Source organism: Tachypleus tridentatus, chromosome 13, assembly GCF_004210375.1.
Source record: "Tachypleus tridentatus isolate NWPU-2018 chromosome 13, ASM421037v1, whole genome shotgun sequence".
NCBI lineage: Eukaryota > Metazoa > Arthropoda > Merostomata > Xiphosura > Limulidae > Tachypleus > Tachypleus tridentatus.
In genome coordinates this window covers 116,341,258-116,485,436 of record NC_134837.1, presented here as the reverse complement: position 1 = coordinate 116,485,436, position 144,179 = coordinate 116,341,258, and the positions used below count along the sequence as shown (strand labels likewise).

General features: G+C 32.3%; 1 protein-coding gene across 2 annotated transcripts; it reads right to left on the bottom strand.

The window, feature by feature from the left end:
* Positions 1–49,220: 49,220 nt before the first annotated feature.
* Positions 49,221–143,833, bottom strand: LOC143240083 (ribosomal protein S6 kinase beta-1-like). Of its 2 annotated transcripts, none has more exons than XM_076481928.1 (16): positions 143,461–143,833; positions 124,996–125,033; positions 109,009–109,126; positions 106,625–106,693; positions 102,114–102,185; positions 92,829–92,962; positions 87,421–87,521; positions 87,095–87,185; positions 85,264–85,354; positions 83,374–83,415; positions 82,889–82,954; positions 75,254–75,394; positions 74,790–74,897; positions 72,633–72,733; positions 55,119–55,287; positions 49,221–52,939 (listed from the first exon to the last, which is right to left on the bottom strand). In XM_076481928.1, exons 1-16 carry the CDS (start codon positions 143,554–143,556, stop codon positions 52,934–52,936), a joined length of 1,443 nt encoding a protein of 480 aa, XP_076338043.1. In that variant the 5' UTR covers positions 143,557–143,833; the 3' UTR covers positions 49,221–52,933. The 2 variants fall into 2 exon arrangements, 1 of the variants encoding a protein (XP_076338043.1); XR_013021566.1 differs by lacking the exon at positions 49,221–52,939 and adding an exon at positions 62,500–62,626 and having other exon boundaries at positions 55,148–55,287.
* Positions 143,834–144,179: the final 346 nt, after the last annotated feature.

Here is a 144,179-nt window from a genome sequence, read left to right as displayed (position 1 = left end):
CAACATTTTCATGACAAATAACTAAAGAGTGTAAACTAATGAAACATCAGTAAAATCGATGTTCCATTGAGAGGTTAACTGCCGTGTTCAGGTAGAACTAAACCGCCACAATTCTTTATCACATATGAAGTGCTAAATATATAGTATTCTGGAAAACATTTAAAACTTACATCAACGGTATTAGATTAGTTCATGGTTATGAGGCATTTTAGTAGCTCAAGAAGTCCGTTACAAACGTAGAATTGGATAGAAACCACAAACATACAGAGTGATTTGTGTGTCTGAGATTATATTTCCAATTTAGTTCATAACTAGTATTTTTATTGTTTCATGACTAGTATTTTTATTGTTTCATAACTGGTATTTTTATTGTAGGAAACATCTAGGAAATCGTGCACAAATTGTTTGATTAATTTACAAAAATTCTACACACAAACAATATTGTTATGGAAAAGAACTCTCTTTAAAGAGAATGTCACAAAGTAAACACCCACCAAAATATTAATTCACGAAGCTTAAATATAATAACATTTTATCTTTATATACATCTCAAGATTTATACCCATATTTAAGTTCTTGCGATTTTAAACATACAAACTTAAAAAGCATCATACATATATTTTGGCATTTCCATATAACCAGAAGGAAAACTTATGAGCTGTGCATAAAACCTAAACTTCCACCAACATCGAATACTAAGCTTTGCTCCACCATCAGTGCTATGTAAATATGCTGCTTTATCACCATAAATTCACCTCTTTGTATGATAGAGAAGACTGCCTTTGGCATACACGTAGATAAGTTCTCATTATCTACACTGTATTGAATGTAAAGCACACGAATAACAAGTCTGTAAATCCCCATGTGTTATAAAACAGCTGAGAAAGAGCCGTTTGTTGTTTTGTTTAACTGTTGTTTATTTATATGGTTTGTCTTGTTTACCTGCTGTTTAATTGGATGGTTTATCATGTTACCTCCTGTCCAATTGCATGGTTTGCTTTTTTATCCGCTGTCTAGTTGCATAGTTTGTCTTGTTTGAGTGTTTTCTGGTTGTATGGAGTAAACACTTTCCTAGAAATTAGTCCTCAAAATGATATGAAAAGACTAGAATTCTCTCGATTTGATTGGTTGCTCTTTACTACTTTTACTGGCTGAAAGTGTAAATGTCTTTGTTGAAGAACGTCTGTGTTAGGACTCGGGAAAGTTACTGTTGTTGTTTGTTTAAGAGAAGAGACACATTGAGCTATTTGCTATGTCTACCGCTGGAAATGGAATCGCGAATTTTAGAATTGTAAGCCTTTAAATTTATCGTTAACCCACTATGGAAAAAACAACAAAAAAGAGTCTTTGTATGAAATAACTCTGTTTCTATGTAAATCTTTTGTTACTAATTGCATCTTTGTATAAAGTTCAATTCCTGAAAATATTGTCATCTTTTATTTAATTAAATATCAGTACCACCGTTATTACCATTCTTAAATTCACTTACATCGTTTTTTGATTCGTGACACAGCCACAAAAATATATTAACTTTCACTATAGTGCCTAATAATAGAAGATCTAAAGTTTTAATTTGACTATAAAGTGTTTTGGCAAGACATTATATTGTACATACACGTATCACTAAATATAACTCTTAAAGAATTAAAATAGAGTGTCATATTAGTATAGTACATAATGTACACACACTGTCGCAACTTTACAATGTGGATTAAACTGGATTTGCTTTCAGGGGTATGCTATGCCGGTGTTTTTTGTAACTTATAGGTTAATACTGAACATAACTGTGTGTAATAATTGTCTTGGTCAGTGTCTTGTCAGTGACTTTTCCGTTTCTTGAAGAACACGAGGAAAGATTTCCAGATAAATTTTAAATATGTGTTTAACTTTTCAAATTATACTGAACAAAGTATGAAGTAATTGAAAAATAAGTATGTATTGGTCCCACTTTTATTGCTCTGGTTTTTGCTAAATATAGCCTACCTGTTGTAAATGAGGCTGGAAATAGCACTTGCTAAAACGTGCTTTGTTTTCCATCTGTGCATAAAAATCATTCGCTTAAAGTTCGAGTATTTGTTTGTTTGTTTTGAATTTCGCGCAAAGCTACACGAGGGCTATCTGCGCTAACCGTCCCTAATTTAACAGTGAAATACTAAAGGGAAGGCAGCTAGTCATCACCACCAACCGCCAACTCTTGGACTACTCTTTTACCAACTAATAGTGGGATTCACCTTCACATTATAACGCCCCCACTGCTGAAAGGACGAGACTGTTTGGTGTGACGGGGATTCGAACCCGCGCCCCTCGGGATTACGAGTCAAGTGCCTTAACCACCTGGCCATGCCAGGCCGACGTTCGAGTAACATTTTGTTAATCACTGACTCTACTGTTGTTAATTCGAGTTCTTGTTAACCCTATATAAAAAATGTCGAATTTATTAGTTAACCCAAAATATCACGTGATTGTTGAATCCATTACTTCTTGGATTTTGTTGAATTTTGGTAAGTGTTGAATTTTATTGTAACTGTAAATAGACATAAATAAATATTATTTTTTTCCCTTTTTTAGATGTGTGCTTTACATTACGTGAGGGAAATTCCGAAAAATAAGTAACCGGAAAGTTGAGAAGGATGTTGTAAAAAAACTTATTACATATAGTGACGACAATTTTACCGGAATATAAAGTAGGTTTATTTCTAATTTCTCTCAATTATAGAGAGTGTAATAAACGTTTTGTTAGGGTGTGGAGAGTTTGTCCTCACTGAATATTTTAGATTGGAAGAGAACAATATACTGATTAATGAACTCCAGATCTTGTGTTAATGTTGCTGCTTAGTTGGGGCATAGTACCAAAGCAAGTGGGTGGTTTAGTCTGTAGAGGTGAATGACATGAGAGTGAACATATTGTTTCTTCTAAGTTACTTAAGTGACTACGGTTCCGAAACTTCAAATTTTTTCAAACTTTAAAAGTTTATCAAAAGTGGAAAGTTTTCATGTAATAGTGAGATTAAAAAACTCACACTTATCAGATAAAAGCTATACAGATAACAGTTTTCTAAATATTCATCCCTCAGTGACTCAACCTAAATCTGTATAGACTTACAACTATAAAATTCGGGTTTCGATTTCTCGGATGGGCAGAGCACAGATAGCACATTCTGTAGCTTTGCGCTTGAAAACAACCAAACCGAATCTAAATAAATAAGAAACGAATGTGATACACCTTACACAAGCTAATATTACCTGCATTTTGGTTTTGATATCGTTTCAGATAGCAGGATTCTATTCAATTTGACTGAGTAAATGTGTAGTGCAAATCAATAGTTCCCAACATAGGTTTGACATAGAGGTTTCAGACTGTATGCAAGACCTTTGAAAAAATATTTGTTTTAAAATATAGCTACTGGAGTATGTTGTTTCACATAACAATATAAAACTGCTTTAAAACTGAATATTTACCGCAGTTGTCAATGAAATTTTGGGATTGAAACTAGCTGGTCCTCAATTGAATAAGTTGATAAGAATAGACATTCTGTAAAGTGTACTGACTAAAGAACAATCTCCATCTTTGTAGTATCGACTTAATGGAAACTAGGGGTTTGTCGTTAAAGTTATGTTCATCAGCCACTGTTCAGAATGTACAAGAATATCGTCTGAATACAGTTGACCTACAAAATAATTGAATAATATTGCTATGCAAGTAACCTAATTCAGAAAGGTTTTGGCATTAACTCTAGCCATAAGACACTCATAATGTCAATGATTAAGAATTTGGTGTGAAACAATTCATTGGCGCGAAACATGGCACCGTGTTTTGAACCTGTTGTAACACATTACTGTATAAAAATCATATGCTTAAAGTTCAATTAACCTTTTGTTAATCACTCACTCTATAGTTGTTAATCTTATAATAAAAAATTAATTTCAGGTCTTACGTAGGTATCATTTATTAAAGCTGTCCCTTCACCTACTAAAATAAACAGGAAAGAGAAAAGGAGTTTGTGTTGAAACTTTTGTCTCTTAAATAAACTTTTACTGCAAACTTTTTCTCACTCGTAAGCCTAAAATTGATAGTAAAATGATATTAATCTAGTAAATCTGGAGGTCTTCAACATCCATGGCTTCCTTTCATAGATACGATGTCTAATATCAGCATTAGTCAGATGTGTGTAAAAGCATCTACTTGGACCACTTACAATATTAAGAAACCCACAGTAAATGTTTCAGAAACTCCCTGTTGACACATAACAGATAAATTATCAAAGACTAGTATACCAAAACTAACCACTACAGGTACATGGACCATTGAAATAGAGAAGTATGCTGTAACACTTACGACTTAGGTATCGCTACAGAGACCATGAGGACACCATGGTAATTACCAGAACTGTGTGAAATACTTCACCAATAAAATCAACTGCCACACCTAAACTTTGGGATTAGGAAAATCACTCCCAACCACCACCTCTGTGGAGCTAATTTGGTGATATTAGCTCGCTAGCATAAGCATTGTTCATCATAGAGCATTCTTCGATAGAAGAAAACCAAATGTGATATTGATCGTATTCCAATAATTTTAGAGAAGCGATGGAAGACAAGCAACTCTGACAAGAACTGGCATTGTCTGAGAAGATCTCCCGACGCCCATGTATGCGATTTGTACCATGTCAGCAAATGAAGAAAAGATCACCACTGCCACATAAGAGTGGCTGATGATGTGAGGACGTTGGTAATTCATAAATTTATTCATCTTTCTATTTTATTCTTTCCATTGCTAAAGTTATATTGGTTCTTCTCTGCTTGAAGACCAAAGGTAAAAATGTATGTGCACAGAGATTACAATCTTATTTCTTCTCAAAATTAAGAAATTAAATAGTGAGTGTCCTACACGTACTGTAAAAATTACAGTGTTATTTATCTACTCAAAAGTTACGATGCTAAAGATTAATATGTAATGTATTGATGGTCCTGAAGTCAAATCAATTTGAATTTGCAACCTTATACGAATAGAATCTTAAAGTTACTGCAGTCAATTCTATGATTTGCTTGTAATTAGAAGAAAAGTTTACACTTATAACATTGTTTGTATACAGAAGTTAAAAGGTACTATTTTTTCTACTGGAACATCAATTTGGATTTTCATTCTTATATTTTGTTTGTTAAGTGAAAAACACACCGCGAGTAAAGGTGGGGAAGGAAGAAGTTGTCGTATTCGTTATGTCCACTACGGATAATTTATCCAAAGATTTTAGCATCTCAAGTTTGTAAGCTTATCGCTCGCTCACCTAACGACCTGTTGAAGATATTTATAGAAAATATACATCTTAAAACATGGAAGAAAGTAAAGCTGGGAGAGAGCTGTATGGGTAGCTAGAGTCTGTCTACTTGTATGCTAGTGACCCAGTTGCACGTGATAAGCGTTTATTCTACTCTAAATGTTGTTCCTCAGGTAGAGCGAAACTGTTCCCATACAAAACAACAGGATCAAACTGTGTATTTTTGGATCTGAATTGTTTCTTTCCTTATATTTCTATTGTTGCCGAATTATTATTTGTTTAAAATAATGTTTTCAATTTAAGAGAAAGTTGTCGAGAGAACAGAAACTTTATTTTCATGTGTCGTGATTGTTTCAATAAGTTCTAATAATTTTCTCCAGATGTTGTTGAATTTTGAATAATGACTGAAATTTTCAAATTTACTTCTTATATCTTTTTTGGTTCTACCAATTAATTTCTAATCTGCCAAAAACGTATGAAACTTCTGCTTCATCACCAAATATAGGAACATCCAAGAGTTTGGCGAGTCTTGTTTCATTACTTGCTGTTATCAAACAAACTATTTTTCAACTTTCCATCTTTCAATTTTTAGGCTTATAACTTACTTTAAGTTATTTAAAGGTAGTTATATCACATAGCGACACACGAATGCTAAAAAGCAGAGTTCCTTCCTATCATAAATAACGTACAGTCACATAAACACACGAAGCTGTTCTGCCATTGTTCGGGTTCTATAGCTACACTAATGCCGAATATAAGACTTTATTAACAGACAGTAGCATAATGTTTAGTGTATAGGAGTGAGGATCGCAGCCTCAGATTCAAGATGTAAAGCTGCCAAGCATAATTCACTTTAGGTGCGTTATAAGAGTGTCGGTCGATTCCGCTGTTCGGAGTAGCTGCTTCAAGCGGCAAATGCTACTAACTTGTTGCATTACTTCTGGCCCGCCTCAAGTATAAGAACCTCTGACCTAGTCGTTTAGCCCATTGTGTGTCTTTCACAGGAAGACACAAACCCATCGTCGACGTTATGTAACGAAATATAAAAATTTGTACCTATGGTCAAATTTATGTCAACACACTTATGCCAAATTTCCAGCTTTCTTTACTAAGTATGTATCAAAACAAACTTACTTTTTTGTTTACATCGTTAGTTATGTAGCCAGACATCATGTCGAATAATTAAGTTCCCTTCCAATATTCAGACTTAGGGAGCTCTAAACATTTATTTATTTATATCAAAAGTACCTATATTAATTTCGAACCTCAGCTTGTGAACCAAAATCCTGTATTTTTTATGGAAGCCCTGTTCATCTTTAGATTTTGCAAGAATCTTAAACAAATCAGAATTAATGACAGCGTTAAAATTCTCCTAAGACATGTTCTAATATACTTAACCTAGTAAGTGACATGAAGTTGGCATGTTCCTTTATTCGGGTTAATAGCTTCCCCTTTGTGGAATCAATATAACCTTGCAGAAAACAAGGACAAATAAATTTATAATCTACTAACAATGAATGTAAAATTAGAATCTTGTCCTTAAATTTAAAGAAATAAAGTACGCGACAAGTAGGTTTAAATACACTTCTTATTGCATCTGAGGGCGTACCCTTCGAATAATTTGCTTCAACTTATTCTTAGTAAATATTTACCCACAAATAGTAAGCTGATGAGTGGAGTATATTAAGACATTTCTATTGGATTTACTGAAAATAAGTACGAAGTATTCTGTAATTATAAAACATGAAAACGTATTTGTGCATAAAAAAATCCATAACTGTTAACAAATTGTTTATGCAAAGTGTCGTACATCCTAAATATTTTATAAGCACGCTCAGATAACATTTTAGGTAATTTTTTTAGAATGATTTGGAATAAATTTTTTTTTAATTTCGCGCAAAGCTACACGAGGGTTATCTTCGCTAGTCGTCCCTAATTTAGCAGTGTAAGATGAGAGGGAAAGCAGTTAGTCATCACCACCAACCGCCAACTCTTGGGCTACTCTTTTACCAACTAATAGTGGGATTCACCGTCACATTATAACGCCCCCACTGTTGAAAGGACGAGAATGTTTGGTGTGACGGGGATTCGAACCCGCGCCCCTCGGGATTACGAATCAAGTGCCTTAACCACCTGGCCATGCTAAGCCCAATCGGGATAAAGCTTTCAAAATTAAAAAATTAAAATAAATCTGCAAATGTTTTCTTATAGAAATTTTACACTGGAGTTATCCATTAGTGTTACAGATTAAGGTATCCAAAATGAAGGAAGATTATGGTCCTGCTGATGTTCCAAAGAAAGCTTAAAGTTGTTATGTTTACTGTTTAAGAACAGAAGAACTTGGGAAGCTTCACCAGAGTGTTAAAAGACATTGAAGGTGCTGTCAACATTCCAGATGCTGCGGGAAGTTTTCCAAACATTTTTTTTCATGAAAATATAAAACTAAATTGGCTAAAGATGGCTTAAACCTCGAACTCATAGTGACAACGTCGACCTGACCCCAAAGCTTTTCTTCCAACAAAAAATAATATTACATTATTTTTGACAAAGTTTATATGTTTCAAAAAGACAGTTTTTGGAATAAAACCTTCATCGTGGTTCTCAATTTAAATCAAATGACAACAGAACTTTATTGTTTATTCTGTCTTTCAGTCATATGTGGTAGATGTTTTCAACATATCAACTAGAAAACCAGCTGCAGCATGGGTACAAATCCCAATACTTAATAATATCGGTCATAAATGGCATCCTTCTCTATCACGTTTTGGTAAACCAAAATATGTAATGGAATAACTTCCTAACGGTGTATTATTCAAACACTACTTTAATTTACAAAAATTCTTTCTTTAATTTTTAATTAAAACTTCTACAATTTGACTTCCCTTTTATCAGTAGTATCCTGATTCAATATCACAAAGTCGGTTCAGCCTGCTTTATTTTTATAATCATTTTTTTCTAAAATTACAATACAATTACCTTTATTTGATTTAGAATTAACAGCACCATTATTTTTTATTTAAATTCTTTAGGAATTTAACTTCTATATTTGGATCAGAAAATTGTTTATATTCATTATTATAATAGTTAAAACTCCAATCTTCAGTGTTATGTGTCCCTTACCAAGTGAGACCAGTCCTATTACCCACTACCTTAGTTTTCATATCCTTAAGACCACTATCTTCAGCTATAATATATATATATATATATATACACAAAGATGCTTTGTTATGATGTATAATACTTTACTTGCCAGTAATAGCCATAAATACTTAAGATGTCTGGATAACATGTTACGAGCCATCACAATTAATTATCTATTATTGTTCAGTGCAATAAAAGTTACTGCTTTGGTTATCAGTTTATCTGCAGTAGAATAGTTGCACTGAATTAACAGTTTCTCAGTATTCTCGCGTATTTGCTATATACAGATCTAACTCTACTGGCATAAACTTATTTAGAAATTCGCCCCTTCTTGTTAGGTTCTTCATATTAGTGTAAATATTTTTAACATATAGCGTACGAATTGTACTTCTACGTGTTCTGGATACGTGAGCCATACATAAAAACCATTGAAAGTCCCTCGGCAATCAGAGTTTGAGAAGTAGGCAATGAGATGGGGAAATTTAAATGACAGATTCGTAAAATTATAAAAATAAATAAAGGAAGGAACTTTAGAAACAATACAGGCGCATTTTTTAAAACCTTGATGATTAAAGGTCGAAAAGCTGGAAAACTTTCATCATGGGCAGATATATATCTAAACACAAGCAGCTATATTGTGTTTATATATATATATATTAATATCTTCCTACATTTAGTTTACTCCCAAGCGTTACAATCTACCTTTATTAAGCGTAGATGTATTTTGTAAGTAAATTGTTCATTTCTGTGCTAATTCTACTGGGAAATTAGTATAATTAATCTGATATTCTACTTGTAAATGAAATAAGTAGTATCCCTACATTCCGCATTGAGTGTGATGATCACGTGTTTTATTGAGGTCTGATCATAAATACTAAGGATTAACTGCTTTCTTTCAGAGTATGTTTTCAAAGAGAGAAATAGATATGATGATTAAAGTTAGAAAGTAGTATACATTAACACCACAGTTGTCAACAACTTTTACTGTTGACATCAGACAATTAAAAAAGCTTTATTCGCCAAAATACTATTTAAATAACCGAGAAAAATCGTCTTCACACCGCTTTACATAGACAAGAGGTTTCTAAATACGTATCTAATATTGTTAAGTATTACACTGTTTCAACAAATAACGGAGCAACCTCAAACATTAGCCAGTAGTTTGTTGTACAACACCAAAAAAAAAAAAAAGAATTTTTATAAAGCCAAACTATATTATTTCTGTATTGCATAAAGTAAAACTAAATGGTCAACATATTTTGTAGATTGTATAGGTGAACTTTATTTTTACTTTAAACATAAAGTTTTCATAGAAACTGCAGGGAAGAGCTAAGGCTTGCAAAAACAGGAAATGTTAAAGTGTAATTTGTTTCATATATATATATATATTTCTGAAAGTATGTATTATAGCATTATGTTCAAGGCACACAATCCATCAAAAACTACTACTAACATTAAATATCAATTTTTCTGATTGCCAAAGTCACGTTTCTCACGTAAGAGTGAAAATAAAAGACAAAAATATCGAAGATTCTACAGACAATATTGACTTCAGGGTTTTATTCACATTTCTATAAATCCACAATATGTTCAGTGTTTAAGCCAGAAATTCTCAAGTGTACACCCAAACTGAATAATACCAGTGAATATTCGAACGATTGTATAAGCACTTAAAGTTTTATTTCGTCTTTGGAAAACGCAATATGGAAGAAAATAGAAGCAGACCTTCAATGCATGTATATGTGCAGTAAAGTTAGATACATGTAAGTACGACAAACTAGATTTAAAAAAAAATCTCACAAAAAGAATACGATTAAGAAAGACGAGTGAATACTCAGTACATCTAGATATACACGTACAAAATATTACATTTAAAAAATGCAGCATACCATTAACCAATCTTCAATATTTTTTGGTGATGATATATCAAATCAACGAGCCTAAGGCAACTTCCAAAATAACTAGATATTTGCAGGATTTGTTAAATGCGTTTGTGAGTTATTTGTAGACAAGTCCTCATTATAAGGCCGGACATGGTGGCCAGGTGGGTTAAAACGTTCGACTTGTAATCTGAGGGTCGCGGGTTTGAATCCCCGTCGCATCAAACATGCTCGTCCTTTCAACCGTGGGGGTGTTACAATATGATGGTCAATCCCAATATTCTTTGGTAAAAGAGTAGCCCAAGAGTTGGCGGTGAGTGGTGATGACTAGTTGCCTTCCCACTAGTCTTACACTGCTAGATTAGGGACGGCTAGCGCAGATAGCCTTCGAGTAGCTAGCTATGCGCGAAATTCAAAAACAAACAAACCTCATTATAAAGCCCTATTTTTCTCTACTTTGACACAAGAGCTTAGAAATGATATACGAAGATTTATTGAAAAAATACAAAAACTAGAAATAACAGAAATCTACAGTTATATAACAAAAATTCACAAACACAAAAAAGAAGGTAACTATATGTATGGCTGTATCTTTAGACTCAAGCTTTAACTCAGTCTATTTATAAAATGAAGAGTATTTATTAGACGTTGCGTTTTCTTATAGCAAAGCCACATCGGGCTATCTGCTGAGCCCACCGAGAGGAATCGAACCCCTCTTTTTAGCGTTGGGAAACCGGAGACATACCGCTGCACCAGCGGGGTGTATGTTTATTAGACAAAGCCGAAGCTGCAAAGTCTGAACCTAATTTGTATTTAATAACCATTAAACACAAGGTGATTCCTTACCTGAAGAAAATTACAATCATGTTCCAGTATGTTGCATTATATCCAACATGGCAAATATACAAACTGATTACGAAGGCAAACAAATCAATAGGAATTAAGAAACAGACAATCTTAGCAATAACTAGTCAGGTGACACATCTAAAATGACGTTTGGAGGTGATCACAATAACTAGTCAGGTGACAAATCTAAGATGACGTTTGGAGGTGATCACAATAACTAGTCAGGTGACAAATCTAAGATGACGTTTGGAGGTGATCACAATAACTAGTAAGGTGACACATCTAAGATGACGTTTGGAGGTGATCAAAATGGATTATCTGGGGGGGGAAGATAAAGTGATTTCTGTAGTAAATAAAGTAAAGGTAAGCTGTAAAATGATGTATTTATCAACATAACACAATACTTTTATTCACAACGTACTGTATTCGTATAATAAAATTCATTACAAAATATATATCAGTATCTTCGTAGTGGTTTATATTACGGTAACCTTAGACAAAACTTCATTACACAGCTCTGATGAGTCTCGTAGTTTTAAATGGTATCTCAGATAGAAAATAAATTCCATTGCAAGGTTTTAGCCACCTTATGATGGCTTTTGAACTACGATATCATTTTTAGAAAAACTTTATCAGAGTGTCCTTCAAGGATTTTACTAAAAGTATAACATACCATTAAAAATTCTGAAGAGCCTTTCAGTGGTATTTTTACGACAGTATCTTCGGTGAATAAAACTCCACCATAAAATTCTCAAAAGTTTCATTCTGAGATGTTACACAGCAGTATCCTTAGTAAATATGACATTATTACACAGCAGTCCTTATAAAGTTTTCACTAACCTTCTACTGGTATTGTCCAGCATAGTACTTCAAGAAAACAAAATTTTATTTAAAAGTCTTGGTAAACCATAAGTCTTGCAGTAGTATTTTGAACTACGACATCTTTAATAGACAAAACGTTATTATAAAATCCTTCATAAACCGCTAATATTGTTTTGCATACAAAATCTTTATTATAATGTTCTGATTGGCTCTTTTTCGTATTTAACAAGAAAGTGTATTAGTAAACGTACTTTCATTTAAAAGTCCTAATTAAGATGTTAGTGGTATTTATATCACTCTATTTTATTATTGTTTGTTTGTTACAAAGCACAAAGCTACACAACGGGCTATCTGCGCTCTACTCACCGCGGGTATCGAAACCCAGTTTCTAGAGTTGTAAGTCCGCAGTCATACCGCTGTGCCATTGGAGGAGGGCTACCCTTAGTGGATAAAACTATATTACAAAGTTATAAACAATTATCGTGTGGTATTCTACGCTACTATTCCCTTTGAAGACGAAGCTTCACCACAAAGTCCTCTAAAAGATTCTAATAATGATTTTCACCAAAATCTTCTTCGAAGACAAACTTCCATAATAAAGTTTTAATAAAGTTCTTAATGTGTTACTCTAAAAAATTCTTGCTAGACATACTTCGTTATAAAGTTTTACCTGACTCACAAGTGGTACAAAGACATAACTAATCTTTCAATAATATTTTGCCTTACAGTATCCTCAGTAGACAAAGCCTTATTATAAAGTCTCAAGCCGGCCAACAAGTGGCAGCACATAGATGTAGCTAATCTTCTACTGGTATTGTACAGTAATGTGTTCTTGGTAGGCACTACCTCATTATATAAAGTTTTAGCCGGCCACCAAGTGGTACAAAGACATGACTAATCTTCCAGTGGTAGTTCAACTTAGAGTATCCTTGGTAGACAAGAACTCATTTTACAGCCCTATAGCCTATATTCTGTATCCTTGATATATACATCTTTATTACTGAGTTTCAATCAACATCATCTTGGTAATTCGCGTTACCATATTCGTGATATATGAAACTTCATCTAAAAGTCGTGATCAAGTCCATAGTTTCATTACAACATTCTTGGTAGGTAACACATAACGAACATACTAGTGATAATTTATGTGAGTAGATTCATTACAAATTTTTATCCTCTTAGTGGCATATTAAGCTAAAGAATCTTTGTAAGGTCAAACACTATTAAAACATACCTTCAATTTGTTGAGAATAAATAGGATTTATAGTCTTTCATATATATATATATATACATGTATGTCATAGATACATACATACACATATAGACTTGTATATTTCTTATGTTTACGTGTAAATAAATAACTTACTTTATTAGACGGTAATTCTACAAAAGAGTTCTTTGATTTAAACATTTGCTAAAACTAAGCGTTACTCCTTAACATCTAAAAAAGCGAATCGGAATGTGTAACTAGTTTCACTCACATGAGCAAAGCAATGCCTGTAACTAGTTCAATTTACATATAAACAAACGAAACGATACTTGAAATTAATTAAACTGACATCGAAAAAAATTGAATCGTTATTTAGATTCTTATTTATAAAGAAAAATAATATGTGTAAATACCTGAACTTACTTAAGAGCAAAGATTTATCCGGAACCTTACTAAATAAAGCTAAGTAACATATGAAACTACCTGAAAATGCAAAGCGGCATTGTTACTTAAACTTACTCAAAAACTGATGTGGCTTCAGTAACTTGACCTATTCATTTCTTAATACTCACTGCGCCCATTCAATCGATACAAATCTGTTTATTGAAAATCAACTGAACTAGGTCAACCACAGAGACGGCGTTTTACATCGGTAAGGATTAAAGGGGTGCTCGTTTTGTTGCCATAGTAACAGATGCATTTACTAAATTAACCAACAACAAATCAATCAGGCATTCGAGATCCGAAAGTTGTCGTTTTGAATTAATTGAGTCAGACAAGTTTCCCATATGCCCAGGTTATGCTGGCTTCATACAAAACGAACTAGCAAAAACATGAATAAAGAAAGGAGGGGCCATCTTTGTGTCTCATTTGCGTCTTTTTTCAACTTAGTGTTCTTAAAATAAATCTTTGCATATTTATATGTTTTTATAACTTGTTTTCAAATATTGGCATTATATGTAAGTTGTTGTTTTGTTTGTAGATATCATATCTTTTTGAAGTTGGTCTCCTTATTCCAATTTGGCTGTTTTTGGTAGATATCACATCTTTTTAAAGTTGGTCAATTTACTATAATTTGGCTGTTTTTTGTAGATATCACATCTTTTTAAAGTTGGTCTATTTATTCTAATTTGGCTGTTTTTGGTAGATATCACATTTTTTAAAAGTTGGTCTCTTTATTCTAATTTGGCTGCTTTTGGTAGATATCACATCTTTTTAAAGTTGGTCTATTTATTCTAATTTGGCTGTTTTTGGTAGATATCACATCCTTTTAAAGTTGGGCTATTTATTCTAATTTGTCTGTTTTTGGTAAATACCACATCTTTTTGAAGTTGGTCTATTTATTCTAATTTGGCTGTTTTTGGTAGATATTACATCCTTTTAAACTTGGTCTATTTATTCTAATTTGGCTGTTTTTGGTAGATAGCACATCTTTTTAAAGTTGGTCTATTTATTCTAATTTGGCTGTTTTTGGTAGATATTACATCCTTTTAAACTTGGTCTATTTATTCTAATTTGGCTGTTTTTGGTAGATAGCACATCTTTTTAAAGTTGGTCTATTTATTCTAATTTGGCTGTTTTTGGTAGATAGCACATCTTTTTAAAGTTGGTCTATTTATTATAATTTGGCTGTTTTTGGTAGATATTACATCCTTTTAAACTTGGTCTATTTATTCTAATTTGGCTGTTTTTGGTAGATAGCACATCTTTTTAAAATTGGTCTATTTATTCTAATTTGGCTGTTTTTGGTAGATATTATCCTTTTAAACTTGGTCTATTTATTCTAATTTGGCTGTTTTTGGTAGATAGCACATCTTTTTAAAATTGGTCTATTTATTCTAATTTGGCTGTTTTTGGTAGATATTACATCCTTTTAAACTTGGTCTATTTATTCTAATTTGGCTGTTTTTGGTAGATAGCACATCTTTTTAAAATTGGTCTATTTATTCTAATTTGGCTGTTTTTGGTAGATATTACATCCTTTTAAACTTGGTCTATTTATTCTAATTTGGCTGTTTTTGGTAGATAGCACATCTTTTTAAAGTTGGTCTATTTATTCTAATTTGGCTGTTTTTGGTAGATATTACATCCTTTTAAACTTAGTCTCTTTATTCTAATTTGGCTGTTTTTGCATACAAAATATTTTGTTAGATGACAAAACTTTTTTTTTTTATGGACCATAAAACGATTTTCTTATGCTTGAATTCGACTTTACTCGATTTGGATAGGATTTAAACATAGGCATTTCGGGCAGACTTGGGCCTAAGAACTCGAGTATCTGTTTACTTACTTAATTACTGAATACTTCGTTTCATGAAGAACCACAGTTCTGCATTAGTTCAGTTTTTACCGAAATGAGCACGTTTTGTTCTAGCACCTTACAATAATTAAAATTTAGTACTAGACATAATACTTAAAACAAGCAAGAAAAACATAATATATTGCCATTCTGCTACAAAAAAATAATAATTTAATTTTTTTAATCAAATGTGAACACATAATGTACTTTTTGTGACAAGAAAAGGACTGGAACGACAGTAAGAATGGCTTTTCTAAAATATAACCACGGTCACTCAATAGGTACACGCGATATCATAACATTATCGTGAACACCCTTAAATCATGAAACATTTTAAAGTATTACACATTTTCATGAGATGATCGAAATGGAACTAAACCAGGCGAATCAAACACATTGAAAATAATTTGAAGTATACACTGGTTTTTTATGTTATTCTAAAAGTTGGACAGGCGTAACCTGTAGGTTAATGTGCTTGGTCTGTCAATTCGAGGTTTCATGGTTTGTAATCTGTTGCCCTCAAATGACTGCGCACTTTAGAGCCGTAGGTGTGCTATCAAAGTTACGGTTAAATCCCATTGTTCGATCAGAAAAGAGCAGGTCCTGACTAGTGGCCTTCCCTCTAGCCTAACAGTTCAGAATTAGAGACGACAATGTGCAGATAGCCCTTGTGTGGCGTTTTGCCAAATCTCTAAAACAAACAAACAAAATAAAACAACTCATACGTGTAGCAATAATGAAACTTTTTGTGTCATTATAATGGCCCATTTCCGTGCAACATAACCATATATACACGTAAAAATTGACCGTTAGTTTGTTAGTAATGTACTTGAATACAAAATTTCTCGGTTAACTGAGAATTCTAAAATGAAACGCTCTTAAATTTTGTGGCTTAACCAAATACGTAACTCAAACCGATGCTTTATAATTTACGTGACAACTTATTTTGTTATGTTCTCTCTAATGATGAAGCGCCACTTACTCTTAAAAGCAAAATGATAATAAATAAATAAAAAAAGTAATATAGCCAAACGATCGTACATATCTCAAAGACGGACTTCAATAATACACCAAAAGTAAAGTCGGAATAATAATAATAAATAGAAACGGATCAAAACTTGAGTGCTACGTGTCAGCTGATAATGGAATATACCGAGAAAAGATGATTATGGATTTCAATAGTTGGTAAATAGGACATTTTGAAATAATATAATTTTCTTTTTTAATTACTTTAACTGTGCATAATCAATATTGTCTTTAATTAAAAAGACAGTTCGATGCACGAGAGTCTCATCGCAGGATGACACAATAAAGCAGAACAATATAAGAGACAGACGACTTTTTTATTAGCTACACACGTGTACCACTAACAGTGGAAGTTTCTAATTCAATCATCTTCAATAGCAATAAGGTGGAACCGACATGCTTTATTATACATCAATATTGAATGTAATGTAATAATCATAAAGCCGAGTCCTGATACTTAAAATCGGTAAGAAAATAACCGTATTCATAACGTGACAGCGAATAGGGAACTACGACGTAGGTGATTTTTATGAAACATTATTGCGTATGAAGCTACGCGAAACTAAAATGGATATATATATATATTAAAGCATATAACCACTCAAATCATCATTGATTACACTATAAAAAGCTGTGACATCAAGTAGACCATAACAATGATGTGTTGTTATAACCTTGATAGATCTAATTATCAATACTTTATCATTTGTGTTCATCCTCCTTTTGGTACCAGTTATTGAACTTAAGAAACATAATCAATTCCTCACCCTATGTTTCTGTGCAAACGTCCTCTGGATACTGTCCTGAGATAATAAAGTCTGAAGCATTATTAGAAATTTTAAAGTAGTGTATTTGTTGAACGTAATTTACAGTTAATCAAACTATATTTCTTTGTGGCAAACAATAACAACTATTTTTTTATGTGCCAAATCGCATTTTAGGTGATCACAAGACGTAGAAAAATAAACTTTCTTATTACTTGTAGTGCTACCTGTTGGACGTAGTTGAAAGCAAATCTCTCATCAAACATCTTCATTTAAAACTTATAAAAACCTCAATACAATTCATGAACAACAAACTTTCTTATAGATTATACCCTTCTAAGAACTACCACATTACTCTAGATCCCTATTATCCCGTTAATATACTATAGTTTCGACCTGTTAGTGCTTATCTTTATAAAGTATTCACAAAAGACCGGAAATTTCGTCTTCAAAAAAGCTAAAACAGTCATCACATCATGGATTTGCATTTTTGATCTTACGAACAAACAGTTGGTTAAGTTTATATGAATGCCACACTAATGTAGTAAAAAAACTCAGAACAGCTATTATAGGCTTAAGATTTTCATGCCTAAGTATCTCTTATTATTAAGGTAGAATACCTTTAATATAATTTATTTCTTGACAAACTGGCACGTTTTATTTTGTTGTTTATTTATTTTAGCTTTCTATTTCTCTCACTTTAGTTCCTTCTGTTTCTCCCCTCTCTCTTTAAGTTTGTTTTTATTTCTTACATTGACGATTGGATCATAAATTAAACTCTTAAGATTATGTGAAATTAAATATTTTTGTTTGGGTTAATTTTTGTCACCGATACCAAAACATTTTATATTTTTATTGTTATTTAAAGCACTATGTCAATAATATTCATGATCAATAAACACTGTTTTGAAATTATACATATCTTGTCCTGAGTTGTGTTGAAATTCAACGTCCTTAGCTGCGCAGTTCGAAACTTTAGATTCACACCTAAAACCTGCACTTACAGGCGTTTTCCAAATCGTTAAGTTTCTTCAAGGCTCTTACATTAAGAGGTGTAACTGCATAGAGTGGTGAACTTACAAATCCAAAGCGGTGGGCGATGTCACACAATTTCACCCGAAGGAACGAGAAGTCATCCGAGAAACGCCTTTCTACAGGCAGTAATTTTAGGATTGGAATGTGTAAGCATTTGCTACCACATGACTTTTCCTTTTTCTTTACAAATGTTGGCAAATGCAAGAAAACACTTTATCTACTACATTAAAGTTCCTAACATAATTTATCTGTGGAACGACATTGTTAACGACAATTTGTACACAATAGTCAATTAGTTTGACAGTACAGGGAACCTTAATCTAAGAACGGATATGTGAAAAACCAAAGAGAAGCTCCAGCAACATCTCTTCAATAATACATAATCTGTAATTTCATCTAAAGCAGGCAACCAATCACTGCATGTTAAGATACAGCAAAATTGTTGGAACTAAATTTTTTCGACTTTATTTGAATTTCACGCAAAGCTACACGAGGGCTATTTTGAAGGCAGCTAGTCATCACCAACAACCGCCAACTCTTGAGCTACTCTTTCATCAACGAACAATTGGATTGACTGTCACATTATAACGCCCCAATACTGAAAAGGTGAGTGTGTAACAAGAGTTAAAAAAATAAGAGATGCGCAACCTATATGTCTAATTTAAATTATGTTATATTTTAAACAGTTACTCGAAGAGAGATCGATAGCTAATTTTATTTAAAAATTGAATGAAGATACCAGTGTTATGTAAGGTCGTTTTCATTAAAGTAGTTTTAAAATTGTTTATATTAAATTCACTTACGTAGTCTTCCAGCAATGATTTATATTTTCGTTTTTTTACGCTGCACGTTCAATTTCCATACAAGTAGCTTTTTTCATTTGACACATATTATTCTCCTAAAACAGAATCACTTCCTAAAGAAGTGCGTAACCTTCCATAAAACAAACACTACTACCCGTTTCAAAATAACGTTTACACATTCCGTATTACTACTAACTTATGAACAACGAATAGTCCATTAGAAAACGAATATTACTTACGTTTACAAATGATTAGCAAATCTTCATTTGCTAATTACTACAATCAGTTCACAAACATCCAACAAGCCCCAATCTCTTGAACATAACTTCCTTTTTTTACAAACAACTAGTAAACTTCCGTCCACTGATTACTGCTAACAGCCAACAAACCTTCATCGACTAAATAATACTATATGTTTACGAACAAACAACAAACTTTTATGCAGTGTATAGTTCTACCTGTTTGCAAGCAAATCGTCTCCAGGTATTGGGAAATGTTTAAATACAACTAGTAAAACATTTAGTAAGTAGACATTGAAATTGTATAATTCTATCGACTTGGAGGAAGAAAGTTGGTGTAGCATGCTCCAGAAAGTAAAATCTGACTATCACAAATCTATTTTGTGAGCCAGAAATCGATATGCAATGAATTTGTTAGAAGGTGGGAGTTTATACCTCCTAAAACGTTTCTTATATTTACGTAAACACATTAAAAGCGTTGTTTAAAAAAAACGGAGAATTTCTGAAACCCTCAGAACTAACATTGATGAAAGGTTTCGTTACTTACTTTAACCCTGCTGTAAAGTTATAAATAATGAATCATTTCAAAACCTAACCATTTTTTTTAAAGAAATATTCTACTGTATTCTAATTAAAACAAATTGTTTTTATAAAATTATGTTCGATTCAAATCAAACTTAAAACTCTATTTTCTTTACAAGTTGGATACCTATTCTCAGCCCGCACGCTAGTACAGCCATTCCATACTTTTCAGCAAGAAGGTAAAATTTATTGTTCCCCATAAGAGAGTATAATTGTGTATCGCTTTACAATTGTTTAACTTCATAAAACTCAGTATTATCAGATCGAGCTCCAATTAATACAGACTGTTAATAAGTTCGCAAACAACGGTTTATATATTTCTTCAGATATGATCATATCTGACAAAAACAGATGAATGTTCTGTTGGAACATGTAGTATTTTTCTCCAAAAATAAATCACTATATTATGCTTATAAATCACTGTTTGCTTACTTTTTTATATTAACATATTGTGTTTCCATACCCAAATAAAAATAAAATAAATAAAAAAACACATTAAAATAGTACATAAAAACTGCTTGAGAATACTAAAGAATAACCAAATAAATCTAATCAAGTTTTAATCAACTTTTATAAGAATAGCATGGATCTTTCACCTGAAGAGATGAAAATTAATTTTGGTAATCGTTCTTGCCTCTATAAGGTTCATTGTTTCGCTTCTACATTGTTTTTTAAAACAGTAACACCACTAGCTCTATACAAAAATGAAATTATCCTTAATACCATGTAAATAACATATTACATATAACACTCATAAAACAGCACTATGATTGTAATTAAATTATTTAAAAGAAGTCAATAAAGGTCTTTAATACATCTAAATAAGATATTACAGTAATTCTGTTCCAGAACAATTTTGCATATCGCCCTAGACTCCACTATAAGGGCGATTTTGCTGCCATCTATATATTTTTACTCAAAGACTTCAAGAAATCGAATATCACTACCCACCTTCGCTGTAAGACTATACAGTTGTGTTGAAGACTACTTGCTATAACTATTCTATAGCAAAGAATAAAAAGAGAAAGAAAAATGTTTAATGTTCTATTGATATGCAGTATCATTACAAAACAGCGGTTCTATTTATTGATATCGTGCACCCCGAGCCAAACAGTCCCGAGAGCAAAGACTTATAACAGACAGGAACAAGTTCTAAAGGCCACCTTAGTTTTATATTTTGTTTCTATTGAGGATCCAGTCCCACAAATGGTTGGACGTATCATATTTAATCCACCGCACAACTTTGAGTGCCTGAGAGGAGCTGCTTTACAAGCTTCAACAGAGGCTCTCCATCTGTAAGTGCAAGTGGTGTGCATTCATCGTTCTATTATAACAGCTGACGTCGAAGTACCAGTACAGCCTACACAATTCCTCTTCAGCATCTCCTCAAGGCTTTCACGGTTGAGAGAAGATCAGTGAAGCCGCAGACAGCCTGATGGCAAATATCCAAACTAAATAGAAACATTCATGAGTATATAGAATGAAAAATTATCAATATCCCGATTTTACTTTCTGAACTCTTTTAAATTTTCTTCATTAGTAGAGAACGCATCACGTTCTTAAGCCCTGCTCTTCAATCATACTAAAAAAAGTTTTGTAACCAGTGTACGTCCTTCAGTGCGTTTACTAAACAATTCTAAACGAAAAAAAGGAAGATTAACTGAGCTTTGAAAAAAATATTGTGCCCGGAAAGCGAATAAACCGTTTGTTCAGATGGTTTTCAAAAAGGTTTCAAAGATCCGCGATAATCAGCGGTTATGAAAGAAGAACATTATCTGTACCATGTTTACGAAGTCAAAATATATACAACTAATATTTAATGTAATATTAAATGAAGGAATGCACTCATCCAAAATTAATTTATTAATTATTTATTAATTTATTAGGTACAATACATTCATATTATTACAATACACATTGAATATAGTAGGCACCTATGCAGTAAAAACCTTTTATGATTCAGAAGAAGTCTGTCGTTCGAATTTCACACAGGAAGTAAGTTTACTATCAGAATTTGTCACAAAATTATGTACAACGAGTTAAAGCACACACATTTAACATGATGTTTTAACACACAACACAGAATTTTGTTTCTTTGGAATTTCGAGCAAAGCTACACAAGAGCTATCTACGCTACCCATCTTTAATTTAGTAGCTAGTCATCACCACCCATCGCTAACTCTTGGGCTACTTTTTTATCAACGAATAGTGGGATTGATTGTAAAATTATAACGCTGCCATGGCTGAAATGGCGAGCATGTTTAGTGTGACGGAGATTCAAACCCGTGACCTTCAGATTGCAAGCAGAGCGACCTAACCGAAATTATTTTGTATACGAAAAATAAAATGACGGTTTGGTATTACAAGTGAGTTACGTCACATCATTCGTAAGTCCCAAATATTTAACCTCATGTGTTTTGTAAATAAATTATCTGGAAATCATTGCACCAAACACTCAACGTACTTTATTTGCAATATATCTTTGTACCATATAAACTCATATGAGTTGATAACATATATGTGAATATATACACTTGTTATGGTTCTTACAGAATTGCTATCAAACGATGTTTGTAACTACAATATTACTTTATCTGACTTCAAATACAAACGAAAATATCAAAAATACGCTAAACGACCACAATAGCTTCGTCTTATTATAAACAACGATAGGAGTTTCACAAAAAATCTAATAAAGCATACGAGCAAAAGCCATATTAAAAACTGAGCCTTTTTTTCTTAATGGCTAAGGCTTCCAAAACACTGATATCAAAAAAGTTGCTTTTCCGATTCTTAAACAAAAGTCAAACGTCATCCATATCTTTTTCATAGGGTTATTATTTATATTATTATTGTTCCACAAGCCTACAGAAAAAAAGGCTACTAATATCTTACTGGATATTGGTGAATAATAATAAATGCAGAATATCATAGAATAGTGTTCAAATTAATTCAAGTGCCTTCGTTTTTTTTGCCTGGAAGAATTTATCAAATTCATTCACTTCCCGTCACTGAAAAAATCTGGTGTTTTACTGATGCGCATTAATTGGAAAATAATTTGTGAAGCTTATAGAGAATTAACTGGAAACAGTCAGGTTGAGAATTCATCATTTCTGAAATTCGCTGTTCATTGTTTCTCAAGTAGCTGTTGTACTTTGTCTATTTGTAGTTTTCTGTGACTCTTTTTAGTGAGTTTTTATAACAGTGGACAATTACCATAGTAGATTTCTCTACTCTTGTGAGAGGGCCCGGCATGGCCAGGTGGGTTAAGGCATTCGACTCGTAATATGAGGGTCGGGGATTCGAATCCCCGTCGCACCAAATATGCTCGCCCTTTCAACCGTGGGGGCGTTATAGTGTGACGGTCAATCTCACTATTCTTCTATAAAAGAATAGCCCAAGAGTTGGCGGTGGATGGTGATCACTAACTATTTTCCCTCTATTCTTACACTGCTAAATTATAGATGGCTAGCGCAGATAACCCTCGTGTAGCTTTGCGCGAAATTAAAAACAAACAAACAAGTACTCTTGTGAGTGATAAATTTTTACTGATGTTCGCACTTCGCTGTATTGTGTGTGCATATTTTGCTATTATTCATATTTTTTAATCACCAGCTAACAGCACAATTGACTGGATACTTTGCACGTAAACTTAGACAGATATACTAAAGGAAACGCTACGAATGTCCACGACCAATTTAAAAAGTTAGCCATTTTTCATTAAAAGTTGTTTTACAATCAATAAATACATAATATATGGGATGGTATTGTGAGCGACTTCCTTTGTACTCTACGGTTGTTAAACACGTGTTTACACGACACTTCAAGTACAAAATCACCTGGGTCAGTAAATAATTGTTGGATGAAAGAAACGTAAACGCTGCAGTAAACTGATGAAAAACATGTAACATTCAATTGAACGCCTATGCACGCAAGTAGCTTAAAATGTACTCTCCACAAATGGACATAAAAACTTAAGAAACAAGACAATTAAAAATGTTAAATTAAAAAGAAGAATATGGGTCCTCAAGAAGTACAAAAACAAGTTGAATGTAAATGCAAAAATTGTATTTTTAAACCTACATCTAGGGACTTTAAAAATTAAATAAATTAGCCTGTAAATTGTGTCTACATTACTTTTCAAGCTACAGTTGATAAAATTATTAAATACTGTAGGCATAGAGTTAAAATAGGAATTTGTAGCTTGAAAAAACAAACACTATTCCAGTTTAGTTTATTTACTTTTTAGAGTCCCTAGTTGTAGGCTTAAAAATATAATGTTTGCATTTTGATTCAACTTATTTCTATATTTTTTGGCAACTCCTACATCCATTTTTAAATAAACAACTTTTAATTATCGTGTATAATATAGTGTTACATAGCCCATGAAAGTCTTGTCTTACACATACTTTCACATTAAATCCATGGTCATAGAAGATTGTATTATAAATATCAAGTTAACGCCTGTCATTATAAAGGTACTTTGTTAGATGTAATTTTACGTAAAATAATGTACATAATAAAGAATTTGTGTTATATATGGTATGACGAAATTACTATTTATAAGGTGTGTTTTTTGTAAATACGGTGTTACACGACATCTGTGCTCATAACAGCTTTGTGTTCTATTGAGACTATCACAGGAGCCACTAGCTATACTAGCTTTATGTTATGTATATACGTATGATGTTTTGTACTGGTAGTATGCTTCACTATGTTTTATATATATGTATGTATACGGTATTACATAAGCAACCAAAGGAATTTTACTTTGTGTTGTATGTATAGTATTACTAAAATCCAGAGGTAAAATTGTTTATATGATATATACAAATTATTACATGAAACTGACGGTTACAAAGTTTTACATATATACGTGATACCTTTTGTACCCTGTATATGGTGCTACAAGAAAGCAATATACATATTACCTTAACAATTTATATAACGAAACCTGTAGTTAATATTATGCTGTTTGAAATAAACAAAAGGGCCAAGCGTGTTAAGGCGTTCGACTCGTAATCCGAAGGTCGGGGGTTCGAATCCCGGTGGCACCAAACATGTTTGCCCTTTCAGCCGTGGTGGCGTTATATTGCGACGGTCAATCCCACTATTCGTTGGTAAAAGAGTAGCCCAAGAGTTGACGGTGGGAGGGAGGTGATGACTAGCTGCTTTCCCTCTATTCTTACACTACTAAGCTAGGGACGGCTAGCGCAGGTAACCCTGGAGTAGCTTTACGCGAAATTCAAAACAAATAAATAAGCAAAAATTATAATTATGTTAGATAAAATGATTTTTAAAATAGAGTTAGAAGACACTAACCATCTTATTACCTTCACAATTAATATAATTAAACCTGAAATAAACAAAAAATATTATTACGTTATACAAATATATTTAGTAAGCAAAGCGCTACAAAAACCAGAAGTCGTATTACGTTTGTCTTCTACGTAATGAAAACAGTGGTTTAAACAATTGAGCATTTTAACTATATTACACAAATATGTCTAGTAAGAAGTTACGAAAACAGACGATAAAGACGAATTAACAGTGCACATCTGGTAATTATATATATGTAAATTGTCTATTTAGAACACGTCCAAAATCTCAAGAAATTATTAATTGTGTGATATATGTCGAGAGTTCTTTCCTAAATGAGCAAAAAATATTTAATATATAAATTACATATGTATCCCCTTAAACATTCACTCCTGATAAATCATCAAATATCTAACACAAGATTTAACAAAATAATGTTTCTTATTACAAATGCTCTTTCTTAGTAGATAAAATATTAACCAAGAACACAACTGTTATTATTTTTCATACATGTCTATTTATTTGGAATAATCTGTTTCACTTTGCTCAGAATATTTCGTTTTATAGAGAAAGTAACGTTTCTGTATGTCTAATGAAGTCACCCAGACGTACCTGTGTTGCTTAAAACGCTATTTGATCATGAATAGTTAAGTGAATACGACGGTAAAGATATATAAATATCTTTCACATATAAATATTAGGTGAAACGTTAACCTCGGGTGTCACCATGAGTAAAAATGTTTGTGTGTGGGTGTGTGTAGAAGTCGTATGATATCAAAATGCTATAAAAATGATAAAAATGTGAAAAAAATACAGGTGTGAAAATCGCTTTAACTGAAACGATAGAAAAAAAATGTCCAGCTCCTATAATATAATAACAATAAAAAACTTTGTATCTTGTGATAAGAGTATGATAAATATTTATAGTAGCGGAGTGAACACACGACATTATGGACGTATTCTCGTCTGTACGTAACATACTATACATCTATAAATACAAAAGTTCATAAACCTGCTCACATTCGAGTGTGCGCAATGAAACTTTTCTGTTTTCTTAAAGACCATGAGAAACGATGGGCTATAGGATTACAATATCATAGCGGTGCGTGAGACCAAGAAGTGCAAAACCTGGGAAGCATCACTTGAATCCACGTGCTCTTAGATTCCAGTTGTTTGTCTGTCTCTTCCCATGCCCTCTCTGTCTTTGCAATAGATGTAACAAGACACCGTGACATAATAATAGGTTATCACAAACAGAAAGTGGAATTATAGAACGTCCTCCTAGTAGTGGTACAAACAACTAGAAATTATTAAATAATTCGTGAGATGATTAGTTTTGTTGGTTTGTTACAGAATGAGTTGTCTTTACAGTGCACCCTCCTCCCGAGTATCAAAGTTCGATTTATAGCGTTACAAGCCATCAGGTTTACCACTGAGCTACTGGGTGGCTTCGGGATAATTAAGCTTTAAGTTTGATTGAAATGTAAATGTCATACGCATAAATATAGATACTACTGCAATAAGATTCCATATTTTATGTCAATATCAACAATTACAGTTATTAAAGACAAAGAATTACACACTTATGAAGACAGTAACATAACGTTTTATAATAATATTAGGATTACAGAGAAGTCACTGGCTTGCGTAAACAATAATTATAAAATGAAGAACAAATCTCATCATATATATATATATATATATACACTATACAATATAGTACAATGCTATGTTAAAATCAGCTCTAAATTCTCCTCATTGGATTTTTTAGGGCTCAGATTTGATAAAAACAATAAAAAAGAAAGATTTTGATTTTACATTTTGTAATTGACACCATTTACAATTATTAATACTTATGAAAATATAAAGTTTTGAAACATTTTTGCAACACTTATAGTCAAAATAAAATAAATACCAATAATCAAATTAATATAACTACCGTACAAAAACAAGTTACAAATTTTATACACAACTTATTAAAATTGTTATTTGCTCAGCAGTTTATGAAATTATGTACGAGTGATTCAGTGTGAGAGTCAAATGTAAAACACTTATTGTTTTCAGATTAACACAAGTACAAATCTAAAACACTTATTGTTTTCAGATTAACACAATTAAAAATCTAAAACACTTATTGGTTTCAGAGTAACACAAGTACAAATCTAAAACACTTATTGTTTTCAGATTAACGCAAGTACAAATCTAAAACACTTATTGGTTTCAGATTAACACAAGTACAAATCTAAAACACTTATTGGTTTCAGATTAACACAAGTACAAATCTAAAACACTTATTGGTTTCAGATTAACACAAGTACAAATCTAAAACACTTATTGGTTCTCAGATTAATACAAGTACAAATCTAAAACACTTATAGTTTTCAGATTAACACAAGTACAAATCTAAAACACTTATTGTTTTCAGATTAACACTATTACAAATCTAAAGCACTTATTGTTTTCAGATTAGCACAAGTACGATCAGAAAACAAAATGCATTATGAAGTGGTTCTTACTAAGATTAACTTTATTATGTAAGATTAGAAAACACTCATTATAAAGTAGTTTTGGCTAAGATTAACACTAGTGTATCAGATTAAAGAACAAAACACAGCATGAGATAACTCTATGGTTGACACAACTGTGCCAAATTACAAAAAAAAAATTCTTCATGCGTTATTTCTAAGATTAACACTAATGTATCAGATTAGAATACAATGCATCACGAAAGAGTTCTTATTGAGATTAACACTAGTGTGTAAAGTTATTAAATATAACATCATAAAGTAGTTCTGACTAAGATTAACACTAGTGCGTAAGGTTATTAAACAAAACATCATAAAGTAGTTCTAACTAATATTGAAACTGATGTGTAACTACAGCATTATGAAATAGTTCTGACTCAGATGAACACTAATATGCCAGGTAAAAAAACAAACTGAATGCATCATGAAGTAGCCTCTGCCGATAACTCCATGTTGTTTTTCAACTGGACAAGTTTCTGCTGCTTTTCGAGTAAGAAACTCTAGCTTCGTATGATTTTTTAAAAATATTTTCTCATAAAAGTAAATAATAAACACCGGTAGAGCTTAGTGTAAACCTAATGACAGTTTTATTTTAATTTTTAATATGAATGGATATTTTAAATGGCAAACAATGTTACCAACCTCTACCACCAATGAATAAATCAGAAAATTTTAATTCATTTCGGAGCAAGCTTTTAAACACAAATCAAAATTAAAACACACATTCGACAGCCAGATAGTTTACGAGCGCTACTTTAATTCTTTATACATAATTAAATGAGCTAAAGACAATAAAAAGTTCTTTCTCATTCTTAATGTAGTTGTATTTTATTTCTTACTCATCACAGTATTGATCACATCTATATCCTGCCTCTTAGATTCTCCTTGGTCATAGAATTCATTGGCTATGAAGTCATTTAAAAGGAAGAAAAAGAGAGCGAGCTTTGAATAACCTTTCTCTGGCTTTCCATCACTCTTTGGTTATTACATCAACCGGGTAAAATGTGTTCGTCTTCAGCCACGGCTAACTTTGAAGTAATACAGTTGCGAATATGTAGAAAATCAATACTTTTTAATATGCATACCGTGTTCAAAGAAACACAAAGACTGCTTCAGAAATCAATATTACCCGAGCTACTGAATAACTATATCATTTATCCTGCTGGCGATGGACTACAAATCGGAAATGGGTTGCAATAAGTCCAGGCATAGGCGCCTGGCACGCAGAACACAAAAGCTTTTGAGACAGTTAAATGTTCCTGCACTTACACTGCCCGTGAATATTCAATAAATGATCCAATTGAACAAGAAACAAACATCTGCTCACTTGTGTAATTTTAAAGAATTTACAGCTTCCGGAAGAAAGTAAAAATAAAAGTGAAAGGAAGAAAACAAAAACATCATGGGGGATAATTTTAACATATATGGACACTGTTTTCAATCTTGAATTAATCGAGGAAAGGAACAAAAATACATACGTTTATTAACTATTAATGAACACATGGCCAGGGGGGTTATGGCGTTCGACTCCTAATCTGAAGGTCGCGGGTTCGAATCCCCGTCGCACCAAACATTTTCGCTCTTTTAACTGTGGGGGCGTTATAATGTGACGGTAAATCCCACTATTCGTTGGTACAAGAGTAGCCCAAGCCCAAGAGTTGGCGGAGGGTGGTGATGACTAACTGTCTTTCCTCTAGTGACTAGTCCTACACTGCTAAATTAGAGACGACTAGCGCAGATAGCCCTCGAGTTGCTTTGCGCGAAATTAAAAAAAAAAACAAACTTAAATTAAAACACAACTAAGTTCACTTGCTTGAATCTTCCTATGATTGGAAGTTGTGCTCGAAATGACGAACCTGAAATAGAAGCAGATCATTAGCAGCGAAGTCAAGATGGAAATTTGTTCTGATGTCGTAATGCAAAACAACAAAACTGCAAGAAATTTGTTCTGAAGCAGTAGAACAATACAAATATTCAGCAACTTGTTCTAATGTAGTAGTACAAAACAATCTTCCAGCTATTTTAACGTCCGTTATCAACAACATCTCGTTAGTTCATTGAAGTGCGCACTGACAGATGTGCTGCAACAGGACTCCACAGCTGAAAGAAGGAGAACCCGTGCTTTTATTGTTACAAAATTCTTCTTGCGAGTAACATAATTTCTCTTTTTCTGTTTTCCAATAAGGTAAAACCAACTGAAAATGCAGTGTGTCAATTCGAAATCAGTTCGTTTTAAATCTTGGAGATTTTTTTTCCTAGGTTGCACCTCATGATTCTCAGTGGATTTTGTGTGCTATTCTTTCAAGATTATACTCAGAGAAGCTTATAAAAAGGAAATAAATATACTTTGATAAATACATATATAAGCATTACTATTCTTTTTACACCACATTCCTATGTAATAAATATATATGTGGATTGGTCATTCCCTGACCTTAAAATAAAGCCCCCGCTAGTACAGCAGTAAGTCTACGGGTTTACAATACTAAAATCAGGGGTTCGATTCCCCTCGATGGGCTCAGCAGATAGCCCGATCTGGTTTACTATAAGAAAAACAGACACAAACTATAAAATAAGAAAGGAAAAACTACTGAGTGAGGAAAAACAGGTTTAGAGAGAATACTGAACTAGATTAATAATTTCTCACTGATAAATTTAACGAGTTTCTGAAATGTATCTATTATTTTATTAATCACATTTTACTAGAAAAAGAAAGAACAAAAATCATAAATGACAAAGCATTTTAACAGATGTTTTATACCTACATATTAACACATAAACTCAACATAAGAAGAAAGTCTGAGAGAAAATTAAGTTATTAAGTACGAATTACAAAAACTGAAACAAATTATGACTGTGGACTAAAACAGTTATTTACAACCTATAATCAACTATCACAGTGTCACAACGTAAGTATATCTGATATTCTTAGGCTCGATTTCTGTCATAGGATCGTTTTATTTCATCATAAAACTTATATATCCCGTATTGGATCAAGTTTACTGACTTACAGTCGTATGTAGTATGCACGTATGAGTATTGTGATTTTTTATTGAAGATTTCACCCTTCACTGACAAGGCTTCCGCAAAAATGTTAATAGTTTCCAATCTTTCTTTCAACGTTATTCTCCATTTAGCCTTTTAACATTGAAATCGTTCACAAAACTTCACTAACAATTTTTGTACAACCTGTGATTTACGAAAATACGTTGTAGATAAGAATCAGCATGTTACAAAATCAAATACCACTGAAATTATAGCTAGAACAAAATACTTCAAGCTGCCTTTACTAACAGTAAAATATTTTGAGGCCAGAAGAGACAATAGAAATCATACAATAACAGAATGTCAATGTTGCATTAAGTTTAAAGCCCCAACTTCTGCAGCCATTTTTACTCACATGAAATGTTAATGAAGATTACAAGTATACTCTATAACCAGGGTATTTCCTTTAGTCTTTCATAAAGAACTTTCATACTCGGTGTGTCACGTTTTCTTCCGTATTCGACTTTGTAACATTAAATAGTCCAAAAATAGTAGGTTTCAGTTACTCATATAAGACTGATGAAAAAAATCGTTCAGCTGTACAACTGTTTATTTCTGTGATGCCCAGACAGGTTCATCCCGCTACGAGAAAATATTGTACCATTCAATAAATATATATATATATATACACAAAGTAAACTAAATATATATATATATATACACAAAGTAAACTAAATATATATATATATACACAAACTAAACTAAAATATATATATATATACACAAAGTAAACTAAATATATATATATATATACACAAACTAAACTAAATATATATATATATACACAAAGTAAACTAAATATATATATATATACACAAAGTAAACTAAATATATATATATATACACAAAGTAAACTAAATATATATATATACACAAAAGTAAACTAAATATATATATATATACACAAATAAATAAATATATATATATACAAAAGTAAACTAAATATATATATATAGTAAACTAAATATAAAGTAAACTAAATATATATATATATACACAAAGTAAACTAAATATATATATATACACAAAGTAAACTAAATATATATATATATATATACACAAAGTAAACTAAATATATATATATATATACACAAAGTAAACTAAATATATATATATATACACAAAGTAAACTAAAATATATATATATATACACAAAGTAAACTAAATATATATATATATATATATAATAAAGTAATAAATAAATATATATATATATATATATACACAAAGTAAACTAAATATATATATATACACAAAGTAAACTAAATATATATATATATACACAAAGTAAACTAAAATATATATACACAAAAAGTATATATATATAACAAAGTAAACTAAATATATATATACACAAAGTAAACTAATATATATATATATGCACAAAGTAAACTAAATATATATATATATACACAAAGTAAACTAAAATATATATATATATACACAAAGTAAACTAAATATATATATATATATATACAGTAAAGTAAACCAAATATATATATACACAAAGTAAACTAAAATATATATATATATACAAAGTAAAGTAAACTATATATATATATATATAAGTAAACTAAATATATATATATATAAAACTAAAATATATATATATACAAAGTAAACTAAATATATATATATAACATAAATATATAAATATATATATATAAACTAAACTAAATATATATATATATACAATACAATAAAGTAAATATATATATATATATATATATACAAAGTAAACTAAATATATATATATATATATAATATATATATATAAACAAAGTAAACTATATATATATATACACAAAGTAAACTAAAATATATATATATATATAAATATATATATACACAAAGTAAACTAAATATATATATATATATATAAACAAAATATATATACTAAATATATATATATACACAAAGTAAAAGTAAACTATATAATATATATATATATATATGCACAAAGTAAACCTAAATAAAATATATATATACATAAAGTAAATAAATAATATATATATATATATATATATACACAAAGTAAACTAAATATATATATATATACACAAAGTAAACTATATATATATATATATACACAAAGTAAACTAAATAATATATATATACACACAAAGTAAACTAAATATATATATATACACAAAGTAAACTAAATATATATATATACACAAAGTAAACTAAATATATATATATACAAAGTAAACTAAATATATATATATATATAGTATAAATATATACTAAAATAAATATATATAATATATAAATAAACTAATATATATATACAAAATATAAATATATATATATATGCACAAATATATATATATATATAACAAAAAGTAAACTAAATATATATATATATATCAACAAAGTAAACTAAATATATATATATACACAAAGTAAACTATATATATATATATACAACACAAACTAAACTAAATATATATATATATAATATACTATAACTATATAAGCAAAAGTAAATAATATATATATATACAAAGTAAACTAAATATATATATATATACACAAAGTGAACTAAATATATATATATACACAAAGTAAACTAAATATATATATATATATACACAAAGTAAACTAAATGAATATATATATATACACAAAGTAAACTAAATATATATATATATACACAAAGTAAACTAAATATATATATATATACAAAGTAAACTAAAATATATATATATATATATATATATAAACTAAATATATATATATATACACAAAGTAAACTAAATATATATATATATACAAAGTAAACTAAATATATATATATATACACAAAGTAAACTAAATATATATATATATACACAAAGTAAACTAAATATATATATACACACAAAGTAAACTAAATATATATATATATACACAAAGTAAACTAAATATATATATATATACAAAGTAAACTAAATATATATATATACACATTTTACTACACATTAATAACAACATGGATAAAATTTAGTTATTACAAAACTTTTATTTATTTCATTTTATATAATAAAAATTAATTACAAATTTTGATCTTGAACTGATTATAGGTCGAAATGAATATATTAGTGTTTGTGAATTTATTGAATTTTGTATGGCACTTCTATAGCTCCGTAAAAGGAAAATCGAAACAGGTTAGAACTATGAACAAAACAACTATAATGTAAATATTGTAATTCCAACACAAGTATAATTTTATTGATTTTAACCAATCACTGATTCTCGACTTAGACTTTCATTGATGTTGTAGTATTTTCCCGTAAAACCGATTACCCGATGAATATCAAACAGGGAAACCCTTAAATAACAGCAAATTCGACCAAACAGTGAGAGTTTTCTATAGTTGATAATCTTACTGGGTTGTGAGTTACATGAGAAATGGACAGATGGAATACATTTGGAAACAATCTTTATTTAGACACGATAAAAAGAGCAAAGAAAAATCGAGAGAAAAGAACAGAACGCTCACATGCCTAGATAAATGGACAATCGCTCTACTGGATTATTCACTAGCACATCAGTTTTCCGTTCCCCATTATGAATCTTTGCCGAACTAATCATAATGAGAAGAAACAAATAGAGTTGACCAAGAAGGTGCGCCTGAATTCAACAGGTAAACTCGCTTTTTCTTATCTTGTCAACAGTGTCACTTCGCGACTTTTGTTCTCTCACAGTATTGTTTCACTAATAAAATTGTTAAACGTCATGACTGACCAGCAAAGGATATTACTGTGCCAGCCCTTTTAATTCGGATGCTATATATTACTGCAATAACCTCTTGAGTTGAATAGGTATTATGTACTCTAAAAACTAATTTTAAATCCTCTAGTAATAAATTGTCCTTCAAGCTATTATTTACTTTTTTGGTTTCAACTATGCTGTTGTGAGACGCTTTTGATTTATAGCATTGTTTTAAGGAATGTTGATTTTTAAAACCAGTTATTAATAAATAGTTAAAGGCTTAATATTCAACACATGTTCCAAAGTTTTATTTCTCACTCGCTTAGTTTTATTAAAGTCAATACTGGTACTTGATTTTCGCCTATTCTTTTGTTGTTGTTCTGTTTCTTCCACAAATAGAATATTAGCAGTGTTCTGAATGAAACATCATAACTAACACAATATCGAGTATTTATAAAACACGCCTTGTTGTATGACTAAAACAGAAGTATTCTTTATTAAATTTCGAATTTTTCGAATGAATTCTTTGGAGACATTTTTCAAAGAAAAATAAGAAACGTGTTTAGTGTTACTAAACACTAAGCTATGTTTAGTATGTATAATTGTCAAAATTAGCTATGTTTTTCAAAAGATACAAAAGATAAAAATTAATACATCATAAAACTCAATACCATTAATGTTAAATAAAGGTTTTGTGTGACTTTGTAGGAAGTACATCGGTGAGCTTAAAAAGATGTAGAAAGGGTTTTCAAAATCATACCTTGTTTAAAAAATATCTTGAATGAAAGTAAATAACTGCTTTCGGCTCTGCAGAAATAGTCGCAACATAATTCAGGTTTGCAAAGTTATGTGCGTCCAAACAGGTAGATTAGTGAGTCTGTTTTTGTCGTTATTATTTTAAAACTTCTTACGTTCAGAATGGTTACTTGAACATTTGAAGAAATACTTGGTCTTAACAGAACGACTTTCATGTAAGATTGTCTCTTTATGAAGTTATTTCCTTATGATGTTGATGTATGTGTATAGTTTGGACTATTTTAAGTATTTATATTTGTCATAAAATAACTTACCTACTTATTTATTTGACAGATATTTAAATATAGATTCATTAAATAAAATTAACTGGTTTAAAACATTAATATATTTAGGCCCAGCATGGCTAGGTAGGTTAAGGCGTTCGACTCGTAATCTGAGGGTCACGGGTTCGAATCCTGGTTGCACCAAACATACTCGCCAATTTCAGCCGTGGGGGCGTTATAATGTGACGGGCAATTCGTTAGTAAAAGAGTAGTCCAAGAGTTGGCGAAGATGACTAGCTGCCTTCCCTCTAGTCTTACACTGCTAAATTAGGAACGAATAGTGATCGTAACATTATAACGCCCCCATGGCTGGAAAGGCGAGCATGTTTGGTGTGAACAGGATTCGAATCCGCGATCCTCTTATTACGAGTCGCACGCCTTAACCCACCTTGCCATGCCAGGCCTTTCTGAAAATACTTGAGCTGAAAATTTTTTTCTTTCATTTTGTTTAAAAACTCAATATTCACTTTTCTTAGAAAACGTTGTTATAGTTCAGCATATTTTAATAAAACAAAATTCAGAGTGTTAAATGAAATGAAAATAGTTAAAAATAGAGTTTTATTTCTTTATTTAAAAAAGATTCAATGTTTTTGTTTAATATGTTAATATCTACGATTTGTTTTAGAGATTTATTGTTGGAGATTCTGAGAAGATAACTATTAAAGATTTGATGTTGTGTAGGAAATTTCAATAAAAACAATAGTAGTAGTTTCTGATAAGTTGGTTGGTTGTCAAAGTTTTAATATCATATGAAATCACTCGTGGAATTCGCTTTTCTATTGAATTATATTAGAATGACATAACGTGATTGAAAACGATTACTTTTAAACTAATTTAATATTTTGTCTTACTGATGAGTCTCCTCTTTCTTGTCTGGATAAGAATATTTTAACATCACATACTGAAACATCGTGGTGGTTAGGTGAGTGGCAAATAACTGGTTTAAGGAAAAATTGCAAGGGCTATGTACTGCCGACCAGCAATACCAACCGCCAATTTTGAGGTTACTCTTAACCAATGAATAGTGTCATTAACATTATGTTTGGCACTGATTCAGAAGGGTAATTCGAATACAGAGTTAACAATTGCTCATATAGTTTGGTAAACTAGCAGATGTACTCTTAACATCTAGAAAAAAACAATAATTTATATTAGAAATATAACATAGCCAGTAATTCCTGTTAATTAGTTTTACAACCTTTTAGATTATCTGAAGGTTTCCAAAATCAGTAAATTTGCTTTTGAGAAAAGTAGTAAAGAAAAAATTAGACACTTTCAAGAAACAAAAGACCAGGAAATAAAACGAACGATGAAGAATTAATTTTTTTTCACGCTAGTCATCAGGCAAGTCATTAAGTCTTTTACCATCTATAGGCCATTCGAAGCTTCATACTCGTCGATTGTATGACATAAGTTTTCTTTAGAAAAGTCTGAGCACTCATTCATCGAGTTTAAAGTATTACTTCCACGCTCAATTAACCTCTGATTTACATCATTAATTAAAAAAATAATAATAACACCAGGCTCACTTGGAAATCCTTTTGTACCAGGTCAGCTCATATAGAGGTTTCCTCGGCAATAACTTTCTAAAGGCTGTGTATTGATTTTAAATTATTTCATACTTAATGAACTCTCATTTTCGTAATTAAGAAATGTAAAAAACGTTGTCAACACTTGAATTATTTCAAGAAAAACGTTGTCCTCTGGTTCTTCAAAGAGCTACTTGCTTTTATATATTCACAGTGGTCATAGATTTAAAACTGTTTTATTTTTAAGACTTTTAGAGTTTTCTAAAAACTAAATTACAGAAACGAAAGTTTACAAATTAGTTTTCGAGAGCATTAAGCAAGAGATACGCTACTTGTTTTTTAACTACTTCACGCATAGCGGTTGATAATAACATACAGAATTTGTACAGAATAAATAGTCTCGACGGTTTCAAACTGTATTCACTCATAACATGAGTCTCTATAGTTGTATTTCATTATTGTCACAAACTGTTGAAACAAAGCACGCGAGTGTGAGTACAATGTTATGGCAACATTTTTTTTTTTTTTGTTACAGGAGCACGACTTTTTAAATTAAATTCTCTCTGTCTATTTTCAAGTATAATCACTATAATGTACACTTTTGTAAATATACAAATGTATTTATTTAAATTAAACAGCTTGTGAATTCAAAATTAAGCCTAGCCTGTTTCAACAATAACAAATAATAAATATATCAGTAAAATAAAAAAAAATAATCTTTGTATAAACACACAAAGATAGAGATCACATGACAGACCCTATGTGCTGCATTGTCTGTTCATAGTTAAACGCAAAACTACACAATAGCCTATCAATGCTGTGCTCACTATTGGAATCCAAACCCAGTTTTTAGTGTTATAGACCTTCAGATTTGCCGCTATGGCATTGAGGGTGGGGTGGAGGTGTTAAGTTTAATAAATTATTAACAGGTAATTACTCCTGATCAGTACCATCACAATCAGTCCGAGCGCAGCCAAGTAGTTACCATACCAGAATGTGGTGATGAAGTTTCATGGTTCGCATCCCGTTATCGCGGAAAACCAACTGCTGTCCGCAGTTTGGGATTGTACGTGTGTGCGTTTTAAATATGTTTGTTGTCAAGCGCAAACACACAATGGGGTACCTGTGCTCTGCCAACCTTGTGTGTCCACACCAATGTTTTTTTTAGTTAAAAACCTACAGATTTACCTCTGAGACATCAAGATGTGTGCGTTATAAGAGTGATAATGTAGTCACATTACTCGATGTTACAAGAGTATATGGTGGGTGGCGGATAATGTTGACTGGCTGCATTTCCCCTTCTCTATCACTTCAAAATTACGGAGACCTAGTGCAGAAATCCCTCGTTTAGCTTTCTTCTACGAAATCTAAACAATAAAATTTTTATTGGTCGAAAATGAATCTCTGAACTAATACCCACGTTTCTTCGTCGATTGACTACACTTATCCATTCATTTTACAGTTTTCAGATATCAGCACGAAGTTGTTTTTGCCATGTGGAAAAGCAAAACAGCTTTACAGAAATGTATATACTTGTGGTTCTCAAACCGTTTCGTTCTTAAACCATTTCGACAGGGTAAAAGATCCAACGGACCAGTCCTGTCCCATCCGCTTTTGCTTGATACCGAAGAAACTTTATGTTTGTTTGAAATTGAGCACAAAGCTACACCATGGGCTATCTATCTATCCCCTACCTCCCAGTAGGGGATTCTCGCAGACAATACTTTGAGAACCACTAATATAAAGAAACAAAATTAATCATTTAATCTTTAAATACTAATTTGCATGAAATAAATTTCACCTTTCAGCACAAACGTTTTTTTTTCTTTTTTACTTGTATATTCATTTAATATATATTCTCACCTTTATGAGCCCCTAGTGAGTCAACGGTAAGTATAACGTTGAAAACCGAGTTTCGATACCCGTTGTAGGCACAGCACAGATTGCCCGTTGTGTAGTTTTGTACAACAAGATTTTATGCGAAAAAAAGAAGAAAATTGTTCATTCGAGGCGAAGCCTCTCAATCCGAACTCCACGCATGCGCATTCGGATAAATGGCAAAAAATATAGCTGCCTTTTCTTTAACCCTATCTCGGTATAAATTCAGTAAAGATGACGGCGAGAAAATATTATTGAGATGGAAATTACCGTGTAAAGGTTGTAAATATATTTTGAAATACAAAATAACAAATTTTGTTTGAAGAAGAAGGATGGTTAAGCTTCCCGGACAGTCTTGAAATTTCCAGGACGCATCAATGGAAAATGGTACTTTCACTTCTTTTTTTTTCAAATAGCAATAATGACTGTCTTAAAAATAGCAAGTAAAAAAGAAAACTGTATAATAAATTAATGCTGTAGGTTTCAGTTTAAAGGTATACATATATTCACTCGGTTCAATAAATTTATTTCATTCATTGAGTTGGTAAAAACTCGGTAATTTTGTACAGTAAATTGTAATGAGGGCCTTATTTGGTAACTTTGTACAGTAAATTGTAATGAGAGCCTTATTTGGTAACTTTGTACAGTAAATTGTAATGAGGGCCTTATTTCCTCCTTTTTTAAATATTTGTTTTAAAAACCTTTTATCGTTTTAGTTACATAACTTATTATTCGTTGAAAAATAGGTCATTATATTAATTATTGTCCAATATTTGAAACAAATTTATAAAACAACTTCCTTAAGTACGATAAAAACACTATTAAACGCTTGATAATATTAATTAGAAGTACCAGCAGATAGCACCACATCCTGTTTCAGTAAGATTGTCAGAAAATAAGAAGCGATATATTGTTTCGTTATTTATTTGTTATTAAGCACAATGCACAGGTATCGAAACCCGATTTCTAGCAGTATAACTCCGCAGACGATAACTCTGTACCATAGGGGGGCACGATACATTGAAAAAAGTTTGTTGATATAGATCAAAAGGACAAGACCTCAATCACTGATAATATTCGTAATATAGTAAAGGTGTAAGAATAATATTCGTAATAGTGCGTAAAAATACGTTCCCGGCCCGGCCCGGCATGGCCAAGCGTGTTAAGGCGTGCGACTCGTAATCTGAGGGTCGCGGGTTCGCATCCCCGTTGCGCCAAACATGTTCGCCCTTTCAGCCGTGGGGGCGTTATAATGTGACGGTCAATCACACTATTCGTCCAAGAGTTGGCGGTGGGTGGTGATGACTAGCTGCCTTCCCTCTAGTCTTACACTGCTAAATTAGGGACGGCTAGCACAGATAGCCCTCGAGTAGCTTTGTGCGAATTTCAAAAAACAAACAAACAAAATACGTTCATAAATCAAGGAAATTAATAAAATGTCTAATGGATGAGAACAATTATTTAGCTATCAATCACTCTTATGTTTTATTATAACAATTTTATCTATGGTTTGAAAACTGTCTTATAATAATTATTGAGTTTTTTACAGCTTTGTTCCTATTTACGACTTTGATAAACCATTATATGGCAGTTATTGATATAATTACCTTAAATAAAAAAATAAAAAATTCCATCTTATGCTCAGACGACTCTTAAAACCATTGCTGAGTTCTGGTTTTGTTGACGTAACAACAAGAAAATTTCCCTGGACAGGAGGGCGGTCTATAGCAAGTTAACCTCCCATGTAACAGTTGGTATCTATCATACAGCTGGAAGGGAAGTCTTTAGCAAGTTAACCTCACAGGTAACAGTTGGTACCTGTCATTCAACTAAGAGGGCAGTCTTTTAGGTGTCTTAATTGTCTGCTGTTTCAACTCTACTCAGAATAAGTTTGGAAGCCACCAAGACAGCATGGACAAGAAGGAATTTCGTCTGATTTTTCTCTACGACTTCAAACTTGGAAGAAAAGCTACAGAAACTACACGGAACATCAACCAGGAGGCATTTGGCTACGGCTCTGTTACTGAAAGTACAGTTCAGTTGGTTCCAAAGGTATCGATATGGTGACAAAAGCTTTGAAGACCACAAAGGTCATTGAAGGAAGCCATCTTTAGATAAAAACACATTAAGGGAAGCAGTTGAGACAGATCCTCGCACAACAGTACATGAGCTTGCAGAAGAGCTAGACACAAGCAAATCAAACACTGCCAATCACTTGAGTGTGATTGAAAATATGAAAAAGTTGGATAAGTGGATTGCGCATGAACTGACTGAAGATCAACAAAATCGGCGTTATGAGATCTGTCAAGGATGATGCTCCAAAAATTGAACAAATTGTGAATCGAGGTTTTACCACAACCACCTTTTTACACAGACTTTTCCCCTTCAGATTTTAATTTTTTTCAATAACTTTGACAACTTTTTGAACAATAAACCCTTTCAAAACCAGGCAGCTGCAGAAGAAGCTTTAGGGAAATTCATTGACCATAGAAACTCCGATTCCTACAGCAGAATCATAAACAGCATCGTTACACGTTAGCAAACAGTGCTTACTTTGATTAAAGCACGCTTTACAACACTGGTTTACACTTTTCCAAACTTCGCAGTTCAAAAACATTTATTTCTGGACAACCTAACAGTATTATTTAGAAGAGCACGATACAAGCTTCCGACATCTCCTTTAACTATCACAATATTTGAATTTCAATCCAACTGAAAACGCTTGGAAATAACTTGAAAATAAAATTTTCCACAATTTACATATTCCCATGGATGTGAACCAATTTCTGTCCATACTCTAAACGAATGAGCTACTATCAAATAAGGTCAATTGAAGCATCTTATAGTCTTTTCCACATTGAGACCAAAATGTTATTGTGGCGAAAAAATAGTTTAACTTGGTTCCAAATCTAGTGACAAGTTAGAATATTTAAATGATATTGTACTGTTACTCTGCTACTACATTTCTGTGTTACGTCTTTTTCTGAAATGTTGTTAATTGTTTGTGCAATAGTAAAATTATTTGTTGGACTTTTAACATCTCATGCACGTATAATCTCTTTAATATAACAGAGAGAGCTATTTACATCTTTTTGTTCTCTTCCCTTCCTGCTATAGCAGCACCAAATTGTCTGCATAATGACTAAATAACCGTTTCTCAAATAGTTTTACATCACTGTACTCTAAGTTAAAATTATAATCAAGTTACTTAACCAGATTGCGAGGTAATTATAACTTTAGTTTTACATCTAAAATTGAGTTATACTGAGGAAAAGCCTAAGGCAAAAGGGTAAAATAGTTGTAGTATCTTATTGTCGTTTGTGTAGAATCAAACACTTTAAAATTCTGTTGAAATTCTACTCCAACTAAAATTGGTTTAAGTCATGAGCTAAGTTCAGCCCTTTAATTAACTAACGATTACCAGCTTTTTTTTTTTTTTTAGGCGAGTATGTTTATGAATGTGAGGCTACTTTATAACTATCACATGGAGCAGTTCTCTTCAGGAAAGTTTCCTTTCCTCATCAGTTCTCTAAGCCTACTCTCGCCATTTTGATTTTGTATCAAATAATAGAATTCGTTTTTATATGTATTCTCATGTGTCTTTTATCCTTTACTAATAGCATGTAAATGGCGATGAATCCGTAAACTTGTTCTACATGTTAAGTCCTCAAATCTTAATGTTATAGTAATTAAGTGCGTTTTCTTTTATTCCAAATTGTGGAACAAGACAACCTTTGACAGTCTTAAAACATTTTTCTTATCTACAAATAAGGTTGTTTATTTACAGAAATAGTAAATTAACTTTACATTTGTTTTAAATAACTATTTACATGTTTTTGTCAATTTTCGTTTAAATTTTGCAGATTATCGTGAAAGCCTCCCAGTATAAACCTCAATGAATGTTTTAAAAAACAACCACAGATTCTTCTTTTAAACGATTCTTTATGTTTACTTCTTATTTTTACGTAAATATGTCAATATTTCGAACTTCAAAACCTTTCCATACCACAAACTGAAATAAAATTTGAAAATGCTAATTTAGATAGTTTTGAGCAACCACCTACTAATAATAATTGCAAGTAAATCGGTTCTTTCAAGCCTGAGAGCCCCAAAACTTTTAATTTGCTATTTTTGTTGTTTGTTTTGAATTTCGCGCAAAGCTACACGAGGACTATCTGCGCTAACCATCCCTAATTTAGTGGTTAAGACTAAATAAAGGAACCTAGTCATCACCACACACCTCCAACTCTTGGGCTACTTTTTTACCAACGAATAGTGGGATTGACCGTCACAAATAACACTCTATGGCTGAAATGGCGCACGTGTTTGGTATGATTGGGATTCGAAACCGTAACCCTCAGATTACGAGTCGAGCGCCCTAACTATCTGACGATGCCGGACCACTTGTGATTTTTTAGCTTTATCTTAACTATATAGCGTGATAGTAAAGAACCTACATACACATTTCATATAGTTGTTAAATATTGTCATACGAGTTGTGTTTCTTTGTGCGTGTTTTCCTTAAAGCAAAGCCACATTGGGCTATCTGCTGTGTTCACCGAGGGGAATCGAACCCCTGATTTTAGCGTTGTAAATCCAGACTTGCTGAGTTGAAAACAAATAAACATTATGAATTATAATGTATGTGTGACACACACACACTCAGTGATCACTTTATTAGGTACACATACTTTATAATGCAAATAGTCAAACAGCGAATAATGTGGTTGCAATAAAAAATGCAGACATGGTCAAAAGGTTCAGTTGTTGTTCGACCAAACATTAGAACGGAAAATCTGCGTGATCTAAGTGACTTTGACCGTGGAATGATTGTTGATACCAGACGTGGTGGTTCCAGCGTCTCAGAAACTGCTGTCCTCCTGGGATTTTCAAGCACTACACTCTCTAGGGTTTACAGAGAATGGTGAAAAAATAAACAACATCCAGTGAGCGGTATTTCTGTGAGCGGAAACACCTTGTTAATCAGAAAGATCAGAGGCAAAGAGCCAGATTCGTTAAATCTGATAGGAAGGCCATAAATACTCAAATAACCACTTTTTACAACAGTGGTGTGCAAAATGGTATCTCTGAACACACAACACGTCGAATCTTGAAGCGGATGGGCTACAGCAGTAGAACACCACGCTGGGTTCCACTCCTATTAGCTAAGAACAAAAAGATGAGGGTAGGGTACAGTGGGCCCGGGATCACCAAAACTGGACGATTAAAGATTGGAAACACGTCGCCTGGTCTGACGAATCTCAATTTCTGCTGCGACATGCAGATGATAGAGTCAGAATTTGGCACAAACAGCATGAATCCATCATGCCTTATGTCAACGATACAAGCTGCTGGTGCTGGTATAATGGTATGGGGAATGTATTTTTGACACACATTAGGCCCCTTAATACCAATCTAGCATCATTTGAATGCTACAGCGTACCTTAGCAATGCTGCTAGCCACGTACATTATTTTACAATCACAGTCTATCGTTTTTCAATGGTTACTTCCAGCAGGATAATGCGCAATGTTACAAAGCGTGCCTCATCTCAAGCTGGATCCACGAGCATGATAGCAACTTCAGTGTACTCCAATGTACTGCATGACTCCCAGATCTCAATCCAATAGAGCATATTTAGGACGAGGTGGAACGGGAGGTTTGCAGCGTGGACCAAAATCCCTAAGGAATATTTCCAGGACTTTGTTTAATCCATGCTGTGAAGATTCGGACTATTCTGGAAGCAAAAGGGGGTCCTACTCGATACTAGATAGGTGTACCTAATAAAGTGGCCACTTTTTGTATATATAAAAATGAGGGGAGGCAACTATAATTTGTTTTACATCAGGATGTTATGATGAAATGTACTGAACACGCATAAAATATAGTTACTTTACCATGGCAACAAATTTCGCTCTAAGCTACTTTCTCAACATTTCACTAAATAATATTCTGACTTTTGTCACAAAACAATACATTAAATACCTTAAATAGATATCCATACGTAGCAATTTAATGTCAGTTCGAGGGCGAAATTGGACGTTGTTTTAGGTGAAAACAAGTTCTTATAACAATTTATTCTCAAGACGGCTGATATAGGTATTAAAACATTAATTAAAATACACAACAACGTTTCGACATGTTTCCGGCAACGGTCAGTTGCAAACTCTCTTTATCAACCCAAAGATGACCTAAGAAGGTCGAAACGTTGTTCTATACTTTATTTTAATTAAAGTTTTAATACCCATACGAGCCGTCTTAAGAATACATTTTTATTTCAAGTGGGTGTCTCGTCATCACTAAGTTTTTATATCAATTGTATAATGTTATGTATGAAGCCTGCGACTTCGTTGTGAGAAAGAATTTACTGGTACATATTAATCTAAACACAAATGCATCGGAAATAGGATGCCATTTTAAATTACTCAATTACTGGTGGCAATTCTAATACGCAAACATCTAGTTTTTAAAGGTGAATTTTACAGAAAAAAACAAACTTTGCAATCAAAAGAACTACTCATACTGATTAATTTTGCAGGTTCACATTTTTTATAAAAAATATGTGTTAATAAATGAAACATAGAACTTGGTGCAGAAAGAACCCTTTCAGAGCGGCAATCCGAACGTTTTAGTTTTACGTTTGCCGCTAGAAAAGTACTGTGACGTAATAGTTGCCAAACAAACCGCCAACGCCAGCGCGTTGAGTGTAAATAAACATGGCCAGTGCATACGGAGAAACAGAGGCGAATTCTGTTTTGACTTTGTGTTCTGAACAGTGTTGAGTAGCGCCATATCAATTCGAACCTACTCTGAACGAACCTAGAACAGTTACTTTTCACAGATTTGACAATGCAATTTTTAACTTCCTCTTTCAATATTAAATATTGAAATGAACTCTCATTTTCTTTGTATTCCAAAACTTTACCTCAATGTTTTCATCTTGTCAAGATTTGTCAACGTTACACGGGTTCGTGATAGTACTGTATTTTCAAGCGAATCTGTTAGTACGATTTATGTGGGCGTGATTTATTATAAAGACATACGAACGTTACTAACTCTCTTTTATTACAGACAATATTATCGGTCAAGGCTTGAAATTTTGTTTATATTAAATAAATGAAATTACTGGAGTAAAAAAACAACAAACAAAAAGGCATCCAATCTTAAAGCACTGTTCCAAGCCTAACATCAAAAGGTTTCAAGGATAAAGAACAAGCTTGTCTGCCAGCAGTAAAACTAAGTGTAAAAACAGTCCAAAACCATAACACATAAGTGATTTACCACAAGTCTGTTACAAATGTTTTGATTAGTAAGACCTTAGTAATTCCGTCATAGTAGTCTCACGGCCATTATAGGTAGTTGGCAAAACATAAAGCCAATTTCTGACGTAATAACTACGAATGTTTCAAGAGATGCAAACAACAACCTGGTGTCAGGTAGATGTATACATATACACGCACTTTTTTCTCTCCATCTATACACTTTCCTAATTCCATTATTTTCCCCGTATTTTTATGTTGTTCTAAAAGTGTTCGTATTATATTTGAAATACTCCAACTACCCTGAAAAAGTACTCGAAACTTTCTGTATTTTACAAATTTGAGTAAAGATCCTCGTAACTGAATACCATGTGATTTCCAAATATAACTTCAAATATTCTTCCTCATCCATGAAACATTGTCAAGAAGCATGTTGCTTTTTGCTGGAATGTAACACACATAAACAAAAACATTACGACCATTTCTACAATTTCTGCTCTTATTTTATTTTTTGTCTGCATTATGATTCAATAAATGTACAAGGCAAACGTTAGAACTACATTACTAATGATTCAGCAAACATATCTGATAAAATTACTGCCAGAGTACGCCCACAAGTGTTACATATAAATACACGGGAAAATTTTACCCTTGAAGAAGAAAAATGAATTTAGTATTTCTGTTTGTTTTGAATTTCGCGCAAAACTATACGAGGGCTATCTGTGCTAGCCGTCCCTAATTTAGTTGTATAAGACTAAATGGAAGGCAGCTAGTCATCACCACTCACCGCTAACTCTTGAGCTACTCCAACGAATAGTGGAATTGACGGTCACATTTAAACGCCCCAAGGCTGAAAGAGCGAGCATGTTTGGTGTGACGGGGATTCGAACCCACGACCCTCAGATTGCGAGTCGAGTGCCTTTACCACCTGGTTTTGCCGGGCCCTATAAATTTAGCATTTATTCCAAAACTATCAATACTTTCTGCTGCCGTCCCTATACTTGAACTACTGAACACAAGGAAGAAAGTCATTTGGATGCACCACTGCCTATGTTAAGTGATTTACTGTCACTATTATAACTCACTCGCTCTTTAATATTCGAGAAATCTTTTGTAGTAGTACATAAATTCGAGCCACGTTCCTACAAATGCGACATCTTTCAACAACTCGAAACCACCAGGTTATCACACCACGCGCATTAAAAACACAAAAAAAAAAAAAAAAGAGACGGACTATTTGATAAATACGTCGTGTTTGAACTGATAGTTTACTACATTCTTTTTCTTTCTTCGCAGATTAAGTTTTCTTATAAGCCAAATTAGATATACTTCAACAATCAAATCACCATAATTTAATTCACTGTAAAGAATCTGTCAGTTCCTAAGAATTGATAGTCTGTTACTTTTTCTCCTATCTCATGATAGAAATTTTAATTACAGGTGAGGATAATTAGAATGTGTCATTAAAACTGAAAAAAAAATATTTTAACAAGTGTACGGTAAAGAATTCTTGCAACATAACTGAAGAGACGCTACATCTCCGATACTTTAGTGCTGTCAACTAATAAACTATATTTATTTTTATAATTTGAATATTTTGTACTTTAAGTGCGCAAATTTGTTACTGCATTTCCTTCGCTGTTGCTGATTTACATTCGACATTTATTTTTATGTACGTTTGCGAGTATTTGCGTAGAAAAGTACTGTATCACATTATGAGGTTAAATAGTATCGAATCATATTCCTAAAGTTGTAACGAATTAGATCGATTCATCCTTAAATAAAGTTGGTCTGCATCAAATACTCCTAAAGTGTGCATGAATATTACTGCTCAAATAAAAATTCACCGAAATTTTCAAAATGTTATCTTAAAATCAGAAGTGCATCCGCAAAACAAAATAATTACCGCAGTATTTACAGATATTTGTGATAACGTTAAAAAGATTTTATAAAACTGAAAGGTTTGTCTGTTCAGCTTTGAAGAAACAAAAGCACGAAAATAAAATAATCAGCTAGAAAAGAAATTAAGCTTAACTTTCCATCCCAATTTATTTCAATTACTTCTCGGCCTTAACTGGTTGGAAAGTTACTCGTAAATATTCTTAAAAGACAGAAACAGTTTGAGTCCGGAGAAACTCGTGCCACCTTTTGGGAGAAAATGCAACTACCTGATTGATACAAAATAATGTAGCTATGTTTGTTAGTTACGGCATTATTTTTCACACGTGGCCTTTTAATACGGTTATCCTTGTATACGTGTTTTAGAACCATTAGATTCATTTTGAGAAACAATATCGCTGGAGGGGGTGAGATTCCACAGATGTAGGCAATTTCGTACGTGTATTAATAAAAATTGTAGTTGAATTTCAAAAAATAAAATATTTTAAACATTTTATAAACTCTTAACGACTTTTTAAAACATTGTACTTTTTAACGTAAAACCTAATTAGACAGGCTTTAAATATACATTACGTTAGGGGCTATAACCTGTCATCAGATATAGGACTTAATTAGTGCTAAAATCCCGATACTGAGAAACTACTCTACCGATTTAAAGAATAATTCATATAAAACCATCAACTCCATGTAATGTGTCGAAACTAATATAAGCTTTCTGGAACTATATGCTGTAGATTTCGGTTTGCCACATTTCTTCAAACTTCAGAATGAATCTAATGTGTCTGAAACATACCCAGCAATAACCATATTAAAAGGTAAGGTGCAAAAACTAATATCATTACTAAACAAACAAGGTTCTTTTTAATTGTCTCTCATTTACCGACATTTGAATGTCTATCTATAGAATGTTAGAAGGCAAGAAAATGCAAAGGAGCATCTTGTAACATCTTCCATGATACCTCAAAACTTATTTCAGTTATACATCCAACTCTAAGACTCTGTGAAGTTGGCAAAAAGTCAGAACCTATGTTATAAACATTCGGTACATTGAATTACTTAAATATAAGTATAAATCTAAATTATTTCTTTAATTTACATTCCAACTGGTTTTAAAAAATACAAGTGATAAACCACAAAAATTAGTTTTGAATATTTAATTCACACTTTAAACATCTTACCAACACGTACTGATATTAACCTACAAAATGTGTTTGCCTTGAAGATAATGACAACATTAGAAATTTAAAGAACTTAAAAAATCATTTTAAAAATAGTTATAACATATCATAGATTAAAAATTTCAATAAGCATGTTAGTTATTTTACTAAACTTTTAGTCATATGTACAAAAGTAACTATTTTTTGGTAAAATAAAAGTTACCAAGGTACCAAATTCCAGTTCACGAAGACAAAAATATGCCTCCGTTTTTCAAAAAAAAAGTTACAATAAACAGAGAAACTACTGTTATACTTTCAAAATAAACAATATGTTACAGTTGATTACAACAGATTTGTAAGGTTACTGAGATTCAGTTGTTCTAATGATCATGGCATATACCTATACGTTTTGTCTTTTATCCACATGCTCTTAAATTTGAACTTTATCTTTTTAACTAAACAAAAGAAAAATCAAATCAACTATTTAATTGCATGTTTACTTTGAGCTAAACCAAAATTTCTGGTGATCTAAAAAAAAGTTTCAGTTGATATGTTGAATACTGAATACTCACAAATCAGCCCTATCTGAACAGCACTTTTCCAAAAAGAAGATCAATCTACCAAGTACGTCTACCAAAACTTGCTTTTTTTTACTTTAAAAATTAAACGCATTTCATTTTGAACAAGATTGTTATTAATAATTTCTTACTTGAAATATAAATAACAAAATTTTCATAAAATCCAACTAAATACAAAATGCTAGTTTGTACAAATTGAAGTTTTGTGAAATTACTCTTTTGCTACTTGTAACACTGAAACTGTATATTATATTTATTAGGAAAACATTACTGGCAAAAAATCAAACCATAATAATCATCTAACATATACAAGAAGTAAAATTCAACCATATCTTTAAAAATTTTATAAAAATTAACAAACATGGTTCTAAGTTAGTTTCTATGAAGAAGAAAATCTTCTGACAATGTGCAATACTTCTGCTACAAAAGTAACAAACCTATGTGCTCTTTTAATACATTTGAGCAACCTTACATAGTTAATTTACAGTTAAGATACACTTTTAATATTAAAACCAATATCCAATATTAATTCAAATTTCAGAAAAAAAAATTAAACCTAACTTTTACACAGTGTCAACCTCAATTATTAATTTATTAGTTTAACAATCTGAAAGCCATGTTTAACAACATTCCGATAGTTAATACTTTACACGTGAATGTTGAGAAAAATCTTTATGGAGTTAATTTAAGTGCTAACACAATGTATACTTTCTTTAAACTCCAAAACATTTGAACCTCAAATGGGAATAAATTGTCTAGACATATAACTCCTCACCTATTCCACATTTATATATAAAAAAAGTCTCACAATTGAAGCTTCTTCACAACATTAAACTCTAATGGAAAATAGTATTAATTTATCATACAATTTATTACACTAATAGTTCTGCTAATGATCTTTTTAGTTCTATCATTAGTTATAACTAATTATGTTAAAAATAATTACTAATTAATATTGATTCTCCAAATAGTTTTAATGTCACATCTTTGACTTAGTTGGAGAAGAGCATAATTAATTAGTTATTGACTTTTAATTAACGACTCATTCAATATTCACCTGGATTATCGAAACAGTAGGTGATCTGAAAGTTGGTTCAAGGTGTTTAGTTAATGTCACCCAACTATAGCATGACTGTTCTGAAAGTGCCAAATTAAGGACAGAGCTGTCTAGATATCCAAACACAAAGATGTTTTAAAATACATGGCTGCTTGCTGTTAAACAACCATGATAACCAGCACTATACTTTTTGAAATTGTAGTAATTTGATGTTCAGGATAAAAAGTCTCAACTAAATCAAAATGATTTAATATGCTGGTTACAATCAGCATTAAACTTTCAATGTTTGGGATAATTATAATGATAGAGTTTGGTATGCAAACAAAGAACACCATAATACAATGTGTTTCAAGTCACAATCTTTCAATCAATTTAAAATTACTAATTAAAAGTATAAATAACAGAAGTTGAGAAATTTGAAAATTAATAACTACTAAGACTTTTCTTAATACTTATAAACACTACTTTAAAATTCAATGTGAAACTTGTTTTCTTATTGTAATTTACTTTGTTCTTTTGCTCAAGTATCCAAACCTCATTTGTGATTGTCAACAGATGCTGTAATTGTAATACTAAAAAACTAGCAATGTTTAAAACCAATAAAACGACTTCTTATCATGAGCTTGTCATCAGCACCTCTATAAATATTTAATTTTTAAACATGTTTCTCTTATGCTCTGTGCACTAACAGTTATAAAGTGTTGTTTATAAAGATCTTAATCCATATGAATATCCAATCAGAAAACTAGTAGCAATGAAAGACTAATCAAGTAAGACTATCAAAAAGATAACAACTGACTGACCAACCACTAAATCTATCATAAAAATACTGCTACAAATAATCAATTTAGTATGGCTATCAAAACACTAACACCTATAAATGACCAGTCAATCAGGCCATAGAAACAAAATTAGCTATATGCCCATAAGAAATATATTCAAATTAATCCATCATACTTTTTCACCTAATCTGCATACTGTTTGTAAAAATAACTTTTAATTAAGAGTGAAAACTTTTTTGAGCATCATGGTTCCAATATAAAAATGAGATGTTTCTGAATACTTTATTTAAATTTCTACACAAACACTCCTTGTTTTACATTTAAACTGTAACAAACCAACACACAACCTTAATAAATTATTGCACATAAGTGTATAACGTAACTGCATAGATAGACTACACTGTTTATACTTTACAAAAGCTGTATTGAGAAAATGCCATTGAAAAATAAAAGTAACCTAACAATTTTGAGTAAATTACAACAACACCAAGTGACAAAATTTCTTCTTCCATCCTATTAAAAAACTAAATAATAAAGGTAACATTTCTATGAAGTTGCTTAAATATTAAAATTATAACTAGTGTTTGTTTTGATATTTATTCTAATATAGGCACATAATTAAATTTAAAGAATATATATTTCAGCCTATATGACAAAAAAGAAATAAAATATTTATATATATTTATTTATTTATTTTAAATTTAAAGAAATTAAAATTTGAATAGTTTATTTTTCCTTCTCTTTCCACATATGAAAAAAACACTATGTAGGACTCTTAAAAGATTTTTTAAACTAAGATATCCCACCACCTATAGACAAAATGGGAAAGTTTGCATTTTCCTGAAAGTGTCTGGGGCACTGTAAATCAGTAAAATGAATTATTCTGGAGTACTTGGTTCTCTTTTCCATACTTTGCTCCTCTCATCAAAACATAAATAACAATGACTATAAACACCTGCTAATACTCAATTCCATTCACAAGTAACACTACTATACTTTTGCCAAGGTTGTCAAGATAGGACACAAAAAACTAGATAAACTGTTGGTTGATAGGAAAAGGAAAATAAGCAACAAGGGTAAATCTGTGAAAAAAAACACAACAGATGAATAAGTAATCCTTCTGAAAATAGAAGCAATGGGGTGGCCTCCAATGAAATGGAAACTTTCTTCTTGATAAAACTTTTGATGTTTTTACTTGGATAACTGAACTATATCTAAAGAAACAGGTCATCAAATTAGTGATGTCACAAAATAAAAACATATATTAACAAAATGTTAAAACAAACATATCTGAGAAATACACTGTTAATACCAACAAGTGTGTTATAAGAAAATGTTCCAATATTTGCACATGAAAGAAATATGGACCAAACAACAAATCAAGTATGTTATTAAATGATTTATTAGCTTAACCGTATATAAAAACCTGAATTTTTTAAAAAACAAACTTAATATGCATTGTTGCAGAAAGAATATTAGGGTAATCAGGAACATTTAAGTTCTCGACTAAGTTCTCTTGAACATAAATTAAATATTATAGTGTATTGTCAGAACTATGTGCATTCTACTTCATCAAGATATATTTCATTGTTACCATTCTGTAGCTTGTTCTTTGATTACACTATGTAACACAAATTTTGTTCCTGGATAGTATGTGTTATTTCTTAATTGCTTATGTTGTAAAAGTACAGAAAATGGTCATTATTCCCTTCAAATTTTGCTTTTGTGACCTGGATAATGAAATTTAGAAATTAACCTATTTTCTATGTAAAAATGAGCAAATTTGCAACATTTTCATTTACATAAGGTCTGAATAAAACAACATATGAATCAAGATTTACATGTATTTGAACTGAAGTTATACAAAAATGAACAAAAATGTTTAGAAGTGAGTAGTTTTTCAAGATTTGCAACTGTAGTGTAAATCACTTTCACGTATCAGCCCCCAAATGTAGTCTCCCATCATGTTTGAAAATTTCATTACCCAGGTCACAAAAGCAAAGTTTGAAGAGAAAAATAGGTCATTTCCATTTACTTTAGGTATAAGCAATTGGGAAATAACAATTTCTGTCCAGGAACAAGAAAAAGTAAAAATTTTGTTACATAATGTTATATTTGAATGTCCATTATGTAGTTTTTTTAACTGGTTCAAGTTAAAAGTGAGCATACCATTGCATTATGCTTTCTTTTCCTTATATGTGGAATTTGTGATAATTTTTCTAAACTTTTAAGACATAATAAGTTTTACTTTATTTTTCCAATAATATTCAGTTTTGTTCTGTAACTTTATTCAGTTGCAATCTATAACAAATGAATAACAAATACTGGTCCATCAAGGCTTTCCCATCATCTAAACTAAGTTTATCCAAAAAAAAACCAAAAAACTCAAAGCCAGCTCTTATCACATTTTCTCTTAAACTTACTTAACTTTACTGTTTCTATAAGGCAACTTGTTACAAAACACAACTGCCACATTAAAAATATAAAACTTTTGGTTAAAGATGGTTCCTATCCTGCTAAAATTTATATTCTGGCTCCTAGTTCTACCATTCTCACTATTAAATATGAAAAAAGATGATGTATCAGCACTATCAATTCCCTTAACAATCTTAAACACCTCAATCAGATCCCATTCTAACTCTTCTTTTTCAAGAGAACACAGTTTCACAGATCTTAACCTCTTCTCATATAACAACCCCTCCATTGCAAGTACCATTCTAGGAGCCCTCCTCTAACAGTTCAATACCCTTCTCAAGCTAAGCATTCAGACCAACTGACCTACTTATAATTTCATCCCCACAAATAATTCTAGACAGTATCCTTGAAAAAATATTAAGTTATGGTCTTTTACTTTAAGTGAGTTTATCAACCCTTTATACTTATTAGTCAGCATTTCTGACCTACCTCTCCCTACATCATTAGCTCCTACATGCACAACAAAAACTACAGCACTGCTAGCACCTTTATTATATCTCTCGCTCTGTCAGTTATAACCTCCATCATTACCCCTGTGTAGCAAAATCTAATTCTTTTCCCTCTATTTATCCCACAGACTACACTATCCTTGTCAAATAATTACCTGTAATAATTATAACCTTAAGTTTACCATTCACATCCTTCTCTGTCCTGTTTGTTTTTCCTTCTCTACAATAAATCCTCATCTGCACAAACCAAAGGCTGAAATCTGTTGCTCAAAATAACATGTTCATTACAATTAAGTCCTCAGTCCCCGACTTTTAGCCCTAATAGTACTGTTTCAAACTTCCTGAGAGTAACTGTCAGTTGATGCATCCCTTGCATGTAAACTTAAGAACCTCTTGAAATCTGTTGCCAATACAGTATTTTATTACTACCTTATCTAGTATAATAATACTGAAATACTGCTGTTAGTACCTTAAGGCCTTGTTTACGAGCAGGAATTGCAGGAGACCTAGGAGGTTGAACCATAAGAGGAAGACAGCTACTTGTGTCCATCTGCTCCTCGTTTTGTCCCATGGATGGGGCAAGACTACCATTTTTTGTTGATTCTTCAAATAAAAATGGTTGAGCTACTTTACAAGGACTACAAGAAAAAATTAAAAAAAACATTAAATTTGTAAAAGTATATATATATTGCATACATGAAAAATATTTGGAGACAAAATCTGTCTTATAAGAGATGTTTTTTTAATATTTTTCTTTGTCAGTCAACTAACATAGAGTTTTTCTCATATTTTCAAATTAGTGTTGGGATGTAAATATTATGAACAATAAGATATAGAAATAGAAGGAAATAGGTTGGTAAAAGTTCTATGGAAATCAAAAAAAGGCATACAATACATGACAGCATATTTCACCTTGAAAAACACAACCTTTCTTCATGTATACAAACACTTCAATACACTTGTAGTGCTCACATAATGCCAACAAGCATAATAAAACATTACAGCATGCCAATATATTAGATAGCTTGGACTGATACAGGTCTTGTCCATATACTCTGTCCTGCTAACAAGTCTACAATCATAGTAATACCACATAAAAATAAATGATTGAATGATAGACACCTAAACTTAAAACTGATGCTTCAGAATAAGCACAAATAAAATGCAATCATTAGTAGCTGTAGAAATCATTTCTTGTCTAACTGTCCTAAATGAAACATTCTTAAACAATATAAAAACCTGCTTGATTTTGCTTAAGAAGCCATATATCTGTCTCTCTTAATATAAGAGTGAAAAAAACTTAGAACTGACAAAACACTCCCTTGTTTGTTTTTATCTTTCAGCCATGCAAGTAGCTTCTTCATTTTCACTTTCTGTTCAACATATAACATTATTTTATTTCAAATATTATCAAAATATAATTTCCTAAATTTCAGAAAAATCATTCTAAAACTGCTTGTAACACAGTTTTAAAATTTCTGGTTGGGTAAACTGAAAAACTTTTGCAGGTCTGCAGATGTTTTTTTTATTTTTTACTTACATGTAACTCTAGGTTGATACATTACATCATTTGCTAAAAACAATTTCCTCTTTTAGGTCCACAGCTGTTTTTCTGTATTGCTTATAATGCATAGAACTGATAAACAAGTACTTCTTAATATTATAATTATTATATAACCATCTTTGAAATGTTGCTATAAATTTGCCCACATACCAATGCTAATTCTGACAAACCCCCAAAAAAACTAAATATCACACACTATCAATATAGAATATTATGACATTTGTCCACGTAGTGGTAGTGTAACTATACACTGCAATCAAGAGATACCTACCAGTTGTTGTTGAATTTATCCCAAAGCTATGCTAACCTAATTTGAAAGTGATGAATTAGTAAGAATACACCACACACTGCCAACTCATAGGCTACTCTAAATAAATACTGGAATTTAGCCTTAACTTTTATAATGTACCCAACGTTCCAAAGTGCAGTATGTGATTTATCATTCTGGGGATAATTATGAGGACTTAACATGTAATAAAATACAAGAAATATAAAAGAACTGAAAAAATGTTTGAACAACATGACTATTTACTTTATCCTATCACAATAGGTCAGGGTTCAAAGGCCATGTCATTGAGTTTGTTGACTTGCATTCAAAATTTTATTGAACTATTTTATAAATTTGTCAGTAAGTTTGCAAACAAATTATATGGGAATTAATTTCTTAATTTAAAAGTAAATATTAAAAAAACACATTTAAATATAGATTTTAGTGAGTCACATGGTATGTTAAATGCAGCGCTATATGAATTTAGATGTCTGATGTGAAATACTAAGTCTATAATTTCACATAAATTAAGAACTCAAATTACTAATATTGACAAGCTAGAATATAGAATAAGAAGCTCATACCTTTTTACTTTGCTAAGATGTGGCTTACATACTGAAACAAACATGGTGGCTCCATTCAATTCTTTCCATTTTTTTTTAAATGGTCCCTTATATATTCTTACTACAGTATATGACAGGTGAATAACCAATCAACAGTTTAGAATGTACCCCAGAGGAGTTTTTCTTTGAAAAAACTACCACATTATTTTGACCCAAGTTTTTAACAAGGTAGGCTGTCTCTACAGTCTGCTCAAAGTTTCATATTTTTTTAAATCTAAATAAAGCTTAGTTTAGTAACTAATTAAGCTTAGTAGCTTAATAAATTATAGTAGAATTCTATGGTATCAGTGTAGCTATTTATGATGTTTTGGTTATCCAACTATATATATATATATATATATAACCTACAAAATTGTCTGTTATCCTCCACATGTGAAATTTTAAAAGGCTTAGCCACCTATGCCCAACAACAACTGAGTATAAAGGTTGTAGCAAGAGCAGATAATTGTCTGCTTTACTTCTTGATTTATTGTTCTATATTTTAAGAAGAATAAGTTTAATAATTTATTTCTAAAAAGTAATAATCTATATACATACATATATAATGTATAATAATTGAAATGTGACTACAACACAAAATACTAGTCCACTAACACACAGCAAAGATAGGGAAGACTAAAGGTCAGTTTTATATTACTGGATACATAACATGAGTGCACGTGCACCTTGTCACTGCAAGTTAGGTAATGTTAGCATTACTTTATATTACATATTTATATTATAATATAATATATTATATTACATATAATAAATATATATATGTAAATATATAAGCATTAATATTTTTTGTTTGTTTTGTTTTTAGAGTAAACATTTGTATTTTCATATTTTAGTATGTTGTCATTTTAGCACAAAGAAAAGCATAATTTATGTTTTTATAATTTTTTTATGATTGCTGTGACGTTGGTCAGGTGACAGACCTCACACAGTTAAGAGTATAGATAATGATATAAAAATATAGTCTTACTGAAAACAAATGTTTCAAGCATACTCAGGAGGTTTTATAGATTACACAAATAATATAAGATTTTGGAGACGAAGAATAGATTTTTTAATCATAACATAAAATCGCTCAGACTAATAACAAAACACTATTTTCACAAAGAAATCTTTAGTAAAAATATTTCATTAAAAATACTTTTTTATAAACAAAATCTTTGTAATCTTTAATAAATTAAAGTCTACCAATTCTTGCAAAGATACAAATTCTGTATCAAAAGTTATAGTGCAAATACACAACACGTGCAAATGTGTAGATGAACTTGTGTATATTATACCAAGCCCACTGCAAAAGGATTAATAAACTTCCAAAAAAGTATTGGTGGAACAAATGCAGAAATAATTTTTTTCATATTCTCCAGAGGTGAAAAGAAAGATTAAGAAAAACCAGTTTATATATTTCTATAAAAAATAGATGAAATAACAGCATGCATATATCCTCGACACTAAGATCTCTTGTGATTCAGGTACCTTTGGTATGGTCTACCTACCATCTTCACTCCATTATACACACTCAGAACACTTGCAACAAACAGTAAATACATCTTCTTGTCACCACATAAAAGATCTGTATTATAGTTTTCACACAACATGTTAGTTATACAAAAAAGTGGTATGTTTAGAAAATTATTAGAACCCCCATTACAAGAATTGGTTAGAGTATCCTAAGAATAAAAGTTCAGAATTATCTAGAAGAATGTAGAAATATGTGAGCAGTTGGTAAATTTGTCTAAAAAAATATTACTTAACCCAAGGGAAGTTTTTTTTTTATTAGTATCCTACATTTTTACACTGTGGTTTACTGAAAATAAAATACTATGACATTATCAAACCACTGCTATGTCAAGGAACAAGTCAATTTCAGAGTGACTGTTGAGTAAACAGTTTGTAATCAAAGTTATGTCAGCAATGTCACTTCAGTAAGGAAGCATTTTACCAAATTGCTCACAACATACCTGAAAGCTGTAAAACAACATCCAGGTCTCAGGAGGTACCTGTATTAAAATATGAAAGGAGCAAATGACAATAATATGCAGCAATCACCCTTGCCAGAGGTTGAAGAGTAGCACTTGTTGACATTTACCAGTTCGCCAAAGTTTTGGTTTCAAACCTGTCCAATTAGCAACTTTTACGTTGAGCCCCAGGTATAAATGTCAAGACTTATGAGGAAGAACAGACTAAAATCGATGTTGTAACCATGAATATATCTCCAACCATGGAAAACCATTATCACTTGTTCAATAATCAGAAAAAATCAAGAGAAAAGAACATATATAGCACAAGACTCATGAAAATACAAAATTCAGCTATTGCAGAGCATACCACATCAACAGGACACAGAATAAATTGGAAGAAAACTAGAATCATCAACACAGACAAGTTCTGGAGGACAAGAAAAATCAAAGAATCATTTGATATTAACTATTAAACCTTCACTAAACAGAAATTCCAGATCAGAGGTGAATAACATGTGGCACCATTGGTTGATTCTACAAGAAATCTCTCCTCCAACCAGAAATAGTGATGATCCAACCAATCATAACATGCTCTCCACAATCCACCAGGACACTATAAAAGACCGACAACACCTACACACATGCTGACTTGAAGACAATAGGTGGAAGACTTTCAAAACGTCATCCTCTATACTTGGGTCTCCACAACAGGCAGTTGTCATCCATTCTATTAAGTTTCATCATGAATACTCTGCCTAAACAATCTATCAAAGAAGAGAAAAGTGAACAGACTGTGGTCACAAACACCAACCAAAAATCAATACTGCCACATGTCCATTCAATAGGGAAAATATGATTTTCTTCTTTTTAACCAAAATGAACAAATAGTTTCAACATACATTTCCTAGAAAGCAATCTCTTTAACTATTTAGTCAATTTTTTCAGATTTGCTGTCAAAAAGATAATACTTGCAAAGATATTCAATGAAAATTACAGATATAAAAGTTAAACTGCCCCATGCCAGGTCAAACATATTTTTCTGCTTAGCAGTGCATTACTTCTATAAACTTTGTATTTTATTCTTAGACTTGGATGAATCAGAGGAGGAAACTCTTGTCACTAATCATTCATACTTTGTCTTAAACAAACAAAAAAATATTAGACTATGAAATGAAGTGAAATAGTGGTTTAATACATAGATGCTAAACTTACTTTCGAAATAAAGGTAGAAGTGAAAAAAACTTTAGACGTATATCTCATGAATAAAACCATTTTAAATTAGATACTACTTTTGTTTCCAGACTGTTTAGTGGGAAGCGAATAAAAACGTTAAAGCTGTTTTATAGTATGCTTTTAAACATCCAAATTGTATGTGCGTGTAAGTCACCTGTATCTCCACTGATAACATCACTGAAATAACACATTATCCAATTAACTAGCATCAAGTCCTTAAAGAAGAAACACAAATTCCTGAAAGCAAATTAAATGTTTGTCTTATGGCTGTGTTTCAGAAGAATAGTTACCTTTGTATTACTGTTTATTGGAGATTTTTGTGCAAAACTACTGAAGTTCCTTGTAGTTAATATCTTTACACAACAAAAAATAGTAATAAAGTTAATAAAAAATCAAGAATATACATAAGAGTTAGAAACAAAACCCTTTAAGATTAAAAATATGTGCTGTGAAATAACTAAATACACTGTCACATAGCATGGCCTACTAAGACAAGAAAATACAAGTCCAGGTGGAAGGCTGCATTAAAGAGGGTAGTTTCACAGAATACTTCAAAAAAGTTACAAATGGTGAATTTAAAATGGAAGTTTATAAAATTACATACAATCTCTGAACAGAGAAATGTGAAAAACCCACAAGTAAAGATAAAGTTTCTGATGATGCAGGAGGTCCAATATGTTCGTGGGTTGAATGTGTTAAAAAATGAATGATCAGTGTCGTATCCATCACAAGTATCAAAACACAGTTTTTAGGGTAACAAGTCTTGAAAGTTACCACTATGTCACTGTGGGACATCTAACATATTCAATACAGATTCTCTGGCAAAAGCATAGGCTGAAGCTTCAAGTCCAGTTTGGATAAAAAGGGGTTACACTAAACTGTATCATTAAAAATCTGTTTAATCATTCTTGGGATTTGAAAAATGGATGAAAATTACACACACACACACACACACACATATATATATATATATATATAATCTTGTGAAATATTTTATGTTAGATCTAGTTTAAAAGAATCAGATAATAACCAGACAAGCAGAAAAGGGGATGATGCAGTATCCAACAAGAAATATCATGCAGTCCAATAAATATATCATTAAACCAATATTGATCCAATTTAAGTCATATCAGAGTGTATAGTCTGTTTCAACATGTTAATAAGGCTAAAAGGAAGCAAAATCATTTCACAATATAGCATGAAAGTTGAAATAAAGTTAAATTACCCAAATTAAAAGTTTAGCAGCTCTTTGCTGACTGTTTAGTCTCAACTTCTTTTGAAGAATCAGCAGTTTCCCTTACACATAGTAATGTGAATGTGATGTGGTCTCACATATATTCAAAGTAACTGGAAATGCTGAAAACAAGACTCTGCTATGGGTGAAGAAAACTTTGGTGATTCTTTAAAAGTAGCTGACACTAAATAATCATTTCATTCCACATATTTAGCACCAAAACTCGAGAAGAATAGATACAGGTGCCAGAATGACAGGAAAAGCATTCTCCAAGATTGATAGTAATTCTATAAAAATCACCCACTCCTTGATCAAAGGACAGCAAAAACTGAGAGGTGAAGAAATCAATGTTTCACAATTATTCTCCAAGATTTGTCTCAAATGTCCTTTAGAATGATAGTTGAAGGGATCCTGGAAAGAAACCTGATCCACAGTTTTCTACAATTATGATGCCCAATCTGTCAGACCCAGGTTCAAGCATTTCTGCAGACTATGAGGTTAGTAAAAGTAAGATATTTGTAGGAGGGTACACGATACCCTTTTCTGGTTACAAGAGTTTTCGTGTGGACAAGGTTGGTTGGTTGATTTAGTATTTTATGACACAAAGCCGCTAGGCTATCTGCACCAAACATCTGGTAAAAAGTTAAATTTAAAGTAAATTTAGTAAAATTCATAAAAGGAAATTAAGATAAAATAAAACAGTTTAAAAAAAACAAAACAAAAATAGTATCCAGTCCACAACATTAAGAGAAAAACTAAAGTAATACAAGGTGTAAAAGGACTTTCTGTAGCATAACTGTAATAATCATAACTTGCCAGGAAGACTAACAGTTAAGTACAAAAACCACTGTCAGTCACCTGAAGTTGGCCTTTCCTTTCCTGGTTCTGAGTTATTTGATGTTACAGCCATTTTCAGAAAGTAATGTAACAAAAGTTTTAAAAGACTTGTAGACAAATTTTAATAATAACTCACCAGGATGACGAACGGGTAGTTCAAACAGCAGCATTAGTCACCTGAAGCTGGCCTTTCCAGTCCTGGTTTCGAGTTATTTGAAGTTATGGCCATTTTCTAATTTCAAATCGAACTAGATGGACTGACTCTTAAAAGGAAATCACATTTAAAAAAAGTCTAATGTATAAATTAAAAAAACCTAAATGGCATTAAAAAGAATAATGGTCTTTAAAAACTAAAAACATTTTCAAGGTGGACAGTGTCACCATCACCAATAACACTGTCTAACGTTATGGATAAGCTTTGGGATAAAACATGTTTAAAATGGTGCCGTCGTTGAGAGTCATAATGACAGCAAGAAAGTAATATATGGCTTATTGTGACATGAGTGTTACACAGACTACACATTGGTGCATCAGTTCCAGATAAAAGAAACCGATGAGTTAAAGAGAAATAGGCCAGTCAGTTTTGAATATCCACGAGAACAAGGTGTAAACTAATATGAAGAGATTCCAAGACCAGTAGAGAACTAAGCGGGTCAGTATAAATAGTGCAGTTTGTGTACTGTTTAGTTTCTATGAGATCCAGGGCAAGAGAAATGGTGTACAGTTTAGCAGTGAACACAGAAGCTGTAGAGGGGATTCTGCATGCAACCACCAAACCACAACAAACCATGGCACAGCCCACACAGTCACCTGATTTCAAACCACCCGTATAAATAGGAACGGAAGGATGGTTTGAAAGATGTTCAGCAAATAACAGACAGTATTTCCAATCAGGAGTGTCTGCTTTTCTCAGACGACTTAAAGATAGGTCACATTTGGGGACTGTTAGAAGCCATGATGGGCTTACCAGTGGATGCAGCAATGTTAACCAAGGACAGACCCAATTTCTCCAACTACACCTAGATACGAAGGCCAAAAGGAGCAATGGCAGGTCGTCTGTTATGAAAAAGTATGGCTCACCAAGGAAGGAAAACACATCCCCAGGTTGCAAACAGTGGAGGAGCAAAGGAAGTTTATAAGATGTTATGTATAAGCTCTGAACTAGGGAAACAGAGAAAGCCCCAGTGCAGAACCAAAGTCCTTGATGATGAACGGGGTCCAGCATCATTAAGACCAAGGTTCTGGAAGAGCCACAGACCAGTAATCCATAGTTGAGTTTTGATCAAATAAGAGCACGATATACCTTTGGCATAGAACATCGATCTGCTCCCCAAGTGGTGGAAGAGAAGATACGGAGGATGTTCGGTGCTCTTGTACATTTGACCTGTAGCTCAGCTTACAGTAAAAAATAAGCAGGGACCACAGGCAGCACAACTTCACCGATACAGTGTTCAGGATTAGGATGAATACCCTGTTGGTGGCAAAAGGGCATGCAAACAGTTTTAGAGAGAGAGAAGTTAAAGCCGTTTGATGTGATCCACCACTTCAGTAAATGATTGAGGGCAGTCTGTAGCTGCTGCTCAATATACCGCATGTTCGACAATTGATATGAGATGTGAAAGTCATCGACATAGAGCCCATTTGCAACAGTGAGAGGGAGCTGTTCAGTGATGGCATTAATCTTTATACTGAAAAGTGAGACACTCAAAATATAGTCCTGTGGGGCTCCAAGTTCTTGTAGTGAAGAACGGAAAAGTGTCAAACCCACATGAACTTGGAATCTCCTGTCCATTAAAAGTTTTTTTTAATAAAAATGGGTAAATGGCCATGTAACCCATATAAATGGAGGTCTCACAAAATGCCATACTCCATGTTGTATCATAAGCCTTCTCAGTGTCAAAGAATATTAATACAAGATGTTGTCATTTGAGAAAGGCTTCTCTGATTGATGTTTCAAGTCGAATCTGGTGGTCCACAGTGGAGCTCTGCCTTCGGAACCCACAATGGGTGAGCAAGAGAAGGTTGTCTGATTCAAGGAACCAAAGCAGACGAGCATTAACAATCCTCTCCAAGGTCTTACAGAGACAGTTCGTCAAAGCAATTGGATGGTAGTTTGAAGGAAACGTGGGATCCTTCGCAGGCTTAGAGAAAGATAGAACAATAGCCTGGCACCAGGTATCAGGAAAGAGATTCTCCTGCCAGATCCAGTAAAAAAACAATCAGAAGAATAGTAAGAGAAGCAGGAGATAGATTGTGCAGCATTTCATAGTGTACATCATCAGGTCCAACCAATGTACTGCCAGACCAATGAAAGGCCAGTTTGAGTTCCACCAGTGTAAAGGGACGATTATAGTCATAGAGGCAATCACCTTGAAAGGAAAGAGATGATTGCTCTGCTCGAGTCTTGATGGCTAAGAAGGTGGAGGAAGAAGCAGAAGTGCTAGATACCTGGCAAAAGCTTTCACCTAGAGTATCGGCGATGCTCTGGGTATCAGCTACTTCCTGGCCATCAGAGAGCGAGATTGAGAGGAGGACAGAATTATATTGCCCACTGACCTTTTAAATCTTGCCCCATACGACTTTGGAACTGGTGGTAGAAGATATGCTGGTTGTGAACTTAATCCAAGATTCCTTCTGGCTTTGATGTCTTACCCACCAAGCATATGCGCAGTACTGCTGGAAAGCAACGCAGTTTGAGAGTGTGAGATGCCTACGAAAACAATTGCAGGCCCATTTTTGAAACTTCCATGCCATGTGGCAGGCAGAATTCCACCATGGATGAGGATATTGTGGGAAACATGTGGAAGTTATAGGAATACATTGAGCAGCTACTTGTATAATACAGTAAGTCACTGCTGCCACACAGCCATCTATTGATGATTTACAAATGATGGCATGATCAAGTTTTGTGAGAGCAGTGAAAGAAGGCCAGTTTGCATGATCCAGCTTCCACGAGGGCACGTGGGTCGGGTGGTATCGACCACGGTCAGTCTCTCTCAAAATTATAGGAAAATGATCACTGCCTCGTGGATTATTGTCAACCCTCTATGAAAAATGGGAGAATAGTGAAGGAGAGCAAATTGAGAGATCAACAGCAGTAAAGGACTGACTAGGTGCATGAAAATAAGTATAGAAACCAGTACTGAAAAGAGAAAGGTTGTGATCAGTGATGACAATTAAAGTCCCCCAGGACTAAAAAGGAAGATGGTAATTATTCAATGCGAGCATCAAGGTCTGATTGATCATATGTTTCTCCAGGCTACAGGTAGAAAGAACACACAGTGATGGCAAGACCTAATTAAACATGGATGGCTATGGCCTCCAAAGGTGTGTCAAGTGGCAAAGATAGGGTGGGCACATGCTGATCAACCAACAGTGCCATCCCTCCATGCACTCATCCAACACACAGCCTGTCATTTCTGTGCAAAGCAAACTGCTGAAAGGTAACTGTATCGGCAGGTTTCAGAAATGTTTTCTGTAAGGAGAGACATGCAGGATGGTAGGCAGCAATCAGTGTTTTGATGTCATCCAGATTAGAACGTAAGCCTCGACAGTTCCATTGTATCAAAGTGGTCATTTTTATTTATGTGGAGGCAAATTGGGTGGAGAATCCTACTGTTTATGGCTACATTGCTTTTCTTTACTTCAGTTCCAGGTACAGGCATTTCCTCAGATACATCTTCTCCCACCCCAAGATGCAAAACAATCGTTCGTTCATGTCCTCATTCCCTGGAACCCTCTTCCAACAGCAAAGACCTACCCAATCAACCCAGGGCAGAATCCATGGAGATCAACAGACCTCCCTCGAATGAACACATGAACGATGTTTTGCATCTTGGAGTGGGAGAAGATGTATCCGAGGAAATGCCTGTACCTGGAACTGGAAGAAATGTATCTTGGGATTTCTTGGAATGTATGTAATGGTGTTGAGTTGATTCATCAATTTTTCAACCATGGAGGTCAAAAGACTTTTCATTTGTTTTGAGAACAATTCTCTTGGAGACACAGAGAGATCCTTCTGCACTTCCACTATAGTATTGGAATGAATTGCAGCAGCATACATCCAAAATGAAGTAGTAGACAGCAACTTTCAAGCCTCAGGGTAAGTGATGTTTTGAATTGTTTTCAAATGTTACACCTCTTTTTCTTCAACCATTTAAGGCAAGAACAAAAGTAGGACAGGTGAGAGCCATTGCAATTCATGCAATGATGGTCCATTTCACACTCATAGACATTGTGGTCCTTGCCACTGCAATGAGCACACATCAAGGAACCACAACGATGTCTTCGAGTGACCAAACCGCTGACACTGGAAACATCTGAGAAGGTTTGGAATGTATGGCTGTACCCTGCAATTGAGATAGCCTGCCTTGATGGTGGCAGGTACACCCAGCAATATAAATGTCAGAATGAGAACACTGGTTGGCATCATAATTCCATCCTTGCGAGTAGAAATATGCCTCACTGCAGAAACTCCTTGGATGAAGAAACCAGCAAGAATCTCCAACTCAGGGATGTTCTTCAAATCCCTCTCAACAAAAACTCCTCATGATGAATTCAAAGTAGCATGAGGTATAACCTCAATAGGTATATCCCCAATTGCCTTTCAATGCATGAGGAGTTCACTGTGTTGAGATGTGGATGTTTCCACCAATATGTCACTAGATCGAAGCTTCTTTACTGACTTGGGAAAGCCAGCACGTCCCTCTAGTCCCTTCTGAATGATAAAGGAAAACATTTGCCCTAAAGGTGCATCTCAGAGAGAATGTAGTATCAGAAAAAAGGTACAGGTGTTATAAATGTTGAAGATTGCTGTTCAGAATCTTCTAGACGTGGACATTTACCTTTGGACCATTTTTTCACCATTTATGTTTTTATTTGGGGGATCCATGATAAAGGAAATTTCGGTGTCCACTAACCCTACCCACCATGAAGCCCTAAGAAGGGATGCATTACAATGTCAAGCAAGGACACTGCAGCAAAGCCAGGGTTTCGTGAGCACTATACCCAAACACCAGCATCAGATACAATGTCCACAACACCTGTTGAAAACATCCAACACAGGTACTTGGTTGACTCTAGCCCAAGTGAACCAGTCGATTGACCCAAGGGGGCCAGCCGTCTACAGGAATTCAAGGCCAAAGTGGCATGTTAAGATTGGACCTCTCAACCACCAGGATCCTCTCCTTCCCTTCATGGGTCACCACACACGGGCAACATGCAAGTGGAATGTAAATCCCAGAGAAGGTAAGCTGAAAGAACAGAACCTTCCCTGGGAGATCCTTTCACCATGTACAGGAATCCACACTCAGGGTTGTGTGGACAAGGAAGCAGTGGGAAACACGTTATCATTTTATGGAGAGTAAGAGTAGCTGTGTAAATAATATATGTTGGTATTTATACACAGTCATTTATAAATGGCATGATAGTGAGGATAAAGACAACCTCTGGTACAGATAAGTTAGACTTCAGTGACAGGAAACATTCACTGCCATAAACATCAATCTTCCAAGAAAAAAGAAAGGGAGAGACAAAGTGAACAAATAAGCAGATCAACAACAATAAAAGCCTGACTTTGAGTATGTAAGTAGATGGGATTTCTAGTGTTCTGTAGAGACATTATGGTTGAGAGTACATGCTCAACAGACCTACTACTTGCATCCATAATATCTCTGCCACAGTAGGCTCTGTTCATTCAAGTCTCTAAGGGTAGTAAAGAGAAATGGCAGAACCATTACACAATCTAACCTTACCTGATATTCATTGCACTCTTAGTCCTTGCAACTAACATTGCTATAGATTAATCCTATCATGACTAGTATACACCTTTCAGGGGTCAAGTGATTACCTACATATTAAATTTCAAAATTTAAGAAATTTGGGTAACAAATAATACTTAATTCTAATTCATTCCAAGAAGTTATTAGTCAAAAGTACTTTGGAGCTCCTACTTCATTACTATAAATTTACTCAGCTGATTTCATGAAGACAAATTAAAAAAATTCCAATTTCCATTTCTGCACATCTCAAACAATTTTGTCTACAATGCACTTATTGATTTTTAGAATGTTTTACTCATACCAAAATATATCTTTATATTTGTTTAAAACTGATCATCTATTGAAAATATCTTGTGACTGTCCTTTTCTGTTAGTGGCTTTATTACTACAACTCTTCATTGCTATTCTTTTATAATGTCACAGCAACATCTCGAGGTAGCAAACCAAAGATTTACATTAATATAATTACTAAGATGACATTAACAATAATGTAAATTTATTGGTTTTTTCCACACAGTTGCATTCCATTAATTTTTCAGTTACTGTTGCAACTCCACCTAACAAACTATTCAAAAGTCTGGAAACCTAAAGGACTAAATCAATCACATATATCAACATAATGTCTGTCTAGTATGCAAGTTTCTTATAACACATACTCATTTTTATTCAAAATTTAAAACAATTATTATACCAAACAACTATCTGTTGTCAAGGGTGCTGTCGTGTAGTCATCACAAAGTATGATTATGACAAGTAAACTCATGAACCAGATTTTAATAAAATTTTATTTACTTTGGATCTGAAAGAAAAAACTAATAAAAACAGAAACTAAATAATATTAATACTGTATATAAAATGGGTGATCTAATCAGGTACAAGCTCATGGTCCATCTTTAATAGCAAGTATTTTATCATTTCACTTACTAAAGTTATGTTTCTGTCACAAAGTGTATTATTGTCATTTTGTGATTTGCATTTCTCTCTCTCTTTATTACAGATCTTTTGACAAAAGCTGACAAAGAGCTTTGGCTAGAAACATCTTTAATCATTGTTGAAGTGTCAATTCTGGAGTTGGAATTGAGAAAAATTTGAAACTTCCATGTTTTTTATCCTATCAATCATTTTATGATTTTTTTGGTTTCCACCAAACAAGTCTTAAGCTTCATTAATGCTAACAACATCAAGATACTAATCACACAAAATCTGTTTGCTTGTGGGCAGGTACAGAGTTTAATTTGTAATAAATTAGTGTTTTGCCAAGTCAGTGTGTTTTCCACTTTTAAGTCCAATTTTCTAGATACTGTCTTTCTCAAAGCAGGTAAAACACAATATATCTTGTCACCAATAAAAACAGAGGGACTGACAGCAATGGAGCTTCACAAAATTCCATGATTTTTGAAGATTTTTATATCTCTCAAAACCCAAATACTAATTGATTAAGCACTGCCAATGTGAGAAGGGGAAACTTTAATGTTACTCTTCTGATTTGGAAGAGGACAAAGAACCATGAAAAACTGTTTTGACATATTTATTTTTCAAATAGTTGCCACTGTAAATACCAAAGAGAGCTTGGAATATATCTACAGACTTGGCACTTCATATAACTTGTTTATACACTGTATGCAGATGAGGTGATATACATACTAAAATAAGTATTTTAGACATCTCATATGTATCATTCCTTCCAAAAGGAAATGTGTTTAATGGCCAATCTATACCTGATTAGCTGGTTTAGCAGGAATCTCCAATTGAGGTAAATTACTAAGAGCCTTCTCCCTAGTAGCTTTTCTCGCACAATACAAAGTTTGGTTTGTTTTTAATTTTGTGTAAAGCTATGTGATGGCTATCTGCATTAACCATTCCAAATTTAGCAGTAAAAGACTACAGGAAAAGCAGCTAATCATCACCACCCACTACTAACTCTTGGGAGACTCTTTTATCAATGAATAGTTTGATTAGTTGGATTAACCATCACATGATAACAACCCCATAGCTGAAAGGACAAGCATGTTTAGTGAGACAGAGATTTGAACCCCTAACCTTTAGACTGTAAGTCGAGATCCCTAACCGGGTCCAATTCAAAGTATTCTGGGAGATATATCTTATATAAATATTCCATCAATAGCTTTCGACTTCAGAAGGAATACACTGTCTTGTGATCATGAAATTTCAACAAGCAGGTCCACAGATTTTAATTTCTTTATCAACTCTGAGAAGACAACAAAGACCTCTAAACCTTTTTGGAGTGTATGACAATGAATGTAAAATTAAAAATTGAGGTACAGGGACAGTAGGATATGGTGATTGTAGGTTAAAAATTATTCTTACAAGGTTGTTAAATACTTAAATTCTGGTTATTGAAGTCTGTAAAAGGGAATAAAAATTTCCCTCTATCTACTCCCCATGGAATCTTACAAGAGGGAGTTCTACACTATTATGAACAGACAATGCCAAAATGCCATGGTTCCATAGGCACATATTCAAAAACTAATACCAACAGGATTCACAACATCCAATGAGAACATTCAATATTAGCACATAATGACCCTGAAAAAGATGTACCAAGATTTCCCTTCCACAGAAATTCAAGATCTATGTAGCAATAGCATTCAGAGATCAGGATCCTCTCCTCCATTTCATGATCAACAAATAGAGCAAATTAAAAGAAAAACAAAAGCCATGAACAAATAGACCAAAAATAAATATTCATACAATTCATACACATACTGGAACTTTACCCAAATTGGCTGGAATCTACAGGGTGTTTGGAAAGTCACTGTGCAGTTTAGTTTGTTAATAAATATAAAAGTGCACAGTGACTTTCCAAACACCCTGTATATTCAGTTTAAAAGCTTTTGGTATCTACAGTAGAAAAAATTTCTTACATCTGCAAGAGGTGAAAACAAGAGCAAGAATAATGACAATACCTAACAGTCTGAGCAAAGGCCTCAATAAAGGTAATCCACTACATCAATAATTATTCCAATCGTAATATATTCAAAGTGCATAAACCCACAATTCCTACTAACTTTTGCAAGTCTCAGTATCAATCATACAACTAGTATGATATTATGCCAGGAAGTTAGTAACTGTTGTCTAAGCTAATACCTTCATCTAGCTTGTTTCTAAGAATATCACAAATTATATGTAGAACAACCATACCAAAATTTAGAAATATTTACTTAAAGAAATACTCTTACTAGTTATGTAAAAGGCACAATATCTTTCAAATCACTACAGACATTTAAGTTCCAAATATGGTAAGCTGCACATGCAAAACCTTCCTCCAGATATTTTTCCATCATAAACAAGAATCTATGTTGAAGAGTGTACTGTTGTGTAAATATTTGTTACACAAGTTTTACTACTATTTATAAGAAGATAATCTGTAAAAAATACTTTTATTTTTACTAATTACATTAATTCTTATTTGAGCAGTAAGTTTTATTTACATTAACTTGTCCACAGAACTGTTTAAACATTTATTTAATCCTTCAAGGCAAGTATAAAAAATTTGGTCTGAAAACGTTGCATGTGTCCTGTTTTCAATGAATACTAACAACTTAGGATTAATTGAATTTGCAATGCTTTTGTAAATTGTGAACCTGAAAAGTTTGTGTAGTGAATTTTGTGCAAAACTACTTGAGGTCAATATGTGATGTCCCTAATTTTGAAATGAGACACTATAGGAAAAGCAGTTACATACCTCAAACCACTGCCAACTGCATCAGAACAGAAACCAGTAAAAATTAAAGAAAAAACAAGTGAGGATAGAGTTAATGAAGACAACAGCTTAGAATATCCCTATATGAAGTAATGATTCAGGAATTTGTGAAATGACTATTAGTGGTTTAAATGATTTATTTTTGATACAGTTGTTCAGAAATACTAAAAAAGTGTCTTAAACCACACAACAATTTAGAAAAATGTAAATCTTACTATTATAACTTACAACTATATCTATGCCTTGTACTTTTATACAAAACAAAGTTCTTCAATAAAGAAGTATTAAACTAATGTATAATACTGACATTATTTATTGTACTACATTCAGTATTCAAAAAGAAATCTAAATTAAAAAAAAAAAAATTTGCAGAACACTTCCACAATTTTTTGTAAAATTCACTTCTTCCTCCTGGAGCACCTTCACAAATCTGGATTCTTATATGCTCTAGAACACTTTCCCTTGATTACCCTTATGCAAATTAACATTTTTACAGAAGTTCGTTACATCAACACTTTTCCCGAATACCCTCATACAAACAAATATGGTCTATGGAACATCCTTGCAGAGACAACTTTCCTGAAACAGTTTGCCTAGAGTACTCTCATACAAATGCCCATACTCTCCAGAACACTGTCACATAACAAGTAAAATGTTAACTTGAAAATTCTAGTAATAAACAAAACAGTTTATTTTCTTTCAGTTACTGATGCCAAAACAAGTGCTCCACATACTACTATTTTTCTTTTACGAAAATTTGATTACCTAAATGGTAATCGAGAACCATGCTTTCTTGGAGACCGAGCTTTGATGACAGCTGGCCTATGTATCTCTTCTAGGATTGAAGGTGCTACATAAGTAAAACCCTAGGATGAAAAGGAAAATTTTGTCACTGTTAACACAAACTAATTCAAACTGTTAATATAAAGAATATATTTTTTTATATAAACAAACTAGACTCAATGTTACTATAAAGCATAATATCAATAAAATTAGTCTACAAGTATATATGGGGTCTATTTTAATGTGATTACTAAGCTGTGTCATTTATTGTATAATCAAGACTACATTTTTAGTTTAAACTAATATTTATAAAAATCCTGGGTTTCAGAAAATAATTATTTTACAATTTTCACCCTATTTTTATCATTCAAATATACACAAATTAACTTGTTCTACTAGGAAAACATAATACATTGCATTAGATATATGTATATAGATAAAATATTAGTGTGTTTAGAAGCTATCTATTTAAGTTAGGTCCTATTAGTCTGGAAATAGAAGAAATACACAATAAAGAAGCAAGCACACACACAAGATCTGAAGTTCACATGCATCTCAACATACTGATGAACCTCATACCAACAATGAGTTGTAATACACAGACTTGTATCACAAAGTAAATACTTCACAAAATTAAGTCTAAATGTAAATATTTATAGGCTAATGGTTCTAAGTCCACAACAGAAAAATATTTATTCAAATGAAGTTTTATCTGGGGATCAGAGATTTTTTTTTAACTCAGAGGTGGTATTGTGTTTTAGTTCTGTAGCAAATTGCAATGAATTCCATTCATCAAAGCATTAATCTACTGAATACTTTTTGTCTGACTTTCCATCCACGAAAATACACCCAATATTTATCCAAGAAAATTATTAAGTTTTTTTTTGCACCAATTTTCACATGTTTTATTGTTGTTGTTGTAATAAACATCAATAAATTATTGGGAAAAATTAAAACAAAATTTGAAAATGCTGGTCCATCAGATATAGTTTTATAATCAGTGGTTGACCGTATAATCATAGTCTCAATTTCTAGACTTAGTAAAGTGAAGTATACATCAGTATTACCCAGCTTATTTATAACCTTTGACAATTTGTTTCTTATTCCTTGATAAATGGTGTCTGTTACACAAACAGCAAGAGTTTGAAATTATGCAACCCTTAACACTTATTTTTTATGAAATAATTACAATTATTTAAGACTTTTTAAGACTTGAAAAGTTTTTTAACAGGCAATTAATCAGGCTGTTTGCAATAGAAAAATCAGGATCCTGTATAAACATTTTTCATACAAGAAACTATCTTAAATAATGTTCATAGAATAAATTTAAATATTATATTTGTTAAAAGAAAGCACTATTAGGTTTATTGTATTTCTAAACACTAGATACTTTATTGGATCCCTAATGGTTTTTACCAGAAGAAGAGTATAGCAGTTTTTCAACTGTAGTATGGTTCCCTATATCCATTGTTAATGAATTTCACTTAATAACAGAGCTCATCATGCAGGTTGGGTTGCATCAAATATGGTAGTGGTTACAACATTATCAATACGAGTCATCTATTATATTAATAACTGTTATGTTGTGAATGACTCTGCTAACTAAAATGGTTATAAAAGGTAATAATACTTGACGAGTTTTAGTATTCACCAAAACATGTCATCAGCAATGGATATGGCAAACAATGTGTTTGAAATACTATTATTTTTCTCAGAGGACTGAATAAAGAAGTGTTTAAAAATACAATAAACTCAGTTCTATTGTTTTAAGACAAATATAACTGTTTATAATCACACTTTGCTAGTAAAGGCTTACCTCATAACAAGTATTCATCTAAATATTGTTTGTATACACTATTTTAAATACTATAAATATACCAAACAGGATAATTTTGAAATATGTAATAAACTAAATATTGTTAATGTAATAAATTACATCACTTTGTCATAACTAACAACTGAATCTAAAATGCTTAATGTAATAAACTTATACAGCAGATTAACTCAAACACTGTTGTTTGTACAACTAGCTAATCTATCAGTTAAACGTACGTGTGTTGTACCTTATGTACAAAATATTCACAATACAAAGTTTGGAAATATCTTAGTTTATCTAAAAACTCATCTGTGTAAACTTACAAGAAACACCTGGTTGGCACTTTCACTGAGTTGTGTGTCATCAGGACTGTCAAATGGTGTCTGTTTTGTAAACTTTGTATCAAACTGAGAAACATCATCTTCACTTGTCTGTAATTAAATAATTCACACTAACATCTGATAGAGTATTACAATAATTTTCACCATTAGAAGTTGAATTCCTATGTAACAAGCAAAGCCATCTGAGAATTTATATACATTTTACATTGTGCTTGTTGAATATTAAATTATTTATGTCTTTAATGTTTTTTATCATGTATTAATACAACTTTTCTACACTAAACTGATTAATTACATCTTCTAAAATTATCATAATGTTTACAATATATCATTTCAAGATCACATTGCTTAAAACACATAATACCTCAATATTATACTGCTTAAAATACACAACCTTAGAACTACAATGTTTACATTTTTCCAGTATTCAACAGAAGCTATCTTACAAGCTGAGGTTTTATTGGTGGGTCTACCCTCCTGGCAAGGACATCATCCCAGCTGACATGCTTAAAGAAAGGATGAATCTTGATGGCTTCAGCATCTTCATATCCACTTCCTAACCTCTGTGACACCTGTCTTTTCAACAGCTGAATCAAAGATACTCAGTTTTTAAATACATTACATTGACAATATGAATATCAACAGCCTTTCATTATAACCAATTACAATTCAGTGATTAGCTTACATATTTCAAATACATTATTAGCAGAAAGAAAACCAAAAAATTCTGATTCTTTTTTCTAAAATACCATGAATGAAATAATGAGTTAGACATAATAAGAAAATATCTGAAATTTATATCTTTAGAAAACTTTCTATTTTTGAATCATGCAGATTTTTATATTTTTCCTGGCAAATATAATCTAAGAACATAAAAACAAACTGTTACAAACACTAATTTCCAAAACTTTAATTTATTCCTGTCTGTTAATTAACTCTTTTGCCTATGGAGGTTAAAGTGCACATTTTGAATGTTTTTTCAAAATTTTTATTAAACAACATTTTTATGACTTACATAAATGAGACTAGCATCAAAACAGTTTATAATTTAAATTTAAAATTATACTTTTTTTTAATTTAAAAGGAAATGTAAAGAAAAAAATGTTGAGTATCAGTTTTTGTCACATAACACGTCCAGTTGCCTTATTGCTCAATTTCTAATTTATTACATCCACCATACAACATAGAAGTATCTAACAAATTAGAAAGTCAAATTTGAGATATAGACAAGCTGAGTATAAAATAAGAAACTCCCACTTCTATGATTTGTTGAGATACCAATATAGTTAACATATCTACTAGATTTGCTCTGCCCTTCAAACCAATCATTTGAAAGCTCTTAACTAGTACCATTTACTACTAAGTAGTTCAAGTTTATAACTAATAAAAAGATAATTTTCTCCTCTACATAAATCTGACAGATATTTATGAGTGAACTGAAGTCAAAAGAAAGAATTTTGCCAAAACTGTAGTTGTGTGATCAATAAGCCATTTCTCTGAATAGGAATGGGATTTCTCCCTTAGAGACCCAACTAAATTACAGGGATTTTGGGCATACTAATACTGTAATTTGATTATTTTTATTTCCTAAAAGTTAATGTTTGAAGTCTACAAAAATTATTACTTCAACACACTCCCCTGCAAGTATAGACAAGGTTAAGTGATAGTGCATATGCAAGAGTGCAAAACTTCTTAACACAGATATGTACTTGATACCAATGTTTTTCAATGTATTTCTCATTTACTTTTTATGTTTTAAGAAATACAACTAAAAATTAAACATTTATGAGTAAATATTAATATGTATATTTATACTCATGTAACGTACAGTAGCCAAAACAGTATACTTTTGCAAGTCAATACATAGTTACACCTACTTCACGTGTGTTTAGTTGTCTAAACTGAAGTAAATCTAAAACATTATACAGCATTCAAAACTTTGCAACTTGGAAAGAAAAAAGTAGTAAATTTTATAAGTATGTTCCCAAATAACATCACACACATGTGAAGCAAAATTCGACACACATCAAAAAGATGAGCAGTAATACTGAAACACCTGTGATGTAAATGGATCAGTGAAGCTCAGACCCTACAATGTTTATTGAACCAAAGCAACTTTGAACCATATAAATGTTTTACACATTCTAAATGCAATTTTACTACCCTTGGAAATTTCTCTTGTAAGTGTTGTAGGAAATACAAACTGCTTAGTCCAATATCGTGTTTTTCAAGCAAGAGCATGTATGAATGACACTTTTCTGTTTTGTACGTCTTCTTGCTCTCTAGATTGTCATATCATGGCATGCAGTGCAAAGACAGGTTCAGATGTCAGTGGTTTCAGCTTTATTTACAGTGGGTTTAACTTCAGATGTTGAAAGTAAAATAAACAGAAAATTTATGGGATATGTCTAAGGGAACATACTTTGAAACCTTGTGATTGATAATGAAAAAAAAAATGACTCAACTGTTCATTTTATTTCTGATTTTACCATTTTTCTTTTCATCACATTTGATGAGTTTTCTACAGGCTGAAGAGTCAAGTAATAAACATAACAGAAGAAATACAGTTTTACTGAAAAAAGCATTATATTTATTTAAAAGGTTCTAGAGGTTACATAAGTGAAATATGATATTTTGGAGACAAAGAAAAGTATTTTTAATCTCAAAATGAAAATCACTTTGCTCTTGTACAAGTTAAAAAACAAATATTAATAAAAATAGTTCACTAACAAATCTTATTTTCCTTTACAAAAGCCTTGTAACGTTTACTAAAAGTCTACCAAATTTTGTGAAGATACACTTAATATATTAGAAGTTATTAGTATGTAAACTGTAATGAGTACAAACAGTTATGAGTTAGGTCCAATGGGCCAAGACAGTTTCTGTATCTTAAATCACTAACACTTTTAAAATTTGTAAGATGGAGTGTTCATCAAGGATAGTCTCACTACCTCATTACAGATTAAAAAGACATAACTTACAAAAAAAAAAAAAAAGACAACTTACAAAAGAAAAGGCTTTGGTTAGGAATATAACATTAAAATAAAAAGATAACACTGAACTTTATATTAAGTAGACAAATATTATTATTACATTAAAGATACAACTTCACTCATTGTGTTTCAGGTATAACACTAATAATTGTGTTCAGAACACAACAGTTATCTTAACTGTAACTCTGATCCTTGTGCTAAGAACACCCTAAACCTTGTGTTAAAAGTATAATGTTCCCTGTTTCCAAATATAACCTTGATTATTGTGCAAAAAGTACAACTTCAATATTTATTCAACCCTCTTTTTTGGACTTTGAGAGTGCCAAAAACAATCTATTGGTATTTCATGTTCTCACAGTGAAAATTTGTGAAACTTAGTATAGTGTTGTTATGCACAAAGCTACAAAATGTGCTATCTTTACTGTGCCCACCACAGGTATGGAAACCCAGGATTTAGTTTTATAAGCCCAAAGGCTCACAACTAAGTCATTGGAGGGCACAAACTTTCCGAATAGTCTAATTTCCACGTTAAAACATTAATTTTATTTGATTTAGTATGTGTATTATAAAATTTTCTAAATTCTGTTGTGAAAAGTTGTTTCTGAAATAAAAATACTTCCTTTTCTCTAAGCATTTCTGTTTTTCTTCCTTTAATGAGCATTGGGAAAGTATAATTTAACCCTACCACAATGGATGCTTGTATTTTACACAACATTTTAACAATACAACCATGATTGTATACATACTAATGTACTTTCACAAAATTTGGCCAGCTGTCAGAAAACATTGTAGATTTTTTTTGTGGACAGAAAAAATCAAAATTGTTAAGTAAGTATTTGTATTAAAACTGTGTTTATGAATATATGGTGTTAGAGTGTTGACTGCTCCGAGTACCGATTTTTATGATAAAATTAAAAATACTTTTCTTCATTCAAATATCAAATGTCATTCTTGTAACCCCTAAAACTTCCTTAATAAATTTCTGTTGTTTTTTGTCTTCTTCTTCACCCCCAGAAAATAACTTTATATTTTATCTGTTATTTTAAATACTACATTCTATATGAGGTTGATTGTTTTGACCAACCTTGTAGCCACCATAAGAAAGGAAACACAGTAAAACCTGTCTAAGTAAGCCAGAAATTTCATAGGGCAGAAACCTGCGTAAGCCAGAAATATCAAAAATGTGCACCATTATCTCAAGACTTCTCTTATAAAACGCCCTCTATATGGCAAAACCTGCATAATGCATAATGGAAAACTATCTTTCACCTACCTCATCTATCAAAAAGTAAGATTAGAACCTGAGTAGGGCAGAAAAAATGTTTGATTAAATATTCATCTCTTATTTAATTAATAATTTCTTTAAATATTAATAAATTCTCAGACATTTTGTTACAGTAAGTGTTGGTTAAATATATTCTGTTCTTTTTTCTGCCATCATTATTTCGGAGGTCACTATTCAAAAGAACGACTGACTGTGCTTTTGGTCACATTTGCTGATGGAAAACTAGAGAAACCATGGGTAATAGGTAAAAGTGAAAATCCACACTGTTTCAATAACTTAAGGAAGAATCAACTTTCTGTGGAATGGAAAGCGAATAATAAAACATGGATGACAAGTGCAACATTCAAGGAATTTTTGAACAAATTAAACAAAAGAATGGAACAAGAAAATAGAAATATTCTACTTTTCCTAGATAATGTAACTTGTCACCCAAAAATTCAACTTTCAAATGTTCGTTTAGTCTTTCTACCTCCATGTACAACATCAGTTCTACAGGCACTAGATAATGGAATTATACAATATATAAAATCAAAATACAGAAAACTGATGCTTCAGCACATTATTGCAAACATGGACGACTGTAAGAGAGCATCTGAAATGACCATGAAAATTGACTTGTTAGATGCAATTGCATTTTTAAGTCATTCAATCAAAAGCATAATAAAGTGCTTTTGAAACTGTGGATTTATTCTTGATAATGGTGGAGACTCTGGAGAAGTTGTTTGTTATGATGATTATAGTGAAATCCAAACTTTAATTGAGAAGATTGATGCAGATGATTCTGTAAACGTGGAAAGTTTTGTGAACGTTAAAAATAATGTTTTAACAGAAACTAATGAAATTGATTTAAAATCTATAATAGAATCACAAGATGGTAACAGTGTAAGAGATTCAGAAGATGAACAAAATGGAAAAGATAGTGAGGAAACAGAAATTCCTACTTCATTGCAAGTGTTAAGTTATTAACACTGTCAAATTGTATGCAAAAATGAAAGTGAAAATGAACTAGATGAAAAGGCTGTAGAACTGGCATTCTCTTTTAACTGCATGAGAAAGCCCATTAAAAAATGAAACAGTTAAAATTGGAAACTTTCTTCAAATAAATTTAAGATTTTGTGTACTTGTGTATATTTTGAATGTCTACTTTTGTTCTCATTCTAATAAATATAGCATAAACAGTATAATAACATTATTAACAAACATCTTACTTCCCTTGAGTCAAGTAAGTATATGTTCTGCTCAAAAATTATATACAATTAAGGAAATGCATGTTCACTGTCTAAGCTGAAAAACCTGCTTAAACCAAAATTTTACTTGGTCCTTTGCAATTCCACCTTAGATAGGTTTTACTATAATTCTAAATCAACCTTTTTTATTTATAGAATGACTGTAACAGAAAACCACAATTATTTATCCTACATAACTTTAAGCTAACAATCCCACCATACAAGTTGTAAATCATTCAGCAAACATGTAGCTCAAGTCATTCTGTTGAATTATGTAATGCAGTCTATTCTTATAAGCATAATTCAGGAAAACTTCATATTATTATATTTTCTTTATTTTATCTAAATAGCTACCAACTCTTATATTTTAGTTACTTTCATAATAATACATAAAGAATATAGAATAATAACAAGAAATACAGTGCTTATCTGGGTCTTCTTGCTGATGAAACTTAAGCCTACTTTTTTCATTAATGGTACTACCATACTAAATAATCTTCAATTAAATATTGGACTTACAAACACAAAATAATAATGAATTATAAGTTGACAATGTCCCATATCTATCACAGTTTTTCTGGCTTTCAAACTATGCAATAAGAGCCATTGGAAATTCAGCTAAGCTCTTGGATACATTACCCTTGGGAAAAAAATTTGAACTAGTGAAACAACAAAATTTTCTATATAGAAAACAATGTAATATGATACATTATTGAATGGATTAAACCCAAAAAACGTTACAGTTTGTGAAAGAAGGGAAGTGACAGGTGAGCATAGCAAGAAGGATATGACTTTCTAGTTTATGGCTCTGTAATAATAAAAGATTGAAGGCTATAAAAATTTGATTTACATAAGTAACAACAATATTATAATTATTAATTTACATTAAATTCTATACTTCTTGAAAGAGCAGTAAATAAATTAGAAAATAGAGAAGACCTAGAGTTCAAATGCCATAATTTCCATACTAGGAGAGATTGTGGTTTTTAAAATATTTCCTTATATTTATATTTATATTTCCTTAACACCTGTACATTATTAAAATTTGATTTATTATCTACATTTTGACGTCAAGTTTAATCATATGTTGACAATAAAGCAGTTCAATTAAATTTTGAATGTACTCCTGTAAAATAGATGTAATATGTGTACTTTGATCTTACCAATGCAAAAGGATTAATATTTCCAATCCATAAATCACAGAAACACCAGACTCAGTGACTAATGACCTCAACTTTCAAAATAGTATCAATATTTTCTTTTATAAGGCATCATAGCATGATGATATGAGAAGAATATTTTTTTAGCTGAAGTCAATTTACATAAATAGTTATAGTTATTTCTACAATTAAGTTTTTTTGTAATTGTATCTGTTGTTTAATACAATAAACTTATCACATTCAATAAAAGTATTTGTGTGTTTTGGTTAGTTTGAAATTTAGCACAAAGCTACATATCTGTACTAGCCATCCCTAATTTAGCAGTGACAAACCAGAGGGAAAACAGGTAGGCAATACCACATAATCCAGGGCTACTATTTTACCAATGAATAGTGGGATTGACCATCATATTATATTGCCCCCATGGCTGAAAGGGAATGTTTAGTGTGACAGGAACTTGAACCCATAACCCACAGATTGCGAGTCGAGCATCCTAACCACCAGGTCATGCCAGGCATAGTGTCCTGATTAGTCTGATGTCCTCATTTAATGTCTTCTCACAGAAAAATATACCTGTAGCTTTCAAACTGGCATTATATTACACATAAAAAACAGAAAATATTTAAAATACATCTAGCTTTTAAATGTTAAGGAAATAAAAACAATTGTCTTTTAATTAAGTTACTTTGTTACTGTTTGACTATTTGAAATTTTCAAATGTATAACCAGTTTTCAATAAAACTATTGTATTTTCACCTACAAAGCAAAATTTTCCTCTTTCTTACAAAACCACTCAAATTTTTGAAGAACAATTAAAGAGATATAAGGTTAACCAATAAGTACACAGTTGAACAAACAGAAGTTGAAGAAACATAAATTAGATGTCACGCTGACTAAAAATACTGAAATTTCATTGGAATAATTTTAAGCTGTGTTTAGTCAAGAATTGTGATTTTTACAGTTCATACATTTAAGCATTTTTTAATTTTTATTAATAAAATAAAAAATATATATAATAATAAAATATCAATTCTACAAAATAAAATTTAAAAACAGTTGAAATAGAGTTATAATTACACTCATTAATGTTATAAAACTGAATTGTAAGTGAAAATCAGCAAAACCCTTAAGGCACAAAATGGTTAAAATATATCCCCATTCCTCACACTACAACCATACACCTGAAAGCATTGTTGGGCACAAACCACCATCCCTTACTTAAAACATGTAACTGGTTCTAACATTAAACACTCAAACATATCCTTGGGTTAGAGGTATAACACTAATTTACATTTAAAAACATAATCACCATCCTTATTCCAAGGCATACCCTTGAAATTTGTGAAATAGATATAACACAGATCCCTGTGATAATCATAACATGGATGATCAAATTAGGTATAACAGTACTACTTACTTTTCTAATTAGATCCCGTGCATCAGGAGTCAAATAAGGTGGAAGGTTTAATTTACATTTCAATATCTGTGAAAAGAGTAAATATCTGAGACTCTTTAATTTAATAAAAGAAAAATATATATTAAACAAAGATTTTTTAAACATATACACTAACATCTAGGTTTTGTTCTTTGTCCTGAAACAAAAATTACAGACAAACATTTTAAAACAAACAGAACTAAATGAAGGTACAAATAAACTGGAAGATCTTGGAGAAGGAAACATTTTCAATGGTTCATAAATGTTCAAGAGTTTAAGCTTCAAAATTCATATAGGTTATGTGGCATACTAAAAAATAGAATTTCAAAACTGTGAAGAAGAATGTTCTTAAGAAATAACATTTTTATAAATAATATTGTAACCTCAGTATATTATTATCTATGTAACAGTTTATTTCCTGCTTATGCATTACTGTTTCCAAGTGGATCACTAATAAGTATTCTTACCTTTTCTATTGTCTTCTTTCTGTTTTCTGCAGTAAAAGGGGGCTAAAAGACATTAAAAAGTTTACTGTATTTCTTTTTTCTTCTTCTATTATTTATTTTATTAAACAAAGTAAAATAATCAATGAAATGACTTAAAAAGTGAATAATATGCTTTAATGAAACACTTACAGTTAATCTACATACTCTTTAAGTAACATTTTCATCAGCTAAATAAGTTCCATTTTCTTTCAGCCACCTTACGTACCACTTTTTGAATCATAAACAAATTTCCACACACAAACAATCACAATCAATAAAATTTCCAAAACTAGTATACACTAAATTCAGAACACACAGAGGCTAATATGAGTTAACAAAAAGTTTCCAAATCTGTAAATGTTAAGAGCTTCAGCTTCATGCACAAGTCCTATAGTATTTTTGATACCCCAATATGTTTTTTAATTCTTAAAAACCTGTATTTATATTTTATAGCTACAAATACTTTAGATTCATATTTACTAAACAGTTACAAGTTTGAATTCTTTAGCAACATGCAATTAAAAATTAATTTCTCATTGTTTAAAATAGTATTTACTGAAGAATAAAAAATATTTCTATTTTTTAAACTGATATCCACTTATGAATTAAAGTTTTTAATCCTTTAACTCAACTTGCCCAGATGAGCATATTCCTATACAAGTGGCAAACTATATCATTAGTACCAAAAATACACACACATACTTTGCAGCTTGAAGTTATTCAATAAAACATATAAATAATTTGATGAAATTTTATACATAAAATATTTTGATCTTGTTTCTTTGAACATGCTCCAAACAGAAAAAGTAGTTTGGAAATTTTCTAATTTTTTCTGAGCATAATCTGGTATTTGTAAGCCCTTCAGATGAAAATTCAAAATATTTTAGAAAGAATAGCACTAATTTGTAACTTCAGTAAAGGAGTTGTTTTATCAGACTTGGCCAATCACAGTTTCTCAGCTTCAGTTGTCATGGGTTATTGATTTACACAGGTACTGAAAATTTATTTTTCTTTTCATCTGTATGAGATAATACAACTTCCCATTCAGTGGAGATTCACATACAGATTGGAACATGGTAATAAAATCTTAGCTTTGTTTTATGTTGCTAGAAGAAAAAATATTTATGAACAATTTTAAACTTCACTTGAATTATGATGTTGCAGTATGATCTGCTTTTCATGAAACAATGTGAAGTTGGCTTATTAAATTATTTTGCATTTGTTGTCATCAAGTTTGTTTCATGAAGACTGCTGTCTTGGATTGTAATTACATTAAACCTTCTCATGTTAAAATAACTGCTTGAAAGAGCAAAGAAAACTACAGAAAAGAAATGCAAAATATATATCTATAAATATAATAAATACAACAGGTTTAAACATATATATACACACACACACACACACAAATGAAGCTTTCATTGCAAAAAAGTTGACTTGCTTATAATTTTAGTACAACAAATATTTATTTTATGTCAGTGATTATAAACAAAGATAAACCATATGGTGTTTTTCAAATCAAAACACATACAAAATTTACAGGAAAGGTTTTGATGAAATAAGTAACTCAAATCTCCAACAACAATAAAAAACATCAAAATGAAGTTATTTTAAAATATTCAAAACTCAAATCCATATAAATATTACATTAAAAATAATTTATTTGCTGAAACTACATAATTTGTATAAAGTTTATTTAAAGTTTAAAACTATTTCATTTAGCAATTCTTTTCTTTTTACAATACAACAAAAACTAATATTTACTTATTAATAAATAATTAAAATTTAAATCTTTTTAAGTTGGTATTCATTCAAGAGTTACAATGTTCATAATTATTTAAATCTATAGAGAGCATGTGTAAATAAGTCACTTACAGCACCAGTAAGCATATCATACATTAAAGCACCAAGACTCCACCAGTCTACTGCCTTAGCATGTCCACTTCTCATCAGGATCTCAGGAGCCCTAAGATTAATATAAACACAGAAGTTACTTGAAAGCTATATAGTACAGCTGTGTCTGGTAAACACAAAGTGAAAGAACACGGATAACATTTATCTAAAATATCCCACATACATATGTGCAAAAGTTTGGAAGAGCAAGATATGTGGCTTTTCATTAATTCTCTCACAAGTGACTTCTGTACTTGTTTTCTCTTTATAGAATTAATACTTCTAAATTTCAATTTTGTGTGTAGATCTTCATAAAATTTGGCTGTTTACCAGTTAACATTATGAGTCTTTCACACACACAAAAAAACAATTTTGTAAGTGAAGCATTTAAAATAAAATAAAGATTTATACATTAAAATATTCAGTATTTTTTAATAGTTGTGTGGAAAGTAATTTTGATGTTAAGATTAAAAATAGTTTTCCTCATCTCAAACTTCCTTTGTGTAATCCCTAAAATCTTCTAAATGCATTTCAAACTTTTTTCAGTAAAATTTTGTATTTTATCTGTTACTTTCTCTAACATATCTCAAAACAAGATTAATCATTTTCATCAACCTCCTAACCACTAAAAAACAAAAATAACAAATTTAAATTATCCTTTTTCTTTCCTTCTAAAATGACTTGAAAATGTAACATGAAACTACATTCATTTATACTAAATAGCTTTACATCATAAAAATATAATCTATTTCTAATTAAATGTTATTGTTTCATTGCCCTTTGAAACATGTCTAATTACCAGCTGCACCATTATAAGTTTTAAATCACTCTGGGCACATGCAGCCCATGTTATGCTGCCTCATGAAACATTTTTATTATATTATTTATCTAATATAATATTAACTAATCTAAAAATGATCCCTATTTTTACATTTTAATTACCTTTGTAATAATAAAACAAGTAGACAATTTCTCCTAAATATCAAAATTTTTCTGGCTTTCTAATTATGTGACAAGAACCATTACAAATTCATTCAAGCTAGTCATTAAGTTTCCCATTAAGATTGTAACACAATGTGAGACAATATTTCATTTGATAGCTAAAACCCTTGACTTTGCATAGATTATAGACAATATATAATTAAATGTCAGAAAGAACTATTAACAAATCTTGAAAGAGAGGGCATGAGAAGTAAAGGTCTGATTTTCTATTCAATAGCTCTGTAACCACAGAAAATTGAAAACTATAAAAATTATTGTTTCCCTGAGCAATGACAAAGTTATAGTGAGTAATTTATGTTTAATTTCATGCCTTTTGAAGTGGTGGTGGATAAACTGGAGAAAATATGTCATGTTTCACATTAGGGTAAATTTAGGATATTTTTTTTAAATATTGACTAGTAGAATTAAGAACTCAGAACTTATATACTATTAAAATGTGGATCATCAGCTAAGATTTTAAGCTATAGTAATTGGTATAACAAAAGCAAAAAGTAATTTAATAAAATTTGAATATAAAACAAACTTTGTGTCATGCACAATAAAGGATAATTTACCACAAACTGTCATCACAGATGTTATAGCCTTGAATTTTAAAACAGTTAAAATGTTTAAGGTTCAACACAAATTCATCATGATAGCCTCTAAATATACTGCAAGTGGCAAACTACAGAGCTCACAGAGACATAATAATAATAATCTTATGCCAAAGAAAAAGAACCTTAAGTTATATACAATCAACAGTATCAACGTAAACTACCAAAAAACAAAAGTGAGTATGAAAATAATCTAATGTTAGAAAACACAAACTTACATATATTCAATGGTTCCACAAAATGTGTGTGTTATGACACCATCTTGAATAGATTCTTTGCACAAACCAAAGTCTGTCAACTTGACATGGCCTGAAAAATATACAATATTTAAGATTGCTATCAATTAAATTAAAATGAAAAAAATCATATTTAAAGGAAGGTGATACTGGAAAATTACTGATAATAATTATTTTTACCACCCACATTTTACCTCAACTTGCAACTGAATGGTAACAGTATGTATATATCAGCTAACAAATCTCGTCAAATTTGTGATATGCTAAAAAGAATCAGAGAATGAAACATAGATCACGAGTAACTTTACCTTGGGCATCAAGCAGAATGTTCTCAGGTTTCAAATCTCGATAGATAATTCCTTCCTTGTGTAGATGTTCTAAGGCTAGAAGAATTTCCGAGAGGTAAAAGCTGCAAAAACACAAAAAGTCATTTAATATTAGTAGGCTACTATTACAAATTATTTACTAAAGATAAACTACATCAGCCAGGAAGTATATTTATTACAAAAACTTCAGGCTGGTCTTTTATAAATTTAAACACTAAGTCTAAAGAATGGTTATTTAAAATAACATAATATACTTTTCATATTTTCAGTACTTGGTTGTATTTTTTTTACAGCTGTTCAATGTTATTGTTTCTTTTCTCCTCAAAATGCCAAGCAAATAAACCAGCTTGAAATTATGGTTATAAAATTAATTCAATATTATACCTTACTTTGCCAGTATGTCAACAGTGGGTGTAGTTATGATTTTTATTAACTTAATGTTATAATGTTATGATTACCTCTGTTCAACCTAAGTAAAAACAACTTCAAACATAAATAACATTTAATTTTATGTAGATTGGTTTTATTTGTTTGCTGAATTTCACAAAAAGCTACTCGAGGGCTATATAGTAAGCTAGCCACCTCTAATTTAGAAGTTACAGATTAGAAGGAAGGCAGCTAGTAATACAACCATCATCAACTCTTGAGCTATTTTAATCAAGTAATTGAAATGACCATCACATTATAATGACCCCATACCTTAAATGACAAATGCATAGAACCCATGACCCTTGCACTGTGAGTCATGTGTCTTAACCACCAGGCCACATATGGCCTTTTTATATTTTCAAATGCCTTTACCTGCCAGATAAATTACAGGTAGTTTTTTTTTTTCAAGTTTTCCCACAACCAGGAAATAACTAGTTTTTGAATCAAAATTTAAAACCTCAAAACTTATGGGAAACTAAAAAATAAGTACACAACTAACAGAAACATTTATGAGTATTACTTATCAATTATCTGTGTGTCTCATCAATAGCCAGTGCACTATATAAGGAGGTACTAACTTCACTGTCACTGATAATTGTTTTATGAGTTTGAGATGTCAAATATATGTTGGCTGGTAGTGGTTCACATCATGCATCTTATATATAAATATTTTATACCACAATTAGTGAATTACCAACAGAATTTGATGAATGTGGCCACCTTGCACCTTGGAAGGTGCTCAGGAAATATTAGTATAGCTTCTGCACATGAAAAATTATAACTTATGTGGCAATAATACACCTGCCTCCAGGAAAATATTGTAAAGTATATATATAGCATTAATAACACCAGCCTCCAGGGAAATGTTGCAGAGTGTATACCCATATCAAGTTAATACAAAACTTCATTACTTTGGAATCTAGGGCTCTGATTATAAAACAGCAGAGGAATCCCAAAGATGAATATGTTGATTTAAAAAGAAGCCATTAATTAGTATTTCTCATTAATTGTGGGAAAAATTCTAATTATAATGACCCACTTCTAGGAAATTTTCTTCAGAAAAGGCCCATTTTGGTAAAATATATGATAGCCTCATAAATGTATGTAACACCATTCTTAAAGCTTAGCAATGGCTTAAACAGACCTTACAAAAGTTTATCAATCATCAAGGCTACCACAAGAACAAAGGTATTGTCAGCTTGGAAGCATTTTGTGAAGATGAATGGTGAGGAAGTTAGGTACAAGGACTAGTATGCAGTAATAAGCATCAAAGGTGTTAACATCAATGAACTTGTGGAACATTTGAATCCCCATTCTGTCAAAGGTGAAACAACTATAATAATACAGTGAAGCGAAATATTCTCAGTGCTCTGCAAACCAGCAAGGTTTAGACCTATCTGATTCAAAATAATCAAAACAGACTTTTGTGTAAAGAATTTTGTTTTTAATTTTCATCTTTCCTCAGTATCAATTATTGTTATTACTATCTATGTCATATTATTGGTAGTAATTGATTATATTTTCACAATAATCATAAAAACAGATGTATATACTGGACATCAAATATCATAATCATTATTAATATTATTGTCATGACTCGCACACAAACTTAGAATAATTATCAGTGATGTGGAGCTAATGTTTTTCTGTATTTCTACATTTCAATTTAACACTAATATTAATATAGTATTTACTCATTTAGTAATGTAATTTCATGATATTTGTTTTTCTCTAGTTATTTTCTTATCCTAAAGGAAATAAACTATTAGGTGTCAATCCAGCCTTGATAACATTTATTATACTTTATTTCTTGACAACTGTATTCTATCTCAACAAATGTGTATGGATATAATTATACAATTCCTAGAGAGAGAGAGAGCTTGCTTGTGATTACATGAAAATTAGCAGCAATGGATTCTTTTTAATCAACACCTTTTGTGAGAGTGAATAAATCCTAAGGTCAATTCTGCATGATGGATATCCTGTATCAGATAAAGTGGTGGATCTAATAAGTTGTCAGCTAGATCTGATACACATTAAGATTAATAATAAATTCATAATTGAAATATCTGATGGTGACAGGTATTCAATTATCTTGGATGAGTGAACCAGTATCTCAACTAAGAAATACATGAATTTTAACCTCCACAGCCAAAACAAGTGGTTTCCATAATCTTAGCCTTGTCCAAATTATTGATGACACTTTTCTGAGAGGACAATACCATCATGACTGAGAGACTGAGTTCCTCTGGTATGTCAATTGAAAAATATATATCATACATGCCATCTCCCATTTGTCACATGTGGAGTTTCAAACATGTTACAATCAAGGGATCTATTTAGCTGGATATGATGGCATGTACATAAAGGAGCAAAGTTATATGTCTTGAACAATAACCAATGGACAAAACGTTTAGTTACCAGAACCAAATACTAATAAGGAGGATACAGGTGATCACTTTGAAGAAGATTATTTCCAAGGTCCAAAAGAGGAAGACCATGCAGAGTTAAGCACAGAATTATCTGAACTCATCAGTAAAATTAAGGAAAAAATCAAAGATGTTTAAGGTCAGTATGCAAGACAGCAATATAACAATGAGCTGATGACAAAACTTAACATGAAGGTAGATGGAATGAATGCCAATGAATGAATGAATGCTCTCATATGCTAACCTATGATCATACCTCTACAAAGCATATGCAGACTTAATGATCAAGTCTGAGATCTCAGAGGAAGAGTTTGAATATGTGAAGAGTATTATGAAAACCCTAGAGCCTGTGAAGCTTGTGAATGAACCCTTTATCAGAATGATATTGCCCCTTTGGGGGGGGGGGGGGGGCTGAGGTTAGCCCTGAACTTTTTCTTCAACCAGCTTAAGAAACAGAGAACTAGCTTCAGCTTGAAAATGAGGGAGAAACTGAGAGACAGGACAGAAGCTAGGAGGAATAAGGTGGTAGTACCCCTTCTGTTCTACTTTTACAATCTCCAGTCATTCTCTTCTCACCAAACAGATCACTTTGTCTGCAATACCATAACTTCCAAATGGTTTTCTGCAGAAACTGCATAAAAGAGATGTGGAAGATATGGATGTCAAATAATAACTAAAGAAAGAAAAGGTTTCTGACAGTCCTCATTAAGGGAAAAGTCTAGCAATACAACTGCAAAAGTGAACTGATAAATCCCAGAGTAGCAAAGATAAATCTGAAGAATGCAAGGTTATCAACACAGAATTCAAAATTTTCAAGTCAACTTTTACAAGAATGTCAAACATGGATTTTTTCTACTGTGCATTACTGACAATTCCTTAATTGTCAAATGAGTCAGAATGATGCTTCTCTACTGTATGAAACTTGCAACAAAGATCTGATCTAGATAGAGACAAATCCCACAGTAACTTGTTTTTCCTCAAGAAACATTAAGAATCAAGAAAAACCAATGACTTAAAATTAATGTAAACACTCCCTGACTGTAAGCTGTGTGTGTGTGTGTGTGTGTGTGTGTGTGCACAACTGCATGCATGTAATTTTTATTTGTACATTATGGACTTGTGAGTTTTGTGATAGTTTACCAAATTACACACTTTTCAGAGTCCTTACAGTCTGCACTCTGTAACTACTGTTCAGATGATATATGTTCTTATTAAATAAAAGTTCTAACTTTTTAAACTTAATGCAGAGAATATTTTCTGTATAAATAAAATATGCATGGAGTCAGACCTATTTTATAATATAATGAAGGAAAAATTCTGTATTTAAAAAAATTACATCTTTTTTATTTATTTTTAAAGCTAAATAATCCTAAAATCAATTAATGATCATGTTATAGTAATGCAGCAATGACTGATTCAGTTATGTTCTACAATAATAATTTTTCCTTCCTAAGATTTAAAGCTTCTCTATCTCAACTAGTAATTCTACGTGACGTATTAGTACCTACCTAGCTGATTAGTAAAGAGTAAGAAACATTCTAAGGAAAAACAGATTTGATCGAAAGAAATTTCCAGATTTCCAATTCTAACAAAACGTGGGAATCCGTAAAACCCTATTCACAAGCTGTGCAGAAACAGCAGTATTTAATAAAAATGTTCTGATACTGTTATTTTTTACACTACTTCACCTCCAAAAATAAGAAATTAAGCTACATTTACAAACTAATGGTATCAATAATCTGGGACAACGTTTATTTATAAACATATATTTCTATTTTTTTATTGTTTTGTTGAATGGATATTCAACTGCTATAATGTACCACCAGTGAAGCCTGAACCTCTTCTATCTAAATTTATATAATGCCCCTTTCTAGTTATTGGCCTATATTAGTGTATAAAGGATAATGTAACTCAATCTTTCAATACCTAGTTGATCATGATATGAAGTGTGTTACCTAATATGAACTCTATTTCATACTCTCTTATTCATAATTTTATATCTTACAAAAAATTAAAGAGTTATTATTATGGCAAAATATTATATACAAGCTAAAAGATAGGACATTTTTCAAAAGTTATCAAGATTTTATAACATTTTCAAAAAAATGTAAAGGAAATTTAACTTTACTTTGTTCATCACTAAAATACATTTTAACTGTGTAACAAACTTAATTCATCCGTTCCAAATGAGTATACCAAAAGACTTTTGAGGACAAACATTAACACTGTTATCAATTAAATCCTTGAAACACTTAGCAAGAACCTTGATCTGTTGTTACTGGTCAGGAATGCATTCATTGGAACAAGTAATGCTCTTTTTGTATCTTTGCAAACCAATTAATTATTTCATATCTAGTCTAAGTTAGACTTTTGTAATAAGAATTCTGTGTTGCTTGATATCTTTTGAAGATATAATTCTAGAAAAGTTGTTGTTTCAACAGGTTATTTCTAAACTATATCCACCAAAAAACTATACTGTCCCATCACCTGATTCAACAAAAATATTTTACTACAATCTATTACTCGTCTCACCTTGCTGTGTCTTCTAAAAATATCCCTTCTCTCTCAAGATGCATGAACAACTCTCCCCCACTGAGATATTCCAAGATCAAGTACAACTTGCCTCCAGTTTGAAAGGCATATATTAAGTCTACAATGAAAGGATGCTGAAACGAATCCAAATATGTAAACAATATTTAAGTTCTTGACTTAACATGTTTCAATTCATTGTTACCATTTACTTCAAAATGATTCAATAATCAAGATAGTAATCTCTTCTTTGCACAGTATAAACATTTCATATTTAATACTTTTTGTATGCCTAATAACAATAGAGCACAATATAAATTATTTTACAACATTACACAATCAAAAGAAAATCGTCAAATAAACTGGATACTCAGAAAATAGAGCATATGTGCATATACTGAATACATAAAATAATACACATGCACAAAAATATTTTTAGAAAGCTGAAAGAACTATAATAATTCTTACTAATAACTGGAAGATAAAATGTCATCTACTAACTTCTTTTGAAGTGTCAATAAAAATACAGGAAACACTAATCATAAGGATACAGTGACAAGTGAAAGTGAAAACCTGAGTAATTTAAACAAGTAAATGAGATAATCATTTTCCTATGAGTCGCAATTACACTGATTAATCTCAAGTAAACTTATCTAATAATCAAAATTATGATTACATTGACTAATATCATGATAATAATCAACTAACCAGTACATTTCTGACTGCAACTGTTTTCAATTGTTCCAACAACAAATTAATTAAAATTCCAATTATACTATCATAAAAATTATTTTGATTTCTGGTTACTCCAACAATTGATTAATTGACTGTCAACTAATCAATATTTTGGTTTCCAATTACTGCTATTTTTTTTATTATTATTCCAACTACCCAAGTATCCAAACAATTGCTACCATGTTTGTTTGCTAAGCACAAAGCAACATGGTAAGCTAACTGTCCCCTTCCCACTGGATTAGACATGCATAGCCCTTACAACACAAACTTCTTTAAAGTTGGAATTATCACGAGAAAGATGTATTGCTGATGTCTAAGATAAGTAAAAATGCAAGCAGTACTACTGTGTAACTAAAAACTTTAAAATATTTTGAAAAAACGTATCCTGTTTACAATTGTTTTTTTTTTCTAAATATGAATGACTGTAAATAGTTATAACAATTGTAACTTTAAAGTTTGAAATGTTTCTTTTTACTATCTTAATTTTCATATCAACCTAAATAAAATATAAACTTTGAAATCCTGGATTATATCCTAAATGACTGATCACTTACAGAATACATTGTTATTTTAACTTCAACTTATTTAGATTACTTTAAAACTACATAGACAGCATTGATTCAACAAAATTCTATATTATTATGGATCTTTTTTCTTTTTTTATATATGAAAGTCTCTGAAATGATGGTTGCAATATATACAGATCTAACTTTTAAATAATTAACTGGTATCATACCATTATTGTAAAAATGATACATTGCTGCAGCTAGCATGGAGAAGTTAAACATTGTTGATACTTAACACAGTAATACCTTATCAATCAATTGAACAGACTGTAGTTTTATTTTCATTTATTCCTATATAGTTTCCAAATGTTGCAAAAAAACAACAACCAGTAAAACATTTTACTTTACAATATAGTGTTCTAATTTTTATGTTGTTTGACTAAATTTAGGTTAGTTAAAAAATATCCAAAAATGCTAGGTTTTTACTTTAAGTATATCTTTGCCTAAAAAATAAAATCAGTTATAATTATTTCTTTCCATTCATTGGTTACAAGGAATTTAAGTAACTGCATACTTTTGATACAATGCTTTAGGCTCCAATACTAAATAAATTATGAATATGTAAAATTTCTTAATTGTTTGGAATACAAAGTTTGGAAAAGTGTTTGTAGTACTGTTTCAACAAATGACTGACAAGTGAATAAATCTTTCATTGTTTATAAATGTTACCAACAGAGTTGCACACTGTGTTTGATACATTTTAATGTCCAAAACTTATGATTAAAATGTAATTTAAAGTACTGTACATGAAACCTCAAGTAAGGGTTTCAATTTGACATATTAATTCCAGATATATTTCAAACTAAACTAAACTAAACTAACGTGGCAGGGGTTCAGTTTAGAGAGAGAGAAATCAGAAGAGTTCTCTCTCCAACCAGGGTGTTCAGGAACGTTGTGGTTCCTCTTCGTCCCCTTTCGTGGATTGTTATTAAGATTAAGTGGTAGTTTCTTTTTTTATTATTATTATTTTATTTAATAAATTAATTATTGTTATTATTCTTGACTTTTTGGGTGGAGGATGTCTCTCTAAATGTTGTTTTGGGTGGAGGCAAAGGCAGCAGTGGAAAGAAAGGCCGGGACCTGTCCCGAAAGGAAGAAGTTGGGCAGATGTGAACATGAATATAATTCATTCAAATCCAGATCAAATCAAACGGCACGATTCAAAGTCTGGCTAAAGAGTTGCCTGGGCTGGGATTCTAGAAATCCAATGCCTAAAGATTTTGATGTGGGGGGAAATGGAAGTGCCCCGAGAAAACCCACTTTCACACGACAGGCGCCGAAAGTTTTGCCTGTTGTGTGCCCTGTACCTGAAAAAAAGGAATTCATGTTAATAACATGGATTTTATTTATTTAGATTCTTTGTTGAGTGGATTGTGATTCTTGAAATATGTTGTAAGGTGATATGTATTTTGTTGGTGCACTTGATAATTTGTGTAGTGATGCCGTTAGTTTGTTTCTATTTCCTGTTTTTAGATAATATTTGAGAGAAAGTTCTGTTATTCTATCTCTTATAGTCGGTAAATTACTAATTTGGTGTAGATAATTTGTTGGTGTAAATGATGGTAGGCTGAATGCAGATTTTAATATTCTGTTTTGTTGCACTTGGATTTTCTGGAGTGTATTGTTTGACATATTGTATGTTACTTGACATCCGTACTCTATTAGTGGACGGATGCAAGCCTTGTATATTTGTATAATGGTGTTCAGTGCGCATTTCGATTGTTTACCAGTTATAGTCTTTAGATATGAAATCCTTTTTCTGATTGATGAGTGTATATTGTTTATGTTTTTTCCATGTTGGTTTTGTGTCGAAAGTGACGCCAAGGAATGTGATGTTTTTGCTCATGTTAATGGTTGTTTCCAAGCGATAGTTTTATTTTTTCTAGATTTTTTCTTTGCTTCTTTAGTTTTCTGTAGAAATATTATATATTTCTTTATATTTCAAAAAGTAAAAAAAAACGTTTTATAATTGATATAGTGTCATTGTTTTTACATTTATTTCATGTAACTCATAAAGAAAAATGAAAAATCCTGATATTTTCATTTTGTATCAGTTGGCTTCAGAAATGTTTCCTGTGAAGAAAGACATACAGAATGGTAGGAAGCAATCAGTGCTTTAATGTCATCCAGATTAGAATGTAAACCTCGACAGTTCCATTGTACCAAGGTGGCCATTTTTATATATGTGTATGCAAATTGGGTGGAGAGCCCTTCTGTTTATGACAATGTCTCTTTTCTTTATTGTTTTTATTCGAGGTGTCTGTCGACCTCCATGGATCTTGCCCTGGGTCGATTTCTTGCAATTAAGATAACCTGCCTTTATGGTGGCAGGGGACAGGGTGATGTAAATATTAAAATGAGGACATTGGTTAGCATCATAATTCCATCTTTGGGAATGGAGATATGCCTCACTGCAGAAACTCCTTGAGTAAAGAAACCAGCAAGAATCTCTGACTAGGGGATGTTCTTCAAATAACTCTCAACATTAACTACTCGTGATAACTTCAAAGTAACATGAGGCGTAACCTCAATTGCCTATGAATGTAAGAGGAGTTCAGTGTTGAGATGTGGATGTTTCTACCAATATGCCACCAGATCAAAACTTTTTGACTGACTTTGAAGAGCCAGCAAGTCCCTCTTGTCCTTTCTGAATGAAAAAGGGAGACATTTGCCCTAAAGGTTTGTCTGAAACAGAATATAGTATAAGAAAATGAGGTATAGGTGTTACAGATGTTGAAGATTGCTGCTCATAATCTTCAAGATGTGGTTGTTTACCTATGGACTGTTTTTCATTGTTTTATTTAAGTTTTTATTTGGAGGATCCATAATAAAAAAATAATTTTTCCGTGCCACTGACCCCACCACCATGGAGCCCTATGAAGGAACACATTATAATGCCAAACAAAGACGTTGCAGCAATGAAAGGATTTCGTGAGCACTATACCTAGCCACCAGCATCAGATACAATGTCCACAACATCTGTTGAGAACATCCAACACTGGTACTTGGTTTACTCCAGCCCAAGTAGACCAGCCGACTGACCCTAGGGGGCCCAACCCAAGGCTGACCGTCTACAGGAATTCAATGATAAAGTGGTGTGTTAGGGTTGGATCCCTCAACCACCAGGATCCTCTCTTCTCCTTCAGAGGTCACCACAAATGGCAAACACATGGGTGAATGTTTAGATCCCAGAGGAGGTAAACTGAAAGAACAGAATCTTCCCTGGGAGGTCTCACCACCACATACAGGAATCCATGCTAATAAAACAACAGGAAGGAAAAATGAAAGTTTTTATTTAAAGCTACAAAACTATAGAATTCACAAGCCTTTATACCTTCAGTTTCTCAGGAATACATGTTCTCACTTAATGCAATTTAGAGAGCTTAAGATTAAGTTTCACAGTGTTGATAACCTTGATATTCTTGGAAAATGCTGTAAATTTAATCAACGAGTTAGCTAGACACAAACCCTCTGATGAATTCGAGCCAATCTTCCATTCTACAGATAAAATCTTGACTCACAAAAAAAAAAACATTTGTTCATTCAAATTAGCTAGTTCTTTTACACCAGAGTTTTAGGAATTTTATTCAAAGTGTATTAAATTTGTTTACTCTGTTAATGGAAATTGATAGGTGTGCAAGACCAGTTTTACATCTAGCATATGTTGACAGCAGACAAGTTGCTGCTGGTGGCCAATGCTAGAAGCATCAGTTTGTTCTGAGAAGAGAGAGAATTGTTTGTGACTTAGATTGTACTTATAAAATTTTTAAGTTGTTCATTTTTAAGAAAACCCTTCTGAATAAAATGCATCACACAAGAAAACCTCAAGTGGTGCACAATTCCAGCCTAATTCTAGTGAAACTGAAGTTAGTGAAAATAATATGTCTAATTATAATTGTTTAAGTGATATGCAGCTTGGTAGCAAAGAAAAGAAAGCAAAGACCTATTGGACTTGATAGTACTGTGATGAATATTTGAAGTATGGTTTTATAAGTGGTGGTAGCAATTATTACTTGCTACTATGTGTTCTTTGTTGTTCAACATTATCAAATGAAAGTATGAAACCACTGAAATGGAAATGCCACTTGGATACAAGGCCTCAAGTTAAGAAGAGAAATTACAAGTCTTTCTTTACTTTATCAGAGTTACAAAACTAAAATAAAGGTAATATTCCAGAAGAGATTTTCTCATAAATCAAAGAGTATCTTTTGGGGGCTAAAATCATGCTTGAAGAAATATTTTCCTCCAATTGACAGCAGTAAAATGTGGATCAGGAACCTTTAACTGTTGAGATGGAAAATGAGGAAGGATTAAAACTCAGTGAATCAGAAATTGATTTTATTTTTGAACTGTCCTGTGACACTGCACTGAAAGAACATTTTAGTCAAGTCTTGTTAATTAATGTTTGGCTGAGCTGTCATGCTGAGTATCCAAATTTATCAGAAAAAGCAGCAAGATTTCTTATGCTCTTTGTCATGACTTATTAATGTGAGTCAGGCATCTCAATGTTGGTTTTCTTAAAAAACAAGTACAGGAACAAAATAGATGTTTAACCAGATCTGAGAATCAAACTTCTTTTTTTTCTGATTTGAAATTGCTGTGTGATGAAAAACAGCATCATCTATCTCATTAGATAAATTGTTTCTTAAAAGAGCATTAATAAATATACAGCTAATGTTAAGATTAAATAACAATAATTTCTTTTTATACAGTAGTACTATGATACACCTGTATATTTTCTAATTAATGAAATATCAATAGAACTATTTCTTCCACCTTGATGTTAAGAGTTGGCCATATCTTAGCAAGTTATCTAATTAGGTATTTGAGGAGGCCAGGCCTCATGAAATGTTACAAAAATAAACTAGTCTCTAGTTGGGAAATTTTGAGAAATGCTGGTGTAGACAAATTTACAGAAAAAATATACAATATTAAAATTTAAAAAAATATATTAATGTATGAAGTTCTAGAAGTTAAAATGTATTCTAAAGATGGCTGGTATTGGTATTAAAACTTTATTTAAAATAAAGTATAGACCAATGTTTCAACCTTCATAGGTCATCTTCAGGTTAACAGAGAGAGTTTATAACTGACTGCAACCAAACACTTCTTAAAGACAAAAGTGTAAACAGATACAGGATTGTAGGGGGCACTGCAGTTAGATGTTAGGTTATTAATTTGTACAGATATAAAGATGTTCCTTTATATTGGTTCAATTTTGGTTTGAGTTGTTGTATACATAGGCTTCTTTGCTTTTGCATGTGTATTTGTTTCCTTATTTAGTATATTTGTGTTTTCTATGGTCATGTTGTGCTTAATTTATTCGAAATGATCAAAAATGTGCAAAAGTATCTTTTTGAGTCTGGCTTGCTTCTATTTTTCTGCTTGTTTCTTTGATATAAAAATTGTGGCAGTTGTTGTATTTTATAAATAATGTTCGTGTTATGTTTATCAGTGTAGTTTTCACACAGTATAGATTTTAATTTTGTACCTGGTTTTTGAATGAATTTGATGTTTACTGGAATGTTATGTTTTGTTGTGTTTTCCAAACATTGGTTATTATATTTTTCATCATCTTAAAGTTCTAGAGGTTATGTAAATGAAATACGAAAACTTAAAATTGAAAACAATTATTTTTATTCTTATCATAAAATTCACCTTTCATGCAGACTGAATCAATACGTCTTTAAACAAATCTTTAATACAGATACTTTATTAAAAAATATGATTTTTTGTGTGCAACATACTTTTCACATTTACTGCTAGGTTTTGTAAAGAAAAATGAAATACATTCAAAATTATAATTATCGTTAATTCGTAGACAGAGCTCTCTCCAAGGGACTGAGCTCTGTATGCAAGATTTATAAACTCATTAATTAATCAATTAGCAAATGTCACTAATCTCCAAGCTTTATCAAGTAAAAATGTATCTCAGAATGGCTGGTATGGGTATTAACACTTTTACCAGAATAAAGCAGATAACAAGGTTTTGACCTTCTTAGGTTATTCTTCAGGTTAATAAAAAAGTTATCCTGAAGATGACCTGAGAAAGTCAAAATGTTCTCTGCTTTATTTTGATAAAAGTGCTGATACTCATACCAGCCATTCTGAGATACATTTTTATTATGTTCCTTACAATTTGAAATTATACTTCATTGTGCTTAACATGAGTTTTCTCAATAAAGAACATTAATGTTTAAAATATATGATTCCTGAGTATACATCACCTTATAGATTGAAAAACATTTGCATCTTTACTACATTATGTCATTGTTAACACAAAGACAAAGGATGCAAAATAAAGTTAGTCTGTAAGATGCTTAGCCAAGGAATACCATTTCTTAAGAGATGGACATAAAAATTTACATGAAAAGTAAGCAATAGGAAAAACACCATAACCATTAATGTACATATGCTACCAACTCTCTGCATGTTACATCAAGTAGGAAGATTGATTTGGTAAGCATAATTTACATTTCAAACTTTAAGTACAGTTTCGTTTGTAGTTAGATTAGCTAAGTATCCAAAATGAGTGCTCAACAATGGTGCTAAAAATATCAGAGTGAAAACTAAAGCATATTTGACTGTATTTTATGTGATAAGTCTCACAATATTCCAGTTGGAAAAATGCTTACACAATCATAGACACCCACCCACAAAAATACAAATTTTTCATCTGTTACTGAGATAAGGAAATATAAGACCCATCTCTTTGTTAAGCAGAAAAAACAGTAGCAAACATCTTTAACTAACTGTTAGGAAAGCACTGCACTAGCAAGGTGAAAATGTTATGAACAAATGCAGTAAAAGATTTATAAGTTTGCATTGATAACACCATATTGCCAACTGTATCTTGTACTGGTAACAATACTGATGTGTCAACATCAAAAGTTAGACTTAAATGTGTGTTCAAAGTACACAAGGAAGTTCTACTTAACCATTTTGGGAAAGTTTGGCATTTTAAAAGGAGAAATTTAGTTGAAACAATATCCATCTATGACTGCTGAGCTATTCCCAACAGTCCAGAATATTTAATTAAATATCTCATTGCTTCTTAATGCATGTAAGACAATATGTAAATTTCCTACTATGGAAATGTTTTGTTTATTGTATCAGTTCAATTTTTCTCCTATGGAACCCTTTTGACTTCCTATGTACTTTAATGACTAAAATTCAATGTTTAAAAACTTATCAATAGAGGAAAGACTACTATATTTTAGTACTAAACACAACTATTGTTTTGCTTACATTATCATAAAGATAGATGTTTTGAACCTAAAACATATGCCTTATTATATTCATGTAAACTTTAATCTACATTTACTTACTCATTTAACACCTTATATTCATGAATATTGCTCTCAAAAAAGCAATGAACACCTCAGCATAAGTCCCACATTTGAAAGAAAACAGGTGCAAACATTTTTTAAGGTAAGCTTCATATCTCATACCAATATCAAACAGCCATAAATATCACAGATGCAAATAAAATAGTGCAATAAATCAATTTACAAAAGTTGGACAAACACTGTAATAATAAAAATAACAAAGTGTCTTTTCTCATTCTTATTCTTTTTTTCATATCCACGTCTTTTCTCATAAATCAGCTTTTAACTATCTATTGACTTGTTAGAAAATTATTAAAATATATATCACAGTGCACATACTACTAAACTACATGTGAAGCTATAAATATGCCTAGGTTGGTTTCTTATAAAACAAGATTATCAACCAAAATTCAGTTATTTTACAATTCTTCAACAAAGAAGAGTCTACAACAAAACTTGCTTAGACTTAACATTTAGCCTTCCTGAAAAATGCCAGTAAGTGATTTCTTAATATTAAAAATAATCAATGAGATAACTAATTTAGATTAATTGAATTAACTAATAACTAAATCTTTTAATTTAAGCAATTTCTTTTCCTTTACATACATTAGATGACCATTTACCAACAAAGCTAAACAAAAAACAATGAATGGCTCTACCTTAACTGCTTCTAAAATGTTTCTTTCTGCTTTGGTATGTGCAGTGTCTTTCTGATTTCTTACAATAGTTGCCTGTAATAAAAAATACACAAACTCACTGAAAACTGTTTCTAAAAAAATATTTTTATTGGAAATCAATGTATTAGTAATAAAAATTTATTATAATACTTCTGTAGTACTGAGCCCTATATGTGTAAGGGCAGGGGTTTGTGGGCATAAGTAATGACTTTAAAAAGTTTCATTCAAACTTTAATTAAATTACTTTATTATCAATAAACCTGACATCAAAATGTAGCTTATAACTCAAAAGTTTGATATTACACAAGTTTTGATCTGTTAATGTTAAAAGTACCTATTAAAATTTTCAATCTTTACTTTTCTGTATCACGATTCTACTTCACTTTAAATTGTCTATTTTAGACATTCTTTCTGCCACTAATTCAGTTTGAATTTCAATACAGATTACACACTTATAATATAGATATTGCAAAGACAACCTATATATATGTATAGCCTCCAAACTTCTTGCTTTACTGAGTTATAAATCAGGACATTAAATCCACAAACCACAACACAACCTCTTACAATATGTATTTTTAAAAAAATAATCGTGATTCTTTCAAACACTTGTTATTGGATTATTTATAACTAACAAAAATATTTCAATTTATTGATTTCTGTATAGGACTATCTTCCTCTAATAACAGTGTTTGACTTATTCAGGACAAATCCATTGTTGTTATCACCAAGAATACAATGATCAAGTAAGTAAATTATTTTATACAGTTTATAACTTTATTAGAAAGCATTTTAAATTAAAATAGTTTAGGGCATTGTATTCATTGTGCTTATTATTTTATATAAATAAAACTGAGTAAACCACTAACAACAACCCTACAAAAAGTTGTGGTTATCTTTTCTCAAGGCTTTTACAACAAAAGTACAAGAGCTATACACAAGTTATAAATTTCTTGTGGTTTATATATATTTTCACTTACTGTCATAAAAGCAATTAAAATATAAAAAAGGAGGAACTTATTAGGCTCTATACAAAAAATTAAATACACAATATTTACACAGGAATGCATGAGCTACTCATGCATAATATAATTCTTTCTGTACCATAACTTATATTATTCTCTTGTGGTCAATTCAATGTTTATTACACTACTTTACTAGTCACATTTGGTTCAAGGAACAATAAAACATTCTCTGATAAATTGACAAAACTTAGCTCAATGGACAAACTGCCCATTGTAGAAACAAATGCAGAGGAGAACATTTTAAAAGTTTCACCTTTCACCTTGAGGTCAATGTGTGTATTGTGTGGTTGGTCTTTATCATATTTCAGTGGATTGTGGAAAGTGTGTTATGATTGGTTGGTTTACCCGCATTTATGATTGGTGGAGAGACCATTCTGTATATTCAACCAATGAAAGCCACAGATTACTTGCTGCTAATCTGGAATCTCCGTTAATGTAAAGGTTTTATCGTGTTAATGTAAAATCATTCTTAATATTTTCTTAACTTTAAAAAAAATCTGCTTTTGTCAATGATTCTACTTTTTCACAGTTTATTTTGTGTCCAGTTGACAGTGTGTTCTGCAATGGTGAAATTTTGTGCTTCCATGAGTCTTGTACTGTCTTTGTTATATTTTTGTTGCAAGTTTTCTTCTCATTTCTCCAATATGCATTTTGTTGCAAAAATACAGAATTTTATAAATGACATTTTGTTTTTCTCATTGGTCTTTTTGTTTTTCTACAGAAATAATTTTATGTCTTTTAAGATTTTTATTGGGCATCGTATTGATTTTCCTGACTATGCTGCAGGTAGGGGAGGTAAATGGTTGTAGCAACAGTATTTTCCTTATCTTTCCTTTCTGCAGTGGTGTGATCTTCTTCAGAGAGTTTTGGTATAGGATAAGGTGTAACCATTCTATTTAAAGCACTCTACAATTTTGTGGTGTTCTGTTTCAATAAATATCTTATATTAAAGATTTTCTGCTCTTTTGTTTAAGCTTTTGATTGTCCCACATTTTATCAAGGTTAAATGATAGGACTGGAAGTGTAGGTATCTGTTCGTGTAAATGGGTTTTCTCTCTTCTCTGCTGATGAGTATGTCAAGGAATGGTAGGCTGTTTTGTTCCTCTATTTCTATGGTGAAGTGGACTGTTTTGTCTATAGAAGACCACAACAGAAAGAAATAAGGAAAATACCATCAATACTACCATTTACCTCTCATACCTGGAAAATTTCAGTAAAACACTCAAATACAAAGCTAAGAAATTCAAAACAGATATCTGAAGAAAACTTTACAAGACACTGAGATTCATTATAGCAAAAAACAAATAGAAACCTACCAATGAGAAACACAAAAACATCATTTATGAAATTCTGTGATCCTGCAAAAATAATGGAGAAATGGGAAGAAGACTCACAACAAGAATAAAATACAAAGACAGTACAAGACTCATGAAACACCAAATTTAGCCATTGCAGAACACCATGTCAACTGAACACAAACTGTTAAAAAAAAACTAGAATAATCAACACAGACAGATTTTGGAAGAGGAAAAAATAGAGAATGATTTTACATTAACACAACAAAAATCTTCACTAAACATAAATTACAGATTATTGGTGAATGTGGCTTCTGTTGATTGAATCTATAGCAAGTCTCTCCACCAATTAGAAACAGGGATAAATCAACTAATCACAACACACTCTCCACAATCAACCAAGATACTCTGAAGACCAACACCAAACACATACTGACCTGAAGGTAAAGAAAATAACTTGAAACTTTACTTTGTTCACTTATCTTTCTATATACGTTTCAACAACTATCATCCAGCTATTTCTAAACTTAATCTTCCATTATATTTCTCTTTCTACTCATTTCTACCAATCACTTTAACTGCTGTCAAATTGTTCTGTTTCTTTGTCTTGGAAATTAAGTTTGAATGGCACATGAAGGAAACTTGAAAGACAAACACACTGAGAAGTCGGGTCCTCCCAAAAGTGATTACTTCTTGTGCTTCAATTCTTTAAACCTGTAATTTATTGCACATTTTGCTGGAATTATTTTCATAATTCCTTAAAAACTGTTACCATGCTTTATAAAATTTCAATTTTCTTAATTTCACAGACAATAACATGGTTCAGGTTAGTTTTCAGTCAAAGTAGTCTTACTGAAAACAAACATTTGAAATGTAGTAAGGAAGTTTAATAGATTATACAAATAATAGAGATTTTGGGGATGAAGAACAGTTTTTAATCATAACATGAAAACACTTTGCACTCAGACTAGTAACCAAACACTCAAATTTTTATTGCAAACATATTTATATTAAAAATATTTCATTACAAAATCTGATTTGTTGAGTGCAAAACACTTGTAATATTTACTAAAAGTCTGTATACACCAAAAATTATAATGTATGTACTTAACATGTGCAAGTGAACTCGTGTATATTATATGGAGACTATTGTAAAAGGGTCAATACATAATAATAATTTAAATTCAATAAAATCCATTTTCTTTTGGCACCAAACAAGAACAAAAAGCTGGAATAAACACTGTATTTGTAATATCACTCACAAATATACTGCTTTCTACCTGATTAAAAATTTCAAATTTACAAAAACAATTTAATAAATAATAACAAAACATAATGTTGAAATCTTTTTATAAAATTTAGGTGTTTGACATCCTATCTTTTCTTTCCTAGTGTGAAGTAATGCAAACAGAGCAAAGTTCAATGATAAAAAAAAAAAAAATTATATTAAATATTTTCATTTCTGACCAAAAAAAAGTCCTAAGTGAAGACTTAATCCTGGACTAACATTAGAGAAGTCACAAAAACACCATATACACACACCGACTCAGAAACTGGAGAAATTGTTTAACTTCTCTAAAAAGCCAAATTACTTCCTAATGCTGTATTCAAACAACATGATCAAACAAGGTATGATCATGCTGAAAAGTAGCCTAAATTACAAATATAAAGGATCTTCTAATTACAATTGGGACTACTTTATCAAGAAATAAGTTAACAAGTAGTCACAAAAACAAAAAAACCTTAAGAAACTGTTAGTGTTACCTAATTGCTGAATTTAAAATTGCACTTTCACAATGTCATAACAAAAGTGCTTCATTTTTAAACAAAGCACATTTGAATACTTGAAGCATTAAGATAATATTTCTTGGTATTTTATTTCCAATTTCATCTAGTTTTATAATGTTAACTTTGTACAAATACAGTTCTTTTAGTTTAATTCATAACAAATACTAAAGAAAAAAGTTAATTCATAATTCTGCCAGGATAAAAACTAATCCCAAATGATCTTAAATAAAAAGTTTGCACCTTTTTTTCATTGAAAGATACTAATTTTTTCTAAATTTTTACATTAAAACAAAGTGTTAAAAACTAAGTTACTTCTTCTAATTTATGCAAAATAAATATAGAAAGTTGAATTTAAATTTACTCCAATTTTGTCAACAAGAATTACCTTCTTCAGAACTTTCATAGCAAATATTTTGTTTGTGTCCTTTCCGGTAACTTTACGTACTTGAAAAACCTGGAAAACAACAAAGTAGTTCAGCATAGAAACAAATAAGACTTAAAGGAAGAATACAATATTTATTTCACAAATCATTATAGAATCTTACCCAAACTTTACAGAATATAATCTGCACTAAAAACAGTTCACAACTCTATAACTTTATTCATATACTGTTGGGCTAATATACTTTTTACAAATAAATGCACCAATGTTAATAACAGAGATGAAGGAAATTGCTTTACAATATCTCCCAAAGACACAGACTTAAATTACCATCATGTAGTTCTTTAAATCCTATTCAATAAATAATGTTCAATTAAATTATGATCTCATCTGCATTTTGCTTCAATTTGACATGACAACATTCATAATGAATTTTATGATGTTGTAAACAGAAACATTCTGTACTGTTTCACACAATTCAGCATGAGGCAAATTTGACTTGAATGTAGCTCTGTCTAACTTCAAAATCAAATAATATTATATGAAGAGAAATCTGTGGTAGGAAAAGCAAGGAAAATATCATGAGCAAAACAATGCAATGTAGAGCATTTTTAGACATTATTATATTTACTAAGTAATAACTGAGAACAATTACAAATTCTGATGTTTCTAAGTTTTGTGTAAAAATATGAGGGGCCTCATTCTTTTTTGAAGTAGTTGAATTATCAGATTAATAAGAACAAAATCCTAAAAATTACAGCAGTTAATTTCATTTTAAAAATTTCCTTTATTAAGTGGTATAAACCATTACACAAAGATTTAAGCCAAATATGACTATAAGAAGGACTAGACAAAGTGATGTGGTTTGGAAATTAGTTTTCAGTTATGGAATGATCACACAGAGAAAAAGAGCTTGTGTATTACAAATGTTAAAAAAGTAGTACGTATAGATCTTAAAATCTGAAGCCACATACTTTGGGATTGAAAACTACTTTGCTGATGATATGGGATAATGTTGTACTAGTTAAATAATTTTCTAAGTACTGGGTACGTAACATAAAAATTCCATTTTGATATTGGTAAAGATAATGAACAAAAATTTTATCTTTATGTTTGGTAAATATAAACATTGTAAACAGAGCTAATTTCCAATTTTTATCATTTTTAAATGCATATCAAAATGTTCCTTCAACCCTCTGAACATGTTATAACTTTATACTTACATTCAAAATGTAGTTTAAATACTTCAAAGTGTATGAATAAACTTGGCATTCAAATACAGTTAATAAATCAACTTTAATTACAAATTTCTTAATTTCAAAATTAAATGTTTAAAGAAATTCTCCATCTCCACTTGTCTGTATTAAATAACACTTATTTGCAACAAATTGCTTAATTTTGATTTTCACTCCTATATGATTTTCTGAGAATAGCATAAATTACAGATTCGTGGCATACATATTATTAAGACACAGACTAGTTTTATAACCACATTTTAGATTCATAAATTTCACAGACAAATTGTTAGTACAAATACTTAATTAAAAAAAACATGATTTATTTTTTGTACAAAGACTTGAAATGTTCACTAAAATCTTGCCAAATTTCATAAAGATACACTTACATTAAAAGTTACATGTACTCTCATGGCTACCTAATAGTTACATAGTGCTTGTAAGGTCAATCAACCTTACTGAGCATACATAACATTAAATGTGAAAATACAAACAACATCACAAATTTAAACTTGGACCATATATTAAGTATGGACTCATCAAATAGAGAAGCATGACAGCAGCTCACAGTGTACAAGCAATTTTACAAATATCTAATGCCTATTATGAAATTTCTTGATCACTATCTTAATTAATTTATGAAAAAACAAGTTTGTTCACCAGCATATGCTAAATACATAAATGAAATGCAAGCAGAAAAACATGCTTAACTATATGATTTATATAACAAAATCCCTATGAAGATTAAGAGAAACTCAACCACAGTAGGGAAGATTAATATTTCTTGATCATTTAAGATTAAAAATAATAAATAATTTTGGAAGACCTGGGGGTCAGAAATCCAAATTATAATTTTATAATGCAGTCAAATCTGAATATACAATAAAATCATAGAATACATTTTCCATACACAATACATCAGGTTTTCTATAATTCTTTTATTGATGAATCAGTTAGATTACCTTCAGATTAAGTGGCTACTTTGGTTGGATATTTTGGTGAAAAAAGCTGACCTTAAGGTCTTGAATAGCATTCTGTCATCTTTCCATGCATTTATTACATCCAAATCAAGTGACACTCATAATGGAACAAAAACCATTTTTAGTTACTTATAATGCTGTTAGTATTTCAGGAGGAAACACAAATATTCACCTTTCCATATCCGCCTTTTCCAAGTACCCGTAGTAATTCAAAATCTTTTGGACCAGTCTTTTCCTGTCCTGGATTTACAGTTATTTCTGAGAGTTGAATTTTCTCTACATCCTCTGAGCTGCAGTAGAATAATTATAAAATGTCATTTTATTTTTAAGATAAGATTAATACTCTAATATATTACAATAATATCAGTCATGATTCCCATAATTCTGCATTTTGCACAAAAAAACTATTACTATATAACAAGCTGTTAGTTACATTTCAGTTCAAGAACTACACTATATTTTACCCAACTAACAAATGCAGGCAGTCTTGCTGAATTAAGCCAGTTTTGTGTTGCACTTCATCTAATAAGTGTACCATTGTGATACTCCCAGAAAAAACAACTTCCCATTCAAATAACAACAGTAACTAACACCTAGAGGAAGATTAAGAAATGCATTAAAGCAAATTTGCATTCTAATTCAGTGTAAAACAATGTGACAGTAATTTTATTCACTTACAACATTAACAAAGATGAATGAGTTCATACAGATGGAAAATACTTCTCTTTAAAGACTGGAGAGAGATGTTACAAGGAGAAAATGTGGATGTAAATTAGAGTATTCTCCCAAGACTAAAAAAAACTAACCACTGTCTACAGGCAAAGCAGTATGGTCTCTCTCTGAGTGTGCAAACTACATAAATTTACAGTGTATTCTATTATACATGCTCTTTCTTAATTTTATCTATTTTTTATCTACTTCAAACCAGAAGTGTGTAAAAATAGACGTAAAATGCTACTATTATTATTAGAAGTTGGCACAGATACTTGAACCCACAATGTTCTCAATTACCAAACCAGGTCTATTTTTATTATCTAGATATCAATGTATTCATAAGACAGCTAGTACTGGTATTAAAACTTTAATTAAAATAAAGTACAAAACAACGTTTCGACCTTCTTAGGTCATCTTCAGGTTAATATACATTTTTACTTCAAGTGGGTTTCTTGTTATCATGGAACATCTGGATATCAATTGATTTGAGAATAGAAAGAAAATATAGAAAAAGATAAATGCAGTTGTATGGGTCTTTGGTTGGCATGATAAAAACAAATATTGAAGCAGGCTTTGCATTAACACTGAAGCTTCCTAACCTATGGTACAAAGGTTTTACAGAACTCAATAGCATATTATGAAGGGTATACAGCAGTAAACTACAGGTTAATACTGATAATCAATTCAACAAATTATTTTTCATTTTGTATTACATCCTGAACAGGATCCAAATTACCCGATATATTCTAGAGCTTTTACCACTTCTGAACTTTAATTTTACACATTTTAGCTTGAATTTCAAAATAGACAAGTTATAAAGAAGATATGAAAACAAAAAATATCTGCAATCTCATACAATATTTATTTCACTAATATCAAAGTTTATAGTTCAAAAGCATCTTTCAAATTTGGTGGAAAATACTAACCCAAACTTTTAAAACATTATTACTTTAACAACAATAAAAACCACGTATTTTCTTGAGCAGCCTCCCATGTGCAATATTTTGTACCCCATTTATTTATTTATAACACGATACAATATCAATGATTACTTTACAAACTAAACTATAATTATATATTGATTGACAGTGCTTACAAGTTACTTCTGTTATCCAAGTTGACCTTTTTTCAGCAATCCAAACTGTTATTGTAAAAATGTCATGTGGGAAAAATTTTAGAATTCAAATGAACTTACACAGGTTCACATGAGAAAACTCTAAAATTACATCTGACATTGATGCTAAAATTAATCTAATATCACAAGATCTTGTGGTGAATTAAGAGAATCACATTTTTTTTTCCAATTCTAAAAAAGAGTAATTACTTACAAATGAGAATGTAATATAGAAATCCTTTTACTTAGAAATTACAGTTTACATTTTCCCATACCAAAAGTCTATTTCTAATGATACTGACCTCACTCACACATAAGCTTTATTTCAATTAAATTTCCTCTTTTTACCCATTGGTATTAATCATATCTCACTTGCTCCAGTTTTTCTACCCCACTACATTTACTCTTTACTCTCAATACATCCTCCATACCAGATCTGTATATAAACTATATAAAATTTAATGTATTTTCATTATAGGAAAATATAAACTTCTGAAACACACCTCCACTCACACACTTCAGCTACAATCTCACACTGATAAGATAGAGGGTGTCTGCAAGAACAAGATCTTAACATAAAGCATTCACACAGAAAATGTGCAAATTGAGGTACTGTATAGCACCCTAGTAGAGTCTGCACTACTTCTGGAACAGATATGCTTCTCATTGGGACAATGTGAAATCAAAAATGTAGGTAATAAATGTCAAACAGTCATAGTGTCAAATCATAACATTGTGAGAAAAACATGCAATCTCAAACACATCTGGTCTGGAAATATTGTATATGCTCAGGAGAATCATTTAGGCCCCAAGCATGCAGACATGGTCCTACATTTTGTCACTGGAATTACATGGCTATAGACACAAATTATAAGCAAGGTGTAGTAGCTCTGGCAGGAAATTGGTTGGTTCATTGATTTGGTGTTTTATGACACAAAGCAGCTGGATAATCTGTGCCAAACATCCAGTAAAAGGTTAAAATTAAAGTAAAATTAGGAAAGTTATAAAAGGACTTTAAGGTAAAATAAAACAAAGTAAAAGAAAAGCATAAAACCTATGTTTACATCTAGTCTACAGCATTAACAGAAAAACTACAGTAATACAAGTGGAAGAGGACTTTCTGTAGCATAACTGTAATTATCATAACTCACCAGAAAGACGAACAGGTGAGTACAAAAACCACTGTCAATCACCTAAAGTTGGCCTTTCCAGTCCTGGCTCTAAGTTATGGCCATTTTCAAAAAGTAAAGTAATTAAATTTTTAAAAGACTTATGGCAAAATTTTAATAATAACTTGCCAGGATGACCAACAGGTAGTTCAAACAGAAGCATCAGTCACCCAAAGTTGGCCTTTCCAGTCCTGGTTTCAAGTCATTTGACTTTACAGACATTTTCTAATTTCAAATTAAACTAGATAAACTGTGATTCTTAAAAGGGAATCTCATTAAAATAGGTCTAATGTATAAATTAAAAAACTTAAATAGCATTAAAAAGATTGATGGCCTTTAAAAAACTAAAAACATTTCCAAGATAGACAGTGTCACCATCACCAATAACATTGTCCAATGTTATGGACAAACCTTGGAACAGAATATGGTGAAAATGGCACCATTGTTGAGAGTCATAAGGATGGCAAGAAAGTAAATTGTGGTTAACTGTGACCTGAGTATCACACAGACTACACAATGGTGCATCAGTTCCAGGTAAAAGAAAATGATAAGTTAAAAACTGTAATCAATGCATAGTCCAGTTAGAACAACTTCCTCTTTCCAATCCTTATTGAAGCAAGACAGCCAAAGTCCAATATAGGGTTTTATTTGAAAAATCTTGTTTTCGTGTTGCTCACTCCAAGTCGACTGCCAAGTGGCATAGAGCCAAGCCTTGAATACAGGACCATAGTCCATGTATGGAACAGGTCCAGTGTTTGATAGTGCCAGAGCAGATAGATTTTGCTGTGGCGTCAGCAAGCTCCTTCCCACAAATACCAACCTGGCCTGGTATACAGAAAAATTGGAGAGAAGTAGATGTTAAAGACAATTGGGCAAGTTGGTTTTGAATATCAGTGAGAACAGGGTGTGAAATAATGTGAAGCAATTCTAGGGCCAGTAGAGGACTAAGTGAGTCAGTATAAATAGTGCAATTTGAATACTGCTTAGCTTCTACATGATCCAGGACAGGAGAAATGGCATACAGTCCTTGATGATGAATGGGGTCAAGCATTTTTAAGGCCGAAGCCCTGGCAGACCCATAGACCAGTGATCCATAATCAAGTTTAGAATGAATAAAAGCATGATATATCTTTAACATAGAACACTGATCTGATCTCAAGGTGGTGGAAGACAGGACATGGAGAATGTTCAGTGCTCTTATACATTTAGCCCCTAGCTGCTTGATGTGTGGTATAAAGGTCACCTTACGGTCAAAGATGAGCTCCAAGAACTTTGTCTCAGGGACCACAAGCAGCACAATTGCCATACCTCCAAGTTGTATCATAAGCCTTCTCAATGTCAAAGAATATTGATATAAGATATTGTCATTTGAGAAAGGCATCTCTGAATAACGTTCCAAGTTGAATCTGGTGGTCCACAGTGGAGCTCTGCCTTCAGAACCCACAATGGGTGGGCGAGAGGAGGTTGTCTGATCGAAGAATTAAAGTAAATGAGGATTAACCATCCTCTCCAAGGTCTTACAGAGACAGCTCATCAAAGCAATTGGATGGTAGTTTGAAGGAATCTTGGGACCTTTCTCAGGCTTAGAGGAAGGTAGGACAATAGCCTGGTGCCAGGCATCAGGAAAAACATTCTCCTGCCAGATTTAGTTAAAAACAAGCAGAAGAATAGTAAGAGAAGCAGGAGATAGTTGGCACAGCATTTCATACTGTACATCATCAGGTCCAACCAACATACTGGGAGACCAATGAAGGGCCAGTTTAAGTTCCACCAGTGTAAAGAAACAATTATAATCATAGAGACAATCAGCTTGAAAGGACAGAGGTGTTTGCCCTGGAGGAAGAAGCAGAAGTGCTAGATACCCAGCAAAAGTTTTCACCTAGAGTATCAGCGATACTCTGGGTATCAGCTGTTTTCTGACCATCAGAGAGCAAAATCGAGATGGGGCCAGAATTATACTGCCCACTGACCTTTCAAACCTTATCCCATATGACATTGGAACTGGTGGTAAAAGATATGCTGGTTGTGAACTTAATCCAAGATTCCTTCTAGCTTTGATGTCTTACCCATGGATCATGTGCACAAGCCTTCTGGAAAACAATGCAGTGAAAGGGTGTGAAATACCCACAAAAAGGATCCCAGGCCTGTTTTTGGACATTCCGTGCCATGTGGCAGGCAGGATTCCACCACAGACGAGGATATCGTGGAAAACTTAGAGATTTTAGGAATACACTAAGCAGATGCCTGTATAATACAGTCAGTTTCTGCTGCCACACTGTCATCTATTGATGGCTGACAAACAATGGCAGGATTAAGTTCTGCAAGAGCAGTAATAGAGGGCTAGTTTGCTTGATCCAGCTTCCACTGGGAAACGCAGGTCAGGTGGCACCGACCACGCCCAGTCTGTCTCAAAATTATAGGAAAATTATCACTGCCTTGTGGATTACTGTCAACCCTCTGAGAAAAATGGGAGAATAGTAAAGAGGAGCAAATTGAGAGATCAATAACAATAAAAGACTGAATTGGTGCATGAAAATAAGTAGAAGAACTGCTATTGAAAAGAGAGAGGTTGTAATCAGAAAGCATACGTTCTATGAAACATCCTCTCCTATCAACATCAGCACTACCACAGAGGGGATGATGTCCATTAAAGTCCCCCAGGATTAAAAAGGGAGACAGCAGCTGTTCATGAGAGCATCAAGGTCTGATTGATCATAGGTCTCTCCAGGTAATAGGTCGAGAGAAAAATAGTCATGGTAGGACCCAAGGAAATACGGATGGCTATGGCCTCCAAGAGTGTGTCGAGTGGAAAAGACAGGGTGGGCACATGCTGATCCACCAACAGTGCTACCCCTCCATGCACTCGTCCATCACAAATCCTGTTATTTCTGTACAAAGAAAACTGCCAAAAGATGACTGTTTCGGCAGGTTTCAGAAATGTTTCCTGTAAGGAGAGACATACAGGATGGTAGGAAGCAATCAGTGTTTTGATGTCATCCAGATTAGAACGTAAACATTGACACTTCCATCGTATCAAGGTGCTATTTTTATTTACGTGTAGGCGAACTGGGTGGAGAACCCTTCTGTTTACAATGTCTTTATCTTTACTGTCTTCATTCGAGGGAGGTTTGTCGACCCCCATGGATCCTCCCCTGGGTCGATTGGGCAGGTCTTTACTGTTGGAAGAAGATTCAAGCGACTGAGGAGGTGAATGAATGATCATTTTGCTTCTTGATGTGTGAGAAGAAAATGTATCTGAAGAAATGCTCATACCAGAACCAAAGGATGTGAATCTTGGGATTTACTGGAATGTATGTTGAGCAGAGATGGGTGTTGAAATTAATTCATCAAATTTTTTAACCATGGAGGTAATAAGATTTTTCATTTGTTTTGAGAATGATTCTTTTGGAAGCACAAAGAGATCCATCTGCACTCCCACTATAGTAGTGGAACGAAGTGAAGTAGCATATGTCCGAGATGAAGTGGTGGACAGCAACTGTTGAGCCTCAGGGTAAGTAATGTTTTGGATTGTTTTCAAATGCTGCACCTCTTTTTCTTCCAACCATTTAGGGCAAGAACAAAAGTAGGATGGGTGAGAGCCATTGCAACTGATGCAATGAAGGTCCTTTTCACACTCATACGCATCATGGTCCTTGCCACCACAACAAGCACACGTCAAGAAACCACAACGATGTCTTCGAGTGACCAAACCGCTGACACTGGAAACAAAGGCAAGGCTTTGGAATGTATGGCCATACTCTTCAATTAAGATAACCTGCCCTAATGGTGGCAGGCAGACATGGTGACATAAATGTGAGAATGAGGACATTGGTCAGCATCATAATTCCATCTTTGTGAGTGGAGATATGCCTCACTGCAGAAACTCCTTGGGTAGAGAAACCGACAAGAACCTCTGACTCAGGGATGTTCTTCAAATCCCTCTCAACAAGAACATTATAGTAATGTTTCAAGTCAAATCAATAGAATTGTGAAGAGAAGACATGCAATACAAAAATGGACAAATCCTCATTCCAACTTAAAGAAACACAAAATGAAATACATCTAACTCAAAATTAAAGGGCCCAAGAACCCAACTTGAAAGTTACAAAATGTTGCATGCAAGAAACCTAGGTTACATGGAGAATATGAGCAATACCCAAGTACATAAGCCTTCTCTCCAGTCTGAAAAAGCAAAAAATACAACAAATAGCACTTGGAGTTACAGTGCCCGTTCACATCACACTCAACATTTGGAAAATGGAGATCATCTGGCCTAGGATACTAAACCTAACCCTTAACTCCCTAGCCTGATAGGCAAGACTCTGACCTAGAATTACAAGGAAGATGTGGAACAAATGAAGTTCAACCAATAGCTCAATAATTTAATGCTCTGCATGCAGAGTTACAAAGAGTCAAGGACCCTTTTCCATAATCATGAAAAGTAATATAATGGCCAAAAAGCAGGGACATGCTCAACACATAATGATAGCAAAGTGTCATCCCTGAATCAAAATTACAAGGAAGCCCCCACACAGGGTTGCTCTGTTCATAAAGGAAGCTGGAAAAACCATCTAGTGTTATGTGTGAGAGTGTATTGATCTTTGTCACAGATATTGAAGATTGCTGCTCAGCACCTTTAAGATGTGGTCATTACCTATGGACTGTTTTTTCACTCATTTATTTAAGTTTTACTTTGGGAGATCCATAATAAAGAGTTTTGGTACCTACTGACCCCACCAACCATGGAGCCCTATGAGGGGATGCACTACAGTGCCAAACAATGAAACTGCAGCAAAGCCATGATTTCATGAGCATTATACCCAAACACCATAATTAGATACAATGTCCACAACACCTGTTGAGAACATCCAACAATGGTACTGTTTACCCTAGCTTAAGTGGGCCAGCCAAATGACACTAGTGGAGCCACCCCAAGGCTGACTGTCTAAAGGAATTCAAGACCAAAGTGGTGTGTTAGGGTTTGACCTCTCAACCACAAGATCCTCTCCTCCCTTCATGGGTTGCCACACACAGCAAACATGTGGGTGAATGTTTAGATCACAGAGGAGGCAAATTGAAAGAACAGAACCTTCTCTGGAAGGTTCCCTCACCATGTACAGGAATCCACGCCAAAGGCAAAAATGCTAGAAACCATCCATCCAATAGAAGACCTTAGAAACAGTCAAGAAACTAGGGTGGAAAGGAAGGAGTGGAGTTAAACCACTCAAGATTCCACTGAATCAGGAATACCAGTACAAACAGACTGTCTGAGAAAAGAGCTTTTCTGAGATCTCTAAGAGTCAGAGAAAAAGCAGAAACTCCTTCTAGCAAGTCACCTATCTCTCTCCAAATGATCCCAACAACAAACCAACCAAGATACTAAGAATTAGAGCAGAAGCCAATAACCTGATCAAAGTAAAAGTAGTTACTAACATCAACAGAAAATTGCACAGGTAATCTGTGTTAAGCCTCAGACAACAGTTTCAAAAATGACAAAAATGTCAAACTTGTGACAGGCAAATTATGTAAAACTGAAATTAAGGCAAACTTGACTAAAGTTCCAAATACAAAAAGAGGATCTAACATTTGAGAGTCCAAATAATTATTCTTCAGGTGATGGAAAGTCAATAATTACTGATCCAATCGATAAAAGCATGGCAGCATCTTCTCTCATATGATTAGCAAATCTTCTTGCATGCACAGAAATGTCTACCAAACATGGAAGAATCAGGTAATGAGTGATTTTCTCTTAATAAAGGAGAAATGATTTGTAAGCTACAGGAGAAATGCTTAAAATATTATGAATTTAATGTACTAGCTGTCAAAAGGCACAGAAAGCATAATGTCTGGTTGAGGCTTGTGATTTGTTGTGTGAGTAAAGGAAGGTGTTGGAAATATAGTCTACTTTCTCACCAGCCTGTCCTGAATCCCACCACACATAAAACCTCACAGCCAGCAAATGAAAAAAACAATGAACAGCATATAAAACTCTACCTTTCTGTGTATGAAGAATTGTACATCATCTGTGAAAGGGCTCTCCCCCACCCAACACCTGGGTAATGCCAGACTTGTGAGGTGGTAGAGAAAGAACACCAGGAGACTTCATGTTCAAGATGTGAATATGTGTATTCTTATTCAAAAAATGTCCTCAAAGTGTTATTTTATAGTAAAGAAAATAAACTCAAGGCCCACTAGAACAAGTCTAAAAGAAAACATCAAAAATGTAAAAACAATGTTAAAAAGAAACCCTCAGTAATCACATACAACTGTTATAAATTCTGCCACTGAGAAAATATGAGAAAGGAGAAATAACTTATATAAAGACCTGGTACTGAGGGTGCATTTATGTAGGTGGAGAGAGTCATTATTAAAAACTGGAGCAAATGATGCATGATTCATACCAATCTTAAATGGGCAGAGAAATATTTTCATCAAAATAAAAGGATGAGGAGAGGAGTGTTTTGAAAATTTCAATTAAAGATTTGATTTATAAAGTTTTGAGTTTCATATTATTATGCTTAGATTTTTGTCCAATTAATTATTTTACTTTATAAGTGTTTTATTTAACCCTTTTGTTAGAAGCAGGGCAAAGGGCACATCAAGACATTTAAGGAGCTACACAGCAAAACCAAGATTAAAACATACACAGTGGTACCTCGATTCTTGAATGACTCCTTTCTCGAACAATTCGGTTTTTGAACAAATTGAGAAAAAAAATGTCTCAGTTGTCGAACATAAACTCGGTTCCCAAACCAAGCTGTCGTGGCCCGAATCCCAGAAATAACCCAAACAACCCTTCGACCATTTTCAGCCCATGCCAAGCTCGCCCAAAACATTTTACCCGCACCTGTCGCTCAGTCCACACCCCCACTAAAATCTACTGTGAACGTTCTCGTTTTTCTTTTCTGTTTTTCTAAATATTCTCATAAAATAAACCACCATGGGGTCAAAGAAGGATAATGAAAGCAGCAAACCAAAAAGAAAAGTTGTTAGAGCCACAATAGAGGTGAAAAAAGATCTCATAGCGAAGTATGAGAGTGGTGTTCGCATGTCTGACCTTGCTACACAGTTTGGTGTGGCAAAGTCTACAATCTGCACCATACTGAAAAATAAAGAGGTCATCAAAGGAACTGATGTTGCAAAAGGAGTGACAGTGCTTACGAAACAAAGATCACAAACAATGGAAGAGGTACAAAAACTGTTGTTGTTTTGGGTAAAGGAAAAACAGTTAGCTGGTGATGGCATTTCTGAAACAATCATTTATGAGAAAGCAAAGCAGTTACATGCTGACCTCCTGAAAAACACCCCTAGAACAAGTGCTGATACAAGTGATGCCTTTAAGGCTAGTAGGGGGTGGTTTACAAAATTTAGGAAGAGAAGTGGCATACATCGTATGGTGAGACTTTTATGTTTCTAAGAGTATTTATTTGTATGTAAATACTATACCCATTTTTAAACAGCTTAAATGAGAAAATCATAATTTCATCCAAACTGTTGAAAGTGTGATGATTAAGTTGTTGCTCTGAAGAGAAGAAAAATAATATTTCAACTTGCATAAAGCTTGTGTAGACATCCAAATAAATTACAGGCATTTTGTGTTCCCTAATTTAGCAAGTTTTCTTTTTTTTTTTTCTTATGTATATTTGAAGCATAAAGCAATTAATAACTCAACACTATCCATTTGGAAAAACAAACAAGGCTTACGGCAAGGCTTAGTAAATGCAATGCTCCAACAGTCTCATTGCCTTTGCAAGTACTTTGAACCTTTGTTTTTCAATGTATATTTTCTTTATTCTTGTAAGTTTTAAGAAAAATAATTAAAACTTGAACATCTGTGAATAAATAATACCAAAACTGCTGGTATAGATATTAACACTTTTACTGATAATCAACAGAACAATGTTTTGGCTATCCTAGGTCATATTAAGGTTAACAAAAAGAAAATTTGCAACTAACTGTTGCCAGGCATGTCTTAGTGACAAGAGTATAAATGGGTATTTGATTGTAGGGGGCGCTGTAATTGGATGTTAGGTTATTAATTAATATAGGTATAAAGATGTTCCTTTATATGGGTTTAATTTTGGTTTTAGTTGTTGTGTAAGTAGGGCTTCTTTGATTTTTTTTTTTTATAGTTGTTTCTGTACTTGGTATCTGGGTGTTTTTATGGTTATGTTGTGTTTGTTTGATTTACAGCATTTAAAAATGTGTGAAGTTGTTTTTTGTGATCTATGAATCTAGTTTCCAATTTTGTGCTTGTTTCTTCAATATAGAAGTTGTGGCAGTTGTTGCAGTGTATTTTATAAATTATTTTGGTGCTGTGTTTGTCAGTGTAAATTTTACATAGTATGGACTTTAGTTTTGTACCTGGTTTCCAAATACATTTGGCATTTACTGAAATGTTGTGTTTTGTTATGTTTTTTTCCAGTTCGTTATCTTTTCGCTGATGTAAAGAACATATATGCAGCAATGTAAGGTTTTGTAGTTTGTTGTATCTTGGGAGTTATTGTTTGTTTGTTGTTGGTCTAGGTGTGTGCATATAATTTTTTCCAGTTTTTTGAGGGAATTTGTTGATGTTGATAAAGTATTGTTTTATTTTTTTGATTTTATCATTAATATTATTGGATGAGCATAGTTTTGTGGCTGTGTTTATTTGGTTCCTTAATATGTCGAGTTTTTGTTTTGTTTCATATACTGAGTCCCAGGGAATGTATAATCTAGAATGGGTAATTTTTTTGTGAATTTCCATTTTAAATTGTGTATCAGTTCTAGTGATCTTGAGGTTAAGAAATGCTATTTGGTTACTTTTTTTCCTGTTCACAGATAAACTTAATGTTGTGGTGTATAGAGTTAATGTGGTTCAAGTGAGTTTCTCATCATCAAGAAAAATACATATGTATGGTAGCCAAAGTTTCCTACAGTTTTCAAAATACTGGTAACATATTTGAGATTTGTACTTTGACTTTGTACGCCCATAGTTATGCCTACTGAATTTGTATTCTTCTTCTTGTTATCTAAATGCAGGTGAAATAAAAGCAAAATTGCATAACACTAGCAGCTAGAAAACTGGAAAAAAGGTTTATTCGTAACACTTTATACAAATACAAAACTCTACACATCTGCAGTATTAATAAAGTTATGTACAAATGATATATATCTCTAAAATGAATAATGTGCATACAAAATGCATAAATTAATAAAATTATACACATTTTGACAAAATGTTTGCAAATGTTAATACAAGATAAAAGGAACAACCAAGGATCAAGAATGAAAATATATGTATATATCAGGGGCGTAGATCCTGGGAAGATGGGAGATACATCCCCCCTTCATTTTAGATGGGGGTATGGTGCATACAATCACCCTCCTACAGTTTGGTCTGTTGAATTGTTTTATTGCATCACAGGCATACAAATTATGTGTTTGTTCTTGTGATTCTCGTGTTCTTACCAATAGAATTGCATAATTAGTCCTAGATGTAGGCCTTTTTAGTAGCCAAAATGTACATCTTTAATATAGGTGTGCTTCTAAGCTTTTCGATCTAAGCGATAGTTCATAAGTATCAGTCAGTAGGCCTAAGCATACATGCAAGTATCGTGGCAACAAAATTACTCTGTGACTGCATGTTTACAGCTCTCAGGTTCAAGTAATCAGATATTACCAATTTGCGAATTGAACAGTCCACATGAGTGGTTGGAAAAATCATCCTCCCCATTGGGTGTAAAAAATCTACGCCCCTGGTATATACACGTACTTAATGCTATGCATAGGAAAAACTATCAATTAATGCAAGTTTACATAGGAACCTTACTGCAAACTGATTTTGACACATGAAAAGGAGCATCAGCACTGTATAAATAACAAATGAAAACTTCAAAAAATATTTCAGTTAAAATTTAATGTAAAAAGTAACCACTGTTGTACTTCAAGATAAAAACATTAAAATATTTAAAGAAACAAAGTTAACAAAGGAAGAGAGCAGACACAGAAAAATAATTACCTTTTTAGAAGAGTAACACCAATATCATACTCTTCAAAATATTTGATACAGAGAAATTCACATTAAATAGTTTATATTTGTTTGCCACTATTTTTCTGGGAGGCACAGCTTTCATCTTTTTCTGTGACTTCTGTCACAAGTTGATGGGATATACCTAGCAAGTGTAAGTCTTGCACAGTTCTTGACAGTAGTATGCCAGAAGGACCTAGTCTGCTTTGAAGTAATGGCTCAATAAGAGCTGTGACCAAATACATTCTGAAGGCCTTCTCGGATAATGCTAACCAACTGGTTTGTTATTTGTACAAAATTTAAGCACTTACAACTGTCAAGTCCAAAATTTGAAAAGCAAAATTTTATATACTTTTATTTTCTTTGATCCAGAAGAACAGTTACTTTGGTGTTGGTCATTCAGATCTACCTTTCCCACAAACTTGTTGTAATCCAAAATTAACTGAGGTTTTGTAACTTTAGCATCCCTTCCTCTTCTGTAGGTTTGTAAAAACCAGTTGCTGTGAAAAATACAGTACTTTTCCTGCATGTCCCAAAGCATAGAGTCCCATCACAAAAATTATTTTCAAGGTTCAGAGAGAGATAATTAATTTTAATTTATATGCAAAAGTTTTAATAACTTACAAACAACTTTAAGTCCTCTATCCAGTCTGAAATTGAATATTTTATCAATGGTCCAGGTCTACAATGATTGAATTAATTTTATGCTGTTACACTGATATACTTCACTTGACAAGAATGCTAGCTAGTTTCTTGTTGTTTGGTCTAATGCAGTTCACAAGCTTAGCTAGATGTCTAATGTCCTCACAGAAATACTAATGTCCAAAGTTAATTCTTTGAAGTTGAACAGTTCGTTCCGTTTGAAATCTATGCAGTTCCTGGTACAAATTCCGTAGTTTTCAGATTAATTAGCATTAATCATAATTATAATTTCTAAACCTTATAGTATACTTACTGTAGCTGACCAGCAATATTTTTAAACTGTCACTTTGCTTGTTGATTTATAATCTTTAAATAAAGTTCTAGAAGATGCAGTTCATTCAATAATATTTGAAGATATCTCTAATGCTTTTGTAAAATGTTGATTCTCACTCACCAGAATCTTCTACAGATTTAAAAAACAAGCAGGACTTATGCAATATGCATTTAATAATACAAGTTATGTACATTTTCTTAATATATGTTAAAATATTAATTGTTACACTATGAAAATGAAGGTAGAGATTTCTGATAAAATGAGAAGTGTTCTTAATCCTTACATAAACATCACTTTGCTCTTGGAGTAGGAAAAAAATGTTTGATTCATTGACATACAAATTGTTAGCAAAAACACTTTTTTGCACAGACAACATGTAATTTTTATCAAAAGTCTGCCAAATTTTGTGGAAGTACACATACCATATTTAAAGCTATATTATACATACGAGTAAAAATTAACATATGGTCATTCTGTGTTAAAAGAATTAAGATATACAAAATCAAAATCATTTTTATACACTTAATTTTATTATTAAATACCTTACAGATATGAAAAATGTAACACTGAAAGAACTATTCATCTTTCATTTTAAAATGAACAAATTACAAAATGTCAAAAAAAATTAAAACTATTTCATTTTTAAACAGATATACAGGACTAAAAGTTTTGAGAGGAATTAATAGTACTACAGAAAATCTTTTGAAATAAGCATTTTATTCCTCAAAATAAACTTTAATGCTGAAAACTTGCATGTTTTGGTGTTTCATTGACTTTTTATCATCCACACAAAGTTTGACAGTTTTGCTGTGTTTACTCAGCACTTCTCTTGCTTCTGGATTAACACCTTGTAATGAGAAACATCTCAGGCAAATACAGCATAAATTCAACACAATAAGCACTTCCTTAACAATTTAATGAACTTGGATTGATCTAATTTTCAGTTCAACAGTTATCATAAACTATAGCTAATAACTGCCATATATCTCATTTTTGAATTTTTCCTTTGCTGAGAAATGGCTCTTCAGCATTGCTTGGGAAAGAAAACCAATGGGATGTAATAGGTTTCAATATACTGGTAAAAAGGAAACATCTTGTAGAATTCAACTTAAAGGACCTTGCACCAAATCCTACAAATCACTGTATAACTTATCAGTCAGTTTTGAGTGAGAATGATTTCCAATGCTTCATGTTCGTTCATTTGCTGATATAGATTTGTTTTATGAACTGACGAATATTTATGAATACATAAATGATCTGTATCAGAGAACAGTTTGTATATTTGACACACAGAAGTATCCATGTTAAAAAAATACATATTAAAGTGAATATGCATCTTTTATGGAGCATGGATTAATGAATGTTTCCACAGACTTCTTACAAGTTACAACTTTCAATAATAATACCAACAAAATGACACCATTATTTGATAAAAAAAATAATAACTAAGCAGTCTTATTGCAATATTTGCCATTAGTAACACTAATAAAAACATAATTAAAAAATTAACTATAAGACAAGACAGATGTTGATTGGTATAAAAAATGGTCATTTTTAAAGATACTGAGTCTATTAGAAAAATATTTTTCTTCTTAGAAGCTAATCTTTTTGTAAACATTTGTTTTCAAGGATTAAAATACTTTTATTAAAATTAAACCTGTGCTTTATGTTATTTAACACTCCTATGAAAAGTGGGGCCTAATAGGCCCCAAAGCAACTTGAAAGGTTATTAATATTAGGCTAATAAATTTGTATTTAAATGAAATACATTTATGAAATTCATTTGATGAAATGAATCAAATGATGTAATTTATTTAAAAGTTATTTATGTAGTAAGTTGTTCATAAATTTTGATGAAATGAATCAAATGAAATGGCAATTTCATTTAAATACAAATTTATTAGCCTAATATTAATAACCTTTCAAGTTGCTCTGGGGCCTATTAGGCCCCACTTTTCGTAGGAGTGTTAAACATTACAATGTTATTGTTTTCATATATCTTACTTTCTGAAACATTTTTTACAAAACAAAAATTTGGGGTGGTTATGATAAATGAACAAGTAATTTTTCTGAGCCAAATGGCTTCTTATCACTTTACTCTTTCTACACTTTTAGTTTGAAAAATTAAAATGGAATTACACTTATTTATCAAAGAAGTAGTAACCAGCAGTACTTACTCTAATATTGCATTGACATCTGGTTCATCATTCAAACTCTATTGAAAGAAGAAAAAAAATGAATAAAAAAATCCAAATAATCAACTGCTTAGAAACAACTTACTACATAAATAACTTTTAAATAAATTACATGATTTAATCTATTAACACATTAAATAATAACACTTCCATAACAAAAACTGATATGGTTAGCACCACACTGGAAACTGATTATTCTATTCAATTCACAGAGAAAAAAAAAATTACTTGTATTTTAAACTACCATAAAATATATTCCAATCAATTTAATCACACAAGTTTTTAAAGAATTCTATACAGTGACATATTTTAAATTATGATTAATTTAAAGTTGATTTGGAACAAATCAACTTCAATAGCAAAGGTTAAGATGATATTAGTAACATAAGTCTAAAAGAGTATAAAAGCAGAATAAGTTGTTTACCTACTTGAAATGTTTTAATAAAGATTCACTCAAAATAATTTAAAAGGTTGAAATTTAATTAGTTATAACACTTAGCAGAAAGATTTATCCAGCCTTATCAACTTGCATAGTTTTATAAATTTAGTGATCCTACTCACCAGAATATTTAAAAACCTTTTGACATTATTTATATGAAACTGACAAGAGTCATTTTTTGGTGCAAATAATGTTCAAAACTGAGTGGCAAACAGAAAAAGTTACTAAACAACTTTTGGTATAAATTATTTTGTTCATCTTCATTATTTATTCTTTTGCATTTATAGATGAATTCATTACAAGTTGTTTTCAAGATGGTATCCAGGTCTTACTGACTGCTATGCTAGGTATTTGAAAACAGTGAAATAGTTTGTTGATTCAAGTTCTAAATGGAAAAACCTCAGTGGACTGAATAATATACCACACTTCCATCAGAAAGACCCATAATTGAATCTCAACTACTACAAACACAAAAATGGTTCTGTACTTCTAAGGGCTTTCCAGAGATGGCAGCACATCGAACAGTCAAAATGCAACAGAACACTAGTTAGCAACTAGCATTTTGTTACAAATATAAATAGAAGTTACTAATTAATAATTAGGTTTAACTTATAGTATAGGCTTTTAATCATGATAATGACTTGTATTCAATCACCACAAGTACATAGTTTTCTTTGCCAAGTTTAAGATGCACAGTACATATCTGAAAAACTGGTAAACATTCGAAGGTATGAAGAGGAATACCATTTCTTTATGGTGATACAAAATTTCAAACCCATCTAGTTAATATTAAACTTTGCAAGCTAAAATACATTATACAGTGTGTCTCATGTATGCATCAGTTCCAGATAAAAGAAAACAAGTTAAAAAACTGTGACCAATGCATAGTCCAGTTAGACCAACTTCCTCTTTCCAATCCTTACAGAAGCATTACAGCCAAAGTCCAATATGGGTTTTTTTTTTTTAAAAAGCTTGTTTTCACGTTGCTCACTCCAAGTCGACTGCCAACTGGCATGGAGACGAGCTTTGAATACAGGACTATAATCCATGTATGGAACAGGCACAGCGGTGATAGTGTCAGAGCAGATAGTTTTAACTGCAGTGTCGGCAAGCCCGTTCTTGCAAATACCAATATGGCCTGGTATCCAGAAAAACTGGATAGAAGTAGATGTTAAAGAGAAATGGGCCAGTCGGTTTTGAATATCAGCGAGAACAGGATGTGAACTAACATGAAGCAATTTCACACCCAGTATAGAACAAAGTGAGTCAGTATAAATGGTGCAGTTTGAGTACTGCTTAGCTTTTGTGATCCAGGGCAAGAGAAATGGTGTAGAGTTCAGCAGTGAACACAGAAGCTGTAGAGAGGATTCTGTGTGCAACCACTGAACCACAACAAAACATGGCAGAGCCCACATAGTCACCTGATTTTGAACCATCTGCATAAATAGGAATGGAAGTATGGTTAGAAAGATGTTCAGCAAATAACAGACAGTATTTCCAATCAGGAGTAAGTATTTTCTCAAATGACTTAAAGATAGATCACATTTTGGGACTGTAAAAAGCCATGGTGGGATGAGCTGACCAGCAAATACAGCAACGTTATCCAAGGAGAGACCCAATTCATCCAACTGCACCTGGATACGAAGGCCGAAAGGAGCAATGACAGATCGTCTGTTATGAAAAAATGCAGAAAGCCACAGTGCAGAGCCAAAGTCCTTGATGATGAATGGGGTCCAGCGTCTTCAAGGCCAAGTTTCTGGCAGAGCCACAGACCAGTGATCCATAGTCAAGCTTTGATCAAATAAAAGCACAATATATCTTTAGCATAAAGCATCGACCCTCTCCCCAAGTGGTGGAAGAGAGGACATGGAGGATGTTCAGTGCTCTTATATATTTCACTCATAGTTGCTTGATGTGGGGTATAAAAGTCAGCTTACGGTCAAAGATAAGCACCAAGAACTTTGTCTCAGGGACCACAGGCAGCAGAATTTAACCGATACAGAGTTCAGGATCAGGATGAATACCCTGTTGGTGGCAAAAATGCATGCAAACGGTTTTAGAGAGAGAGAAGTTAAAGCCACTTACTGTGGTCCACTTCAGTAAATGATTGAGGGCAGTCTGTAGCTGCTGCTCAATATACCTCATGTTCGAAGATTGACATGAGATGTGAAAGTCATCAACATAGAGCATGTTTGCAACAGTAAGAAGGAGCTGTTCAGTGATGGCATTAATCTTTAATGTCACACTAAAAGTGTGACACTCCAAACACAACCCTATAGGATTCCAAGTTCCTATAGAGAAGAATGGAAAAGTATCAAATCCACACAAACTTGGAATCTCCTGTCCATTAAAAAATTATTAAAATGGGCAAATGGCCACGAACCCATATAAATGTAGGTCTCACAAACTGCCACACCTTCACGTTGTATCATAAGCCATATCAGTGTCAAAGAATATTGTTACAAGATTTGAGAAAGCCTTCTTTGACGTTTCAAGTCAAATCTGGTGGTCCACAGAGGAGCGCTGTTTTTGGAACCCACACTGAGTTGGCAAGAGAAGGTTGTCTGATTCAAAAAACCAAAGTATTTGAGCATTAACCATCCTCTCCAAGGTCTTACAGAGACAGCTCATCAAAGCAGTTGGACAGTAGTTTGAAGGAATCTTGGGATCCTTCCCAGGCTCAGAGAAAGGTAGGACAATAGCCTGGTACCAGGCATCAGGGAAAACAAACATTCTCCAACCAGGCCAGTTAAATACACTCACGAGAAAAGCAAGAGAAGCAGGAGATAGATGGCACAGCATTTCATAGTGTACATCATCAGTTCTTACGATTCCACCACAGAGGAGGATATCATGGAAAACTTGTGGAGGTTATAGGAATACATTGAGCAGCTGCTTGTATAATACAGTCAGTCACTGCTACCACACAGTCATCTATTGATGGCAGGATCAAGTTCTGCTAGAGCAGTAAAAGAGAGCTAGTTTGCTTGATCCAGCTTCTGCCGGAGCATACAGGTTGGGTGGCATTGACCACGGCCAGTCTCTCTCAAAATTATAGAAAAATGATCACTGTCCTGTGGATTACTGTCAACCCTCTATGAAAAATGAGAGAATAGTAAAGGTGAGTAAACTGAGAGATCGATAACAATAAAGAGCTGACTAGGTGCATGAAAATAAGTAGAAGAACTGCTAGTTGAAAAGAGAGAGGTTGTGATCATAGAGCATAAGCTCTATGAAGCAACCTCTCCTATCAATATCAGCACTTCCCCAGAGGGGATGATGTCCATTAAAGTCTCCCAGGATTAAAAAGGGAGATGGCAACTGTTCAATGAGAGAATCAAGGTCTGATTGATCATAGGTTTCTCCAGGCTACAGGTAGAGAGAACAGTGATGGTATGACCCAAAAAAACACGGATGACTACAACCTCCAAGGGTGTGTCGAGTGGCAAAGATAGGGTTGGCACATGCTAATCAACCAACAGTGCCACCCCTCCATGCATTCATCCATCACACAGCCTGTCCTTTCTGTACAAAAAAAAACAAAAACTGCTGAAAGGTGACTGTATTGGCCAGTTTCAGAAATGTTTCCTATAAGGAAAGACATACAGGATGGTAGGAAGCAATCAGTGTTTTGATGTCATCCAGATTAGAACGTAAACATCGACAGTTCCCTTGTATCAAGGTAGCCATTTTTATTTATGTGTAGGTGCACTGGGTGGAGAACCCTTCTGTTTACAATGTCTTTTTATCTTTACTGTCTTTATTCGAAGGAGGTTTGTCGACCCCCATGGATCCTCCCCTGGGTCGATTGGGCAGGTCTTTGCTGTTGGAAGAAGATTCAAGTGACTGAGGAGGTGAATGAATGATCATTTTGCTTCTTGATGTGGGAGAAGAAAATGTATCTGAAGAAATGCTTATACCAGAACCATAGGATGTGGATCTTGGGATTTACTGGAATGTATGTGTTGGGCAGAGATGGGTGTTGAAATTAATTCATCAAATTTTTTAACCATGGAGGTAATAAGATTTTTCATTTGTTTTGAGAATGCTTCTTTTGGAGGCACAAAGAGATCCATCTGCACTTCCACTATAGTAGTGGAATGAGGTGCAGCAACACATGTTTGAGATGAAGTAGTGGACAGCAACTTTCAAGCCTCAGGGTAAGTGATGTTTTGAATTGTTTTCAAATGTTACACCTCTTTTTCTTCCAACCATTTAAGGCAAGAACAAAAGTATGACAGGTGAGAGCCATTGCAATTCATGCAATGACGGTCCATTTCACACTCATAGACATTGTGGTCCTTGCCACTGCAATGAGCACACGTCAAGAAACCACAACGATGTCTTCGAGTGACCAAACCGCTGACACTGGAAACATCTGAGAAGGTTTGGAATGTATGGCTGTACCCTGCAATTGAGATAGCCTGCCTTGATGGTGGCAGAAACTCCTTGGATGAAGAAACCAGCGAGAATCTCCAACTCAGGGATGTTCTTCAAATCCCTCTCAACAAAAACTCCTCATGATGAATTCAAAGTAACATGAGGTGTAACCTCAATAGGTATATCCCCAATTTCCTTTGAATTCAAGAGGTGTTCACTGTGTTGAGATGTGGATGTTTTCACCAATATATCACCAGATCAGAGCTTCTTTAGTGACTCTGGAGAGCCAGCAAGTCCATTCTGAATGAAAAAGAGAGACATTTGCTCTGAAGGTTTGTCTGGAAGAGAATGTAGTATAAGAAAACGAGATGCAGGTGTGACAGATGTTGAAGATTGCTGCTCATAATCTTCAAGACGTGGTTGTTTACCTATGGACTGTTTCTACACTATTTTACTTGAGTTTTTATTTGAAAGATCCATAAAAAAAGGAATATTTTGGTGCCCACTGACCCCACCCACCATGGAGCCCTATGAGGGGACACATTATAATGCCAAACAAGGATGTTGCAGCAATGAAAAGGTTTCGTGAGCACTATACCTAGCCACCAGCATCAGATACAATGTCCACAACAACTGTTGAGAACATCTAACACTGGTTCTTGGTTGACCCTAGCCCAAGTGGGCCAGCCGACTGACCCAAAGGGGCCCACTCCAATGCTACCTGTCTACAAGAATTCAAGGCCAAAGTGGTGTGTTAAGATTGGACCCCTCTACCACCATGATCCTCTCCTCCCCTTCACGGGTCACCACACACGGCAAACATGTGGATGGATGTTTAGATCCCAGAGAAAGTAAACTGAAAGATTAGAACCTTTCCTGAGAGGTCCCCTCACCACATACAGGAATCCACACCGAGGGGCTCATATCAGGAGTTGACAGAATATTGTTATTATATCAGTAAAATAATGAAAAAGAAATGTAAATACTATCAGCTTAAAGAATATTTGTAATATGTGAAAAAATTATTGTACCAGATTCAAAAATAATTAAGCACAAAATTTATTTCATGAAAACAGTTTATTTTATGGTAATATGGCAATTCAATCCATTTAAAATAGCACTTAAAATTTTGCTTAACTTGATTTCTACTGTACTCTATATGTAAAAATTTTCACATGCCACTAACCTTTATACTTCTACAAATCTCCACATTTTTCATGTGGTACAGTTGTGTTGATAAAATATCATTCCTGTAACAACTGTGTAACTAAAATAATCTGTGTCCCCCAGATTATTTTGACTGCACAACACACTGTCATGTGTCTTGATACAAAGTTGTATACTCAAGTTTGTTCTAAAATTAAATAAATTTAACCATCTCTTTCTGTTGACATAACTTCTTACAGCTAGAAGCTGTGACGATAACCATAAGTGAAACAGTAACAGTAAATGAAGCACATATCATTTATAACCTTGTAGCTACCATTAACTAATATTACAGTAAAACTGAAAATATTCTGTAACCAGAATCATCTCTAGACTGTAGTTCATAGGGGGTCCATATCTTGAATACACAGTGTCTTGATAAATCTGAAGAAAAAAAACAACTGATAAATATTGTACTGAAACACTGAAAATTCCCACACAATCTATTAATCACCTAGCAATAACCCATTTTGTCTCTAAAATATTAAAAGCAGAAAACACTTTGGTAGAGAATACTTTTTTCCTTTAAAATATGTAGCAAGGATAATATATTGTCTAGCCTGCAATAAGAAGAGGGTCCCAGCCCACTCACATGAGAGGATTTATATTGACTGGTCTGGCTCCAACCAACACCAATCATACAGCAAGCTACATCCAGGCAGCAGTAGGTAACAGGGTTCCAAAGTTAGAGAAGTGAACTGCATACATACATGTGACAGAAAAATCCAGTCTGCAATGTAACAAATTTGGAATTTTATACCATATTCATGATAGGAGTATAGTCACACCACCTACACCAGCAGAACACCACTGCCCTACTCTCAAATGAGTGGAACTGAACTTACTCAAGAGAAGTTCTCCATGATCTACCACCCCAGTGGCTATGTATGATCTGAATGGCAAGGTCTCCTGTACTCCAATAGAAGGGAAAAAACCCATAGGTGAGTCTGAAGGAGCACATCACCTGAGAAAGTGCAATGTGTGACCAAAAAAATCTTATTTTGAAAATCACACCAAACCCAGTATGTATAATCAAGAAATGGTAAGGAATAGAAACATTGTCCTTCTGCTTTGATCACTGTAGTCCACAAGTATAGTCTGAAATGAATATACTTATGAAGCAAAACACTGAGTATGAACCTACAAACAGTCTTATAGAACACTTCATCTCAACAATGAGCATTAACAACTGAATGATCACACAGTGCAGGTTTAAGAATTAGTATGACTGATCAGGCACCACAAACTGCAAAAGGGATCTAATAAAGGAGTGCAAAGAGGTCCCTGTATTATAGAATAAAAAAAAAAATGACATTTACCCAAAGATGAACCAATGAGTCAAAGATGGCAACATGAGGTAAATGATATCTGGCTGAAAAGGAAACTACCAGATGATGCAGATAACAACAAAAGTAAGAGCATTGTTCTGCATGCCAGTCTAGACAATCTCTTTCAGAGGACAATGAAAATGAGCAGCCAAAGACACTGTGAGGTAATGAATCTAATAAGTAGACACAAAAATGGGAAACAAATCAGAAGGCTAGGAGGAAGATGCCATACGAATGAGTTGCTGATCCCAATCAGTCAGAGTGATAGAAAAAGAAAGGAAACTAAAAAGTTGTAAAAAAAAAATGGAAAACTAAGAAAAGAGCCATGGAAGACACATAACACCTCATAGCTGCAATCCGAACAAGAATATTTATAAAATGGAAAGAATAGAAATAGCAGAAGGCAACATTACCCTTATGTGCAGCTGAAGTTTTTTGGTAGCATGGTACAATCAAGGCTAAGCCCTTTAAAATTTCACACATGTAGGATAAGACAATTCTTCTTAGATTTTATATATACAGTTGAATACCCAAACAAAATCATAAATTATACTATATCTGTATTACAGAATTCTACTATAATTTATCAAGTTTAATAACTAATTTGTATTTAGGTATAAAAAAAATATTAAACTTGGAGCAGACAAAACACACAACTTACCTCCTTAAAATCTCAGTTTGGAAAAATGTGGTAGTCTTTTAACAGATTAAAATGGCTGAGAAAACCACAAGGGGAGTTTCTAAGCTGTGATTGGTCTGCTAATGAAATAAATTAGTCATTTCTTTCTGGATGTATTTGTTCATACATCATACAATATAATGGAGTGGCAGGAGCTTTTGAAGTGTGATTAGACTTAAATGCTGTCTCATAATTATGTATGCTTGCTAAAAAAAAGCAGCTTTTGGGAATTGTGTTACAAGTCTGGACTTTGACTCTTCTTAGTAAAATTTAAGAACAAGAGACCTCTTGGTCTATCTAGACTGTCTCATCTCCTAAAGTGTTAAAAAAAAAACACACTCAAAGCCAGCTTTTATCATTTGAATATTTATCATATAATCCCTCAAACATCCTTACATTTACTCCATCCACTGCATCTAAATCTAACCAATTTCAAAGATCAAACACCCTATTAGAAAATAAAATTGTCTTCACTTCACTGAAGATGACTCACTGCCAAATGTGTGTGTGTGTGTGTGCACGCTTGTGTCAGACATTACTTAAGGAATGACCTGATACCTTTGATAATCCATTTGTAAACTTTTACTTATAATTAAAAACATGAGCCATTTATTGAGTCAAGTCACCAAATAACTCTAAGTCATCCTTTTATCATACAACTTTTGAATTTCCTAATAACCAATTTGACAAAATCTCTTGGTATTCTATCAGGTCTTCCCTTAAGTAATGTCCCAATTTAGGTTCAGAAAAAGAGAAAGGGTTTCAAATGTTTTGAATGTTATTTAATAAATACTATATGTTCCATTATTATCAATTACTTACTGCCAACAATTCAAAAGATTCTGAATGCCACTTCTATAATATTCTTTTCCATCAAGATAATTCTGCAAACTTCAGAATAGATGATAATCAAATGGGGCAAGGACTAGAGAATAAGAAGGATGTGGAAGTTTTTCCCAGTCTGGCTTTTCAGTCTTTGCAAATGCGATCCTTGCTGTATGGGGCCATGCATTATCCTGGCTTAACACCTTTATGATTTACCAAAGCAGGCCTCTTTTCTTTCAGTGCAACATTCAAGCCCTCTAACTGTTAACAACAAAAGTCTGATGTAATCGTTTCATTGAGTGGCAGCAACTCAAAGTGGAACACACCGACAGTACCTCACCAAATGCTTAACAAGACTTTCTTAGGGTGGAGGTCCAGTTTACCTACACTGAGTCATTGTTTGCAGTGCTTAACATTTTTATAAGATATCCATTTTTCATCTCCAGTCACTAACCTGTTCAAAAAAGGTGAGTTACATTCACAAAGAGAGCAGGGAAGTGCAAATGTCCACTCTTGCTCTAAGGTTGGCTTCTGCCAAATCATGGGGGACACATTTTCCAAGTTTTGACACTTTTCCAAGCTGTTGCAGATGATGAACAGTTGAATGGGTTGAATTAAGCTTCTGTGCTAGTTCTTCAACTGTTACGACACAATCTTCATCAAGTGCAGCCAGCAGCAAGTCATCATTAAACTCAACAGGATGATCTGAATATGGAGCAGCACTTAAGCTGTAGTGACCTGATCTGAACTTCTGAAATCACCTTCAACATTTTCTTTCATTGAGACTCTGCACCATGAACACCTCGAATGTTTTGTGTAGTTTCTGCTGCACTAATGCCTTTTTTAAACTCATAAAGCGTTATAAGCTTAATGTACTCCTCACACACATCCATCTCCACAAGGGTTTATTTGATTAATGATCTTAAAAAGTGGAGTTGGGTTAGTTTCTTTTATTTGTCTGAACAATTTGATACACATATTTTAATCATTAAAGCCTTCTATAGTGACAGAAATGATGCACTTTCAGTATTAAATTTTTGGGCATTATTTATGGAATGAACTGATATAATTCTCATAAGTTTCTCATCATAGCAGTCAATTTAAACTTCTTAAATGTATTATGTTTTTCTTTAATTTTATTTATTACACTCTTTGTGAGCCAACTTGAAATCTTAAATGGAGCCACCTTTTTTCCTATAAGGAATATGTCAGTCTTGAATTTTCAAATGTCTTCCATATTTGATCAGCATCTCCAATTAATTTTGTTGTCAATTCAAAAACATAATTCTTGTCACAATCCTCCAATATTTGCCTTTCTGAAACTTGTAATCAAATTCTCATTATGCCTGATTTCCATATGCAGCAAAATGTCAAATCCAATTGTGCAATGACTACTTGCACCCAGATATTCTCCCATCTTCACTTTCTCAACCATTTCTGTATTGGAATTTAAGAATAAATTTAAAATATAATTATTCATAGTAAGTTCCCTTATTAACTGGTGAAGCAAATCTAGAAACCTGTCTCCTCCATAGTGTGACTATAACATTTACCAGTCTATATGCTATAACTTAAAATCCCCCATAATTATGACCTCTTTAACACTGAATATTAACATTATTTCATCAGGTATATCTATTGGTATATAATAAATTCAAATTAAAAGCCTTCTCCCCCTATATCTACTAAAAGAAACTAAAAAAGAGATTAAATCTTCCTGCTGTTTGGTATCCAAAGATGGAAGTTCATGTTCTGTTGATTAAAGGGGTGTTGAAAGTACGTTCATCTCAATGGGAAAAAGACTCTAGAATTTAGAGTTGGAATTCTTCCTGGAAGTGAGAGCTGAATAAAAGTTAATTGTAATTAAATGTTGGAACAAAAAGAATTTTGCCTATAAGATGGCAATATATAGAGTACATTGTACCAGGAATTACTGAACTTTTCGTATGACAAAGTGCCTATTTATGAGAAGACCTACAAGTACTAAGACATGATTTGGGTTCAGATATTCAAAGTCACCATTATGAAAGTAACACACCAGCCAAGTCACAAGAAAATATCAAAGCAAAAGTTAAATGAATCAACATGAAAATAAAGTAAATAATTATAAAAGTGATACTAAAATTTACCACTTTCCTACACTGAAAATGTATTTCCAAAAGATATTTACCTCAACACTTACCTTCTTGGCTGTTAATGCCCTCTGTTGGTACAAATTCTCGCTCACCACTAGCATTGATACTTCCACCTACCCTCATGTGTATTCATGCAACACATCTTTTATACAAATGACTACATAGCAACTCTTCACCAGCAGGAGTGTGACACAAATCCCATCAAAACTAGCACTATCTCTTCTTTGCAACTCATAATCACTTCAAGATTGGGCAGTACATGCAAAACTAACACCAAAAGTGAGGAAATAAGTATGTATATATCATAAATACATTTTCAGCACAGGAAAATATTAACTTCTAATACGATACTTTACCCCCTTCTCATAAATAGCTAAAAATCCTAAACTGAGTTGGCAGAGGTTCTAGTCACAAAATGATCTCCCTCGAGTAAATACCCAAAGGAGAAACCATAGGAAAAACCATAAACGAAAGTCAACATACTCATGGGAAGCTGCACCACATCTGAGCTAGATATACTCTTCACCCATGTAGAAGTTATTCCAAGAAAGAAGAATCAAAGGAAAGATCCAACTAAATTATGTATATGAAATTAAGGAACCACTAGAATAGTGGCTAGGGCATGTTGGACTGTAAATGGGAAATTTACCCCAACCAATACCAGTCAAACTGTGATAGGGATGTCTAGCCTACAGTAGAAAGAGAGTCCTCTTCCTTTCACCTCAATTACAGGAATTGACAGGAAAGATAATAGGCTCCATACCAAGAATCTGCATTATCATGTGTACATCCAACTCAACCATCACCACATCCAAAGGGAAACAACATCCAGGAGATAGTAAGAAGATGGAAAACAAAGTGGTTTTCATCTCCAGTCAAGCACCAGGTGACATTGTAAATTTATTACCCAGTCCATGGTTGGATAAGAGGTTTCCTGGTCATGCACAAGGACTTTTATGGCTGGTCCAGTTCCAAACATCACCATATCTGCCAGGAGCCAACACCTTTGGAATGAAAGGAAGCCACTTCAGCCAGAGATACAAAGTGCATGTTGATGGAATGCATAATCCATCACATGACAGCATCTGGAATTTTACATCATGTCAACAATAGGATGAATATCAATACCATCTACATTAACAGAATACCACCATTCTAATCTCAACTGAGTGGTATTTGGAACACTCATGAGGAAGCCTCCACTGACCACCATGCCAGTAGCCAAGAACTGGTAAGTGCCAAGGACTCCCATATTTCACGAAAAAAGGAGGAAACATGTTGGAGGTTCTGGAGATAGTGTAATAGGTGACCTTATTTTGAAAATCAGACCAATCCAGTGAACAGGAATATGCACCAAACCCTAATATGAGAAAAGTAATGGAATGGAGAAGGGCTCCAAAACAAAGAGGAACATTGAAAAAAGCATTTTGTACCACATAACAGCAGATAGCCCTAACCTGGTAAAGAAGACAATCAGGACAGGTTGTTCTTAAAAGTATGATATGAAAGAAAAAAAGATGGATGTAAAGATGGAATTATCTTCCTTAGTGGCCAAAGACTTGAGCAGGAAGGAATGATCAGAGGAAGGACAACATAAGAACCGTGAAATAAGGTATAGTGGACATCAATAGCAAAAATGTCCAATCAACAATATCCACACAACAACAGGAGGAGAAAAAGGGTCTTGAAGGAGAGGAAGTAGAAGGAAGAGGTGGAGGAAGGTTTAGGCTATAGAAACTACACTGAGACTCCTATATAGGAGAGAGGCAGGGTGAGAGAGACAGGAAAAGCAAAGCGAATAAAAAAAAAGGGCAAATGAATGGAAGACATGGGCATATCATGTAAAACAAAACCTGGCTGACAAAGAGACACAACAGCCCATGACTGAGAAGAATAACAGACCTCTACTGAAAAGCCAGATAAGAGGGATGTGAGGAAGAACAGAAGGAGAAAACTCACAAGGTATGGACAACTATGGTACATGTACCACTAGTATTGGTACACAGCCATGGAGGAAAGATGAATGAAATGGGAAATCAAGGATTCCACATCTTTCGACAAACTGACTCTCCTGGCCAGGGACCAGAGAAAAGCTACACATGTAAAAGGAGTGCAGAAATAAAAATATCACACATACACAAAACAAACTGGGCTAAAATTCCAGACAAGAAAGAACATCCATAGTGGTGGTACCTTAATCAACCACTTACCAAATTTAACCTGTAAGGTAAGAAAAGATATCTAAGGAGATCCAAAAACAAGACTCCACTGAACCATCAAAGCCCACTCTAGGAAACACATGTAAGAACAACCAAGAGGGATGAGAAATTTCCAAAGAAGCCCACCTCCACAAAAAAAAATCCTCTTGTAGTGAGAGGAAGAGAGTTTGAAAACTAGTAGTTTCATAAAGAAGAGAAATTGGGCCTAACTGAGGAGGATATTAAACATTAAACCAAGACAAATGAGGTACTGCATTGGGGTGAGAAGTTTTCTATACTCCCACAAACCCAAGAAGCTTCATGTAGAAAGAACTAAGTACGAATGGCAAATGTAGCCTGTTAAGGAACTAGAAGTAGTCAATCATACTTGCAATGGTGAAAACAAAGGTTCCAAGAATGAACAAGACAGTCACTAACCATTTAACACTAAAATAGAGAGCTGAGGCAAGTCCAAACAGAAGAGACTGTAACCAAAATATACCACCCCTAATGGATAAACTGAAGGTAATTTCACAATGCAAGAGAAATGAGAAAGTCAAGCAACTACCCTCATCTACTAGGAGTGAAAACCCATTGAAGGGACAAGTATAACCCCATGATGAAATTAGTAGGACCAACGAATAATCCAGAACTGAAAAAAGCAATGACAGGGACCCAGATTTTGTCTAAGTTGGGACAACAGACACATGGGAAGAAAATAACCTGACTCAGAAGCATCATCTATTCGATGGCACTCATGTAAAGAAAATTCTGGACCACCACTGAGAGGCACAGACTAGAAATCCAATCCTGAAGAAGAGAGAAGGAAATGGGATGCTGGAACAATGGAATGCCAAACCATCTAAGACAATCTACAAAACCCAAAAGTCCATAATGGATAAAGTGGGTAAAGTGAAGAAACCTGGTCCCTTCAAGACCTAAGCTTACTGTGTAGTCACCAGGATGGTTGATTGCACCTAGAACAGCACAAGTACCAACAGTAAACCTCACGAATGAGAAAGGTTGGAACCAGAAAGGGAGAGAAAGAATATAGTGAGACACAGAAACAGGTTCTGGAGGAGGTTGAGGAAAATCTAAGCAGGAAGAAAGTAAACAAATTATTGGAACCCAAACCCCAAAGTAAGAAAACATGGACTTCCAGAGTATGTAAGGATCATGGCATACTGCCCCAAAATGTAATTGGTCCTTAAAATCATTCGTGTCAATCCCAATACTTGGTGATGGAGTTGAAACACTAGATACTGGCCCATCAATGTCACATTGAAAAGGGCATTGAGAAATCATAGAAAACAGGGAACATGAATAACATACCTGAATTATTAAAGTGGCAAAGGGAGAAGAATGCCTAGGCTTCTTCTCACACGTGAAATGTGACAGTAAAGCACAAGCAGAAGGAGGGAGCAGGCTATCAAAATTCTTATTCTCATGTTTAGGAAAAACCCAAACATGGTACAAGCAGACAATCACCTGGCAACTCCAATAAAAGCAAAAAAATCACTAAAAGTAAAATAAAATGGTTTAAAAAATACTGAAAAAAGTATGTTTGGAATAATACTAAAAAAAATCAAGGGAAAAACTGAATGAACCAGTGAATGAATAATGAAGACCCCATCAATCTATGCAAGTGAAAAAAAACCTCAAAGACCTTTGGAAGAGAGAGCACTAGTTATAAGAATTGTGTCACACTCCTGTTAGAGGAAATTTGCTGTATGATACCATGCAGGTGTCTTATTTGAACATAAGGGTAGTTGAAAGTATCAAGGCTAGTGGCGAGTGAAAATTTGTTCCTACACAAAGTAGTGTAAATCAAGAAAAGCTATTTGTGGATGAAGGTAAGATATTGTATCTAAACTGACAGTAATGGTGATTTGCATGATTCTAAGTCTGAGAACCCAGTGATTTTATTCAAAGGAAAGCAAAAAAGTTTACAAGTCAAATTCTCATATTAGTAATCATGGCACAAATAATAAAAAATATCAAATGTGTCAGTTTTAATAGCATTGTAAGATGCAAATCAAAGTCTGTTCTGTGTGAATACTATAATAAATTATATCATGTTAAGTGTCAAAGTGTAACTATGTCCTAAATGGATTTCACTTGCATACAGTGAATATAACCACCAAAAAGGAAAGAGACAGTATTATATTTGTACATAATTCATTTTTGAGGAGTGTGAAGAATCTTTTTGAAGTTCTTTTGATAATAAGATATTGCTAGGTTGTATATACAAAGGTGACAGTGACACGGTTGAAAACATTAATAGCTTACTAATTCTACTTTAGAAAAGAAGTTGATCAGAAGCACAGCCCCATCCTGATTTTGGAATATTTTAACAATAATAAAATGTTATGGAAAAACTATTACACACAAGTAAATACAAAAATAGTGAAGAATTCAAATTCAATGAGTTAGAAATAACTTCCTTTGTCAACGTGTGGAACACCCAAGATGATACTGTTCTTTTCAGGAACTGAACACGATTTCATTTTTACAAGCTAGAAAAATAGTATTTCTGAAACTTGATGCTACAGTCCTCTCAGTAAAAGTGATTAGTTGGCAGTAGTATGGAATTTATTTGTTAAATAAACACTTTTGAAAGAAAAACTAACTATTATTATGAAAATAAAATGAAAAAGAAATGAAAGACATGAATACTGAATGGAATGAACTGTTTACCAACTATGATGAAACTATGTATATAAGCAATGGAACATGTTTAAAAATAAGTAAATCTTGGAACTGATAGATGTGTTCCTCAAACTAGAAGACACCAGTAAACCAACCTGGTCAAACAGAACAGCATTAGTGATCAAGAAATTAATTTTAAAAATTAAAACTAAATATGGGACTTAAGAAAAAGTTTAAGTAATGATAAAAATAACAAATTGCTCAATAGAAAATAAAAGGTCAGATCCCTCCTATGAAATTTACAATAAAATAAGAAACAGGATATATTCAAAGATGTTAACAGAAAGTCAAAGAATTGTGGCAATATGCAAAGTCAAAAACAAAAATTCAAAACAATATTTGTGATTTGATTATAAAAAGTGAAACTAAAGTAAGTAACAAAAACGATAAAAAAAAAGCAGAACTGCTCTCAAATTATTTCAGAAACTATGTTTACTAATAAACCTAATGAATCTCCTAATATTGAACAAAGATAGTATTACACTGAGTTAGGCAACATTAAAATAACAAACAAATAAATTAAATCACCTGGTACATATCAATAATACATTCCACAATTTTGAAAGAACTCAAAGACAATTACCAAGTCACACAAAATCATATTTCAAAGAGCACTAAGAAATAAAAACTCTTCCTGGTGAAAGGAAAGCTAAAATTTCTATTACATTTAAAAACTGAAATGAAAACCAAAGAATTACAGACCAACCAGCTATACATGTGCTGTATTTAAAATTATTGAATAAGAGAATTATTACAAATTTTAAAAGCAAAAAATTGTTCAGTAAAAAAGAGTAGGGATTCATTAAAGGCCATTCTACACCTCTACAATTACTGCCTGTAGTGAAAGATTGGTGTCAAGTACTAGATGATGGAAGATATATTAATATAGTTTACATCAACATTATAAAGGATTTGATAAGGAGCCATATTTGACACTAGTGAGCTACAGAAGTGGCAACATTCTAGGATCGATTAGAGTATTCTTATGTAACTGAAAACAATGAGTATATGTAAAAGATAAATTTTCTAGTTGTGAAGATATAAATAGTGGAATTACTAAAGCAAATATATGTGGGCCTGTTTTATTCATTATTCATCATTAATAAGTGATTTGCAAAAGTTATAAACCCTTCAAATGTGTACAAATTGCTGATAATACTAAGAATTTCAAAAATAAAAATATTAATGACTACGCTAAATTATACAAAGTTTTAAGTATGTTGATAATATGGTATGGTATTTTGTAAATAAAATTTCATCCAGAGAAATGCAAAATTTTTAGCTTTTGGAGACTGTAAATTTGTAAATGTTTTACTACACTGGTATTCATCAACTATTACATGCTGAAAAGGACCTGCATGTGCCTATTGAATCTGAATTACTGTTTGAATATCATATGGAAGAAAGGGTTAACAAAGCTAACATTATTGTCTCTTGGAAAGACTGATTTTCAATATATGACAATATTTCCTGCATTTATATAGAAAATTTGAAAAACCCCATTTGAAGTATGTTAATGAAATTCAGAATCCTCACAAAATAAAGTAACCTTGAAAATGTTCAACTAACATTTAAAACTGAGTCAACAGTTTTTGTAAACAAACCAGCTCTACCTGATTTAAATGTAAACCATCCATTCCAAAACATCTTTCTTTTCCCATAAAACTGATCCCACAAACCCAATCAGCTAATCTGTTTATCTTTACTAAGTCTAGAATTTAACCCTAATTATCTAGTTATTTCATCCCCACAAGTCCGTGACAATAAGTGATGGCCCTTTTCCTTAAATACTTTTGTCAACCCCTGTACTTATCATTTAGTGATTCAGCTCTCCTGACCTATCCTTACACACCTTATTACTAGTGAGGTTTACATATGAAGTATTCTCTTTTCTTTTCACTCACGAGTTGGATGAATTAGCTTCTCAAGTTCATAATAAAGATTACTAGTAGTACTACTGCTAGGACTACAACCTTACTTTTCCCTATTTACTCCACATAATGTCCTATCCATATGTTATACCAAATTATCACCAATAACTACAAACGTTTTTTATTCCTATTCTTAACTCACTATCTGTCCTTATTGCTTTCTATCCCTCATATATATATTTTCTCATTTACAGAAGATAAAAATTGGAATCTGTTGCATAACTAAATCCAATACTTCTTTGCTCTGCCCCTAATTAATATTGGTTCTAACTTCCTGAAACTCACTTAGTAGTACTACGTATGGGTGATAAATATCTCGCTTATCATTGCCCTAGTTCCTGCAGAGGTAGATCATACTATATTCGCATGATATATACACACTTATACTAATCACAATTCAGTCCAATGTGCAAGTCGTATCATATTACATTTACAAAGTTAATAATTGATATTATTAATATCATATATATCAAGCAAACCTTTCACCTTGACTTAAATTAAGCCTGTTAAGGCCTAAATAAAAATTATAAAAAAATAAACAGTAAAAGATGTTAGAACAGCTCAATAACTTCGGGTAGTACTACCTACAGTAGTATAACTTAAACGTGCCAACCAACCTGTTCATCAATATCAATAACATCGTCATCAGATTCCACAGTCCTTAATGTTTCAACATCTACTTCTTGTAGCTCTAAATCAAAAACACCAGCCATTGTTTGTCTACCATACGATAAAATTAAACAACTTTAATTAACTACATATGGGACCTCAAATGCTTCTGCGTACAACACACTTCTGGATACTACAACCACAAAGCTTTCAATACGTGTGAATCATGATCACGTTTTCTACGTGATGGATTTTCTGCAATCGTCAAGATTGTTACTTACATGAAATGCTCAATACAGCACCGACTACTTTTTGACGATAGAATGGGTGGTTACAATAGCAAAGAAATTAGTGACGTCAAAACTGGCGGTATTTTCTTCTTGTATAAAGTATATCATATACAAACAAAGGTGGTATTTTCCCAATCTTTTATGATCATGCTATAACAGCATAAAAATATATATTATTTTAGATTTTCAGTTTCTAAACACAGTAACGATGAAGAGAAAAGAATTTTTGAAATTTTCTTGTAACCGAGCTTCCAAAAACTGGCTGATGTCTAATAAAAAAAATAAAATGAATAAAAAGAATATTGAGACAAATAAAACACACCGAGCTGAGATATATTTCACATTTTCTGCCTTCGAGTCTTTTTGTTTCATTGATATAACAGCTTGTTGTTTTAGCGCAAACCTAAACTGCGGTTTATTTATACCATTTCCATAGT

What these genes read in the sequence shown, in the direction of transcription:
- LOC143240083 (XM_076481928.1), bottom strand. Translation starts at nt 143,556, where the DNA reads ATGGCTGGTGTTTTTGATTTAGAGCTACAAGAAGTAGATGTTGAAACA. An exon ending in TGTGGAACCATTGAATATAT is followed by an intron (nt 85,355 to 87,094) that starts GTAAGTTTGTGT and finishes TATTAATCTTAG; the next exon opens with GGCTCCTGAGATCCTGATGA. An exon ending in GTGCCAACCAGGTGTTTCTT is followed by an intron (nt 72,734 to 74,789) that starts GTAAGTTTACAC and finishes TTTTCATCCTAG; the next exon opens with GGTTTTACTTATGTAGCACC.